The sequence below is a fragment of the Oryzias latipes genome, chromosome 3 (assembly GCF_053564925.1).
Source record: "Oryzias latipes strain Hd-rR chromosome 3, Olatipes_Hd-rR_3.1".
Taxonomy (NCBI): domain Eukaryota; kingdom Metazoa; phylum Chordata; class Actinopteri; order Beloniformes; family Adrianichthyidae; genus Oryzias; species Oryzias latipes.
The window spans coordinates 42575118-42713750 of NC_136239.1; the positions used below are offsets into that span (position 1 = coordinate 42575118).

Here is a 138633-nt window from a genome sequence, read left to right on the forward strand (position 1 = left end):
AGTAACTAATGTAGAGTAACTGAAATAACAAGAGTAACTAAAGTGACTAGAATAAAATGGTAGCTAGAGTAACACAGTAACTAGAGTATCTAAGGTAGTTAGAGTAACTAAAGTAACTAAGGTAGCTGGAGTGCAGCCGTCGCTCTGCTTCAGAGACCCGTCCTTTCCGTTTATGTTTCTTCAGTGAAACATTTAAGGAGTCCAGGAGGCGTGTCCTCTCGATGTCCCGCCCCCAGAGGGTGTGGATGTGGTCTCACCTCCCACTGAACCTTCTGTCTCAGCTGTTTGTGGAGATGAAGGAGTCTTTATCTTTACATTCATTTCCTGTGCGTCACGGTGAGACGCTGGTCATGTGACCTGAAGTGAGAAAAGTCCAAAGACCGTAAACCAGGCAGACATCGTTTCAACTGGAACGTTCCATTTTTAGACAAACCCCCGCTTTCTGGGTTTATTGCCCCCCCCCCACGTGATCAGAAGAGTTCCGGCACACGGATGGAAATCCTCCGCGCTCACGCGTGTCTGCGCTCTCAGGTGTACATCGGCGAGCTCCCGCAGGACTTCCTGCGGATCGCTCCCACTCAGCAGCAGCAGCAGGTCCAGATGGACGCGCAGGCGGCCCGCCAGCTGCAGTACGGGGGCTCCATCAGCACGGTGGGGAGACTCAGCATCACTGTGGTCCAGGTAGACCTTCTGGTTTCTGTCTGCAGGTGTTCTCCAGCTCCTCCTTCTTGCTTTATGAGTTCTTGACAAAACCAAATCTTCTTCCAGGCAAAGCTGGCCAAAAACTACGGAATGACCCGGATGGATCCGTACTGCCGGATCCGACTGGGGTATGCGGTCTACGAGACTCCTACTGCTCACAACGGCGCAAAGAACCCTCGCTGGAATAAGGTGATCCAGTGCACGGTGCCCCCAGGCGTGGACTCCTTCTACCTGGAGATCTTCGATGAGGTGAATCTCTCAGACCTGATAAAGGTCTCGGCTGACCTGACCTCAGGCACAGGCCAGACGGGCGGACATGGTTCCTTCTCTGAAGCTGTCCTTGTCGGTGTGCAGAGAGCCTTCTCCATGGATGACAGGATAGCGTGGACGCACGTCACCATCCCCGAGAGCCTGAGGGAGGGCAAGGTGGTGGACGAGTGGTTCACCCTGAGCGGCAGACAAGGAGACGACAAGGAGGGCATGATCAACCTGGTTATGTCCTTTGCTGTGAGTTCTCAGGAGCTGCATGGACCTCCTACAGGAGGCCTCCGGGTCCACGCACGAGCATCCTGCAAGAAATGTAGCCTAACGGAGACAAACAGGAAGTTCAGCAGGAAGTGCAACAGCTTCTTTCTTCTGAAAGTTTGCATTCAAAATTTGTTCTGAAACATCTGCTGATGTGAAGACGCTGAAGGACCCAGAGCAATGCTAAATGCTAGCTGACATGCTAAACGCTAACCTCATGCTAAACGCTAACAAGTTAAATGTTAACCACAAGTTAAACGCTAGCCACATGCTAAACGTTGACTACATGCTAATCGTTATCCACATGCTAAACGCTGACCACATGCTAAATGCTAACCACAAGTTATACGTTAACCTCATGCTAAACGCTGACCACAAGTTAAACGTTAACCACATGCTTATCGTTGGCCACATGCTAATCGTTGACCACATGCTAATCGTTGACCACATGCTTAATGCTAACCACATGCTTAAGGCTAACCACAGGGTAAACGCTAACCACTTGCTAAACGGTAACCACATGCTTATCGTTGGCCACATGCTAATCGTTGACCACATGCTAATCGTTGACCACATGCTTAATGCTAACCACATGCTTAATGCTAACCACATGCTTAAGGCTAACCACAGGGTAAACGCTAACCACTTGCTAAACGGTAACCACATGCTAATCGTTGGCCACATGCTAATCGTTGACCACATGCTTAATGCTAACCACATGCTTAATGCTAACCACATGCTTAAGGCTAACCACAGGGTAAACGCTAACCACTTGCTAAACGTTAACCACATGCTTATCGTTGGCCACATGCTAATCGTTGACCACATGCTAATCGTTGACCACATGCTTAATGCTAACCACATGCTTAATGCTAACCACATGCTTAAGGCTAACCACAGGGTAAACGCTAACCACTTGCTAAACGGTAACCACATGCTAATCGTTGGCCACATGCTAATCGTTGACCACATGCTTAATGCTAACCACATGCTTAATGCTAACCACATGCTTAAGGCTAACCACAGGGTAAACGCTAACCACTTGCTAAACGGTAACCACATGCTAATCGTAATCCACTTGCTAAACGCTAACCACTTGCTAAACGCTAACTACATGCTAAAGGCTAACCACAGGAAAAGACAGGGATGAACAGGCTGCTGAGGGCTACATGTTAACAGGAGGAGGCTCTCTGGGTCCATGTTCTAGCAGAACCTCCGTTTCATACATGAAACCTAAAACTGTTGGGCCGTGTGCAGACGTGGAGGGTGGTGTAGTAATGACCTGTTTGCGTCTACAGTCCCTCCCTGCGGCCATGATGAGTCAGTCGGTGGTCCTGATGCCGTCCGTCTACCAGGAGGGGGTGGGCTACGTCCCCATCACAGGTGAGGGGCCTGTCCTGGTACCTCTCAGTGAGGGGGAGGGGCTTCTTTTTCATCCTCTGTTTCTCTGCAGGAGTCCCCGGGGTCTATAACCAGGGCATGGTGCCCATGGCCGTGCCCGCCGGCGTGCCTTCCCTGAGGGGCCCGGGGGGGCCGGCCTGCAGCGAGGAGGATCTTAAAGCTCTGCAGGACATGTTCCCCAACCTGGACAAGGAGGTGGTGCGTACGGTTCTGGACGCTCAGCAGGGCAACAAGGACGCTGCCATCAACTCTCTGCTGCAAATGGCTGAGGAGCTCTGAGCGCACGGCCACGTGCACGCGCATAGAAAGACTGTCCCCCCCTTCTGTGCACCTACGCTCACCGTCCAGGTCAAAGGACGCCACAGCAACGCAGAAGTGGCACCCTCCTCTGCCAATGTCGCCATCAGTGTTTGAGATCCGGCTGTTGCCATGGAGACCGTGAGCTTGTCCATGCCCCACCCCTTGTCATGTTTCCACATCTGCAGCAGCTCGTCATGTTTATCTACTAAATATTTGTTTCTCGTTTTTATCGGTGACTTAAGTTATGAAGAAATGGATGTAGAATAAATGTTGGAATGCCGGCGCTGCGGCGAGGACGCCGTGTCTCCTGGTCAGATCAGTAAAGCTCTGATGGTCTGGTCCTCCCACCTGCTGTGGTTCCATTCTGTGCTCTGCTTCTGCGTCATGTGGGGACCAGTGACTGGGCTCTGACTATTTCCTGATAGAAGAATTTCTGTCAGACTTCTGCAAGAGAATCGCTTCTGTCCTCCCAGTGGGTGGAGCCTCTTTTGATTGACAGCTGAAGACATGAACGTGGGTAATTCAATCAGGCAGAACAGGAACATCATAGCTGGTAGAGTATCATATTATGGTGATGATATGATAATTACGTAACCCCCTCCCTTATATCATTTCAAAGACGCCATAGGTAAACACGGATAAATGGAAGGTACAAACATGAAACATGCTTATAGAATCAAAGGAGCAGGGCATCAAAACATCATTTCACCTTTTGCTTTTGACATTTTCAGGGAGAGACTCATAGGATGCCTCTGAAGTAGGAGCATTCACATGGGGAGGGGTCCTCTTCACCAGCTGCTAACGGTGAAGACATGACACAAGGCAGAGCGCATGTTGCCAAAAGACTGAACGGGCACAAAACGATGAGTATAGGTGTGAATCATTGCAGTGGGAGGGGCCACCAGGAACCTGGTGTAAACCGTTTTCTCCAACCGTTTGGCACACGCCTCCTGATGATGCAGTTGGGAGGTGGAGCACGAGTGGGTCTAGCAGAACCATAGTCCTTATAGATCCGTTACATCGGTTGTAGCCAGGATGTGTGCTGAGTCCGTTGTTGTCGGGGGCAGTTCTGTTCATTGGTTACCACCAGCGGTTGGTGCCGTAGGAATGATCGCTGGTGGCAACGCGGAGGTGAGTTGTTTTCATACAGGTCACATGACCGGCGGGCCAGGTTGGTACCGCCTTGTCCTGGTTTCTCCATTGCTAGGAAAGTTAGGGCGCCGAGAAGACATGCTGCAGTCCCAGTGCAGCTCCGCCCCCACCAGTCTGCATTACTCCTAATGGGTTCCTGCCATGGCTGTTGGGATGGGGGGGAGGGGCCAGGAGGTGGAGAACGTCGCTGGCGTCTGGCAGGGAGACGCCAGTCTGTCTCCTGGTGGCGCCTGAATATCCACGTCCAGTCTGTGACGCATGAAGTTGTCCCGACGGCGCTTCTGTTTCCACGGAAACGTTTCAAGCCCCGCCCTTAAACACCACATCCCATTGGCAGAGAGAGACTTCTTCTCCAGTGTTGTCCATGGCCCTGGGCTCAGTCCTATAACCTGTGGTTGGGGGTGGAGGGGTCAGGTTTATTAAACCATGTTTCCATGTCTGAGTTCGTGCGATCATCCAGAGGTTCTCGGCTTCAGGCGGCAGTGAAAGCTGCTCTGGATGTTTCCATCTCTGTTTCTGTCCCGCCTTAAGCTGAGAGGGAAAATAAAACCCATAAGGCTCAGGAGGTCCGAGCAGGCTGGCCCCCCATCCCACAGCGGGTCTCTGTCCCGCTCCATGATGTCTGACAGGCCGTCTATGCCGGGGGGGGGCGGGGGCAATTATGTTGACTAGGGGGCACATAGGGCTCTAAAATTGGATAGAAGGGCGGGACCAGGAGCAGATGGTGGAGGGAGAAAGAAACAACCTGGAATCTGGATGAAAACACTTGGATTGGAAATTATATTTTAAAACCGAACATTTAAGAGTTTTTGGTTAAAACTTTTGTTCTCATTTTAGAGCCTTGATGCATCTCATGTAAAACATAGAGAAATGCTGCGTTCATGTGGAGTCTGAATGATGGAGGAATGGAAAACCCCACATGATGCCAGAGTCTCCAAAGAGGCCACAATGAGTCTGTTTCTTTAAACTTCTTTGATCTTTCTTTCATTGTAAAGTTTTATTCATTCACGATCCTTTCAATAAAATAACACTATTAATGAAATAAAAAAATGAGCAAATAACTGTGATTTTCAGTGACAAAAAGTCAGGAAAAAATATACTGATATATTAAATAGAAAGAAAGGTAAATAGTGGATCCTCTGCCGTCATAATCCTAATCCAGACTTTGAGGCTGCAGCTCCTCACGTCTCACAGTTGCAGCTGCGTTCTGCACGTCTGTTTCTCATCCAGTAAAAAGCACATTTCTGTGTCTTCTGCTGCAGCTAATCATATTTCTGTGTTACCTTTTCACCAGAACAGAGTCCCTCGTTTATTGCAGGAGTTGCGTTCTAAAAATTACCCTGATCAATGAAACCCACAGAGTCTGATTCCAGACGTTTATGGCAGTAAAACTCCTCACTGACTAAATACTCTTTTCTCACACAGACATGAACATTTTCACCTTTTCTCTGGTTTAAATTCTCAAACCTTCATAGAAATTAAGTTCAGGATCTTAGAATGAAAACAAAGATCTGATCGATCACAGATTTCTGATCTGAAGAGCTCCACGTTTCTGTACAGGAGACACGGAGGAGATTGATTGACAGGGTCTCCAGCCAATCAGGACATGGAACAGAGTGCTGTTTAAATAAATCAGCATGATCTCTCTAAAAGAAGGAGCTAAACCGGGAAAGATGAACTGTGACGTAGAAAGGAAAGACTGTCTTCTGTTCTGATTTTTAGAGGGTTTCAGGTTGGACCACAGACTGCAGGGGGGGGGTCACGTCTTGATCGTGTGGCCAGATAAAAAGATAAATGAACATGGGTCCCTGATATTGTTTAGTGGGCCGGACCAAACATGGAGGCATGCCGTAGTTTGCCCACCCCTGGTCTAGGGTGAACCGGACCCCGCCCCACATTAGCCGGGTCTCCACCAACAGGGACACAGTTCAGGAGTAGTAGCATCGATCCACCATGTTGTCACGTGACGTGCTGATTGTTTGAGGCGACGCTGCTGCTGTACTTATTAGAAGAAATCAATTCAAATTTATTCATATATCCCAATATTTACAACATTAGTGACCTCAATGGGCTTCAATAAAATGAACAGGCTCCAAAATTTAGTACGGTCCCCAACCAGCATGCCGGTCCGCTGAAGAAATATTCAAAACTGTAATAATTATTTTATGAGTCTGAACTTTTATTTTGAAAAAAGACCGGATGCAGCTGCTAAATTAGTCCAGTAGGGATAAAACAGCTGTGCATTATTGATTCTCCCGATCCTGTTATTTTATATATATATATGGGGGGGGGGGGGGTCGCTTGCCCCATAGCCCCCATGGTCAGCAGTCACAAGGGTCTGGCAGTTTTCAGATGACTTTTGGGCTGGAAAACTGTGACACTATCTGGCAACCCTGTTCATGTCATCAGCAGGAGGAGCAGGGTGGCAGAGCACTGCTCCAGAGACGACCTCCATCACTTCCTGACTCAGACCACACCCCCACGTAACGGAAGCCCCGCCCCACAAAGGAACATCCACAGAGTTCAGGTTGCAGAAACATTTTAATTCAGATCATGAAGAAAATCTTCCATCACGTCTGTGAGTGAATGTTATAAATAAATGTCATAAATCAAGACGGTCAACGCCTCCTGCGACGCTGCGCCCTGGTCGTCCCGCCGGCACAGTCCTGTCTGCTGCAGCGGCACGATTCCACATGGATGTAGGTATGCTGCAGCTTGGAGCCGTCAACACAGGTCAGTTCCACCTGCCTCCTGCTGGTGGCGTCCTCATGGCAGCACTCGCACTGATGCGTCATTGCGTTAGCTGCTGCAGAATAGCTGCAACAGAAGAGAGGTAAGGTTTATAAGCGGCGAGGTCCTGGCTGCTGTCTGTTCACGGATCACACTAAAAGATTAACTGTATACAGAAACATCAGCATGCTGCTGTGCTAACATTAGCATGCTAATGCTACTGTGCTAACAGCAGCATGCTAATGCTACTGTGCTAACATCAGGATTAGCATGCTACTGTGCTAACATCAGCATTAGCATGCTACTGTACTGTGCTAACAGCAGCATGCTAATGCCACTGTGCTAACAGCAGTGTGGGTACCGGATGTTCTCGGGGTCCTTCCAATGAGTTTTATCACTAGAGGAGACATCACGTGTTTCCTCATGGGAGGAGAGCACCGCCATCTTGGTGAGGTCAAGTTTTGAAGACCAAACCACTTTTTATAACATTTAATAAAGAGCTCTGTTTTTACTTTCAATCACTTCATTATATGAAAAAGAAGAATGGCTTGAAATTGCTTAGTTTTGTTCAGAAATACAAACTTCACGAGTACCCCTAACTTAACTAGTATTAGACTATTTAGATTTTTTTTTATGTTCCTTTATTTTATTTTACTTATGTTTTTATTTATTTGTGTGTTATGTTCATTGTTTCTTTTTTTCCCCTCTATTCTTTATTTTCTATGTTAATATATTATGTTTGGCAATGGTGACTGATCTTCGAAGCAATATTCATTACATTGTTATTGTTCGTTTTTAACGGTAATGTCATTGTTAATGTATGATACCGCAATTGTCAATAAAGTTTTTAAAAAAACTTAGCGACGTTAACTCATTGGTCGTGGCAACTTACAGCCAATCAAATAGTGTGACGTCATCATTGGTCGAAGGATCCCGAGAACATCCGGTACCCACAAGCAGCATTAGCATGCTACTGTGCTAACATCAGCATTAGCATACTACTGTGCTAACATCAGCATTAGCATGCTACTGTGCTAACATCAGCATTAGCATGCTACTGTGCTAACATCAGCATGCTAATGCTACTGTGCTAACATCAGCATTAGCATGCTACTGTGCTAACATCAGCATGCTAATGCTACTGTGCTAACATCAGCATTAGCATACTACTGTGCTAACATCAGCATGCTAATGCTACTGTGCTAACATCAGCATTAGCATACTACTGTGCTAACATCAGCATGCTAATGCTACTGTGCTAACATCAGCATTAGCATGCTACTGTGCTAACATCAGCATTAGCATACTACTGTGCTAACATCAGCATTAGCATGCTACTGTGCTAACATCAGCATGATAATGCTACTGTGCTAACATCAGCATTAGCATACTACTGTGCTAACATCAGCATGCTAATGCTACTGTGCTAACATCAGCATTAGCATGCTACTGTGCTAACATCAGCATTAGCATGCTACTGTGCTAACATCAGCATGATAATGCTACTGTGCTAACATCAGCATTAGCATGCTACTGTGCTAACATCAGCATGCTAATGCTACTGTGCTAACATCAGCATTAGCATGCTACTGTGCTAACATCAGCATTAGCATGCTACTGTGCACAGCAGTTGAATTGAACATTGCGACAGTTAAGTAATTTGATTTATATCTTGTATACATTTGTTGTTTCAAGACTGTAAACCTTGTAATTCCTTTTTAAACAAATTAAAGTAAAAAATATGTTCAGAAAATCTGCTGGCGGTAGAATTTCTGAGAGCTCTGCGTCCTTTACGACTGTTGGAGTTGTGAAAAGGCTGTCAGAGGTTAAGCGGTCTGCGCTCTGTAAAGAGTTGGAGCCTAAAGGCTGAGTTCACAACAGGAGTGGTGCTCTACATGAAACAGCTGATTAGAGGATCATTTTCACATAAATCAGAGTTTTTAAAGCCTACCTGCCCGCCTCTACTCCATATTTGAGCTTCCACTGTGGGGGGTCTTGCAAGCAGAAGGGGCAGGACCGCCCCCCCTCCCATCTGACCTGGTTTCACTCTGTTGTAAGGAGAACTAAAGACACCCACAGCAAACCTGCAGGAAAAGTCCTGCTGTTCTAACAGCTGCCATTTGGGGGCGCTATTGTCTGAAAAAAGCTCTGGAGGAAAAGGAGGAAGACTTCAGACGGCTGTTTCTGCTCCTCATGGATGATGAAGAAGCGCAAAATCCAGTGAGTCTCCACCCGTCTAAGACAGAACCCAACTTCACAACGGAAACAAACACACTCTCACTTTGGCTCCACCCCTTTCCCCTCAACAAATGCATTTGGTTTGTGAGCTGATGGATCGGCGGTGAAGTTTCTGTTTTGCGTCTAAGGTCAAAATGGAGCTTTGATGTGCCGGACGGAATGGACCGCTCCGGTGTCTCTGAAGCAGCTGGACTCACCTGGAGGAGCTCCTGCAGCTGCCGTCACAGGACGTCAGGTTCAGCTGGCCGCTCACGCAGCCGTCCACCTCCATGCGGGTCTGCTGGCTGCGGACTCTGCAGTCGCTCCGCGGTCGGCCTGCACACAAACGTACGCTCAGAGCGGGTCCTGGCAGACCCCGACAGACGTTCACGCACACTCACAGCTCCTGCAGCAGCCGCCGGCGTCCGTGCTCTCGGTTCCCTGCAGGTTCAGGTTCGGTTAGAAACAGTCCGGGCCAAAGTCACACAGAACGCTTCCACCAACATACCGGTTCACAGTCGGCTGGGTCAAAGGGGGGGCAGCTGGTCCTGGTCTCCTTGGTGACGAGCTGACCGTCGATCCCCTGGCACGTGAACTGGGCACACTTGTCGTGGGGGGGTACGTAGGTGTGGTTGACCTGCGCCACAGTCTGAGGTCACACCTTCATCGTCATCTTCGTCCTGAGCTGTCAGACCTGTACTCACCTCCACCGTGTGGGTCGACTGGTCCTCCAGCGTGACCACGCAGCTCTTCTGCACGCACTCCCCACAGCACCCGCCCCCGCTGGCGTCATACTCGAAGCCCTGCAGCAGGACGGGGGGTGTGAACATCACGGACCTCCCGCTTTACAGACGTCACGGCTGGAGCTCACCTCGGCGCAGCTGCTGTTGCACAGAACAGGCGTGCAGGCGATGACGTTCAGCTGCGTGACGGGGTCCGTCTGGGGGCTGCAGAGGCAGTCCTGACACGAACTTCCTGCCGTCTGCACGCTCGCTCCAGGCTGCGGAGGAGAGACTTGGCGGTCAGACCAGATTCACAGACGGCAGGAGAAACGAGGAGCTCCTGGTTACGTACCATGAACTCTGCCTGCTCGTGGACGCAGACGCCTTTAGGAACTGCAGAGACACAAAGCAGGCGTTACCATGGAACCAGATTCATAAGGAGCAGCGTCTGTTAGCTGAACAGCATAGTGGTCATAACTCCGCCCCCTCACATGATGTCACCACAGAAAAACACAGCCCTGCATGTTTTCCATGTTGCCCCTGATTCAGCTCATCAGAGGACCCGGGTGGGGAAACACTGCTTTACGTTACCATGACGATTTTGTGGGGCGGCCATGGTGCAGCGGTAGGGCAGTTGACCCATGATTGTAAGATTGCAGGTTCGATTCCCGTCTTGCACGCCCATGAGTCGATGTGTCCTTGGGCAAGACGCTGAACCCCACTTTGCCTCTGGTGGGAGGCGGGCGCCAGTGCTCGGCAGCGGAGCGGCCACCAGTGTGTAAATGTGTGAGTGACTGTAAAGCGCTTCATAGTAAACGCCACTTAGCATGATTTCAAAAAAATGTCTGAAATCCAACACAAATTCTGAGGCTGAAACTGGTTCATGTGGTCACAGCTAGCATGTCCATGCTAACAGCTAATGGTTCTGGAGAACATGGACGGGTTCTACTAAGCATCAGCTGAAGCCGTTTTCCTGAATGCAAATCAAACCTTTCTGACGATCACGCAGCAACAACGGATGTAGCACGCTAACGCTAGCAGAGAACCCTTCCAGACCCAGGCCCGGCTTCAGGGAATCGACTGCCAGGCCTCAGGATTGTGACGGAGCTTTGGAAGTGTTGGTCGTGTCTGGACTGGGCTAGAGGAGCCCTACAGGTGTGTCAGCGTACCGCATTCGTAGCTCTGGCAGCAGGTGCCGTTGGCGGCTCTGAGGCTGAAACCCAGTGGACAGGTGGTGGGGGGGGCACACAGGTCCGGGTTACACTCTGCAGACACAACATGAGAGTTCAGCTTCCTGACGGCGCCACTGCCAGGAAACCGCATCATTTTTAAAACATTGACAAGCTAACTGGTTTTAAATTCTGTATAAATGAGGAGAAAATCTTCATGAGAAAAAACTTCATCTGTCAATCATCAGAAGTTTTGACCTAAAGTCAGTTATTGAATCATTTTTAAGAGTAACAGAAGTCAGCAAGTCGCTTCATGCTGCTTCATTCAGCTTCATGCTGCTTCCTTCAGCTTCATGCTGCTTCATTCTACTTCATGCTGCTTCATTCTACTTCATTCAGCTTCATGCTGCTTCCTTCAGCTTCATGCTGCTTCATTCTACTTCATGCTGCTTCATTCTACTTCATTCAGCTTCATGCTGCTTCATTCAGCTTCATGCTGCTTCCTTCAGCTTCATGCTGCTTCATTCTACTTCATGCTGCTTCATTCTACTTCATTCAGCTTCATGCTGCTTCCTTCAGCTTCATGCTGGTTCATTCAGCTTCATGCTGCTTCATCCAGTTTCATTCAGCTTCATGCTGCTTCATTCTACTTCATTCAGCTTCATGCTGCTTCATTCAGCTTCATGCTGCTTCATTCAGCTTCATTCAGCTTCAGGCTGCTTCCTCCTCCTCAGCTGCTGCAGGAGCTTCCGTCAGGATGGACCACCTTCTGCTTCCCTCAGCCCACTGAGGTCAGACAGGCCTTACACGTCCAGGTTCTGGTTCTGGTCCTCTCAGAACATCTCAGCATTTCTGGTCCTGTAACATTTGTGCATCTCAACTCTTTGTGTCCCTGTTCCAGTTTTGAGTTGCTATCTCGCCATGATGTGTCATATGATCCCCAAACCAACATTTCCACGACTTCTTACAGGAAACGCCTCTACTTCCTGTTTAGGAAAACGCTGAACGGGTTCCCAGCAGGTTAGTCCATCTAGAGACGAACCCTTCTCCTGACCCAATCAGGGGCCGGCAGCGCCACTGACCGCATGAGGGCGCCGTGCAGCAGCCGTCTGTCCTGTTGGTGAGCTGCTGGCCCGGCTCGCTGCAGTCCGGGTTCTGGACCTCGGGGCAGGGCAGGGGGGTGCACTGCACGCTCATCGAGTCCTGGTCGCACTGGCAGCTGCTGCAGCCGCTGGTCCAGGACTCGCCGGACTGTGGAGCACGAACAAAGCGGGTCAGACTCCCAGCAGCAGGGCTGGACCTTCATGATGGTCTTCAGCAGCCTCACCTCTTTGGGTCTTCCATCCGGTCCAACACAGTCTGAAACACACACAGAAAGCTTCTGTTAGGCACGTGATGGGGCCTGATGAGGAGGTCAGGGGTCAAACGGAAGTTCTCACAGCAGGAGGTCACGCAGGTGTCATAGACCCTGTTGAACAAGGTGCTCCCGGGGGGGCAGAAGCAGCCCTCCCCGCTGTAGCTCCGGGACGCTCCGCTGTCCTGGAATCTGAGGAACAGAACAGTCACCTGGCGTATCGGGGGGGGGGGCTTATTGACGTCATGACGCCCGCCCTACCTGTCGCTGCAGGTGGGCTCCACAGACGGACCGCAGGCCTGGTACACTTTCCCGCTCGAACACTCGTGCTCTGCAACGCGACAACATGACATCAGACGTCGGAAGACCTTCCCCCATCCCCCGCACGCGGGACCCGCGTGTCTCACCGCACAGCCCGCCGGTGGCGCTCCTCCAGTCGATGCAGACTCCCGCCATGGCGCACTCGGCGGCGTACGCCTCCAGGCTGGAGCAGCTGCCGTTCCCGCCGCTGCACACATCGTGTTGACAGGCAGCCGCGAACTGTCTCGGCGGCACGAGCGCGTGGCACGCGGAGAAGACGCTGTGGAAGACGGACTTCCTGTTTTATTGTGAAAAGCCATGCTCCCTTCCTCTAGCTTAACTTTTTGTCTGTTTCACCCCCCTCCCCTCCGCTCCCCCGCTCTGTCAGGATCAAAGCTTCCTGGGTGGGGTGGGGGGCTCATTTACCTCCCCCCGCACTCTGAGGGAGGGGTTTGACAACCACGCATCTCACCTGCTGGTCAGCACCTCACAGAGGACGGCTTCACATTGGGGGGGTTTTAGGGTGTACGGGGAGAACGGCGGGACGCATGGCTTCCCCGGGACGCTCCACTGCCTGGCAGAGGTGGAGCAGCTCTCCACCTGTCCGTTGGGGGCCCTGCAGTCATTAACCTGGGAGTTGTCACAGGTTCCTGAGGGGGGGGGTCAGAATAAGGCAGTTCAGATGGGAATATTTGAACCCTCCCTGGAGGACCATCTCGGTCCTGTCTGATGAACCTGAAGGGTCCGTTTCATGTCCGCCAAAAAAGGTCTAAAGCAGGTTTTCATCTTCATGTAGCGCCATCTTCAGGAAGACTATTTTACTGCAATCAAGCTGTACCGAAGTCAGGGGGTGGAGGAGGTGGACCTGCAGTCTAGTCCTTAAATCTTAATAAAATGGTGACAGCATCTGTCAACAGGCCTCACTCACCACACAGCCCCTCAGTGTTGCCCCCAAACAGAGTATGGGGCAGTTCGATGCTGAACGAGGAGCCCCTGTAGACCACCGTGGCGTTGATGTCTGGGATGACCACGCCCATCGCCATGTCAGTGCCCAGGAGCCACAGTGCAGAGTTACTGAAGCCCGGGTAGGCGCGCTTCTGGTTGATGAAGGCCATCTGCACGAAGAGACAACGTTCATCAGATCGTTCTCTGTCCAGGACCAAGAACCCAAGATCAAAATCAGATTGTTCTAAATGATTATAATCGAGATTCAGTTTAGATTTGAACATTTCATGGATAAAGACCAGAAACCAGAGAACATTAGTGATGAGGATGCAACGTTGCTGCTCAGTTTCAGTCCAGTTTCTCCACTGAAACCCTTTCCATGGATCTGGACTCTGCAGGTCACTTATGGAGATTACAATTTCAAAGATTTTAAACCTGCTCTGACCTGGAAGAACACTTTCTTGATTGTCATCCTTTATGTTTGATCTGATGTTTCTTAATTTGTTTAAGCATCTTCTCCAGACAACCTGGGTTGTAAATGTGTGTTTTTATACAGAAGCTGAATTCAATAACGACATTTTGCAGTGGTAGATTAGAAGGGCCCTGGAACAGACTGGTGACCTGTCCTGAGTGAACCCCGCCTAGGGCCCAACAGTCGCCAGAAGAGGCCCCAGCGACCCGACAGGCATTCAGCGGCTTCAGGCGATGGATGGATGAGAAGGAGGGTGGACAGACAAAAGATTCTCTGTGAGGAAAGTGACCCTGCAGTCCAGGTGTGTCTATAGGAGCATAACTTTTCATCATTGCATCCATTTCCTGTGACGTCATTTCCGGGTGAGCTATTCCCAGTGCTAGTTGTGTGACTGCTGTCCTCTTGTTTGGCATTAGCCTTACTACTATTGCTTACTCTAAGGGTTATCTGGGTTAATATTCACATCTAGTACCTTTTATTAGCGAATTCACCACTGTTAAACCGCTTGCTGTTCACTTTTCTCATTTTGCTAAATAGACCACTTCTCTTTACTTAAACACCGCTAGCCTTAGCTCAGAACCTAGCATGGCCACCACTCCTTCCGCCTCTCCTCCTCTCTCCTGCCCCATGTGCCATATGTTTAGTGATGATCCTGCCTCCTTTAGTAAAGATAGCGATAGGTGTGTTAGGTGTAGTCTTGTGTTAGACTTGGAGGCCAGGCTGGAGCAGTTAGAAGCGCGGCTCCGCACAGTGGAAGCTAAGCCGGCTAGCCAGGTCGTTACTCGTAGCGCGGGCCGCGCTACCAGGGCTAACTTAGCTAGCACCCCAGCGCCCTCCCAACAGCCGGGAGACAGTCAGGGGTTTGTACCGGTTGGGAGGAAACATAGTGCTAAACGCAAAAACTTAGAGCACCCGAGACTCCACGTTAGTAATAGGTTCTCCCCCCTCAGCGACACACCCGCTGAACACTCAACTCTGGTTATAGGCTCTTCTGAAGTTAGAAACGTGGAGCTCCCAGCGGCTACAGTCAGGTGTTATCCGGGGGCCAGAGTTGGTGACATCGAGGGGAACCTTAGGATGTTAGCTCAGAGTAAGTCCAGGTTCCGTCGAGTCGTGATTCACGCAGGCGGTAATGATGCCCGACGGAGACAGTCAGAGGTGGTTTAGTTAAACGTAGCTTCGGTGTGTAAACTGGCTAAGACGATGTCCGACACTGTAATTTTCTCTGGTCCCCTGCCGAACTTAGTCAGTGATGAAATGTACAGCCGCTTTTCATCATTTAACCGCTGGCTTTCTAGATGGTGCCCAGAAAACGGCGTTGGTTTTGTGGATAATTGGAGCGCGTTTTGGGGGAAGCCCGGTCTCATGCGGAGAGACGGCGTCCATCCCACCCGGGACGGTGCCGCTCTTCTTTCTAGAAACATTTCTGCTAGCCTTAGTCTGTTAACCTGACAATCCAGAGACGAGACCCGGGCGCAGAGCAGCAGTGTAAAACGCTCCTCTGAGCCTCCCTTAGGGTTAGTGCCGGTGCAAAACCCATGCAGGGAAAGTCAAGCAGGTCCTAGCTTTAGCTTATGTGCTGAAAGACAAATGAAAGGAGCGCGTCATAGAAACCTTAAAGTGACAGACAGCAGTTCTCACAAGCAGAATTATGATGTAATTAAATGCGGTTTATTAAACATTAGATCCATTTCCTCCAAGTCCCTCTTAATCAACGAGTTAATTACTGATAAAAACCTTAGTCTTTTAGCCTTAACAGAAACTTGGCTCCATCAGGATGACTATGTTAGATTGAATGAAGCAACCCCCCCCACTTATACTAACTATCAGAAATCCAGGATTTCAGGGAAAGGAGGTGGTTTGGCAGTAATATCACAGTCTAGCTTACTTCTCAGCCCTAAAGTTAAAAATGCTTATAATTCATTTGAAAACATCATATTGTCTATAAATCACCCAAACAGGAAAACTCGAAAACCTGTTTTACTCATAATTATTTATCCCCCCCCGGCCCATATTCAGAATTTTTAACTGAGTTTTTCGACTTCCTATCGACTATTGTCTTAGATTCTGATCAAACTATAATATTAGGGGATTTTAATATTCATGTTGATGACCCCAGTGACTGCCTAGGAAAGGCTTTTGCAGCTTTATTAGATGATGTTGGTTTCACCCAAAGTGTGAATGAACCCACTCACTGTCATAAGCACACCCTGGACCTTGTTCTAACCCATGGGATAGAGATCAGCCAGCTGAGTGTCCTTCCTCTTAACCCCATCATTTCTGATCACTTTCTGATTACCTTCCAGTTTACACTGGAACATCCTTCTGCACCCGGGGAATAAGAAACAGCTTAGAAGAACCTTAACTGACCGTTCTGTGTCTGAGTTTAAACACACAGTTCAGCCAGTACTTAGTGATATTCTGAGAAAATACTCTGAGTCCAGCTCCCATAGTATCAGTCCTAGTATAAATGACCACTTTGTTAATGATGCCTTACAAGCCCTCAGGAGTACACTCAATGTTGTTGCCCCCTTGAAACCTAAGTTCGTCAGACAAAACCGAGTAGCACCGTGGTTTAACGCTGAAACTCGTTCTCTTAAACAAGAAACCCGTAAGTTGGAAAGAGAATGGCGCCGCTCCGGTTCAGAGCAGTCTCTGGATATCTGGAAACATAGCCTATTAAATTATAAAAAAGCTCTGCGTAGAGCTAGAAGCCAGTACTATTCAACCTTAATATCAGAGAATGGAAACAATCCAAGATTTCTTTTTAGCACTATAGCTAAATTAACTCGCAGTCAGAGCTCAGTAGAACCACATGTTCCTGTTTCTCTCAGCTCTGATGATTTTCTTACATTTTTCGATAGTAAAATCTCAAATATTAGACATAAGTTAAATCAAGTTATTCCTACTATCAGCCCAGAACAGGCTGAAGCGGTAGAAATGGAGGCATCCATAGAAACCTCTGTAACATTAGACTGCTTCACTGCTGTGGATCAAGTAGAAATAACATCAATTATTACGTCCTCCAAATCCTCAACGTGTCTGTTAGACCCAATTCCCACTAGACTTTTTAAAGAAACTTTTCCCCTAATTAATGATCCCATATTAACAATGATAAATGCCTCTCTGGAAACGGGTTACGTGCCACAGTCTTTTAAATATGCAGTTGTTAAACCTCTTCTGAAAAAGCCCAGTTTGGATCCTAGCATCTTGGCCAACTATAGACCGATATCAAACCTGCCCTTTATTTCTAAAATCCTAGAAAGAGTTGTAGTTAAGCAGCTTTACTGCCACCTACAGGACAACAGCCACTTTGAAGACTTTCAGTCGGGGTTTAGACCTCACCACAGTACGGAAACTGCACTAGTTAGAGTCTCTAATGACTTGTTATTGGCCTCAGAAAAGGGACTACTTTCTATTCTGGTCCTGTTGGACCTCAGTGCAGCCTTTGACACTATCGACCACGGTATTTTACTCCATAGACTAGAGCAGGACATAGGGATCAGAGGATCTGCTCTCCAGTGGTTTAAATCCTATCTGTCCCATAGGTATCAGTTCGTTAATGTAAATGGCCATTCCTCTCAGTGCACTCGACTCAACTATGGAGTCCCACAGGGCTCAGTCTTGGGACCGATCCTGTTTACGCTTTATATGCTACCCCTAGGAAACATAATCAGGAAACACAGCATTAATTTTCATTGTTATGCCGACGATACGCAGTTGTATTTATCCATGAAGCCTGACCAGAATGACCAGATAGAGAAACTGAACGCCTGCATCAGTGACATCAAGACCTGGATGACAATTAATGACCTCCTCTTGAACCCAGAAAAAACTGAGGTCATTATACTTGGTCCTAAAAACCTCAGAGATGCTCTGTCTGCTCAGATAGTCTCCCTGGATGGTATAAGTATAGCCCCCAATTCCACAGTTAGAAACCTTGGGGTTTTACTTGACCAGGATTTATCATTTAAGGCTCATATATCTCAGGCGTGTAGAACTGCCTTTTTTCACCTGTGGAATATTGCTAAGATCAGAAATATACTTTCTAAGAGTGATGCTGAAAAACTCATCCATGCATTTGTTACGTCGAGGCTGGATTACTGTAACTCCTTGTTAGCAGCGTGTCCTAAGAGTTCCTTAAGAAGTCTCCAGCTTGTTCAGAACGCAGCTGCTAGATTGTTAGCTGGAACCAGCAGAAGAGATCACATCACTCCTGTGTTAGTTTCGCTCCATTGGCTCCCAGTTGATTCTAGAATTAAGTTCAAGATCCTCCTGTTAACCTATGAGGCCTTACATGGAATGGCCCCGTCCTATATTAAGGACCTCATAGTCCCTTACCATCCAATCAGAACACTTCACTCACTAAATGCAGGACTGCTTGTGGTTCCTAGAATTAGTAAAAGTACGGTTGGAGGTAGAGCGTTTAGCCACCAAGCCCCTGTTTTATGGAATAAACTCCCAGCTCATGTAAGAGAGGCCGACTCAGTTTCTACATTCAAAGCTAGACTGAAAACATTCCTCTGTGGACAGGCTTATTGTCAGACTAGTTAGTATTCAGAGATTATTTAACTTAATGTTAGTTTGTTTAAATTAAACTTAATAATAACTATTTCTTTTAAAAGGCTGCTAGAAGTTGAAGCTGGGGTAACTATGGTGCACTGGGGTTCTGTCCTCTTTCCTTTTTTACTTCTACCCTTCCTCTCCTCTATTCTTGATCATAATTCATCATTTAGTTCTCCATGCCTCTGTTTGGTGCAGTGTGATTCATGTATTGTCCCTCTTTTCCTCTCCCCTCCTGGGGAGTGGGAGTGCTTCCAGACTCCAGTTGGTTCATCCGTGCTCCAGTTCCTGACCGTTTACCTCGCCTTTGCTCCTGCTCCTACACCTGGCTGTGGATCCTGCCTCTGGCTCGACTCGCGCCTTTGACTGTCCCGATAACCACGGCTGGATGAAGCTCGTCTGCTGGACTTTTATATATGTAGTTGTAGATTTAGATAAGTTAATTCTTCTCTAAGATTTCTGGTAAATCGCCTGTCCGTCCTGGGGGAGGATCCCTCCTTCATGTGGGCACCCCTGAGGTTTCTTCGTTTTTTCCGGAATCCGGTTTTTTTGGGAGTTTTTCCTTACCGCGAAGGGGGGTCTAAGGGCAGGGATGCCAGTATAGCTTAGTCAGTTTGTTAGTTCATTTTAGTACTTTCTATTGAACTCTTTGTATTCGTGATCCTTTTGATTTCATGTTTTACTTCGAAGCCCATCGAGACGACTGTTGTTGTGATTTTGGGCTATACAAATAAAATTGAATTGAATTGAATTGAACTCAAATAAGTCAACTATGACCTTGGTCTTCACCACTTGATATGGTTAGTAAACCCATTCCAAGTTCTTCATCCTCAATTTCTAAAAGGAAATTATTGTTTTATTCTCCCCCAATAGGGGAATTAGACAATAAAATCTTCCAGTCTGAACCAAACTTACCAGGTGGACTTCGGTTCCAACTGTCTTAGTCAAAACCACTACAAAGGATTGGTAGGTGACCGTAAGGGCCAGGGGACAGAGGGTGGTGTCTGAAGAACCGCAGTCACGGTTGGTAGAGATGGTCAGGTTGTATCTAGAGATGATCTCTTTCACCAGATAATGAGAGCAGGTCTCGTTGAAACTGTAGGATCTCCCATCTAGAGTCAGGAAGTGGGAATCTCCCCAGACGCTGCAAACACCTGCACAGTTTAAAAAAAAAAGCAAAAACAATTTTTTCTTCAAACGAAACCAAATCACACAGTAAACTCCAACTTTGAAAACAGTTCCACATTTTATGGATGGGAGAAGCTTTGGCTTACATTCACATTCATAGTGGAAGCAACATCCATCAGCGTCGTAGACCTGGATGGGTTTGTGTCCGTTGGCACAGATTGGTGGTTGAATAGAAGGACATATCATGGTTGTTGTGGTGACCTTGCCGTTGGAACAGGCAGCGGTGGAACAGTTACCCACCAGCCAGGACTCTCCGTTCTGAAGAAGAGCAGAGAACCAAAAGGTGAAATCAACAATGGAGGTATTCTGTTGGTTTGGGGCATTAAGGTGGATGCTTTTTTGCTGCATTATTATGCACAGACTGAAACACCTTCAGGCGTTCCTTTGGAAATCAGTGGGATAATATCCCTCCATTTATATTCTACCTTTTTAGGTGGAGAGACATCGTTGCAATCTAGAGGAGCTGACGATGGAGAGTGCGTGCTGGTAGAGGTAGAGTTAGAAACAGAGGTTGTCTGGTGAGTTGTGCTGAAAGTTGGGGTCTCTGTTGTGGAACCAAACACCTGTGTGGCAGAAGGTGTGGTGCTGCTTGGTTCTGGTGTTGTTGGGCATGGGCTGGGTTGGGTCTCAACTTTACAAGATTCATTGCAAAATGCAACGTAACACCACCCTAATCCATCAGTGACATTGTAGACTACATCGCCTGTAGAGAAATACAAACGTAATAAAGTTTAAGTATATTAATAATAATGAAGACACAACAAATTGCAGACTTTCTATTTTTAACTTTTATTTAGATGTTGTGTACTCTATTTAAAATATGACATCAAAATAAATTAGTTATTGGAACAACTAAGGAAAAAAAAAAACTTACCCGGAGTGTAAGCGGTTCCTCTAACAACGCACTCACAAAGCGGTGCGGTGGGAAAGGTGGAAGATGATGCAAAAGTGCTTCTACCTTCTTGAGTGGTTGAAAACACAGGAACAAAATCTGTTGTTCCTGGGAGGGTTTTTGTGATGGGATTAATAATGGTTGTACCAGAAGGTCTTGCTGATGTCACAGTAGTCACAGGTCCTTCTGTGGTGGAGGACGTTTGTGGAGCAGTGGTGGTAGCTTCTTTAGGAGCCTTTGTTGTTGTAGCCTCAAATGTTGTTGAATCCACAGGTGCTGTGCTGATAGCTCCAGTTGAGGTGACAGGTCTTTGAGTGGTTTTGGTGCTAACAGAAGGACTAGATGTCACTTCGGGGGTTTCTATTCCTGGTGTTGTAGTGCTAGGAACTGGGGTTGTGGTTTCAAAGACAACTGTAGTGGAGGATGTTTGTGGCGCAGTGGTGGTAGCTTCTTTGGGAGCCTTTGTTGTTGTAGCCTCAAAGGTTGTTGAAACCACAGGTGCTGTGCTGATAGCTCCAGTTGTGGTGACAGGTCCTTGAGTGGTTTTGGTGCTGACAGAAGGACTAGATGTCACTTCGGGGGTTTCTATTCCTGGTGTTGTAGTGCTAGGCACCAGGGTTGTGGTTTCAAAGACAACTGTGGTGGAGGACGTTTGTGGAGCAGTGGTGGTAGCTTCTTTAGGAGCCTTTGTTGTAGCCTCGAAGGTTGTTGAAACCACAGGTGCTGTGCTGATAGCTCCAGTTGTGGTGACAGGTCCTTGAGTGGTTTTGGTGCTGACAGAAGGACTAGATGTCACTTCGGGGGTTTCTATTCCTGGTGTTGTAGTGCTAGGCACCAGGGTTGTGGTTTCAAAGACAACTGTGGTGGAGGACGTTTGTGGAGCAGTGGTGGTAGCTTCTTTAGGAGCCTTTGTTGTAGCCTCGAAGGTTGTTGAAACCACAGGTGCTGTGCTGATAGCTCCAGTTGTGGTGACAGGTCCTTGAGTGGTTTTGGTGCTGACAGAAGGACTAGATGTCACTTCGGGGGTTTCTATTCCTGGTGTTGTAGTGCTAGGCACCAGGGTTGTGGTTTCAAAGACAACTGTGGTGGAGGACGTTTGTGGAGCAGTGGTGGTAGCTTCTTTAGGAGCCTTTGTTGTAGCCTCGAAGGTTGTTGAAACCACAGGTGCTGTGCTGATAGCTCCAGTTGTGGTGACAGGTCCTTGAGTGGTTTTGGTGCTGACAGAAGGACTAGATGTCACTTCGGGGGTTTCTATTCCTGGTGTGCTAGGAACTGGGGTTGTGGTTTCAAAGACAACTGTGGTGGAGGACGTTTGTGGAGCAGTGGTGGTAGCTTCTTTAGGAGCCCTTGTTGTTGTAGCCTCAAAGGTTGTTGAAACCACAGGTGCTGTGCTGATAGCTCCAGTTGTGGTGACAGGTCCTTGAGTGGTTTTGGTGCTGACAGACGGACTAGATGTCACTTCAGGGGTTTCTATTCCTGGTGTGCTAGGAACTGGTGTTGTGGTTTCAAAGACAACTGTGGTGGAGGACGTTTGTGGAGCAGTGGTGGTAGCTTCTTTAGGAGCCTTTGTTGTAGCCTCAAAGGTTGTTGAAACCACAGGTGCTGTGCTGATAGCTCCAGTTGTGGTGACAGGTCCTTGAGTGGTTTTGGTGCTGACAGAAGGACTAGATGTCACTTCGGGGGTTTCTATTCCTGGTGTGCTAGGAACTGGGGTTGTGGTTTCAAAGACAACTGTGGTGGAGGACGTTTGTGGAGCAGTGGTGGTAGCTTCTTTAGGTGCTTTTGTTGTTGTAGCCTCAAATGTTGTTGAAACCACAGGTGCTGTGCTGATAGCTCCAGTTGTGGTGACAGGTCCTTGAGTGGTTTTGGTGCTGACAGAAGGACTAGATGTCACTTCAGGGGTTTCTATTCCTGGTGTGCTAGGAACTGGGGTTGTGGTTTCAAAGACAACTGTAGTGGAGGACGTTTGTGGAGCAGTGGTGGTAGCTTCTTTAAGAGCCCTTGTTGTTGTAGCCTCAAAGGTTGTTGAAACCACAGGTGCTGTGCTGATAGCTCCAGTTGTGGTGACAGGTCCTTGAGTGGTTTTGGTGCTGACAGAAGGACTAGATGTCACTTCAGGGGTTTCTATTCCTGGTGTGCTAGGAACTGGGGTTGTGGTTTCAAAGACAACTGTGGTGGAGGACGTTTGTGGAGCAGAGGTGGTAGCTTCTTTAGGAGCTCTTGTTGTTGTATCCTCGAAGGATGTTGAAACCACAGGTGCTGTGCTAATAGCTCCAGTTGAGGTGACAGGTCCTTGAGTGGTTTTGGTGTTAACAGAAGGACTAGATGTCACTTCAGGGGTTTCTATTCCTGGTGTGCTAGGAACTGGGGTTGTGGTTTCAAAGACAACTGTGGTGGAGGACGTTTGTGGAGCAGTGGTGGTAGCTTCTTTAGGAGCCTTTGTTGTTGTAGCCTCAAATGTTGTTGAAACCACAGGTGCTGTGCTGATAGCTCCAGTTGAGGTGACAGGTCCTTGAGTGGTTTTGGTGCTGACAGAAGGACTAGATGTCACTTCAGGGGTTTCTATTCCTGGTGTGCTAGGAACTGGGGTTGTGGTTTCAAAGACAACTGTGGTGGAGGACCTTTGTGGAGCAGTGGTGGTAGCTTCTTTAGGAGCCTTTGTTGTTGTAGCCTCAAAGGTTGTTGAAACCACAGGTGCTGTGCTAATAGCTCCAGTTGAGGTGACAGGTCCTTGAGTGGTTTTGGTGTTAACAGAAGGACTAGATGTCACTTCAGGGGTTTCTATTCCTGGTGTGCTAGGAACTGGGGTTGTGGTTTCAAAGACAACTGTGGTGGAGGATGTTTGTGGAGCAGTGGTGGTAGCTTCTTTAGGAGCCCTTGTTGTTGTAGCCTCAAAGGTTGTTGAAACCACAGGTGCTGTGCTGATAGCTCCAGTTGTGGTGACAGGTCCTTGAGTGGTTTTGGTGCTGACAGAAGGACTAGATGTCACTTCAGGGGTTTCTATTCCTGGTGTGCTAGGAACTGGTGTTGTGGTTTCAAAGACAACTGTGGTGGAGGACGTTTGTGGAGCAGTGGTAGTAGCTTCTTTAGGAGCCTTTGTTGTTGTAGCCTCAAAGGTTGTTGAATCCACTGGTGCTGTGCTGATAGCTCCAGTTGTGGTGACAGGTCTTTGAGTGGTTTTGGTGCTGACAGAAGGACTAGATGTCACTTCAGGGGTTTCTATTCCTGGTGTTGTAGTGCTAGGCACTGGGGTTGTGGTTTCAAAGACAACTGTGGTGGAGGACGTTTGTGGAGCAGTGGTGGTAGCTTCTTTAGGAGCCCTTGTTGTTGTAGCCTCAAAGGTTGTTGAAACCACAGGTGCTGTGCTGATAGCTCCAGTTGTGGTGACAGGTCCTTGAGTGGTTTTGGTGCTGACAGACGGACTAGATGTCACTTCAGGGGTTTCTATTCCTGGTGTGCTAGGAACTGGTGTTGTGGTTTCAAAGACAACTGTGGTGGAGGACGTTTGTGGAGCAGTGGTGGTAGCTTCTTTAGGAGCCCTTGTTGTTGTAGCCTCAAAGGTTGTTGAAACCACAGGTGCTGTGCTGATAGCTCCAGTTGTGGTGACAGGTCCTTGAGTGGTTTTGGTGCTGACAGAAGGACTAAATGTCACTTCAGGGGTTTCTATTCCTGGTGTGCTAGGAACTGGTGTTGTGGTTTCAAAGACAACTGTGGTGGAGGACGTTTGTGGAGCAGTGGTGGTAGCTTCTTTAGGTGCTTTTGTTGTTGTAGCCTCAAATGTTGTTGAAACCACAGGTGCTGTGCTGATAGCTCCAGTTGTGGTGACAGGTCCTTGAGTGGTTTTGGTGCTGACAGAAGGACTAGATGTCACTTCAGGGGTTTCTAATCCTGGTGTGCTAGGAACTGGGGTTGTGGTTTCAAATACAACTGTGGTGGAGGACGTTTGTGGAGCAGTGGTGGTAGCTTCTTTAGGAGCCTTTGTTGTTGTAGCCTCGAAGGTTGTTGAAACCACAGGTGCTGTGCTAATAGCTCCAGTTGAGGTGACAGGTCCTTGAGTGGTTTTGGTGCTGACAGAAGGACTAGATGTCACTTCAGGGGTTTCTATTCCTGGTGTGCTAGGAACTGGGGTTGTGGTTTCAAAGACAACTGTGGTGGAAGACGTTTGTGGAGCAGTGGTGGTAGCTTCTTTAGGAGCCTTTGTTGTTGTAGCCTCGAAGGTTGTTGAAACCACAGGTGCTGTGCTAATAGTTCCAGTTGAGGTGACAGGTCCTTGAGTGGTTTTGGTGCTGACAGAAGGACTAGATGTCACTTCGGGGGTTTCTATTCCTGGTGTGCTAGGAACTGGGGTTGTGGTTTCAAAGACAACTGTGGTGGAGGACGTTTTTGGAGCAGTGGTGGTAGCTTCTTTAGGAGCCCTTGTTGTTGTAGCCTCAAAGGTTGTTGAAACCACAGGTGCTGTGCTGATAGCTCCAGTTGAGGTGACAGGTCCTTGAGTGGTTTTGGTGCTGACAGAATGACTAGATGTCACTTCAGGGGTTTCTATTCCTGGTGTGCTAGGAACTGGTGTTGTGGTTTCAAAGACAACTGTGGTGGAGGACGTTTGTGGAGCAGTGGTGGTAGCTTCTTTAGGAGCCTTTGTTGTTGTAGCCTCAAAGGTTGTTGAATCCACTGGTGCTGTGCTGATAGCTCCAGTTGTGGTGACAGGTCTTTGAGTGGTTTTGGTGCTGACAGAAGGACTAGATGTCACTTCAGGGGTTTCTATTCCTGGTGTTGTAGTGCTAGGCACTGGGGTTGTGGTTTCAAAGACAACTGTGGTGGAGGACGTTTGTGGAGCAGTGGTGGTAGCTTCTTTAGGAGCCTTTGTTGTTGTAGCCTCAAAGGTTGTTGGAACCACAGGTGCTGTGCTGATATCTCCAGTTGTGGTGACAGGTCCTTGAGTGGTTTTGGTGCTGACAGAAGGACTAGATGTCACTTCGGGGGTTTCTATTCCTGGTGTGCTAGGAACTGGGGTTGTGGTTTCAAAGACAACTGTGGTGGAGGACGTTTGTGGAGCAGTGGTGGTAGCTTCTTTAGGAGCCCTTGTTGTTGTAGCCTCAAAGGTTGTTGAAACCACAGGTGCTGTGCTGATAGCTCCAGTTGTGGTGACAGGTCCTTGAGTGGTTTTGGTGCTGACAGAAGGACTAGATGTCACTTCAGGGGTTTCTATTCCTGGTGTGCTAGGAACTGGGGTTGTGGTTTCAAAGACAACTGTGGTGGAGGACGTTTGTGGAGCAGTGGTGGTAGCTTCTTTAGGAGCCTTTGTTGTTGTAGCCTCGAAGGTTGTTGAAACCACAGGTGCTGTGCTAATAGCTCCAGTTGAGGTGACAGGTCCTTGAGTGGTTTTGGTGCTGACAGAAGGACTAGATGTCACTTCGGGGGTTTCTATTCCTGGTGTGCTAGGAACTGGTGTTGTGGTTTCAAAGACAACTGTGGTGGAGGACGTTTGTGGAGCAGTGGTGGTAGCTTCTTTAGGAGCCTTTGTTGTTGTAGCCTCAAAGGTTGTTGAATCCACTGGTGCTGTGCTGATAGCTCCAGTTGTGGTGACAGGTCTTTGAGTGGTTTTGGTGCTGACAGAAGGACTAGATGTCACTTCAGGGGTTTCTATTCCTGGTGTTGTAGTGCTAGGCACTGGGGTTGTGGTTTCAAAGACAACTGTGGTGGAGGACGTTTGTGGAGCAGTGGTGGTAGCTTCTTTAGGAGCCTTTGTTGTTGTAGCCTCAAAGGTTGTTGGAACCACAGGTGCTGTGCTGATAGCTCCAGTTGTGGTGACAGGTCCTTGAGTGGTTTTGGTGCTGACAGAAGGACTAGATGTCACTTCGGGGGTTTCTATTCCTGGTGTGCTAGGAACTGGGGTTGTGGTTTCAAAGACAACTGTGGTGGAGGACCTTTGTGGAGCAGTGGTGGTAGCTTCTTTAGGAGCCCTTGTTGTTGTAGCCTCAAATGTTGTTGAAACCACAGGTGCTGTGCTGATAGCTCCAGTTGAGGTGACAGGTCCTTGAGTGGTTTTGGTGCTGACAGAAGGACTAGATGTCACTTCAGGGGTTTCTATTCCTGGTGTGCTAGGAACTGGGGTTGTGGTTTCAAAGACAACTGTGGTGGAGGACGTTTGTGGAGCAGTGGTGGTAGCTTCTTTAGGAGCCCTTGTTGTTGTAGCCTCAAAGGTTGTTGAAACCACAGGTGCTGTGCTGATAGCTCCAGTTGTGGTGACAGGTCCTTGAGTGGTTTTGGTGCTGACAGACGGACTAGATGTCACTTCAGGGGTTTCTATTCCTGGTGTGCTAGGAACTGGTGTTGTGGTTTCAAAGACAACTGTGGTGGAGGACGTTTGTGGAGCAGTGGTGGTAGCTTCTTTAGGAGCCTTTGTTGTTGTAGCCTCAAAGGTTGTTGGAACCACAGGTGCTGTGCTGATAGCTCCAGTTGTGGTGACAGGTCCTTGAGTGGTTTTGGTGCTGACAGAAGGACTAGATGTCACTTCGGGGGTTTCTATTCCTGGTGTGCTAGGAACTGGGGTTGTGGTTTCAAAGACAACTGTGGTGGAGGACCTTTGTGGAGCAGTGGTGGTAGCTTCTTTAGGAGCCCTTGTTGTTGTAGCCTCAAATGTTGTTGAAACCACAGGTGCTGTGCTGATAGCTCCAGTTGAGGTGACAGGTCCTTGAGTGGTTTTGGTGCTGACAGAAGGACTAGATGTCACTTCAGGGGTTTCTATTCCTGGTGTGCTAGGAACTGGGGTTGTGGTTTCAAAGACAACTGTGGTGGAAGACGTTTGTGGAGCAGTGGTGGTAGCTTCTTTAGGAGCCTTTGTTGTTGTAGCCTCGAAGGTTGTTGAAACCACAGGTGCTGTGCTAATAGTTCCAGTTGAGGTGACAGGTCCTTGAGTGGTTTTGGTGCTGACAGAAGGACTAGATGTCACTTCGGGGGTTTCTATTCCTGGTGTGCTAGGAACTGGGGTTGTGGTTTCAAAGACAACTGTGGTGGAGGACGTTTTTGGAGCAGTGGTGGTAGCTTCTTTAGGAGCCCTTGTTGTTGTAGCCTCAAAGGTTGTTGAAACCACAGGTGCTGTGCTGATAGCTCCAGTTGAGGTGACAGGTCCTTGAGTGGTTTTGGTGCTGACAGAATGACTAGATGTCACTTCAGGGGTTTCTATTCCTGGTGTGCTAGGAACTGGTGTTGTGGTTTCAAAGACAACTGTGGTGGAGGACGTTTGTGGAGCAGTGGTGGTAGCTTCTTTAGGAGCCTTTGTTGTTGTAGCCTCAAAGGTTGTTGAATCCACTGGTGCTGTGCTGATAGCTCCAGTTGTGGTGACAGGTCTTTGAGTGGTTTTGGTGCTGACAGAAGGACTAGATGTCACTTCAGGGGTTTCTATTCCTGGTGTTGTAGTGCTAGGCACTGGGGTTGTGGTTTCAAAGACAACTGTGGTGGAGGACGTTTGTGGAGCAGTGGTGGTAGCTTCTTTAGGAGCCTTTGTTGTTGTAGCCTCAAAGGTTGTTGGAACCACAGGTGCTGTGCTGATATCTCCAGTTGTGGTGACAGGTCCTTGAGTGGTTTTGGTGCTGACAGAAGGACTAGATGTCACTTCGGGGGTTTCTATTCCTGGTGTGCTAGGAACTGGGGTTGTGGTTTCAAAGACAACTGTGGTGGAGGACGTTTGTGGAGCAGTGGTGGTAGCTTCTTTAGGAGCCCTTGTTGTTGTAGCCTCAAAGGTTGTTGAAACCACAGGTGCTGTGCTGATAGCTCCAGTTGTGGTGACAGGTCCTTGAGTGGTTTTGGTGCTGACAGAAGGACTAGATGTCACTTCAGGGGTTTCTATTCCTGGTGTGCTAGGAACTGGGGTTGTGGTTTCAAAGACAACTGTGGTGGAGGACGTTTGTGGAGCAGTGGTGGTAGCTTCTTTAGGAGCCTTTGTTGTTGTAGCCTCGAAGGTTGTTGAAACCACAGGTGCTGTGCTAATAGCTCCAGTTGAGGTGACAGGTCCTTGAGTGGTTTTGGTGCTGACAGAAGGACTAGATGTCACTTCGGGGGTTTCTATTCCTGGTGTGCTAGGAACTGGTGTTGTGGTTTCAAAGACAACTGTGGTGGAGGACGTTTGTGGAGCAGTGGTGGTAGCTTCTTTAGGAGCCTTTGTTGTTGTAGCCTCAAAGGTTGTTGAATCCACTGGTGCTGTGCTGATAGCTCCAGTTGTGGTGACAGGTCTTTGAGTGGTTTTGGTGCTGACAGAAGGACTAGATGTCACTTCAGGGGTTTCTATTCCTGGTGTTGTAGTGCTAGGCACTGGGGTTGTGGTTTCAAAGACAACTGTGGTGGAGGACGTTTGTGGAGCAGTGGTGGTAGCTTCTTTAGGAGCCTTTGTTGTTGTAGCCTCAAAGGTTGTTGGAACCACAGGTGCTGTGCTGATAGCTCCAGTTGTGGTGACAGGTCCTTGAGTGGTTTTGGTGCTGACAGAAGGACTAGATGTCACTTCGGGGGTTTCTATTCCTGGTGTGCTAGGAACTGGGGTTGTGGTTTCAAAGACAACTGTGGTGGAGGACCTTTGTGGAGCAGTGGTGGTAGCTTCTTTAGGAGCCCTTGTTGTTGTAGCCTCAAATGTTGTTGAAACCACAGGTGCTGTGCTGATAGCTCCAGTTGAGGTGACAGGTCCTTGAGTGGTTTTGGTGCTGACAGAAGGACTAGATGTCACTTCAGGGGTTTCTATTCCTGGTGTGCTAGGAACTGGGGTTGTGGTTTCAAAGACAACTGTGGTGGAGGACGTTTGTGGAGCAGTGGTGGTAGCTTCTTTAGGAGCCCTTGTTGTTGTAGCCTCAAAGGTTGTTGAAACCACAGGTGCTGTGCTGATAGCTCCAGTTGTGGTGACAGGTCCTTGAGTGGTTTTGGTGCTGACAGACGGACTAGATGTCACTTCAGGGGTTTCTATTCCTGGTGTGCTAGGAACTGGTGTTGTGGTTTCAAAGACAACTGTGGTGGAGGACGTTTGTGGAGCAGTGGTGGTAGCTTCTTTAGGAGCCTTTGTTGTTGTAGCCTCAAAGGTTGTTGAATCCACTGGTGCTGTGCTGATAGCTCCAGTTGTGGTGACAGGTCTTTGAGTGGTTTTGGTGCTGACAGAAGGACTAGATGTCACTTCGGGGGTTTCTATTCCTGGTGTGCTAGGAACTGGGGTTGTGGTTTCAAAGACAACTGTGGTGGAGGACGTTTGTGGAGCAGTGGTGGTAGCTTCTTTAGGAGCCCTTGTTGTTGTAGCCTCAAAGGTTGTTGAAACCACAGGTGCCGTGCTGATAGCTCCAGTTGTGGTGACAGGTCCTTGAGTGGTTTTGGTGCTGACAGACGGACTAGATGTCACTTCAGGGGTTTCTATTCCTGGTGTGCTAGGAACTGGGGTTGTGGTTTCAAAGACAACTGTGGTGGAGGACGTTTGTGGAGCAGTGGTGGTAGCTTCTTTAGGAGCCTTTGTTGTTGTAGCCTCGAAGGTTGTTGAAACCACAGGTGCTGTGCTAATAGCTCCAGTTGAGGTGACAGGTCCTTGAGTGGTTTTGGTGCTGACAGAAGGACTAGATGTCACTTCGGGGGTTTCTATTCCTGGTGTGCTAGGAACTGGTGTTGTGGTTTCAAAGACAACTGTGGTGGAGGACGTTTGTGGAGCAGTGGTGGTAGCTTCTTTAGGAGCCTTTGTTGTTGTAGCCTCAAAGGTTGTTGAATCCACTGGTGCTGTGCTGATAGCTCCAGTTGTGGTGACAGGTCTTTGAGTGGTTTTGGTGCTGACAGAAGGACTAGATGTCACTTCAGGGGTTTCTATTCCTGGTGTTGTAGTGCTAGGCACTGGGGTTGTGGTTTCAAAGACAACTGTGGTGGAGGACGTTTGTGGAGCAGTGGTGGTAGCTTCTTTAGGAGCCTTTGTTGTTGTAGCCTCAAAGGTTGTTGGAACCACAGGTGCTGTGCTGATAGCTCCAGTTGTGGTGACAGGTCCTTGAGTGGTTTTGGTGCTGACAGAAGGACTAGATGTCACTTCGGGGGTTTCTATTCCTGGTGTGCTAGGAACTGGGGTTGTGGTTTCAAAGACAACTGTGGTGGAGGACCTTTGTGGAGCAGTGGTGGTAGCTTCTTTAGGAGCCCTTGTTGTTGTAGCCTCAAATGTTGTTGAAACCACAGGTGCTGTGCTGATAGCTCCAGTTGTGGTGACAGGTCCTTGAGTGGTTTTGGTGCTGACAGAAGGACTAGATGTCACTTCGGGGGTTTCTATTCCTGGTGTGCTAGGAACTGGGGTTGTGGTTTCAAAGACAACTGTGGTGGAGGACCTTTGTGGAGCAGTGGTGGTAGCTTCTTTAGGAGCCCTTGTTGTTGTAGCCTCAAATGTTGTTGAAACCACAGGTGCTGTGCTGATAGCTCCAGTTGTGGTGACAGGTCCTTGAGTGGTTTTGGTGCTGACAGAAGGACTAGATGTCACTTCAGGGGTTTCTATTCCTGGTGTGCTAGGAACTGGGGTTGTGGTTTCAAAGACAACTGTGGTGGAGGACGTTTGTGGAGCAGAGGTGGTAGCTTCTTTAGGAGCCTTTGTTGTTGTAGCCTCGAAGGTTGTTGAAACCACAGGTGGAGTGCTGATAGCTCCAGTTGAGATGACAGGTCTTTGAGTGGTTTTGGTGCTGACAGAAGGACTAGATGTCACTTCAGGGGTTTCTATTCCTGGTGTGCTAGGAACTGGGGTTGTGGTTTCAAAGACAACTGTAGTGGAGGACGTTTGTGGAGCAGTGGTGGTAGCTTCTTTAGGAGCCTTTGTTGTTGTAGCCTCAAATGTTGTTGAAACCACAGGTGCTGTGCTGATAGCTCCAGTTGTGGTGACAGGTCCTTGAGTGGTTTTGGTGCTGACAGAAGGACTAGATGTCACGTCAGGGGTTTCTATTCCTGGTGTGCTAGGAACTGGGGTTGTGGTTTCAAAGACAACTGTAGTGGAGGATGTTTGTGGAGCAGTGGTGGTAGCTTCTTTAGGAGCCTTTGTGGTTGTAGCCTCAAATGTTGTTGAAACCACAGGTGCTGTGCTGATAGCTCCAGTTGTGGTGACAGGTCTTTGAGTGGTTTTGGTGCTGACAGAAGGACTAGATGTCACTTCAGGGGTTTCTATTCCTGGTGTTGTAGTGCTAGGCACTGGGGTTGTGGTTTCAAAGACAACTGTGGTGGAGGACGTTTGTGGAGCAGTGGTGGTAGCTTCTTTAGGAGCCTTTGTTGTTGTAGCCTCAAAGGTTGTTGGAACCACAGGTGCTGTGCTGATAGCTCCAGTTGTGGTGACAGGTCCTTGAGTGGTTTTGGTGCTGACAGAAGGACTAGATGTCACTTCAGGGGTTTCTAATCCTGGTGTGCTAGGAACTGGGGTTGTGGTTTCAAATACAACTGTGGTGGAGGACGTTTGTGGAGCAGTGGTGGTAGCTTCTTTAGGAGCCCTTGTTGTTGTAGCCTCAAAGGTTGTTGAAACCACAGGTGCTGTGCTGATAGCTCCAGTTGAGGTGACAGGTCCTTGAGTGGTTTTGGTGCTGACAGAGGGACTAGATGTCACTTCAGGGGTTTCTATTCCTGGTGTGCTAGGAACTGGGGTTGTGCTTTCAAAGACAACTGTGGTGGAGGACGTTTGTGGAGCAGTGGTGGTAGCTTCTTTAGGAGCCCTTGTTGTTGTAGCCTCAAAGGTTGTTGAAACCACAGGTGCTGTGCTAATAGCTCCAGTTGAGGTGACAGGTCCTTGAGTGGTTTTGGTGCTGACAGAAGGAGTAGATGTCACTTCAGGGGTTTCTATTCCTGGTGTGCTAGGAACTGGGGTTGTGGTTTCAAAGACAACTGTGGTGGAGGACGTTTGTGGAGCAGTGGTGGTAGCTTCTTTAGGAGCCTTTGTTGTTGTAGCCTCAAATGTTGTTGAAACCACAGGTGCTGTGCTGATAGCTCCAGTTGAGGTGACAGGTCCTTGAGTGGTTTTGGTGCTAACAGAAGGACTAGATGTCACTTCAGGGGTTTCTATTCCTGGTGTGCTAGGAACTGGGGTTGTGGTTTCAAAGACAACTGTGGTGGAAGACGTTTGTGGAGCAGTGGTGGTAGCTTCTTTAGGAGCCTTTGTGGTTGTAGCCTCAAATGTTGTTGAAACCACAGGTGCTGTGCTGATAGCTCCAGTTGTGGTGACAGGTCTTTGAGTGGTTTTGGTGCTGACAGAAGGACTAGATGTCACTTCAGGGGTTTCTATTCCTGGTGTTGTAGTGCTAGGCACTGGGGTTGTGGTTTCAAAGACAACTGTGGTGGAGGACGTTTGTGGAGCAGTGGTGGTAGCTTCTCTAGGAGCCTTTGTTGTTGTAGCCTCAAATGTTGTTGAAACCACAGGTGCTGTGCTGATAGCTCCAGTTGTGGTGACAGGTCTTTGAGTGGTTTTGGTGCTGACAGAAGGACTAGATGTCACGTCAGGGGTTTCTATTCCTGGTGTGCTAGGAACTGGGGTTGTGGTTTCAAAGACAACTGTGGTGGAGGACGTTTGTGGAGCAGTGGTGGTAGCTTCTCTAGGAGCCTTTGTTGTTGTAGCCTCAAATGTTGTTGAAACCACAGGTGCTGTGCTGATAGCTCCAGTTGTGGTGACAGGTCTTTGAGTGGTTTTGGTGCTGACAGAAGGACTAGATGTCACGTCAGGGGTTTCTATTCCTGGTGTGCTAGGAACTGGGGTTGTGGTTTCAAAGACAACTGTAGTGGAGGACGTTTGTGGAGCAGTGGTGGTAGCTTCTTTAGGAGCCTTTGTTGTTGTAGCCTCGAAGGTTGTTGAAACCACAGGTGCTGTGCTGATAGCTCCAGTTGTGGTGACAGGTGCTTGAGTGGTTTTGGTGCTTACAGAAGGACTAGATGTCACTTCAGGGGTTTCTATTCCTGGTGTGCTAGGAACTGGGGTTGTGGTTTCAAAGACAACTGTAGTGGAGGACGTTTGTGGAGCAGTGGTGGTAGCTTCTTTAGGTGCCTTAGTTGTTGTAGCCTCAAAGGTTGTTGAATCCACAGGTGCTGTGCTGATAGCTCCAGTTGTGGTGACAGGTCTTTGAGTGGTTTTGGTGCTGACAGAAGGACTAGATGTCACTTCAGGGTTTTGTTTTCCTGGTGTTGTAGTGCTAGGCACTTTGGTTGTTGTTCCAAAGACAACTGTAGTGGAGGACGTTTGTGGAGCAGTGGTGGTAGCTTCTTTAGGTGCCTTAGTTGTTGTAGCCTCAAAGGTTGTTGAATCCACAGGTGCTGTGCTGATAGCTCCAGTTGTGGTGACAGGTCTTTGAGTGGTTTTGGTGCTGACAGAAGGACTAGATGTCACTTCAGGGTTTTGTTTTCCTGGTGTTGTAGTGCTAGGCACTTTGGTTGTTGTTCCAAAGACAACTGTAGTGGAGGACGTTTGTGGAGCAGTGGTGGTAGCTTCTTTAGGAGCTTTTGTTGTCGTTGCATCCATGCTACTTGTGTCAGTGGTAGTATACTTGTCGGATGTAGTTGTTGTAAGGATTGACGGCTGTGTTATAACTGCAGTGGTTTTTGAGCTCTCTGTGACGATTGGTAGCTGTGTTGAGATGGAAGTACCTGGAAGGGTTTGTGTGAGAGGAGCAACTTGTGTTGTTCCTTCAGAAGGTTTTTTACTTGTAATAGACATGTCTCCTGTTGTTTTTTGAAGTGTCGTCTTTTTATTAAAAATTGTTGAGGTTGTTTCATAATCAGTGGTCGTTGTCTTCATGTGTCTGGTAGTTGTCTCTTGTGTTGTCTTTTCAAACACAGCTGTGCTGGAGAATGTTAGTGGAGCAACAGTAACTTCTTTGGCTGGTTTGGTTGGTGTCTTTGATGTGATTGAAGTCACAGGTTCGATGCTGATTGTAGTACTGTCTGAGACCGTAGTACTGGAAGCAGGTTTGGGTGTTTTCTTTTGTGTTGTTCTCTCTGTTGTTGTCATTGGTTCAGATGTTGTATTTAGCTGTGCTAGAGTACTAAGAACTTTGTTTAAAAAAGAGAAAGATTCTCAGTTTAATGACCAACTTAAATTCTTTTCCCATTTAGTGAGATCTTTATTTTCAATAGTGAAGAGGGTTTTACCTGTAGTGGGCATTCCAGCAGAGGTAAATGTAAATGGACCTGTTGTTGGGCTAGCAGTGGTAGTGGTCAGACAAGGGTAAATACTTCTTCTTATGACTCCATCAGTGGCGCATTCTGCTGTTATACAGTTTCCAAGTCCATCCGTTGTGTTGTAGATGGTTGAACCATATTGGTATATTTTTCCGTTAACCATGCAAGTACACCCTGTAGATTAAAATGGTATTTGTTTTTGTTCTGTGATGGGAAGACATTATGTCTTAATAAATATTTCTACTAGTCCTCTTCGTTCATACTTACATTCCTCGCTGTAGCTGCATTGTATTCCTGATGCAGTACAAGAGCTTTGAAATCAAAGACATTGTGATCACACCCATGCCTTGTTAAATTAAACATGTCCAGTATTCAGATGTACAGAGAATCTCACAGCCATTAGTCAGAATTCTTCATAGACATACCAGGTGTAGCAGTTATTTGATGGGACTTGGTCGCCCACGTTGTAATGAGTGCCTTTGTCATCATAACAGCCACACTGCTCCCATGTGACACACTTCATGGTGTCTTCATTAAAGAAGGGCTCGGTTTGGGAACAGCTAGGATAGCAGCCTGGAAAAAGCATAACATAATGTAAAGAAAAGAAGGAACTGGATTACAGTGGGACAAGAGGCAATCGATTGTGCAAAATTGCATCTGTTTGAACTGTTTATCTATATAAAGACACCTATCCACAACCTCAAACAGTCACACTCCAAACTCCACTATGGCCAAGACCTAAGAGCTATTCAAAGACACCAGAAACCAAATACTTTACCTGCACCAGGCTGGGAAGACTGAACCTGCAAGCCAGTACATGTGCAGGCCCGTCTACAGTCTACTAGAGCGCATTTGGAGGATCCAGAAGAGGATTCGGAGAATGTCCTATGGTCAGATGAAACCACACTAGAACTTTTTGGTAGGAAATCTTTTTGTCATGTTTGGAGGAGGAAGAATGCTGAGCTGCATCCAAAGAACACCAGACCTACTGTAACGCATGAGGGTGGAAGCATCATGCTTGGGGGCATTTTACAGCAAAGGGACCAGGACGACTGATCCATGTAAAGGAAAGAATGAATGGGACCATGTTTGGTCAGATTTAGAGTGAAAACCTCCTTCCATCAGTACTGAAGATGAAACGCGGCTGGGTCTTTCAACAGGACAACCATCCCAAACACCTGGGTAACAAGCATGTCAAAGCATTTCAAAGTCCTGGAGTGGCCCAACCAGTCTCCTAATCCTTAAGATCCTTAAGAAGGGGGGGGGGGGGGGGGGGGGGGTAAAATCATATAGCAACAAGTTGCTGGAAGTTTACAATCGTCAAAGCAAACTGTTCTACTCCTTCTCTTTAGATTCTTGCCCAACCGGCCAAAGCTCTCAGACCAGATGAAACTGAAGTTACAGTTTGTCCCCAATCATTCATTCTCCAGACTTTGTATCATTGAGCAGGTTCTTGTGGGCCACAGCTCTGAGTGTCTCTGTGCTGAATCTTCTTGCCTCTGACTCTTCTGTCCTTAGAAACACACAAGTCAGTCTGAAAGTTGGTTCATGGAATTTTCCCCAACAATTCTTGTTTAATGGAGCTTAAATAAATTAGGACGACTCTTTCTACTGCCAGACCATTTGAATCGTCTACCCCTGAACGGCTCTTTGGCCTCCTCTTCCTCCTTCTGACTAAAGGCCCGTTCACACCGGGACGAATTTCGCCGGCGATTTTCGCCGACGTTTAACGCCTCGTGACTAAACAAAGGGCCCCAATGAGAGTGTGCACACCGACGCGAAAAAACGCCACGCGTCAAAGCGTCAAAAAAAAAAAACGGCTCGGGTTCGTTTTTTTTTTTCGACGCGTCGCGTCGAAATCTACTCGACCAATGAGAACGGCGCTTTTGCACACGTGTCTGGAGCTTCTGAAGTTACAGTAAAACACAACTTGGGGGCGCTCAAACACAAAACTGCCTTGCTGAGCACACATACCAGCGAAGAAGACAGACGCCAAGTAGCGTCTACACTGCCGCGAAGAAATAATGACGGACATTCTAAAATATCCCCGAACCAAGTACCAGTTGGAGCTACTGATGCCTGAAATATTCATGTTTTCTTTGTATGATTCTGACAAGCGCGTAAATATTTGCTCTCTTCTTCTGAGTGAAAAGCGACTTTAAGAAGCGTAAAGTTGCGCAGCGCCACCTTGTGTACAGGAGTATTTCTGTTTTACATTAAGCACCATCTAATGTCAGGGAAGGAAATTGCATGTTCGCTCGGCTCATCGTCAGCGAAAATCGCCTGGGTGTGAACACAAAAAACGTGGCGAAAAACGCTGGCGAATAACGCCTGGCGAATATTCGTCCCGGTGTGTACGGGCCTTAACAATCGAACCCTTTCAATGCAAAAGCCCAGACACCCCCTTTGAGTCCCGCTCAGCTCCAGAGCAAATCCTTCTTCCACCTCCTTCAACTTGGATCTGAGTAGCACAACCGGTGGAAGGGAACTACTGACACACATGACTCCGCCCACATGTCACTCAGTCATCACATCAATCTGGTTTCCAAGGAAAGCTCTGCACTCCTAAGTGGCCTACCTGCTGTGTAAAGACCGCCATTTAGGCTCTAACATGCTGTTTTGGATTGTTCCTTTACAGCTATTAGCTCCTCTTCCTTTAATGTCTGGACTTGTGTTTTTACAGAATGACTGAGAAAACTGACATTAATGAACAGCTGAAGGTCTGGACATGAACCACCAAACAGATGTGTACCTTCCACATTGGTGATGGTCGTGGAACAGTTTCCTGAAGGATTCCTGCAGGTCTTCATGCAGTCAGCTCCACAGGCCTTGTAATGCCACTCACAGTCTCCAGGTGAGTTGTAGTAGTCGCAGAAGATCGCTGTACCACACAAAACAAAGTGTTTATTTTGGTTGAACCCCTGCACCTCAAAGTGTTTTGGTTGGATGTGGAGCAAACTCACGGCAAAGCTTGGGACTTCGCCAGCTAACGCACGCCCCGGCGGCACTGCAAGCCTTGGCATAGGCCGCCACAGCAGTGCAGAGACACTCGCAGTCCCCCCCGGTGTCACAAGCACAAGAGTCCCTCACACAAGAGTCAAAATATGGACCAGGGTCAACCTTCAACACAAAGTCACATCCGCTTTAGCAAAGCTGTCTGAATCCTGGAAATGTTAGACGTTGCTCCAGCTGGTGGATCCATTTTTTCTGACATGTTTGAACCCAGACAAAATAGCAGCTGGATGATCAGGAGGACCTGCTCGATCCATGTGGAAAGAAGCTCAGATATTTGACTTGAGAAAGAGCGTGTGGTTCTCAGAGGTACCTTTGAGTGGCAGATCTGAAAGGTGCTGCTGGTGATGATGCTGCACTGCTTCTGGGACCAGGCTGCTCGGTAGCGGTTGGAGGTACAGGGATCACTGAGGAGCTGGGCATTTGGGCAGCTGGACAAGACTTTCCAGCTGTTACCAAACTGGAGAACATCTGCCACCATCTCCTGAGAGCGCGTGGTAAAGTCATTCTTGCTGTTGCCATCATAGTTCCCACAGAGACCACACACTTGGCCCTAAGGAGCAGAGATCCATTGGTGTCTGATGAGGATCTTTGTCTGCTGCTGAGTCTCCACTCCCACATTTGGAAAGCATCCTTTCCACATTTTACCGGCCTCCTTGACTTACCTGAAAGCGCGGGCTGAGTGTGATGAACAGGCTGGTCTTTTGGTCCCACATGAGAACCAGTCCTGGTTTGATGGTCACCACCAGGTAAATGCCCATTTTTTGGACTTGAGCAGGAAGAACCTGCATGTCCCCCTTGATCACAAGGAAACTTTCATCTTTAAGCTGGAATTCATTCTCCTGTGGACGTCAAGATGAGAAGAAAGACACAATAAGCCAAAGTAGTTTCTTGGTAAAGAAAAAACATTTTGTTTGGAAACTTTGGGTCAACTGGGAGGGGCTTTGTTCAAAAGTGTTCAGGATCCATAAAGACTCAGTCATGAAGCTGAGAACCAAGTGGATTAACACTGCGGTTCACACCGAACGCGATTTGCGGCAGAGGCGACCAGGTTCAATGATGAGTGAATGTTATGGAGTGAGACGCCGCAGACGTGTCAGACACATCAGCGGGAGCGAAGCTGAATGATCTCATGAACCCAAAGATGGAGACGTGATCATTTCTGTTTCTGGAAAACCTGATCTCTTCCATGCATCATAAAATAGATAAACACAGACCTGTGTAGCTGTGATGCCGAAAAATATTAGCTGGAAGCTCCTCCCACATCCGGGCGGGCTGTCAAGCTTAAGGAACATATTTTTGGACAGAAGGGTCAGCGTTAGGTTAACCCGGGAGCGCCATCGGACAGGAATTTGCCGCGTGAATCGCGTTCCGTGTGGACGCAGCTTAAGAGAGTTCCTCGTGCTGTAAGCATCTGAATCCTCAGAACTAAACAGAACTTCAGATGGTTGTTTTCTTCCAAACCCCAAAATGTTTGATGCATCAAAGGTGAAGATTAGCTACTTTAACATTGGTCTTCATGTGATGTTGCCATGACAACTGCACAGATTTGAGGACCACTGTCCTACGTTAAAGACACAAACATCTCAGAAATGTTTTTGGGGGTTAGCGTGCAGGAAGAACATGTGGTGGAACATCTTGCTCCGTCTGTCACAGGCAGATGTTTGGCGCCTAAATGAGGAGAAGCTGAACGTTTTCTCTAGAGACACTCAAGTCTTCACGCATCAGCCTCACACAGGGAAAGCTGTGAGCGTTCTGTGACCTTTCCCCTACATGGAGACTGCCACCAGGACCCTCTAACTGGATCCCGTGCCCCATCTGGACTCGGGTTGTATGGATTCTGTCCATTTTGAAAGTGGGCGTGTCTGCGTTTGTGTCTGCAGAATGCTGTTTACCTCCAAATAGATCTTGATGGTCTTGGAGCAGGTGGTCCCGGTGGTTCCACAGGGGATGTTCTCCGTGACTATGGTGAAGCTCCCGTCGCCTTGGCCGGCGCTGCAGTGGTCCTGAGCGAGACACGCGATGGTTGATGACGTTCACGCACAGACAACGCGCCGCTTAATGTTTCAGACTCTGTTCTAATGAGAGGCCATCGCCGTCCGCCAGAGCTTCAGAGCAGCTCCAGACCAAAGCGGATGCTTCGGAACTGCTGCTAAAGACACAGCGGGGAGAATGGGCGGAGCTACATCAGGTAGGACACATCTTACCTGGAGCAGAGTGTATTCACACTGTCCACTGAAGTCGAACCTCTTCTCGTCAAACGTGACGTAGTGACCTTCTCCATAGATTCCACAGACGGCGTCACACTCGTTGTTGGTGCACGTGAACTTCCTTCCTGCGCATGAACTGTGGAGACACCAGAACACGTCCAGGTAAAAACCAGAACCCCCACATCATCTGCAACATGGCTGCTCTCCCGGCTTTGAAGAAGCACCCAGATCCACCGTGGGGGACGAGCCCTCTCAGGTACGCACCAGGTGTTGCAGTCCACAGTCAGAGTCTGCCCCGGCTGGTACACCTGGCCATTGTAGACGCAGGGACAGCTGGTCTCGTTGACGCAGCCCCCCGCTCCGTCCGACAGCAGGCCGTCCGGACACACGCACCCCGACGTGCAGCTCGGACTCACCTGGACAGGTGAGAGGGCGCAGTGAGCCCAACCTCTGCACGTGTGGGAGTGTAAACAGACTGAGAGAAGCTCTTACACAAGCCATGTCCGCTGTGCTGCAGCTCTTCTGGCACTCCGCCCCGGTGGCTCCGGGGGGCGCTGTGGAGCAGTCGAAGTACGTCATGGGAGCAGCACAGGAGGTGGGGGCTGGTTTCAGGAGAAGAAGCGATGGTCACCACCAGAAACTGATGTCAGAGAAAACATGAGCAAACGGAGGAAGAGGCAGCTTCTTCCTCACGGGAACCTACTCTGAGGTGGACTTCCTCCTGAGCAGCTCAGAGCTCCATTCCTGCAGACGCTGTGGGGGGGGGACAGGAACACGTTACACCTGGATCTGAGAGGGCCGCAGACTTACAGTCAACTTAATGCCACAGCCTTCATGTCAGAGAGCCCTTCACCAATCTGTGCCCCCCACCCGCCACCCAGCTACAGACTGTCCTGACAGCAAAGGCGCCTGAACCTGTCTGACCTCATCCAGGTAATGTTCCTATGATGTCATGCATCTGTGTGGGCGTGGCCAGAACAAATGTGGGGAACCAAATAATGTAGAGGAGGCCAGAAACATGAGGATCTCCGCATCAGCCTGACATGGGGGTGGATGCTGAGGGTGTGTGGTTCTGTTCTGGATGGGGGGGCCTGAGCGGATTGGGTGGTTTCTAAAAGAGCGTCGGCGGTTACCAGGTTGAACCGTCCCTGCTGACGGCCTGTCCAGATGGAATGATGGCGTCCTCAGCATAGCAGGGGCAGCTGGAGCTGCTCACACATTGGCCCTCCTCATTCATGTAGGTCCCGTCTGCGCAGCCGCAGCCGTCCACGGCGGCAAAACGGGCCCGGCACGAGTAATCCACCTGACTGAGTGAGCGGCAGGTACGACCGCAGCTGCTCATGTTGTAGGCGTAGACCGTTCCTTCGGGACATTCCCCAAACGTTCCTGTCAGGGAACAGAGGGGGGGGTTAGTGGCTCGGACAGGAGCAGGGGGGGGGGGGGGGGGGGCGTCTGGGGGCTCTGATGTGAGGTGCGGTCCCCCAACAGTTTGGGGCCCTGCCCGCCTTCAGACTCACCGCAGATGGTGTCCCTCCAGCCGCTGATGTGGACTCCGGCGGCGGAGCAGGCGTGCACGTACGAGGACACCGCCGCACACATGCAGTCCTCGCTTTTCTCGCAGGTACAGGTGTCGTACATGCAGTTCTGTGGGGAGACGGGGGTTAAACGCCAGCCGCTTCAGTCAGGAAGTGCTGAGCGTGCACGCCCACCTCCTTGTACACGGCGGGGCTGATGACGGAGTGGCACGCCGCAAACACCTCCTCTGGATCGCTGAGTTTGGAGCACCAGAACTGGGCGTAGCTCTCTGAGATACAGGCAGCAGGTGGAGAACGCAGGTGAGTGACATGCTGTGAGGGCGGGGGAGACGGGGCTGCGGCGGCTCCTACCGCGGCTGAAGTCCTGGCTGCAGGGGGGGCCGAAGCGCGCGCTGACGTCTGGACAGCTGGCTCTGGTCTTCCAGGAGTTGGCGAACGCCACAGCACTGCCCTCCACCAGGCCGCTGCCCACCCGGAAGTCGTCGCTCATCACGTTGTTGAAGTTTCCACACAGACCTGCAGACCACACACCTGAGGTCAAAGGGGGGGTCCCGGAGCACGGGCAACGCTTCAGGGGTCCACGTACCAGCGGTGCCTCCTCTGATGGAGGTGTCGGCTGAAATGAAGACCTGCATGAGGGGGGAGAGCTGCACCGTCACCGCGATGCCCACATCGGTGCTGATGAAGACGTAGAAGGAGGACGGCCGGAAGACGCTCAGCTGGGCTGTGAAGGTCAGAGACACGGAGGACGGCTCCTTCAGAAACCACTTTGGTTTTAGGCTCAAAAAGAACAATTCAGGAGGAAAAACGGATTTTCCCCTAAAAAAGAAAAAACCTTAAAGCTTTTTTTAAAAAACATTTCTGCCAATAAGATTGTTGAAACTGTCTGAAAATCTGCAGCAGAAGAAATGAAGCATTTCCAGAAACCAAAACAGGAAGCATTTCTGGAGAAATCCCCTTTTCATCGTCAGGATGGAGATAAAAAACCCTCACGCCTGCCAATCATCTCTGATGCCTGCTCCTACAGATCCCCGTCTGCTCGTCTGCTCGCCCTCAGCCTGCCCGTCTGCTCGTCTGCTCGCCCTCAGCCTGCCCGTCTGCCCGTCTGCTCGCCCTCAGCCTGCCCGTCTGCTCGTCTGCTCGCCCTCAGCCTGCCCGTCTGCTCGCCCTCAGCCTGCCCGTCTGCTCGTCTGCCCGCCCTCAGCCTGCCCGTCTGCCCGTCTGCTCGCCCTCAGCCTGCCCGTCTGCTCGTCTGCCCGCCGTCAGCCTGCCCGTCTGCTCATCTGCCCGCCCTCAGCCTGCCCGTCTGCTCGTCTGCTCGCCCTCAGCCTGCCCGTCTGCTCGTCTGCTCGCCCTCAGCCTGCTCGTCTGCTCGCCCTCAGTCTGCTCGTCTGCTCGCCCTCAGCCTGCTCGTCTGCTCGCCCTCAGTCTGCTCGTCTGCTCGCCCTCAGCCTGCCCGTCTGCTCGTCTGCTCGCCCTCAGCCTGGTCGTCTGCTCGCCCTCAGTCTGCTCGTCTGCTCGCCCTCAGCCTGCCCGTCTGCTCGTCTGCTCGCCCTCAGCCTGCTCGTCTGCTCGCCCTCAGCCTGCCCGTCTGGTCCAGCCTCCCCTCTCAGCTTCATGCTGCAGCTGCCACTGCCTGCTCTTTCTCTGCCTCACCATGTTGCCCCAAACGTCCCTGCACCCCTGAAATTCAGGAAGTGTTCCTGGAGACCCTTCTGGAGAGTCTTATTAAGATTGTGAAATCAAACGTCTGTGTGGTCCTGAGTTTTACCACGCTCCTATGAGCGTCCTTCTCCTTTCTCACCGCCGTGTCTGGAGCCACACCCCCTTCCATTCACTGTACCGACCTAACTCCGCCCCTCTCACTCTCCTCACTCCAGGAAGCTAAGCGTCTCCTGTCTTCATAGCACAGGCTGTCCTGAAACACTTTGTGACACATCCTGCTGTCCTGCTGCAAACGTGCAGAAATGATGCAGATCACTGAACGTGGAGGATCCCCAAGCGTCCGCAGACGGATCCGTCATGCCTCTGACTTCCCAGAGAACATGGTGGCTGCAGATGTTTGGAAGAAGGAACACAGGAAATGGAACTGCTCCGTTCGCCACAGAACTCACGTGTGAAAAGAGGAAGCTGGGAGAGAATCTTGTTGATGTAAACCTGTCCAGATGACTGGATGCTGATGACCTGTGAGTTGAAGACAGATGATGATGTTAGACTCCAGCGCCGGTCACATGACCCAAACACCTGGTGGTACCATGCAGACGTGACTGGAAAGAACGTAGTTAAGGAGATCTGAATAAACTCCAGTCTGATCTGTTTGGATCCCTAAAGCTCCCCATCCCAGAACCCCGACACCAACAACAAGAACCTTGCTGACGGGTTCTGGTTTGTCTGACAGCAGAACCGTCATTCAGACATGAACAGCAGCGGACTGAGGTGCGTCTGCAGGTGTGAGGGTCTTACCACCAAACTGTCCTTCAGGGCCAACGTCACGGCTCGGAGGCAGGTCCTGCTGTCGGTGAGACCGCACTTGACCAGGTCCGCCAGCACCGTGTACAAAGTCCCGTTACTCTGCAGCAACACACAGAACCCTTCAGAACCTGACGGACCGTCAATCTGCCGGCTCCAACATACAGATGCAGACCTTAGCCAGAACGTAGGAGCAGTCTCCATGGAAGGTGAAGACCTTTCCATCAAAGGTGTTGATGTGGGCCCCTCCCTCCACAGAGCAGGTTCCGGGGCAGTTCTCCTCTGAGCAGGTCCAATGTCCGCCCTCACAAACGCTGCCGCCAAACAAACAGTTACTGAGCGTCAGCGATGCTCCAGCTGGTTGGATTTTTGGGGGCATATGGTCTGAGACTCAATTGGTCCCTGGGAATCAAACCCAGGATTCCTGCATGACAGTCCTACACCCAACATGCAACCACCTGACAACCTCAGACCAAGCTCAGTCCCATCAAAAGGGACCCTACTTCAAAATGAAAGGTCACATGACCTCATGTCCTACTGTCACAGGTTCCCCTCCTCCACAAAGTACCGCCAAGTCTTACCAGGACCGGCAGCCCAGCGTGTAGGACTCTCCGGACTGGTAGATGTTGTCGTCGTGCACACACGGACACTCCACTACTGGGATGCAGCCGCTGTCACGGATGTCGTCCCACACCGTTCCTGGGGGGGGCGCAGTGATCAGCTTTCACCTTCACAGGCGGGGGACTGTGTGGGGGCTGACGTACCGGCGGGGCAGCTGCAGCCGTCGTGGCAGTGAGCGTCGCATGTCTGGCTGGCCTGAGGGTTGGAGCAGCTGTCCGGACACAGACTGCTGCACTCCACAAACTCCATGTTGGAGGGACACTCTTCGTCTGGAAAAGACGGCACAGTTTCAGCGCTGAAGCTCGGCTGTGTGTGTGTGTGCGCATGCACGTGTGTGTGTGCACGTGTGCTTTCCTACAGCAGAAGCTCTCGTTCCTCCACTGCAGAGGCCGGCCGTCCGCATGAACACACTGCCGCGAGAACTCGGACACGGTCTTGCAGAGGACGGGTTGTGTGTTGTTGGAGACGCACATGTCGGACGCGCAGGCCTGGACGAAGGCGTCCACGTCCAGAAGGTTCTGGCAGCTGCTGAATGGAGCGCTGGAGAAGATCTGCTGGCAGAGAGGCTGAGGAGAAAGATTCATGGTTGATTAGAGTCTTTGGCTCCGTCAAGGACCAGATGAAGAACCTCCCAGAACACCACCAGAACAACGGTCCACCTTTAGACTCAGGATGTTCCCTGAAGACGATCCAGAGGTTTTACTCTGCCAAACAGCAACTTTTTTCACTTGGTTTGGATGCTGTCGGGTAACTGGGTTACCATGACAACAGAGTTCAGGTCAGCTGACGTGGATTCAGAGGCAGACGTCTCTCGTCTTTCAAAGGGAGATAATAACCAACGTATTGCTGTCGTGGACTCGAACCTGTGGATTCCTCTGCAGAACCGTGATGAGGAAACGTTTTGGCCTTTTGTTTTGAAGGTACTGTTGCTACTGTTAACTCCCACAATGCTCAGCGCCTGTGTTGCACGCGTGCATGCTTTGAAGCCCATGAAACCCGACAAAGGTCCTGTTGCTGTCGCAGACGTGCTCAAACCCACATATGTGATCTCTGCAGCTGCCTTGATACTCCGGTAAGACTGACTGGGTGAACTGGTCTCGGGTCATTGGTGTGTCTACGGCGTAATCACCTCATCCCCGCAGCTCTGGACTGGACTGAGCTCTGGCTCCAAACACGTCTCCGTGGGGCCGTTCACCTTGTAGGTCTCAGCAAAGTCCGCCACGCTAAGCGGGGATCCTACAGAGCAGCACAGGGAGAGGAAGCATGACTCAGCCTGAAACCAGGAAGTAGACCACATCATCCACGCGGCTGCAAAACTCACCGTCTCTCGTAAAGTCATCAGCGATACCATCAAAGTTCCCGCACAGGCCGCAAATCTGGTTCTGGTATTTCTGGTCCAGTTCAATCTGTGGAGACGGAAGGGATTACGTTGTCATGGAAACGCAGTGAACGTATTCTGTCAGGATGGAGGTCATGTGACCCGTTGGATTTAGTTTTGTGTGTCTGTAATGCTGAGAGCATCTGAACTAAAATCACTTTGGACTTTTCAGGGGCTTGAATACATAACAAAGTTCCAAACTATGTCAGGACTTCACATGGTTACCACGGCAACAGTATTGTGAGAGCTCCGTGTGTCTCCGTCCTCTGGAGACACAGAGACACCTGAGACCTTCTTACATCCAGAGAGTCGTCCAGGTTCCACACAGCTTTGACCCCAAGCTTGGCTTCGATGAAGATGCTGGAGGAAGATCTCCTGATGGTCACGCCGAAGGAGATGTGCGGCAGAGACACCCTGCAGCAGACCAGCAGACAGTTTCAGGGTCTTCAGCTGCTTTCAGGACCACGCAGGACTCTGCGGGTTCGGACTCACGTCGTTCCGTCCACGACCACAGAGCTGTCGGACACCTCCACCACAGAACCTTCCAGCTTCATGACAATGGTGCTGATGGTTGGGGCCCCGCCCACCACGCGGCGCCTCATCTGGATGATGAAGCTCTCGTAGCTTCCGCCACACTGAGATGCCAGGATGTGGTTGCAGGTGGAGGGCAGCTGGAAGAACTCCCCATCGAAGGTCTTGAAGTGGTGGTGCCCCCACGTAGTGCAGACCCGCCCGATGTGGGAGGCGTTGGCTTCAGGACCACAAGACGGGAAGATCAGACCAGGACGTTTGAGGACTCAACAGGCGGCTTTCATGACTTTGAGCTTTTACCTGAATTCATGTTCGTCAGCAGAGGAGGGGCGCTTGTTACTACGGCAACCAGAGGAAAGAAGCCAGAGTTAAAGTCAGGATCCCGTTAGGAGCTTCTTCTCCTCAGTCTTTGCTTCTCTTCTTCTTTCTCAGTTTTAGTTCAATTAGATTTTCTGTTTTCACATCTTGTTAGAAAAATATTTTTACAGTTGAGAGAATTTATTGCAACACAGAAAAACTGATTTGAGAAAATTCTCAACATTTCTTTCTTTCCTTTACAGAAGCTGTGTGCAGAGACTGGAACTGTCGTCAGCTGGAAGCAGACGGAGGCCGATGGCGATGATGATGATGTCATGGCGGCGGCAGCTGTAGGGGTTCTCAGGTGAGTCTTACCGTTCTGGGAGAAGGAGGCGTCCTGCAGCTTCAGGAGGAAGAACCACAGCAGCAGCCGAGGTCCGGATGCAGCCATGTTGGCCCGATGGAAGACTCGCTTTGGGAGCCCAGCCGCAGGTTCAGTCCTTTTATACACGTTCAGGTGGAGTCGCGGCGGATCACTGCGTGTTTACTCGGCAAACAAGGAGGCGGCCGCATGGAGCGCTTTCACCGCCTCACTGATGGAACCCAAACTTTACTTCAGCCAAGACAGAAAAGCTGAAAAAAGGCCCAACTATAACATGATGAAGGCTGCAAGAACAGCTGCTGCTGAACCGGAGCAGGAAGGTCGGCGCCGGCGCAGCAGAACCTTTCGTCTGCAGGGTTCTGCTGGGTTCCTCAGGTTTCCTGAGCTAGAATGGGTGCTGGACCTCCACCCGTCTGCTGGAACCCCCTCCCTGTTTCAGGCAGACACCCAGAGAAATCTAGAACAATCCAGAAGCATTGATCACCAGATCACAGTCGTAGTTGGTAAATGGCGCCTTTCTACCTACAAGGACAAAGCGCTTTACAGTCACAGACCCATTCACACACTCACACACACTCACACACTCACACACACACACATTCACACACACACACACACATTCACACACACATTCACTCACACATTCACACACACACACACATTCACTCACACATTCACACACACATTCACACACACATTCACACATTCACTCACACATTCACTCACACATTCACACACACATTCACTCACACATTCACACACACATTCACACACACATTCACACACACACACACACACACGCATTCACTCACACACACACACACTCACGCATTCACACACATTCACTCACACATTCACACACACATTCACTCACACATTCACACACACATTCACTCACACATTCACACACACATTCACTCACACATTCACACACCCATTCACACACATTCACACACACATTCACACACATTCACACACACACACATTCACACACACATTCACACACACACACATTCACACACACACACATTCACACACACACACACACACACTCACACATTCACACACACACACACTCACACACACACACACTCACACACCCACACTCACACATTCACACACACACACACACATTCACACACACATTCACACACACATTCACACACACACACACATTCACTCACACACTCACACACACATTCATAGCTGACGCTCGTCCACCTCAGAGGTCAGACTCTAACTGCTGACCGACTGGATCCAATGGATCAACTGAACAAACATGATCCCGGTAGAACATGACTGTTTGGACCCGAGCAGGATGATGACTCTGGAGGACCAGGACCAGACACCACAGGAACCAGAACCCCCCGTACAGACTCCATGATGGGACGGCGCGTTTGTCTGGTTGATGCACACAGAGCCACATTGTTCTCAGGTAAGCCGCAGGTGTTTCTCTAAGGAGGGCCTGCGTTCACATGAAGTTCTCCCCAGGAGGGACGGCTCCATGACTCAGCCCGTTCCAGGATGTCCGTCCTGGATTCGCTTCAGAAGAGATTTACAGATAAGAGGTCACGACCTGCTGAATGTCAGAACCTCTGGTTCAGGGACTTTCAGGGACTGGGGTCTCTGAAGACGACCATGAACCGGAACGATGAAGACGAGGATTTACTGCTATGAACAAGTCGACCATGAACTACTGAAGAGGTTTCGGGGGGGTCCTCACTCTTGGTGGGATCAGTTTCCTCTTTGATCCTGTTTTGCAGTTGTGTCCTCTTTATGTTCTGCAGTCCGGAATGAAATGAAGGGATGTAGAAGTTCTGGTTTGGTTCTGACACAGCGCTTTTCCAGCTTCTCCAAAGTTCTCCACGGTCCTGTTCACATGTTCTCACAGCCACGGATCCCTGGGACCAATGGGGGGTCACTTCAGTGCATGAGGGCAGAGAAGGAAAGTGCCAGAAATGGGAGGCTGTTGGAGGCAGCCAGACTCTGGGTCCAGTTTCTCTGTAGAACCAAAGTTCTGTGAACCGTTCAAACCTCTGACCTCTTCTTTCCTCACAAATCAACTTCAGGTTCTAAACCCAACTAAGTTTCATGATTTTGGACCAGAGGTTTAGATGTCTGTGTAAACCATCAGAACCTCCTGGGGCTCGGTCGGGTTAGATTTTCAAACACGATCGGTTCTGAGTCAAAGCTGCCTCAGTGGATCAGCTTAAATTGAGTCCACATCATTGTTTGTCATGGAGTTTTCCTTTCTCCTCCCGCTTCTTTGTACTGATCCAGCTTCCTGCTCAATGCCGGGTGACCCCGCCCACCCTGAAGGACTTGTGGCGCCGTGATTGCGTAACTCTCTGTGTCTTCTTGGTCTCAGCTGTGACCTTCAGGTCCAAATTCCTGAGCAAACACTCAGAGTTTGGAGGTAAACAGAAAGCCGGATGTGGATTAACTCAAGTCCAGGTCCTGAGGCCTGGCTCTTCAGACCAGCCAAAGGTCACGCTGACCTGGAAAGACCTTCAGTCAAGACCTAATAATTATCTGGGGGGTTCAAACCAAGGTCTGGACTATGAGAAAATGAGTCCATGAAGATGTGGGTACAGAACAGAACATCTATCATCCATCCATCATCCATCCATCCATCTATCATCCATCCATCTATCATCCATCCATCATCCATCTATCATCCATCCATCTATCATCCATCCATCAATCATCCATTCATCATCCATCCATCTATCATCCATCTATCATCCATCCATCCATCATCCATCCATCATCCATCCATCCATCAATCATCCATCCATCATCCATCCATCTATCATCCATCTATCATCCATCCATCATCCATCCATCTATCATCCATCCATCATCCATCCATCCATCATCCATCCATCATCCATCCATCATCCATCCATCCATCAATCATCCATCCATCATCCATCCATCTATCATCCATCTATCATCCATCCATCATCCATCCATCCATCAATCATCCATCCATCATCCATCCATCTATCATCCATCCATCCATCATCCATCCATCATCCATCCATCATCCATCAATCATCCATCCATCATCCATCCATCTATCATCCATCTATCATCCATCCATCATCCATCCATCTATCATCCATCCATCATCCATCCATCTATCATCCATCCATCCATCATCCATCCATCATCCATCCATCTATCATCCATCCATCCATCCATCCATCCATCATCCATCTATCATCCATCCATCATCCATCCATCCATCATCCATCATCCATCCATCATCCATCCATCGATCTATCATCCATCCATCATCCATCAATCCATCATCCAACTATCATCCATCCATCCATCATCCATCCATCGATCTATCATCCATCCATCCATCCATCATCCATCTATCATCCATCCATCATCCATCCATCCATCAATCATCCATCCATCTATCATCCATCCATCCATCATCCATCCATCATCCATCCATCATCCATCCATCGATCTATCATCCATCCATCTATCATCCATCCATCCATCAATCCATCATCCAACTATCATCCATCCATCCATCATCCATCCATCTATCATCCATCCATCTATCATCCATCCATCCATCATTCATCTATCATCCATCCATCCATCTATCATCCATCATCCATCCATCTATCATCCATCCATCCATCCATCCATCCATCATCCATCTATCATCCATCTATCATCCATCCATCAATCATCCATCCATTCATCTATCATCCATCCATCCATCATCCATCTATCATCCATCCATCCATCATCCATCCATCAATCATCCATCCATCCGTCATCCATCCATCATCCATCCATCTATCATCCGTCCATCATCCATCCATCAATCATCCATCCATCCATCCATCTATCATCCATCCATCATCCATCCATCCATCAATCATCCATCCATCTATTATCCATCATCCATCCATCATCCATCCATCATCCATCCATCCATCTATCATCCATCCATCCATCATCCATCCATCTATCATCCATCCATCCATCAGTCATCCATCCATCATGCATCCATCTATCATCCATCCATCCATCTATCATCCATCAATCATCCATCCATTCATTTATCATCCATCCATCCATCATCCATCTATCATCCATCCATCCATCATCCATCTATCATCCATCAATCATCAATCCATCCGTCATCCATCCATTATCCATCCATCAATCATCCATCCATCCATCTATCATCCATCTATCATCCATCTATCTATCATCCATACATCATCCATCCATCCATCTATCATCCATCTATCTATCATCCATACATCATCCATCCATCTATCATCCATCCATCTATCATCCATCCATCATCCATCCATCCATCCATCTATCATCCATCCATCCATCCATCTATCATCCATCTATCTATCATCCATCCATCCATCTATCCATCCATCCATCCATCCATCCATCCATCTATCATCCATCCATCCATCCATCCATCATCCATCCATCCATCCATCTATCATCCATACATCATCCATCCATCTATCATCCATCCATCATCCATCCATCCATCTATCATCCATCCATCATCCATCCATCTATCATCCATCCATCATCCATCCATCTATCATCCATCCATCATCCATCCATCCATCTATCATCCATCTATCTATCATCCATACATCATCCATCCATCTATCATCCATCCATCTATCATCCATCCATCATCCATCCATCCATCCATCTATCATCCATCCATCCATCTATCATCCATCTATCTATCATCCATCCATCCATCCATCCATCCATCCATCTATCATCCATCCATCCATCAATCATCCATCCATCCATCCATCCATCTATCATCCATACATCATCCATCCATCATCCATCTATCATCCATCCATCATCCATCCATCCATCATCCATCTATCATCCATCCATCTATCATCCATCCATCCATCTATCATCCATCCATCCATCCATCTATCATCCATCCATCCATCTATCATCCATCATCCATCTATCATCCATCCATCTATCATCCATCCATCTATCATCCATCCATCTATCATCCATCCATCATCCATCCATCTATCATCCATCCATCTATCATCCATCCATCATCCATCCATCTATCATCCATCCATCTATCATCCATCCATCCATCTATCATCCATCCATCATCCATCCATCTATCATCCATCCATCATCCATCCATCTATCATCCATCCATCATCCATCCATCTATCATCCATCCATCTATCATCCATCCATCATCCATCCATCTATCATCCATCCATCTATCATCCATCCATCATCCATCCATCTATCATCCATCTATCATCCATCCATCTATCATCCATCCATCATCCATCCATCTATCATCCATCCATCATCCATCCATCTATCATCCATCCATCATCCATCCATCTATCATCCATCCATCTATCATCCATCCATCATCCATCCATCTATCATCCATCTATCATCCATCCATCATCCATCCATCTATCATCCATCCATCTATCATCCATCCATCATCATCCATCCATCTATCATCCATCCATCTATCATCCATCCATCTATCATCCATCCATCTAACATCCATCCATCTATCATCCATCTATCATCCATCATCCATCCATCTATCATCCATCCATCATCCATCCATCATCCATCCATCTATCATCCATCCATCATCCATCTATCATCCATCCATCCATCTATCATCCATCAATCATCCATCTATCATCCATCATCCATCCATCATCCATCTATCATCCATCCATCTATCATCCATCCATCCATCTATCATCCATCTATCATCCATCCATCCATCTATCATCCATCCATCATCCATCCATCTATCATCCATCCATCATCCATCCATCTATCATCCATCCATCTATCATCCATCCATCATCCATCCATCATCCATCCATCTATCATCCATCCATCATCCATCCATCTATCATCCATCCATCTATCATCCATCTATCATCCATCTATCATCCATCCATCTATCATCCATCCATCATCCATCCATCTATCATCCATCCATCTATCATCCATCTATCATCCATCCATCTATCATCCATCCATCATCCATCCATCTATCATCCATCCATCTATCATCCATCCATCATCCATCCATCTATCATCCATCTATCATCCATCCATCTATCATCCATCCATCATCCATCCATCTATCATCCATCCATCATCCATCCATCTATCATCCATCCATCATCCATCCATCTATCATCCATCCATCTATCATCCATCCATCATCCATCCATCTATCATCCATCTATCATCCATCCATCATCCATCCATCTATCATCCATCCATCTATCATCCATCCATCATCCATCCATCCATCATCCATCCATCTATCATCCATCCATCTATCATCCATCCATCATCCATCCATCTAACATCCATCCATCTATCATCCATCTATCATCCATCATCCATCCATCTATCATCCATCCATCATCCATCCATCATCCATCCATCTATCATCCATCCATCATCCATCTATCATCCATCCATCCATCTATCATCCATCAATCATCCATCTATCATCCATCATCCATCCATCATCCATCTATCATCCATCCATCTATCATCCATCCATCCATCTATCATCCATCTATCATCCATCCATCCATCTATCATCCATCCATCATCCATCCATCTATCATCCATCCATCATCCATCCATCTATCATCCATCCATCTATCATCCATCCATCATCCATCCATCATCCATCCATCTATCATCCATCCATCATCCATCCATCTATCATCCATCCATCTATCATCCATCTATCATCCATCTATCATCTATCCATCTATCATCCATCCATCATCCATCTATCATCCATCTATCATCCATCATCCATCCATCATCCATCTATCATCCATCCATCTATCATCCATCCATCCATCTTTCATCCATCTATCATCCATCCACAGAGCACTCAGTAAGGCTCCCAGGACCCCATCCTCCCAGAGCGCCCTCCACAGGACACCATGGGGGACGCGGTCCAAACCACTTCCACTTAGGCTGCATTTACACTGCAGTTCTTGATCCCCATATCCGATTTTCTGACTATATCCGATTTTTTTGACGACCCGCTTACATCATCTTTAAAAGTGACCCGTATCCGATTTTTGCATTGACACTATCCAATGCTGAAACTATCAAACGTAGACGTTCTGAGGACTACGTAGCAGCATTTCGGCCTTCCGCGGACCTCCTTCGGACTTTTGTGACTGCGGTTGTCATGGAGTCAACGCAGCGACGGACGGAGGCGTTGCCCTGGGCGCTCCAGAGGGGAGAGGAAAAAGGAGGGCTGCTCGGCTCTCTCTGAGTTTTGAATGAGGACGGGTTTGCAGACGTGCTGTACTAATAGTTTGATCCAAGTGTTGAACCTTTCCTGCGCGATGACTTCTCTTTTCCGACCGTGGTCAGAAACACACGGGAGATTTTCTCCAGGTCCGAAGGCGGATTCTCCTTCGGGGTTCACTTTCCCGTCAGGAAAGACTCCAAAACGTTTGGGGGAGACACCTTATTTTTAATTTACGGTTCTCCGACACTCCCCCGCTCCGCGCTCACACCCCCTCTCCTCTCCTCACACACACACACACACACACACACCACGCCCGATCCCCATCATACACGCCCCCACTCAGCAACAACACAAGCAAAGAAATAACCGGCTTCTAGCCTGTTCCATAGCAACAGTGTCCCGCTTGATTAGTTACCGTGTGTGTCCCGACCGGGACCGGACCAGAAATAACAGCGGTTTCCGACTACGGCCTGAAGCCTGAGGCTGACAGGGAACAGCTGACAGCAACATCAGCACAAAAGCACCTTAATGAGTCCTGATCTCAGTTGGTGGTGTCCTTAGTTGACGTCACTGACGTACGACTCCCATTTACTGGGGAATGTCCTATTTGTCTGCTTAGATGGCACACGCTAATCCACGGATCTGATTTATTTCCAGTTCCTTTCAACATATGAGTGAGGCCTGAATCCGATCTGAGAAAATCAGAATCCATGCGTTTTTTTCCTGCTTACACGTTCACCGATCATATCCGATCTGTGCCACATGAAAGGAAAAAATGGGAATTGTGTCACTTGAACCATGCAGAGTAAATGCGGCCTTTATGTCAATCAAACATTCGAGGTGGGGTCAGCAGGCTCTACTTTAATTGAGGCTTCTGATTGGTCCGTTTATAACTTGAATAACTTTGTTTCAGGATCTTTTTTTTGTAGTTTAAGTTTTATGAAGAAGATGTTAAAAAGGTATCAGATCCAGAACGGTTCTTGTGACTAACAGAACGGAGTAACAGCTGTTTATTCCTCTTTAGAAGTCTGTGGGATTTTGTGAGTACTTCCTGTTTGGAACACCAGGGGGCGGGGCCACTGAGTCCAGTTGACAGACCAGAAGACTCGCGGCTCCCCCGTACCAGCTACAACCCCCCCCCACGCACACACACAATTTATGTTAATAGATGGAGTGGTGACGTCACTGTGCTGGAAGCAGCTGGAAGAAGCTAGCCAAAAAAAAGAAAAAAATAACAGGAGCCGCCATCATGCATATGGATAAAAAAAATTTCCTTTTTTGCTTCCTTTCAAATTGCGGAATTCTTTTTTTATTTCGACATATTTTGTGAATTTTATGTAAATCTTCTGGTGTTATTTTGTATTGTGTTCAATAAAAAAAACGAGCCGCCATCTTTAGCGCTGCACAGTGTCTGCAGGCGGAAGCACCGCGTTATTCCTTCACAATAAAAGCTCGGAAGCAGCAGTTGTGGCTTCTGGCTTTTCAGACGCAGATCTGCCAGCATGTACGCGTGCACGTGAAGCGCTCGGCTTACATTCAGAGTTTGGGGTGAAACAGGCCATCCTTTGCGCATGCTCAGTGACGGCGGTGGTTAGCAGTGAATGTCGGAGCCCACTTCTGCAGCTTGTCTGTGAGCTGAGCGCGCGTTCCATCATCGGAGGGGGGGGGCAAGCGGACCCGTCCGGACCACCAGCGCGCGCGCAGACTTTGGGGTCGCGTGGACCCCTAACCCCCATCACAGTAGCTCTCTGGCTGAATGGGGGTGCGCCGTGCATGCGCAGTTCAGGTGAATGTCGACGTGCGTCCCCGCTGGGAGCCCCCCCGCAGGTGAGCGCGCCTCCGAAGGCGGGACCGTCTTAGTCGCCTCTCCCGCCGGCAGCCATGGACCCCGTTCCGGAGTACTCCCTGTTCCTGGGCCGGATCCTGGACGAGCTGGGCTCCCAAAGCAGGACCCAGCAGGACCTCTGCGGCTCCCTGTGCGCGCGCTTCGACCTCGTGCACCTGGCCAAGCTCCGGAGCCTGCTGTTCTCCATGGCCTGCCTGGAGCCCTCCTTTCCCGCCGCCCAATTCCAGGACCGGATGCGCCGCAGCCCGCCGGAACCGCAGGCCCGGAAGCTGGCGGTGGCCGCAGACATCGTGAGGATCTTCAACCTCATCCAGATGGACAGAGACGCCAAGGACACGCCCCCCGCGACCATCCAGGACCCCCAGAGCCAGGAGCTGCTCCGGGCAGGTGAAGCCTTCCGTTACCAGGACAACCAGAGGAGAACCGGCTTCCTCCACCACCTGGACCGTCCTCACCACAAGCTCCAGCAGCACCTGGAGGTCCAGGGTTCCTGTGCTGCTCTGGAGCCGTCCGAACCCAACAGCTGCCAATATCTGCAGTCCTCGGACCCAAACTTCCTGCTGCGTCCCGGTGTGAAGTCCGGGGCTCAGGACAAAGCCCTGCCCCCGAGCGGCCCCCACTCCCCGCTGGCTGGACCGCACAGCTCCTACTTCTCCATGGACACGGACAGCGAGTCCACCTCCAAGCCGGAGTCCCTGCAAGCCCCCGACGCCTTCAGCCACTCCTGCAGTCAGAGGAGGAGCATCCACAACCTCTTGACCTTCTCCCCCCAGGTTTGTGAGCTGAGCAGGTCCAGGTCTCACGGTTAGACCCGTTTCTGAGGAGATCTTTGGTTCATCTGCAGGTCCGAAACGTCCGGCAACTGCAAGAAGGTTTGAAGGATTTAGAAACCAGTCTGAAGATGCAGTCCAGCCGTCTTCATCAGGTCTTTGGTGACTGAGCTAGTTCCCTTCAGACCCTCAGCGTTTCTGGAGGTTTTTGGTCCGGTTCTGACTGCAGATGGTTTGGTCCCAAAGTCAGAACTGAAGCTCAGACTCTGCTTTCCAGGTCTGTGATGTTCTGATGGAGCGTCAACGTGCAGCAGCTGTGACCGCTGTGCACATCCAGAAACGTCACACACAAAAGAGTATTCAGTCAGCCACCAACTGTTCTGTTCTGCCACTAGCCTGTGAGGTCCATCAAAGCTGAACCAGAACTATGAGACGGAATGAGAACAAATCCAGAAAATCACTGATTTTGAAAGAATGGATCTGGTCACCTCCAGATCTCAACCTTATAGAACATCTTTGGAGGAAGTAAAGTCTGTGTTACCCAGCGACAGCCCCTAAACCTCACTGCTGTAGAGGAGATCTGCATGGAGGAATGGGCCAAAATACCAGCAACAGTTTAAAACCTTGAGAAGATTCACAGAAAATGTTTGACTGCTGTCATTACCAACAAAAGGGTTATAAAGTTTTGACTTGAACTTTTGATTTTGACCAAATATTTATTTTCCACCATAATTTACAAATAAATTCTTTAACAATCAGACAGTTATTTGTTGTTCTCATTTAGTCTCATAGTTCTGGTTCACCTTTGATGGACATCACAGGCTAGTGGCAGAACAGAGCAGTTGGTGGCTGACTGAATACTTTTTAGCCCCCCCTGTATAAAACACGTTTGGAACACTGTGCTTTACAGAAGAAAACGCGTTTTTAACTTAAGGACCACAATGTTCTCAATCCTCTGCCCCCCCAGGACCCCCCCTGTAACTGACAGTGAGGTCCTCAGGACGTTCTCCGTCCTCAGCTCCGGTTCTACCGTGCTGATGGGGTCTAGTGCTGACCCCCCCCCCCCCCACAGGGCTGCAGTTACACTACACGCCACGAACAACAGGCCAAAGTTCAAAGTCCTCCAATCGTCTTCTGATCTGTGTCCAAAGCGTTCCCATGACGATGACTTAACAGAAGTAAAGAACCTGGGTGGTTTTGTAGAACATAGTTTCTGTAGAGCGGCAGGAGTTCATCAGAACTCACCTCTGAGCCGTGGCAGTGGAGTAAGCCTTCACTGACTTCCCGTCATCCTTCAGTTTCTCATTGTTCCTATCAACCAGAGTTTAGGCCACGCCCACAATGGCAGCTGATGACCAAATATGGCCTGGATGGAACCAGCAGAAGATGACCTAGCTTTGTCCAGATGCTGAGCGGAGAACAGAAGGACGTTCTAGATCGCCCTCTACTGACAAAACACAGCAGTTCCACTTTGTCTGGATGAGATTCATGTTTGGTTGATGAAGATCTGGACCTGAGTCTTCTGTGGGCGTCTGCATCCTTTTAACCCTCAGGATGTTAGCAGAAAGGTTCTTCTGTTCCGTGCCTTTGTTCTCTGGTTCCTGAGCCCAGAACTTCTGGCTTGATCAAACAAAGACCTTCATAGAACCGGCCCGTCCAGCCCTGGTTCTTGGCCGTTCGGGTTCCTGCCGATTGTCTGGTTCTAGGTGTTCTGGATTCCCCCTCTCTGATCCAGATCAGCAGGAACCAGCGGCTGGAGGAGCTCGAGAACGTGGGTTCGAGACCCACGGCTGCCTCGTCAGCTCCAGCAGTAGAACCTGTTGTTGTAATTCCGAGCCTATCAGAGAGCGGTGGGACGCTGAGGAGGTTCTGGTCCGTCTGCATCAGCTGTGGTTCTGGCGGTTCTGCTGGTCGTCTCCTGTTTCTTGCTGACCCGGTCTTTGTCTGCAGGTTGTCCCCGCTGAACGTCAGCAGGCCAGCAGAGCGGCTGAGGCCTACCGCCGGAGGGACCTGCAGAGGCCCCCCACCTTCTTCAACCACAGCTTTGAACTGCCGTACAGCAACCCCTACTTTGACCCGGCGCTCGGCTCCCCCCTTCAGGACCGGCTGAGGGTGAAGCACGAGAGTCTAGATGACCTACAGACCTCCACCTACTTTGGTCCAACTCCAGTGTCCCAGAGGCCCATCGGCTCGCAGCACAGCACCAAGTCCGGGGGTCAGCGGGCGTGGCCCGTGAAGAGCCTCAGCCTCAACACAGAAGAAGGCCCACCTGACTGTAAGAGGCCTTACCTGAACAGCAAAGGCCTGCGAGGAACCCACACATGCAACATCAGCACCATCAGCGCTAACACGCCCCTCCACTGCCCACCAGAACCGGCGCTGAATTCTGCACAAACGGGGCACAGAGTTCAGACCAAGGATGTGGCGCTGATGGCTCGGGGAGCAGCCAGAGCCTTCAGGGACAGAAGCATGGGCGGGGCCTCCTTTCAGGGCGCAGACGGCTCCTCCAGCGTGGGAACCCAGACCGAGCAGAAGGACCGGGAACGCCCAAGCCCCAAACAGTCCCGGGAGGACTCGGAGGTCATCGGCGACGACATCAGCGACCTCTTCCGCTTTCTGGACGACATGAGCGTCTGCGACTCTCTGGGCGTCGTCCAGCCGTCGCGGCACAACAGCACCGGATCGCTCTCTCAGGTGACCCTGAAGTCGGACGGCGACAGCTCGCCGGAGCGCAGCACCATCAAGCTAGCCAAGTCCAAGGTGGACCGGCTCTTCCAGTCCCTGGAGAACAGCGATGACGAGCTGAAGCTGAGCGTCTGCAAGCTGGTGATGCGGATCGGCGAGATCGAGAAGAAGCTGGAGTCGCTGTCGGGGGTCCGGGGCGAGATATCGCAGGTTCTGTCCAAGCTCAACAAGCTGGACCAGAAGATCCAGGAGCCCGACGGGAGCGAGCGGCCGGCGGAGAAGACCGACAGGACGCCCGAGAAACCGCGCTCCCATCCAGACCCGCTTCCCAGCCCGGGTCTGCCCCCCCACGTCTTTCACACCATCGGTCACATTGTGAAGGCGGAGAACGGCCAGCGGGGGCGCTCGGAGGACGGCGCCAGCGGCAGCTTGAGGATGAAGGCGCTGAAGAGGAGCGTGTTCAGCAGAAGGCCGTCCCCCCCCCTCGATGAGGAGAACAGCGCCACAGAGTCCAAAGTGGCCAGCATCGCCGGTTCTCCGCTTGACTGGAGGACTCCATCGCACTCCCTCCACCCTGGAGAGTTCAAGGACAGCGGGAGGGAGCTGGACGGCAAGCAGAGGCACCGCAAACTGGCAGAGGTACGGCCGCCGCCGCCGCCTTTGTCCTCAGAATCACAACACATAACACGGGCCTGGGGGAACCAGGACATGAGCTCGCATCTGTGAAGGGGCGGGGTCAGCTTCTGTGCAGGGGGCGGGGTCATCTTCTGTGCAGTGGGCGGGGCCAGCTGCACAGAAGATGGCATGTACAGCCGCTTTTCATCATTTAACCGCTGGCTTTCTAGATGGTGCCCAGAAAACGGCGTTGGTTTTGTGGATAACTGGAGCGCGTTTTGGGGGAAGCCCGGTCTCATGCGGAGAGACGGCGTCCATCCCACCCGGGACGGTGCCGCTCTTCTTTCTAGAAACATTTCTGCTAGCCTTAGTCTGTTAACCTGACAATCCAGAGACGAGACCCGGGCGCAGAGCAGCAGTGTAAAACGCTCCTCTGAGCCTCCCTTAGGGTTAGTGCCGGTGCAAAACCCATGCAGGGAAAGTCAAGCAGGTCCTAGCTTTAGCTTATGTGCTGAAAGACAAATGGAAGGAGCGCGTCATAGAAACCTTACAGTGACAGACAGCAGTTCTCACAAGCAGAATTATGATGTCATTAAATGCGGTTTATTAAACATTCGATCCATTTCCTCCAAGTCCCTCTTAGTCAATGAGTTAATTACTGATAACAATCTTAGTCTTTTAGCCTTAACAGAAACTTGGCTCCATCAGGATGACTATGTTAGATTGAATGAAGCAACCCCCCCCACTTATGCTAACTATCAGAAATCCAGGATTTCAGGGAAAGGAGGTGGTTTGGCAGTAATATCACAGTCTAGCTTACTTCTCAGCCCTAAAGTTAAAAATGCTTATAATTCATTTGAAAACATCATATTGTCTATAAATCACCCAAACAGGAAAACTCGAAAACCTGTTTTACTCATAATTATTTATCGCCCCCCGGCCTATATTCAGAATTTTTAACTGAGTTTTCCGACTTCCTATCGACTATTGTCTTAGATTCTGATCAAATTATAATATTAGGGGATTTTAATATTCATGTTGATGACCCCAGTGACTGTCTAGGAAAGGCTTTTGCAGCTTTATTAGATGATGTTGGTTTCACCCAAAGTGTGAATGAACCCACTCACTGTCATAAGCACACCCTGGACCTTGTTCTAACCCATGGGATAGAGATCAGCCAGCTGAGTGTCCTTCCTCTTAACCCCATCATTTCTGATCACTTTATGATTACCTTCCAGCTTACACTGGAACATCCTTCTGCCCCAGTGAATAAGAAACAGCTTAGAAGAACCTTAACTGACCGTTCTGTGTCTGAGTTTAAACACACAGTTCAGCAAGTACTTAGTGATATTCTGAGAAAATACTCTGAGACCAGCTCCCATAGTATCAGTCTTAGTATAAATGACCACTTTGTTAATGATGCCTTACAAGCCCTCAGGAGTACACTCGATGTTGTTGCCCCCTTGAAACCTAAGTTCGTCAGACAAAACCGAGTAGCAACGTGGTTTAACGCTGAAACTCGTTCTCTTAAACGAGAAACCCGTAAGTTGGAAAGAGAATGGCGCCGCTCCGGTTCAGAGCAGTCTCTGGATATCTGGAAACATAGCCTATTAAATTATAAAAAAGCTCTGCGTAGAGCTAGAAGCCAGTACTATTCAACCTTAATATCAGAGAATGGAAACAATCCAAGATTTCTTTTTAGCACTATAGCTAAATTAACTCGCAGTCAGAGCTCAGTAGAACCACATGTTCCTGTTTCTCTCAGCTCTGATGATTTCTTACATTTTTGATAGTAAAATCTCAAATATTAGACATAAGTTAAATCAAGTTATTCCTACTATCAGCCCAGAACAGGCTGAAGCGGTAGAAATGGAGGCATCCATAGAAACCTCTGTAACATTAGACTGCTTCACTGCTGTGGATCAAGCGGAAATAACATCAATTAAAGCCGCAAGCGGCGTTGTATGGCCCGCAGACGCAACCCGCCTTCCACGCCCAACTCTACGCACTACCGCGGCCCTCTCCGCCCTCACCGCCCACAAATTAAAAGCTAATCAAGGCTGGATTTGCTCATAATGCTAACTATGCTAACTATGCTAATGTGACTAAAAGTCCTAGCATAGCGATCAGCATAATCAACTCTCTCAGAAAAACACATTTCCTAAAATGCTAATTATGCTAACTATGCTAGCTATGCTAATGTGCCTAAATGAGCTAGCATTGCGATTAGCATCATCAACTGACTCAAAAAAACACATTTCCTAAAATGCTAATTATGCTAACTATGCTAGCTATGCTAATGTGGCTAAAAGTGCTAGCATAGCGATCAGCATCATCAACTGACTCAGAAAAACACATTACCTAAAATGCTAATTATGCTAACTATGCTAACTATGCTAATGTGGCTAAAAGTGCTAGCATAGCAATCAGCATCTTCAACTGACTCAGAAAAACACATTACCTAAAATGCTAATTATGCTAACTATGCTAGCTATGCTAACATAGCTAAAAGTGCTAGCATAGCGATCAGCATCATCAACTGACTCAAAAAAACACATTTCCTAAAATGCTAATTATGCTAACTATGCTAGCTATGCTAATGTGGCTAAAATTGCTAGCATAGCGATCAGCATCATCAACTGACTCAGAAAAACACATTCCTCCATTGGTGAGAGTTATATGTCATAAGTTGCTAAAAAGCCCACTTTTTCCAAAATGGCGGCTTTTCTGTTGATTTTATCTCCATAGCAACCATTTTATGTTTTGGTCCCCTCGGGAGGATGAACAGATTGACGTCAGTTTCGGACAAATCGGTAAAAGTAAACTTTTTGTCGTCCTTAGCAACAGTGGTTTTATGCTAACCACGCCCACATTCCTTATATGTCCATATCCAGTGTTTTTCAATGTATTCAGTTTCAGGCATTAATGCATGCATTAAATTTTCACTGTATTGTATTGAAATGCATGGGAGTTATAACAGTGCGCCACTTTGCTAGCTTGCCACGCGCACGCCGTTCAAAATCTACAACTTCTAATTCCAACATTTTTTCCACAGTAGCTTGCCATTGATGCCCAAAAAGTTTTGAGACGATCGAAGAAAATTCCAACGACAAGTTTACGTTTGAATCTGGTGGTTAAGGTGTTTTTTATAGAAAATTCAAGATGGCCGCCTTTTCCCGAGGTCAAAGGTCGACGAAACTCCAAAGGTGATTGTAGACTTACGCTAGGGACATGCGAGTCAAATTTCGTGAAAATCGCTCGAAAAAAAGTTCAATTTTCCATATCGTGTAAAAACGCGAAAAACTCAAAATGGCAGATTTTGGCACAAAATGGCCGCCAAACCGTAGGTCGTGTGGCCATCACGTAATGATTTCAAAACTTTCTTTGGATATACCCGACAAAGTTATCTGGGTTTCGTTAGCCGATTCTTAAAAATAAAATCCGAAAAAATTTTTTTTTGCCGAGTCAGCACTTTTTTTTGCGATGGTTTTTTGTTTACCACGGCCACATTCCTTTATCGATTTTGTCGTATGTGACATCGTTTTGTTCAGTGTGGGCCAGGGTATCGCATATTTCAGTTTCAGGCTATTCCGATAAAATATGTGCGAGCTAGCTAAAATGGCGACGGTTGCGAATTCGCCACGCGCACACGTTTCAAATTCTACAACTTCTAATTCCAACATTTTGTCCACAGTAGCTTGCCATTGATGCCTGAGAAGTTTCAAAAAGATCGATAAAAATCCCTAGGACGAGTTTTCGTTTGTATACGTTACTAAAGGTGCTTTTTTATGAAAATTCAAGATGGCCGCCCCTTCCCAAGGTCAAAGGTCAACGAAACTTCTTTGGTTATTGTAGAATCAGGGTCTTGGCATGTGTGTGCAATTTCGTGACAATCGCATAAACAAAAGTGTCGTTTTCCCATATTGTCAAAAAACACGAAAATCGCCATTTCTCTGAGTTCGCCACAAAATGGCCGCCAAGCTGTAGGTCGTGTGGCCATCCCATAATGATTTCAAATCTTCTTTGGGATATCTCCAACACGCGTGTTTTGGGTTCGTAACTGTATTCCGAAATATTTTTTTTTGGCCCCATAAGCGATTTTCGGCCCATTCATTTTTTTTACGAGAACGCTCGCCGTGATGTCATCGTCGTGGGGGGGTTGACGTTTTCTTTGCCGAAAATTCATTTTCAATTTATCCCAGATGTGTGCCAATTTTGGTGAGTTTTCGGGTATGTGGCGGGGGTCAAATTTGAGCTCAAAGACGCCGTTAGAAACGAGAATAATAATAATAATAATAATAATGAAACGAAGCAGAAACAATATAGAAGTTTTTGCGGTTAGGATTTCCCATGTATTTCAATGCGGCCTGTCTTTTACTATAGGCTGGGCATGTCTTTTTGGCTTTAAACCCGTCTTTTGAGGGCTTTTTTGGGCATTTTTGTGTTTTTGTCGTCATTTTTGCGACTACAATTTTAACGTTAGTGCGATGGTGTTGTGCGTGTGTGTGTGTATTTTTGTTGCGTTACACAATTGTCGTGTCGTTGTGTGCTTTGGGCGACTTTTGACCCCATTTTTAGGCGTTTTGACGCGTTTTTTTGACGTTTTGGACTTTTTGAGTGTTCGACCCTCGTACCAGTTACAATATGGTCCTTGCACTCTGTGAGTGCTGCGGGCCATAATTATTACGTCCTCCAAATCCTCAACGTGTCTGTTAGACCCAATTCCCACTAGACTTTTTAAAGAAACGTTTCCCCTAATTAATGATCCCATATTAACAATGATAAATGCCTCTCTGGAAACGGGTTACGTGCCACAGTCTTTTAAATATGCAGTTGTTAAACCTCTTCTGAAAAAGCCCAGTTTGGATCCTAGCATCTTGGCCAACTATAGACCGATATCAAACCTGCCCTTTATTTCTAAAATCCTAGAAAGAGTTGTAGTTAAGCAGCTTTACTGCCACCTACAGGACAACAGCCACTTTGAAGACTTTCAGTCGGGGTTTAGACCTCACCACAGTACGGAAACTGCACTAGTTAGAGTCTCTAATGACTTGTTATTGGCCTCAGAAAAGGGACTACTTTCTATTCTGGTCCTGTTAGACCTCAGTGCTGCCTTTGACACTATCGACCACAGTATTTTACTCCATAGATTAGAGCAGGACATAGGGATCAGAGGATCTGCTCTCCAGTGGTTTAAATCCTATCTGTCCGATAGGTATCAGTTCGTTAATGTAAATGGACATTCCTCTCAGTGCACTCGAGTCAACTATGGAGTCCCACAGGGCTCAGTCTTGGGACCGATCCTGTTTACGCTTTATATGCTACCCCTAGGAAACATAATCAGGAAACACAGCATCAATTTTCATTGTTATGCCGACGATACGCAGTTGTATTTATCCATGAAGCCTGACCAGAATGACCAGATAGAGAAACTGAACGCCTGCATCAGTGACATCAAGACCTGGATGACATAAGTATAGCCCCCAATTCCACAGTTAGAAACCTTGGGGTTTTACTTGACCAGGATTTATCATTTAAGGCTCACATATCTCAGGCGTGCAGAACTGCCTTTTTTCACCTGTGGAATATTGCTAAGATCAGAAATCTACTTTCTAAGAGTGATGCTGAAAAACTCATCCATGCATTTGTTACGTCGAGGCTGGATTACTGTAACTCCTTGTTAGCAGCGTGTCCTAAGAGTTCCTTAAGAAGTCTCCAGCTTGTTCAGAACGCAGCTGCTAGATTGTTAGCTGGAACTAGCAGAAGAGATCACATCACTCCTGTGTTGGTTTCATTTCACTGGATCCCAGTTGATTCCAGAATCAAGTTCAAGATCCTCCTGTTAACCTATAAGGCCTTACATGGAATGGCCCCGTCCTATATTAAGGACCTCATAGTCCCTTACCATCCAATCAGAACACTTCACTCACTAAATGCAGGACTGCTTGTGGTTCCTAGAATTAGTAAAAGTACGGTTGGAGGTAGAGCGTTTAGCCACCAAGCCCCTGTCTTATGGAATAAACTCCCAGCTCATGGAAGAGAGGCCGACTCAGTTTCTACATTCAAAGCTAGACTGAAAACATTCCTCTTTGGACAGGCTTATTGTCAGACTAGTTAGTATTCAGAGATTATTTAACTTAATGTTAGTTTGTTTAAATTAAACTTAATAATAACTATTTCTTTTAAAAGGCTGCTAGAAGTTGAAGCTGGGGTAACTATGGTGCACTGGGGTTCTGTCCTCTTTCCTTTTTTACTTCTACCCTTCCTCTCCTCTATTCTTGATCATAATTTATCATTTAGTTCTCCATGCCTCTGTTTGGTGCAGTGCGATTCATGTATTGTCCCTCTTTCCCTCTCCCCTCCTGGGGAGTGGGAGTGCTTCCAGATTCCAGTTGTTTCATCCGTGCTCCAGTTCCTGACCGTGTACCTCGTCTCTGCTCCTGCTCCTACACCTGGCTGTGGTTCCTGTCTCCGGCTCGACTCGCGCCCCTGACTGTCCCCACAACCACGGCTGGATGAAGCTCGTCTGCTGGACTTTTATATATGTAGTTGTAGATTTAGATAAGTTAATTCTTCTCTAAGAGTTCTGGTAAATCGCCTGTCCGTCCTGGGGGAGGATCCCTCCTTCATGTGGGCACCCCTGAGGTTTCTTCGTTTTTTCCAGAATCCGTTTTTTTTGGGAGTTTTTCCTTACCGCGAAGGGGGGTCTAAGGGCAGGGATGCCAGTATAGCTTAGTCAGTTTGTTAGTTCATTTTAGTATTTTCCTATTGAACTCTTTGTATTCGTGATCCTTTTGATTTCATGTTTTACTTCGAAGCCCATCGAGACGACTGTTGTTGTGATTTTGGGCCATACAAATAAAATTGAATTGAATTGAAGGGGGCGGGGCCAGCTGCTCTGCAGGGGGCGGGGCTAGCATCTGTGCAGGGGGCGGGGGCAGCTGCTGTGCAGAGCTGGACCTCTGCAGAAGCAGAAAGTCAGAAACAGACACCAGGGGTCCTGACGGACCGCCTGGTTCAGACGGTTCCTCCTGATCTCCTTCAGGATTCATCAGAGCCGTTTCAGTGAAACGGTTGAACTTTAGGAAAATCCCGCTGAGACTCCTGAGGATCTTAGAGCGGATTCTTCAGGAACACCACGCTGAACAGTCAGAACCGTTCCGCTCCTCCAGGCTTCTGACTACAGTACCCAGAATGCTCCATCGAGCGGTGCGGCTTTGTTTGTTACCAAAGCTTTCGGAAAACATTTTGCCAGGATTTTGAGCGCCGTGCTCCACAGAAAACCGGGAGGGACTAGTGCAGGGGGCTCAAACTCATTTTCACTGGGGGCCACATCAGCATAGTGTCTGTCCTGAAAGGGTCAGATTTAACTTAAACATGTAACTAAATGTAATGAAAAATAAATGTAACTGCTCCTTACTGTTAAATAACTCATTATTTATTCATTCTAACTTTTTAAAGTGACAATTACAGTTGCATAGAAAACACGTTATAGATGGTCCTAGGTCCCACCTTCCTTGCAAAATGTGTGAACGTGTATGTGTGCTTGTGAGGGTGTGTGTGTGTGCATGTGTGTGTGTTTATGTTTGAATGTATATTTTGAGGAGTAAAGGGTGTGTGTACTAAGGGGGGTGCAGTTAAAATTGGTTAGAACCGGCTTTTTCCCATCTGACCCCCCCTCCCGTTGCTTTCTAGGTGGACCATCACTTTCATCTCCCCCCATCACAGCGGCCCCCAAAGCCATCCAAAAAATCCCACCTGGTTGAGCCGGTCTTCACACCGCAGCCGTTCTCTGCTAAGGCCCATGCCAAAGCCGGCCTCGTGTACACAGACACAGACCTGAGGCTCGCCGGCCTGGCAGAAGGGAGGCGGAGTCAGCCGTCCTGGACCATGGAGGAGAACCGACGTGACCTGGTGGACCGGGGAAAGCCACTGAGCAAAGTGGACCTGCAGGTATTGAACACATCTACCAAAAAAGCAACCAATCAGGAATGAAGCTGTCGGTGACAAGATCTTGAAGATCGGACTCAAGTGTCAACCAGACACTGATTCTGGTTCTGCAACAGAGCCTGAGTTTTCAAAGACATAAACTGGTTTTCTAATGGAGGGAAACACCACTTCCTGTCAACCGATGTCCGCTCTTGAACCGACCAAATGTCTTCAACTGCTGTCAGTGAAAGAGTCCACCAGTTTTAGTGGTGAACTGAACTAAAACTGAATGGAACCAGACCAGAAGCAGTTCCTCTCACTCGTTTCTTCTTGTGGTTCCATCAGGTCCAGGAGTCCCTAAACCGCAGTAACCTGGAGTTCTGGATGGAGGACGTCTACACGCCCGGCTTTGACTCGCTGCTGAAGAAGAAGGAGGCGGAGTTCCGCAGGGCCAAGGCGTGTAAGATTGGAGCGCTGATAACAGCGGCGGCCTGCACCGTCATCCTGGTCATTGTGGTTCCCATCTGCACCATGAGATCCTGAGGGGATCAGGCGTTCCCGCCCTGGTGGAGACCCTTCCTCTGATAGAGTAGCTGTTGTATGAAGTCAGCAACTGCGCTGTATCCATGTAACCATGTATCCATGGAACCATGTATGACGGTGGATCTTTACGGTAGACGTTCTCCAGCTCTGAGTTCTTCTGAACCGTCTGGGGGGGCGTGTCCCTCACAAGTCTTGCTCTTCAGCTGAATGTATTAATAATCTTCATCATGACTTTCTGAATGTAGCCGCTCCATCCCTGCTGAGGAACCACCTGCTGCCCCCCCCCCCACCTCGTTGTGGCTCCAGATGTGAGCAGAACCTTCATCTGTAGATCCCAGAAGTTCTGAGGCATGTTATGGTACCAGAAGATTCCTGATTCCAATAAAATGTTTGGACTGTTGAGGATTCATCGGATCGGATTCATGATTTTAGAATCATGTAGCAACAGACGCACACACACATGCAGATACACACACATGCAGATACACAAACACACATGCAGATACACATAAAAACACACATGCAGATACACATAAAAACACACAGTTCACACACAAATACACAAACATGGTGTCTGTGTTCTGGAGGATGAGGCTTTGGGGGGCTAGAAAATCTAAATGTTTGGACTCCACCTTCTGGGTGAAGGGTGGAGGAAGGTGGAGTATTTGGCCAAGTGTCCAGAAAGAAGAGCCAGGAAATCCCTCTGCTTCCCCCTCTCTCTAAGGCAAATATCTGCTCTTTATGTATTTGTTTTATTATTCATTGACTAATGTGGTCCAATGTTCATTTGTTGGATCAATTAGGGGCGGGGCTCTTCTACTCATTACCTTTCAGAGAGGAGCAGGTCTGTCTGTTCTGTCATGATTTAGTTTTTGTGTTTAGGTTTGAATAGGGTCAAGGCCCCACCTCTCCTGACTTTAGGGTCAAGGCCCCACCTCTCCTGACTTTAGGGTCAAGGCCCCACCTCTCCTGACTTTAGGGGTCAAGGCCCCACCTCTCCTGACTTTAGGGGTCAAGGCCCTGCCTCTTCTGACTTTAGGGTGAGGGCCCCGCCTCTCCTGACTTTAGGGTCAAGGCCCCGCCTCTCCTGACTTTAGGGGTCAAGGCCCCACCTCTCCTGACTTTAGGGTCAAGGCCCCACCTCTCCTGACTTTAGGGGTCAAGGCCCCACCTCTCCTGACTTTAGAGGTCAAAGCCCTGCCTCTTCTGACTTTAGGGTGAGGGCCCCGCCTCTCCTGACTTTAGGGTGAGGGCCCCGCCTCTCCTGACTTTAGGGTCAAGGCCCCGCCTCTCCTGACTTTAGGGGTCAAGGCCCCACCTCTAATGACTTTAGGGTCAAGGCCCCACCTCTCCTGACTTTAGGGTCAAGGCCCTGCCTCTTCTGACTTTAGGGTGAGGGCCCCGCCTCTCCTGACTTTAGGGTGAGGGCCCCGCCTCTCCTGACTTTAGGGTCAAGGCCCCACCTCTCCTGACTTTAGGGGTCAAGGCCCCACCTATCCTGACTTTAGGGTCAAGGCCCCACCTCTCCTGACTTTAGGGGTCAAAGCCCCACCTCTCCTGACTTTAGGGGTCAAGGCCCTGCCTCTTCTGACTTTAGGGTGAGGGCCCCGCCTCTCCTGACTTTAGGGTGAGGGCCCCGCCTCTCCTGACTTTAGGGTCAAGGCCCCGCCTCTCCTGACTTTAGGGGTCAAGGCCCCACCTCTAATGACTTTAGGGTCAAGGCCCCACCTCTCCTGACTTTAGGGTCAAGGCCCTGCCTCTCCTGACTTTAGGGGTCAAGGCCCCGCCTCTCCTGACTTTAGGGTCAAGGCCCCACCTCTCCTGACTTTAGGGTCAGGGTCTCGCCTCTCCTGACTTTAGGGTCAGGGCCCCACCTCTCCTGACTTTAGGGTCAAGGCCCCACCTCTCCTGACTTTAGGGTCAAGGCCCCGCCTCTCCTGACTTTAGGGGTCAAGGCCCCACCTCTAATGACTTTAGGGTCAAGGCCCCACCTCTCCTGACTTTAGGGTCAAGGCCCTGCCTCTCCTGACTTTAGGGGTCAAGGCCCCACCTCTAATGACTTTAGGGTCAAGGCCCCACCTCTCCTGCCTTTAGGGTCAAGGCCCTGCCTCTTCTGACTTTAGGGTGAGGGCCCCGCCTCTCCTGACTTTAGGGTCAAGGCCCCGCCTCTCCTGACTTTAGGGGTCAAGGCCCCACCTCTCCTGACTTTAGGGTCAAGGCCCCACCTCTCCTGACTTTAGGGGTCAAAGCCCCACCTCTCCTGACTTTAGGGGTCAAGGCCCTGCCTCTTCTGACTTTAGGGTGAGGGCCCCGCCTCTCCTGACTTTAGGGTGAGGGCCCCGCCTCTCCTGACTTTAGGGTCAAGGCCCCGCCTCTCCTGACTTTAGGGGTCAAGGCCCCACCTCTAATGACTTTAGGGTCAAGGCCCCACCTCTCCTGACTTTAGGGTCAGGGCCCCACCTCTCCTGACTTTAGGGGTCAAGGCCCCGCTTCTCCTGACTTTAGGGTCAAGTCCCCACCTCTCCTGACTTTAGGGTCAGGGTCTCGCCTCTCCTGACTTTAGGGTCAGGGCCCCACCTCTCCTGACTTTAGGGGTCAAGGCCCCACCTCTCCTGACTTTAGGGGTCAAGGCCCTGCCTCTTCTGACTTTAGGGTGAGGGCCCCGCCTCTCCTGACTTTAGGGTGAGAGCCCCGCCTCTCCTGACTTTAGGGTCAAGGCCCCGCCTCTCCTGACTTTAGGGGTCAAGGCCCCACCTCTCCTGACTTTAGGGTCAAGGCCCCACCTCTCCTGACTTTAGGGGTCAAGGCCCCACCTCTCCTGACTTAAGGGGTCAAGGCCCCGCTTCTCCTGACTTTAGGGTGAGGGCCCCGCCTCTCCTGACTTTAGGGTCAAGGCCCCGCCTCTCCTGACTTTAGGGGTCAAGGCCCCACCTCTAATGACTTTAGGGTCAAGGCCCCACCTCTCCTGACTTTAGGGTCAAGGCCCTGCCTCTTCTGACTTTAGGGTGAGGGCCCCGCCTCTCCTGACTTTAGGGTGAGGGCCCCGCCTCTCCTGACTTTGGGGTCAAGGCCCCGCCTCTCCTGACTTTAGGGGTCAAAGCCCCACCTCTCCTGACTTTAGGGTCAAGGCCCCACCTCTCCTGACTTTAAGGGTCAAGGCCCCACCTCTCCTGACTTTAGGGGTCAAGGCCCTGCCTCTTCTGACTTTAGGGTGAGGGCCCCGCCTCTCCTGACTTTAGGGTGAGGGCCCCGCCTCTCCTGACTTTAGGGTCAAGGCCCCGCCTCTCCTGACTTTAGGGGTCAAGGCCCCACCTCTCCTGACTTTAGGGGTCAAGGCCCTGCCTCTCCTGACTTTAGGGTGAGGGCCCCGCCTCTCCTGACTTTAGGGTGAGGGCCCCGCTTCTCCTGACTTTAGGGTCAAGGCCCCGCCTCTCCTGACTTTAGGGGTCAAGGCCCCACCTCTAATGACTTTAGGGTCAAGGCCCCACCTCTCCTGCCTTTAGGGTCAAGGCCCTGCCTCTTCTGACTTTAGGGTGAGGGCCCCGCCTCTCCTGACTTTAGGGTCAAGGCCCCGCCTCTCCTGACTTTAGGGGTCAAGGCCCCACCTCTCCTGACTTTAGGGTCAAGGCCCCACCTCTCCTGACTTTAGGGGTCAAAGCCCCACCTCTCCTGACTTTAGGGGTCAAGGCCCTGCCTCTTCTGACTTTAGGGTGAGGGCCCCGCCTCTCCTGACTTTAGGGTGAGGGCCCCGCCTCTCCTGACTTTAGGGTCAAGGCCCCGCCTCTCCTGACTTTAGGGGTCAAGGCCCCACCTCTAATGACTTTAGGGTCAAGGCCCCACCTCTCCTGACTTTAGGGTCAAGGCCCTGCCTCTCCTGACTTTAGGGGTCAAGGCCCCGCTTCTCCTGACTTTAGGGTCAAGGCCCCACCTCTCCTGACTTTAGGGTCAGGGTCTCGCCTCTCCTGACTTTAGGGTCAGGGCCCCACCTCTCCTGACTTTAGGGTCAAGGCCCCACCTCTCCTGACTTTAGGGTCAAGGCCCCGCCTCTCCTGACTTTAGGGGTCAAGGCCCCACCTCTAATGACTTTAGGGTCAAGGCCCCACCTCTCCTGACTTTAGGGTCAAGGCCCTGAGTCTCCTGACTTTAGGGGTCAAGGCCCCGCCTCTCCTGACTTTAGGGTCAAGGCCCCATCTCTCCTGACTTTAGGGTCAGGGTCTCGCCTCTCCTGACTTTAGGGTCAGGGCCCCACCTCTCCTGACTTTAGGGTCAAGGCCCCGCCTCTCCTGACTTTAGGGTCAAGGCCCCACCTCTCCTGACTTTAGGGGTCAAGGCCCCACCTCTCCTGACTTTAGGGGTCAAGGCCCTGCCTCTCCTGACTTTAGGGTGAGGGCCCCGCCTCTCCTGACTTTAGGGTGAGGGCCCCGCCTCTCCTGACTTTAGGGTTAAGGCCCCGCCTCTCCTGACTTTAGGGTCAAGGCCCCACCTCTCTTGACTTTAGGGGTCAAGGCCCCACCTCTCCTGACTTTAGGGGTCAAGGCCCTGCCTCTTCTGACTTTAGGGTGAGGGCCCCGCCTCTCCTGACTTTAGGGTGAGGGCCCCGCCTCTCCTGACTTTAGGGTCAAGGCCCCGCCTCTCCTGACTTTAGGGGTCAAGGCCCCACCTCTCCTGACTTTAGGGTCAAGGCCCCACCTCTCCTGACTTTAGGGGTCAAGGCCCCACCTCTCCTGACTTTAGGGTCAAGGCCCCACCTCTCCTGACTTTAGGGTCAAGGCCCCACCTCTCCTGACTTTAGGGGTCAAGGCCCCACCTCTCCTGACTTTAGGGGTCAAGGCCCTGCCTCTTCTGACTTTAGGGTGAGGGCCCCGCCTCTCCTGACTTTAGGGTCAAGGCCCCGCCTCTCCTGACTTTAGGGGTCAAGGCCCCACCTCTCCTGACTTTAGGGTCAAGGCCCCACCTCTCCTGACTTTAGGGGTCAAGGCCCCACCTCTCCTGACTTTAGAGGTCAAAGCCCTGCCTCTTCTGACTTTAGGGTGAGGGCCCCGCCTCTCCTGACTTTAGGGTGAGGGCCCCGCCTCTCCTGACTTTAGGGTCAAGGCCCCGCCTCTCCTGACTTTAGGGGTCAAGGCCCCACCTCTAATGACTTTAGGGTCAAGGCCCCACCTCTCCTGACTTTAGGGTCAAGGCCCTGCCTCTTCTGACTTTAGGGTGAGGGCCCCGCCTCTCCTGACTTTAGGGTGAGGGCCCCGCCTCTCCTGACTTTAGAGTCAAGGCCCCGCCTCTCCTGACTTTAGGGGTCAAGGCCCCACCTCTCCTGACTTTAGGGTCAAGGCCCCACCTCTCCTGACTTTAGGGGTCAAAGCCCCACCTCTCCTGACTTTAGGGGTCAAGGCCCTGCCTCTTCTGACTTTAGGGTGAGGGCCCCGCCTCTCCTGACTTTAGGGTGAGGGCCCCGCCTCTCCTGACTTTAGGGTCAAGGCCCCGCCTCTCCTGACTTTAGGGGTCAAGGCCCCACCTCTAATGACTTTAGGGTCAAGGCCCCACCTCTCCTGACTTTAGGGTCAAGGCCCTGCCTCTCCTGACTTTAGGGGTCAAGGCCCCGCCTCTCCTGACTTTAGGGTCAAGGCCCCACCTCTCCTGACTTTAGGGTCAGGGTCTCGCCTCTCCTGACTTTAGGGTCAGGGCCCCACCTCTCCTGACTTTAGGGTCAAGGCCCCACCTCTCCTGACTTTAGGGTCAAGGCCCCGCCTCTCCTGACTTTAGGGGTCAAGGCCCCACCTCTAATGACTTTAGGGTCAAGGCCCCACCTCTCCTGACTTTAGGGTCAAGGCCCTGCCTCTCCTGACTTTAGGGGTCAAGGCCCCACCTCTAATGACTTTAGGGTCAAGGCCCCACCTCTCCTGCCTTTAGGGTCAAGGCCCTGCCTCTTCTGACTTTAGGGTGAGGGCCCCGCCTCTCCTGACTTTAGGGTCAAGGCCCCGCCTCTCCTGACTTTAGGGGTCAAGGCCCCACCTCTCCTGACTTTAGGGTCAAGGCCCCACCTCTCCTGACTTTAAGGGTCAAAGCCCCACCTCTCCTGACTTTAGGGGTCAAGGCCCTGCCTCTTCTGACTTTAGGGTGAGGGCCCCGCCTCTCCTGACTTTAGGGTGAGGGCCCCGCCTCTCCTGACTTTAGGGTCAAGGCCCCGCCTCTCCTGACTTTAGGGGTCAAGGCCCCACCTCTAATGACTTTAGGGTCAAGGCCCCACCTCTCCTGACTTTAGGGTCAGGGCCCCACCTCTCCTGACTTTAGGGGTCAAGGCCCCGCTTCTCCTGACTTTAGGGTCAAGGCCCCACCTCTCCTGACTTTAGGGTCAGGGTCTCGCCTCTCCTGACTTTAGGGTCAGGGCCCCACCTCTCCTGACTTTAGGGGTCAAGGCCCCACCTCTCCTGACTTTAGGGGTCAAGGCCCTGCCTCTCCTGACTTTAGGGTGAGGGCCCCGCCTCTCCTGACTTTAGGGTGAGGGCCCCGCCTCTCCTGACTTTAGGGGTCAAGGCCCCGCCTCTCCTGACTTTAGGGTCAAGGCCCCACCTCTCCTGACTTTAGGGGTCAAGGCCCCACCTCTCCTGACTTAAGGGGTCAAGGCCCCACCTCTCCTGACTTTAGGGGTCAAGGCCCCACCTCTCCTGACTTAAGGGGTCAAGGCCCCGCTTCTCCTGACTTTAGGGTGAGGGCCCCGCCTCTCCTGACTTTAGGGTCAAGGCCCCGCCTCTCCTGACTTTAGGGGTCAAGGCCCCACCTCTAATGACTTTAGGGTCAAGGCCCCACCTCTCCTGACTTTAGGGTCAAGGCCCTGCCTCTTCTGACTTTAGGGTGAGGGCCCCGCCTCTCCTGACTTTAGGGTGAGGGCCCCGCCTCTCCTGACTTTGGGGTCAAGGCCCCGCCTCTCCTGACTTTAGGGGTCAAAGCCCCACCTCTCCTGACTTTAGGGTCAAGGCCCCACCTTTCCTGACTTTAAGGGTCAAGGCCCCACCTCTCCTGACTTTAGGGGTCAAGGCCCTGCCTCTTCTGACTTTAGGGTGAGGGCCCCGCCTCTCCTGACTTTAGGGTGAGGGCCCCGCCTCTCCTGACTTTAGGGTCAAGGCCCCGCCTCTCCTGACTTTAGGGGTCAAGGCCCCACCTCTCCTGACTTTAGGGGTCAAGGCCCTGCCTCTCCTGACTTTAGGGTGAGGGCCCCGCCTCTCCTGACTTTAGGGTGAGGGCCCCGCTTCTCCTGACTTTAGGGTCAAGGCCCCGCCTCTCCTGACTTTAGGGGTCAAGGCCCCACCTCTAATGACTTTAGGGTCAAGGCCCCACCTCTCCTGCCTTTAGGGTCAAGGCCCTGCCTCTTCTGACTTTAGGGTGAGGGCCCCGCCTCTCCTGACTTTAGGGTCAAGGCCCCGCCTCTCCTGACTTTAGGGGTCAAGGCCCCACCTCTCCTGACTTTAGGGTCAAGGCCCCACCTCTCCTTACTTTAGGGGTCAAAGCCCCACCTCTCCTGACTTTAGGGGTCAAGGCCCTGCCTCTTCTGACTTTAGGGTGAGGGCCCCGCCTCTCCTGACTTTAGGGTGAGGGCCCCGCCTCTCCTGACTTTAGGGTCAAGGCCCCGCCTCTCCTGACTTTAGGGGTCAAGGCCCCACCTCTAATGACTTTAGGGTCAAGGCCCCACCTCTCCTGACTTTAGGGTCAAGGCCCTGCCTCTCCTGACTTTAGGGGTCAAGGCCCCGCTTCTCCTGACTTTAGGGTCAAGGCCCCACCTCTCCTGACTTTAGGGTCAGGGTCTCGCCTCTCCTGACTTTAGGGTCAGGGCCCCACCTCTCCTGACTTTAGGGTCAAGGCCCCACCTCTCCTGACTTTAGGGTCAAGGCCCCGCCTCTCCTGACTTTAGGGGTCAAGGCCCCACCTCTAATGACTTTAGGGTCAAGGCCCCACCTCTCCTGACTTTAGGGTCAAGGCCCTGCCTCTCCTGACTTTAGGGGTCAAGGCCCCGCCTCTCCTGACTTTAGGGTCAAGGCCCCATCTCTCCTGACTTTAGGGTCAGGGTCTCGCCTCTCCTGACTTTAGGGTCAGGGCCCCACCTCTCCTGACTTTAGGGTCAAGGCCCCGCCTCTCCTGACTTTAGGGTCAAGGCCCCACCTCTCCTGACTTTAGGGGTCAAGGCCCCACCTCTCCTGACTTTAGGGGTCAAGGCCCTGCCTCTCCTGACTTTAGGGTGAGGGCCCCGCCTCTCCTGACTTTAGGGTGAGGGCCCCGCCTCTCCTGACTTTAGGGTCAAGGCCCCGCCTCTCCTGACTTTAAGGTCAAGGCCCCACCTCTCTTGACTTTAGGGGTCAAGGCCCCACCTCTCCTGACTTTAGGGGTCAAGGCCCTGCCTCTTCTGACTTTAGGGTGAGGGCCCCGCCTCTCCTGACTTTAGGGTGAGGGCCCCGCCTCTCCTGACTTTAGGGTCAAGGCCCCGCCTCTCCTGACTTTAGGGGTCAAGGCCCCACCTCTCCTGACTTTAGGGTCAAGGCCCCACCTCTCCTGACTTTAGGGGTCAAGGCCCCACCTCTCCTGACTTAAGGGGTCAAGGCCCTGCCTCTTCTGACTTTAGGGTGAGGGCCCCGCCTCTCCTGACTTTAGGGTGAGGGCCCCGCCTCTCCTGACTTTAGGGTCAAGGCCCCGCCTCTCCTGACTTTAGGGGTCAAGGCCCCACCTCTAATGACTTTAGGGTCAAGGCCCCACCTCTCCTGACTTTAGGGTCAAGGCCCTGCCTCTTCTGACTTTAGGGTGAGGGCCCCGCCTCTCCTGACTTTAGGGTGAGGGCCCCGCCTCTCCTGACTTTAGGGTCAAGGCCCCGCCTCTCCTGACTTTAGGGGTCAAAGCCCCACCTCTCCTGACTTTAGGGTCAAGGCCCCACCTCTCCTGACTTTAGGGGTCAAGGCCCCACCTCTCCTGACTTTAGGGGTCAAGGCCCTGCCTCTTCTGACTTTAGGGTGAGGGCCCCGCCTCTCCTGACTTTAGGGTGAGGGCCCCGCCTCTCCTGACTTTAGGGTCAAGGCCCCGCCTCTCCTGACTTTAGGGGTCAAGGCCCCACCTCTAATGACTTTAGGGTCAAGGCCCCACCTCTCCTGACTTTAGGGTCAAGGCCCTGCCTCTCCTGACTTTAGGGGTCAAGGACCCGCCTCTCCTGACTTTAGGGTCAAGGCCCCACCTCTCCTGACTTTAGGGTCAAGGCCCCACCTCTCCTGACTTTAGGGTCAGGGTCTCGCCTCTCCTGACTTTAGGGTCAAGGCCCTGCCTCTTCTGACTTTAGGGTCAAGGCCCTGCCTCTTCTGACTTTAGGGTGAGGGCCCCGCCTCTCCTGACTTTAGGGTGAGGGCCCCGCCTCTCCTGACTTTAGGGTCAAGGCCCCGCCTCTCCTGACTTTAGGGGTCAAGGCCCCACCTCTCCTGACTTTAGGGTCAAGGCCCCACCTCTCCTGACTTTAGGGGTCAAGGCCCTGCCTCTTCTGACTTTAGGGTGAGGGCCCCGCCTCTCCTGACTTTAGGGTGAGGGCCCCGCCTCTCCTGACTTTAGGGTCAAGGCCCCGCCTCTCCTGACTTTAGGGGTCAAGGCCCCACCTCTAATGACTTTAGGGTCAAGGCCCCACCTCTCCTGACTTTAGGGTCAAGGCCCTGCCTCTCCTGACTTTAGGGGTCAAGGCCCCGCCTCTCCTGACTTTAGGGTCAAGGCCCCACCTCTCCTGACTTTAGGGTCAGGGTCTCGCCTCTCCTGACTTTAGGGTTAGGGCCCCACCTCTCCTGACTTTAGGGTCAAGGCCCCACCTCTCCTGACTTTAGGGTCAAGGCCCCGCCTCTCCTGACTTTAGGGTCAAGGCCCTGCCTCTCCTGACTTTAGGGGTCAAGGCCCCACCTCTAATGACTTTAGGGTCAAGGCCCCACCTCTCCTGACTTTAGGGTCAAGGCCCTGCCTCTCCTGACTTTAGGGGTCAAGGCCCCGCCTCTCCTGACTTTAGGGTCAAGGCCCCACCTCTCCTGACTTTAGGGTCAGGGCCTCGCCTCTCCTGACTTTAGGGTCAGGGCCCCACCTCTCCTGACTTTAGGGTCAAGGCCCCACCTCTCCTGACTTTAGGGTCAAGGCCCCACCTCTCCTGACTTTAGGGGTCAAGGCCCCACCTCTCCTGACTTTAGGGGTCAAGGCCCTGCCTCTCCTGACTTTAGGGTGAGGGCCCCGCCTCTCCTGACTTTAGGGTGAGGGCCCCGCCTCTCCTGACTTTAGGGTCAAGGCCCCGCCTCTCCTGACTTTAGGGTCAAGGCCCCACCTCTCCTGACTTTAGGGTCAAGGCCCCACCTCTCCTGACTTTAGGGGTCAAGGCCCTGCCTCTTCTGACTTTAGGGTGAGGGCCCCGCCTTTCCTGACTTTAGGGTGACGGCCCCGCCTCTCCTGACTTTAGGGTCAAGGCCCCGCCTCTCCTGACTTTAGGGTTCAAGGCCCCACCTCTAATGACTCTAGGGTCAAGGCCCCACCTCTCCTGACTTTAGGATCAAGGCCCCACCTCTCCTGACTTTAGGGGTCAAGGCCCCGCCTCTCCTGACTTTAGGGTCAAGGCCCCACCTCTCCTGACTTTAGGGGTCAAGGCCCCACCTCTCCTGACTTTAGGGTCAGGGTCTCGCCTCTCCTGACTTTAGGGTCAGGGCCCCACCTCTCCTGACTTTAAGGTCAAGGCCCCACCTCTCCTGACTTTAGGGTCAAGGCCCCACCTCTCCTGACTTTAGGGGTCAAGGCCCCACCTCTCCTGACTTTAGGGGTCAAGGCCCTGCCTCTCCTGACTTTAGGGTGAGGGCCCCGCCTCTCCTGACTTTAGGGTGAAGGCCCGCCTCTCCTGACTTTAGGGTCAAGGCCCCGCCTCTCCTGACTTTAGGGTCAAGGCCCCACCTCTCCTGACTTTAGGGTCAAGGCCCCACCTCTCCCGACATTAGGGGTCAAGGCCCCGCCTCTCCTGACTTTAGGGGTCAAGGCCCCACCTCTCCTGACTTTAGGGGTCAAGGCCCTGCCTCTCCTGACTTTAGGGTGAGGGCCCCGCCTCTCCTGACTTTAGGGTGAGGGCCCCGCGTTTCCTGACTTTAGGGTCAAGGCCCCACCTCTCCTGACTTTAGGGTGAGGGCCCCGCCTCTCCTGACTTTAGGGTCAAGGCCTCACCTCTCCTGACTTTAGGGTGAGGGCCCCGCCTCTCCTGACTTTAGGGTCAAGGCCCCACCTCTCCTGACTTTAGGGTCAAGGCGCCACCTCTCCTGATTTTAGGGTCAGGGTCTCGCCTCTCCTGACTTTAGGGTCAGGGTCTCGCCTCTCCTGACTTTAGGGTCAGGGCCCCACCTCTCCTGACTTTAAGGTCAAGGCCCCACCTCTCCTGACTTTAGGGTCAGGGCCCCACCTCTCCTGACTTTAAGGGGTCAAGGCCCAGCTTCTCCTGACTTTAGGGTCAGGGCCCCACCTCTCCTGACTTTAGGGGTCAAGGCCCCACCTCTCCTGACTTTAGGGTCAGGGTCTCGCCTCTCCTGACTTTAGGGTCAGGGCCCCACCTCTCCTGACTTTAGGGTCAAGGCCCCACCTCTCCTGACTTTAGGGTCAGGGCCCCACCTCTCCTGACTTTAGGCTCAAGGCCCCACCTCTCCTGACTTTAGGGTCAGGGCCCCACCTCTCCTGACTTAAGGGGTCAAGGCCCCGCCTCTCCTGACTTTAGGGTCAGGGCCCCACCTCTCCTGACTTTAGGGGTCAAAGCCCCACCTCTCGTGACTTTAGGGTCAGGGTCTCGCCTCTCCTGACTTTAGGGGTCAGGGCCCCACCTCTCCTGACTTTAGGGTCAAGGCCCCACCTCTCCTGACTTTACGGTCAGGGCCCCACCTCTCCTGACTTTAGGGGTCAAGGCCCCGCCTCTCCTGACTTTAGGGTCAGGGCCCCACCTCTCCTGACTTTAGGGGGCAGGGCCCCGCCTCTCCTGACTTTAGGGGTCAAGGCCCCGCCTCTCCTGACTTTAGGGGTCAGGGCCCCACTTCTCCTGTATTTAGGGTCAGGGCCCCACCTCTCCTGACTTTAAGGGTCAGGGCCCCACCTCTCCTGACTTTAGGGTGAGGGCCCCACCTCTCCTGACTTTAGGGTGAGGGCCCCGCCTCTCCTGACTTTAGGGTCAAGGCCCCACCTCTCCTGACTTTAGGGTCAGGGCCCCGCTTCTTCTTACTTTAGGGTCAAGGCCCCACCTTTCGGACTTTAGGGTCAAGGCCCCACCTCTCCTGACTTTAGGGTCAGGGCCCCACCTCTCCTGACTTTAGGGGTCAAGGCCCTGCCTCTCCTGACTTTAGGGGGTCAGGGCCCCACCTCTCCTGACTTTAGGGTGATGGCCCCGCCTCTCCTGACTTTAGGGTCAAGGCCCCACCTCTCCTAACTTAAGGGTGAGGGCCCCACCTCTCCTGACTTTAGGGTTCAGGGCCCCGCCTCTCCTGACTTTAGGGGTCAAGGCCCCGCCTCTCCTGACTTTAGGGGTCAGGCGCCACCTCTCCTGACTTTAGGGTCAGGGCCCCACCTCTCCTGACTTTAGGGGTCAGGGCCCCACCTCTCCTGACTTTAGGGTGAGGGCCCCACCTCTCCTGACTTTAGGGTGAGGGCCCCGCCTCTCCTGACTTTAGGGTCAAGGCCTAAAGTCTGAAGGTGTGCCCTGGTTTGAAGTTTACCGGGATCTTGAGGCTGTGGAAGACCCTTTTCAGTTTCTCTGACACGTGGGATGACGGTGGTTTTTCCCTCTGGTTTCTGGTTCCTCCCTGTTCCTGGTGGGGTCTTATGTGCTTTTAGTGAAGGCCCATTTGGGGTATCTACAAACCTCTTGAGCATTCTGGGCTTGTGATTTCTCCCACATGGACTGCACAATCCAAAAATACCAAACAGTCCTCTCTGGCATCCTTACGGGTGACCTTAATGTGGCTATCCACTGAGTTAATGTGTTTGGTGACCTGATCCTGACTCAGGTAAATGGTAAATGGTAAATGGCGTATACTTATATAGCGCTTTCTACCTTCTTACGAAGGCCCAAAGCGCTTTACAGTCACAGTCCCATTCACCCATGCACACACACATTCACACACTGATGGCGGCTCCGCTGCCAAACACTGGCGCCAACCTCCCACCAGAGGCAAGGTGGGGTTCAGTGTCTTGCCCAAGGACACTTCGACACATGGGCGTGCAAGGCGGGAATCGAACCTGCAATCTTATGATCATGGGTCGACCACCCTACCGCTGCACCATGGCCGCCCACATAGCGGAACCAGTGGCTGGGAGCCGTTCCGGTACTGAAGGAATGCAGTGCTTTGTCTTCAAAACCCCCCATGGACAGGCTAGCCACTCCCACAGCTGTGCTGCTGTCTACAGAGGGGTCCCCTAACCCTTGGTCTATCCTAGGCACTGTAACATTGGGAGTGGGGTCATCTAGACCCACTAGACAGTGCTCTGAACCTTTGTTCTTCAATGATTTGTGATCTTCACTGGTGTCCATGGATTACATGAAATCTTTCCACCTTTATCCACCTTTGTCATGGTAGGAAGAACACCTCAATGGAAGGGGGGGGGGGGGGGGGTCATAGGATAGCACAAGGGCTAAACTGGACATAGGTGGTGATTGAGCAGAGTTCCAACAGGGTGCACATGTGGTCCGGTGTGAGGTCAGTCCTGGCCAGCTTCTTACTGCTGACGGCAGACTCCATGGCTGAGGAATTCTACCAATAGGGTGTGTTTGGGTGTGACCCCAAAGTTCCGTCTCTTAGCCAGCACCTTCTTTTCTGTGTCTGTGATGTCATGAAAAAACGAGAATGATCAAGATGTTGAAAAAGGTATCAGATCCAGAACGGTTCTTCTGACCAATAGAACTGAGTAACAGCTGTTTATTTCTCTACAGACGTCTACAGGATTTTTAGGGTACTTCTGGTTTGGATTCGCCAGGGGGGCGGCACCAGTCAGTCCAGTTACAGATGCAGTCAATGGTCTCCACTGACCGTAGGGTTAGTGTGAGGGTCTTGTTGTCCATCAGAGCTGCAGACCGGTTCTACACTGATGTGGTATAAATGTCATGAAGCTGACGGTCAGACCTTCATCCTGAGCTCCGTTCAGAGCTTTATGGGTCGCAGTAAAAGATTTCTGCTCCTCCATCAGCCCCCCCCCCCAGCTCTTTAGAAAGGTCATGACCTTTCAGTATAATTAGACAGCCGTCATCATGCCGCGATAGATGAAGATGCAGATACTTCATTTCCCATAACCCCCCCCCCTCTTATCCTGACTGACGTTCTGGTTCTACAGTTCCTTAAGGAGAACAGCAGATGAGGGGCTAATGGTCTGGTCTTCAGGACTGATCCATCACAAGCACATGATAGTGTTAAAGAACCAACAAAGTTCTGTCTGGTTGACCCACAATGCCCCCCCTCCTTAGTATCTGCTCAGAACCTTTGTGGAACCTCAGCTTCTCAAAGACACAACGTTCTCCTGTTTCCTTAAGAGATTTTAATGAGTTCATGAAATTTGACATACAAACACCAACAGCTCTTTGTTTCACACACACATCTGGACCCAGCTTTGCCCCCCCCCCCCGGTAGACCTGCAGCCGTGCAGGTTCTACTGGACCTCCTCGCTGAGGACTTCATCGATGAGGACGTCGTTGGCGTCCACAGGGATCTCCTCACACAGCTGCTCTTTGAAGGCTAGCGCCAGCGTGTAGGGCTTCCCGCGGGGGTGTCCGCTGCAGCGCTTCAGGTACGCGTCATAGAAGCCTTTCCCCCGTCCCAGACGTCTGCCGGCCCGATCAAAGCCCAGGCCCGGCATCAGCATCAGGTCCAGGCCTCCTGCAGAAGAACATAGCTTTAGACACTCAAAGCGCTAGGAACCAGGCGCGGTTCCCAGGCCCTTCTGACCTGAGCTGAGGGCCTCCTCTCGGCTGTGGTCGTCGTCCGGAGGCTGCGGGATGTTCCAGGACGTCAGGGGGAGGCCGTCCATGTCCTCCAGGCTGTGCAGCCTCAGCATGTCCATGTGGGAGCCGCCGCCGCCGTCGTACCGCGGGATGAAGCAGCTCTTGCCCCGCCCCAGAAGGTCTGCGATGATGTCTCTGGTGCACACCTCATCGTCCATGCTGAGGAACACGGCCACGCGCTCAGACGACACGTACTTGGGGTGGGCGAACAGCTGGGAGCCAACACAGCAGTGGGGGGCGGAGCCAAAGCAAAGAGGAGTTCAGAACGTCTATGGGTTCTTCACAAATTCTAAGCAAAGGAAAATACTAGAAAAAGTTTTCCTTTCAAACTAAGGCTGAAAGAATTTGTGTTTTCATGTGGAAAATTATGATTCAATGTGAACAGCTAATGATGCTAACAGTGCTAACAATGCTGATGGTGCCAACTATGATAATGGTGCTAACAATGCTAATGGTGCTAACAATGCCAATGGTGCTAACAATGCTAATGGTGCTAACAAAGCTAAAGGTGCTAACGGTGCTAAAGATGCTAATGGTGCTAACAATGCTAATGGTGCTAACAATGCTAATGGTGCTAACGATGCTAATGGTGCTAACAATACTAATGGTGCCAACAATGCTAACAATGCTAAAGGTGCAAACAAAGCTAATGGTGCTAACGGTGCTAAAGATGCTGATGTTGCTAACAATGCTGATGGTGCTAACGATGCTAACGATGCTAACGGTGCTAACGATGCTAATGGTGCTTACAATCCTAATGGTGCTAACAATACTAATGGTGCTAACAATGCTAAAGGTGTTAACGATGCTTAAGGTAGTAACAATGCTAAAGGTGTTAACGATGCTAACAGCCCCCAAACCACCGTTTAACAGTAGGACTGAAGGTGAAGACGCATGAAGAAACCAAGAACTCTGAATACTGGGTGGGGGAGGGGCTGTGTGTGGGGGAAAAAAATCCATCCCATCCACTAGCAGGATGGGATGGATGCTTGGTGGGGAGGGGTCTTCACTGAGACAATCACCCTGACTGGTGAACTGGTCTGTCCTTGACCAGAGCTTTCACTGGGGCTGCATTTGGGGGCGGGGGTCTGGGCTTGCCCCTGGGACTTGCTCTGACTTTACTCCTCTCTCTCTTTGTGTGGGGAGGGGGTGGAACCTGGGAAGTCTGCTCTTCTTGCAATGGAGCCCCTGGGCTGGGGAGACTTTGGGCCCAGCGCTTGGGGTATGGCTGTTTCATCAATGGGGGGTCAGTCTGAACGCTGTCCCTGAACAGCCCTTCTTCCTCACATAACCTATTAGAGTGATGGGGGGGGGGGGGGGGGGGGGGGGGGTCAGCCCGTGATGCACATTGGGGCTGGGGCTACCTGGCTGTAGTCCCCCTCCCATTGGTTGCAGCACGGATTAAGGGCCCCCTTCTCTTGGTATGAACTGCACCTTTGACATGTAGGAGTGTGTGTGTGTGTGTGTGTGTGTGGGGGGGGGGGGGGTACTTCAAAGCACTTTTCCAACACAAGGCATTCAAAGTGCTTTACATGATGACATTTAAAAACAAAAGGTCAAGACAAACAAATTCAGACTGTCATGAAAAGATCGGAATTGGGCCGCTTAGGGGCAAAAAATTCGGAATTGGGTCGTTTCAGCCTGCAGTGTGAACGTAGCCGTAGTCTCTCCAGCGTGTCCTGGGTCTTCCCCGGGGCCTCCGCCCAGTGGGACATGCCCGGAACACCTCTCCAGGGAGGCGTCCAGGAGGCATCCGGACTAGATGCCCGAGCCACCTCAACTGGCTCCTTTAGATGTGGAGGAGAAGCGGTTCTACTCCGAGCTCCCCGCGGGTGAGCGAGCTTCTCACCCCATCTCTAAGGGAACGCCCAGCCACCCTACGGAGGAAGCTCATTTCAGCCGCTCGTTCTTTCGGTCATGACCCAGAGCTCATGACCATAGGTGAGTACTGGAACGTAGATCGACCGGTAAATTGAGAGCTTTGCTTTTCGGCTCAGCTCTCTCTTCACCACAACGGACCGATACAGCGACCGCATAACTACGGACGCCGCTCTGATCCGCCTGTCAATCTCACGCTCCGATCTTCCCTCACTCGTGAACAAGACCCCAAGGTATTTAAACTCCTCCACCTGGGGCAGGGACACTCCACCCACTGAGAGATGGCAAACTACCTATTTAGTCACTTTTACTAAATATATTAATTTCAATGTATTTAGTAAAAGTGACTAAATACATTGAAATTAATAAATATATTGATTAAAAAAAATTGCTATATACACAAACACATTATTTCAAATTTCTAAAAAGAGAAAATAAAATATCAAATAAATTGCTAAATTGCAATTAAAAGCTAAATTTAAAAGGTAGGTCTTAAGCCTTCCTTTAAAAACATGAACAGTCTCCGCGGCCCTGATGCATGCTGGGAGGCTGTTCCACAGGTGAGGTCCATAAAAACTGAATGAGGCCTCGCCGTACGTTTTTGTTCTAACTTTTGGGATAACCAAAAGGCTCTCTGATCCCAGCGAGGGCTCATACTTTAAAATCATGTCAGATAAATATGAAGACCATAAAAACATTTATAAACCAATGAAAGAACTTTAAAATCAAGTCTGAAGAGCACAGGGAGCCAATGGAGCGATTTTAAAATGGGTGTAATGTGTTCCCGCCCCCTGGTCCTCATCAGCACACGAGGCTGAATTTTGCAGCAGTTGAAGGTTTGATATCCTTGTGCTGGGGAGACCAGAGAGCAAGGCATTACAGTAATCTAGTCTGGAAATAAAAGCATCCTCTGTGGTGGAAAGAGAGACAAATGGGCGGAGCCTGGCAATGTTTCTAAGATGAAAAAAATCCTGTTTTTGTTATGTTTATAATTTGTGTGATAATTTCCATCTCTGAGTCAAAAATAACGCCCAAGTTTCTCACACATTGAGAAGTTTTGTAATTCTTTAGTTTAGATAAAACTATCTCTCTCTTGTCCTCAGACCGATCGCTAAAACCTCTGTTTATTCCTGGTTTAGCTGTGAGAAGTTCTCTGCCATCCATGACTCAATGTCTAAAATGCATTTTCAGAGTGTGTTGACCGACTCTTCATCATCAGGAGACACAGCGATGTAGAGTTGAGTGTCATCAGCGTAGCTGTGAAAACAAACGCCACGCCTCCTGATGACGTCCCCCACTGGCAGCCTGTAAAAATTAAAAAGTATTGGGCCTAAAATTGAACCTTGGGGGACCCCACAATTGATTTAAAAAATCTTTGAGGAGCAAGTATCCATACCTTCATAAAATCTTTGATCTGTGAGATAGGAGTAAAACCACTTCATAACGGTACCAGAGATGCCCAAACCTCTCAGTCTATTGAGTAAAATACTGTGATCTACTGTTTCAAATGCAGCACTGAGATCCAGTAGGACCAGGACTGAAGGTTTCTGAGAGTCTAGGTTGCATCTAATGTCATTTACTATTAACAAGGGCCGTCTATGTGCTGGGGTTTGTCCTAAAACCAGACTTATATTTTTCAAGAATGTTATTTCTATTTAAAAACTAATTGAATTGGATTAAAACCGTTTTTTTCAATCATTTTACTAAGAAATGGTAAGTTGGATACTGGACGATAATTGTTATAGTTGTTTGAATCTAAGTTGGTCTTCTTCAGAAGAGGCCTCACCACTGCTGTTTAAGGCAGCAGGGAAGACGCCCGTCTGAAGAGAGTCATCTACTATCTTTAAAAGCGCAGACCCAAAAAAGTCCTAAAATGTTTTCAACGACGATGTGGGGATGGGTCTAAAAGGTGGTTGGCTTTAACTGGGAGAGAACTCGGCCAAGTGAAACGGCGTCAACCAGGACAAAACTTTCCAGTGGACTTTCCACTGGGACATCATTGTGAGCAAACAGGAGGTGTCCTCGCTGTACCCTACCCATCAATTTTAACTGCCCCCTTTACTACACACACCCCTCTACCCCCAAACAATATACACTCCCAACACACACAGGTTACACAGGGAAGGGGGGCCTCTGATCTTCTGTCCCCAACCCCATCCCTGGTGAGAGCCCCATTTTGTTGGTCTTATTTTTTTCTTTTATTTATTTATTGTTTAATGGTTGTATTTATATTTAATTTTATCGTTACTCGTGCTTTTAAATGAGCTATAAAAATAATAAATTTGACTGATTGAATTAAACAAGAAATGTGTGCAAGCATAATTAATATGAATAAAGTTTATCCTCAAATCCAAAAGGGGTTTCCACAAAAATACCCCTCATGTGTCAAAAGATTCAAAACATCTGTTCTGCAGCTCTGATCTGTTTGGACCACTTAGAAAACGGGAAAGTGGATAAAGTTATAGATTTAAAAACACTTTATTTTTCATGTTCTGTGTTCTTTAGTCTTTAAATGTTCCCAGAATGCACCTCCTTGGCTGAGGCAGGCTCCACCCACCCAATCCAGTGGGTGGAGCCTGCCTGTTTTTTTCTTTATTTCTATGGAAACAAAGAAACGTATCCGTTAGCGACAATACCTCTCAAAAAGGGAAGTTTGTGAAATTCGGAAGCTTCCGGTTTGCTATTCTATTTTTACTCGCCCACAGCTTTACGGCTTTCGCGCATGCGCTGACGCGTGTCCGTGGTGTCTACCTTGGCTCCCCCCGCTTCCCTCACCTTCTGCGAGAGCACGCGGGACTGCCGCCGTTTCTCGTCCGGGCTGAGCGCGGCCACGCGCCGCTTCATCTCCCGCCTGAGCGCGTGTTTGGCAGCCATGAGAGCGGACATGCTTTACGGCCCCCGGGACCGGCGGGCGGGGCAGAGCGGTTAAAGTTCAACCGACAGCCGGCCGCCCCCTCCCGGAATGAGGTCACGCGCTAACTAATGTCAACAGATTTTATCTGAAAACGTTCAAAAGTAGAAACTGTTTCCGACACTGTCGTAAATCCGGATCATCTGAAAGCAAGCACGCGCATGCTCAAATGTCCTTACAACTCTAACATGGAAGTCTACAGAGTCGATCCCTGTCCCTCCCCAGGACTGAACTGATGGAGAATATTGATCAAAAACGGTCTCAAGCCGATTGAATGAATCAGCCCCCCTCCCCCCATCTGTTCAGTTGAGTAAAATATGGGGAATTACAGACAGACGCCCACCCACTGAGCCTCAAGAGGTCTGCATTTGTGCTGAGTCATGTTCAGCAGCTGCAGCAGGGAGGACACCAACAGCAGCCTCTGATTGGCTGAGCTGTGGAAGGCGGGACTTATGTCCAGCTCAACATCTGGAAGGCGTCAGGCCTTCATCCTTCTGAACACAGCGAGCTCGGCAGCAAGAACCCTAGACATGTCCTTCATCAGGGTGGGTCCAGACTGTGACTTCTCCTTCCAGAACCTTCCCTATGGAGTCTTCTCCACACCCGACACCGTAAGTCCTCCTGCCGGAGTTCAACAGACATCCTGAAGGTTTTCATGGAGATGAATTCCACGTCAGAGAAGTTACCTTTGTCCTGTCAGGGCGACAGCTTTCAGCTCTGCCAATGTTCTGAGTCTTCAGCTGTTGTCCACTGTGAGGTCAACGCTTCTCTGTCCTTTGAACCTCTGCGCCTTTCCTCACCCTGCTAGAGTCCAGATGTTCCTCCAGATGTTTGCTGCTGCAGCCTTTGGTTCTCAGGGTCATGCGGTGCACGAACAGACAAGGACTCACGAGCACCTGTGTTGTTGTTTCCTGCTGCAGCCCAAACATCGGATTGGAGTTGCCATTGGAGACCAGATCCTGGACCTGAGCGTGATCAGGTCTCTGTTTGACGGACCCATCATGTCCAGAAACCAGGAGGTCTTTGCGCAGGTATTTGGTAGACTGACCTGCTCCTTTTCAGAAACATCAACATAAGGTCTTTGATGGAGATGTCATTAATGTTCAGCGTGAAGCTCCTCCCACTGTTCTTCTGGGCGGAGTCATTCATTCTATAAACCTTAAAAAAACATTTTTTTCATCAACATCAAAGTTCTCTTCCAGAACTTCACTAGTTCCAAAAACGCATGTAGAAACCAGAGGTGTAACGTTGTATCAATTTCTGTTCCTACGATCCAACCAGATCTATCCGTCTGAGGCAAAACCCAATCGTCCAAAACCATTAAAAAATGATTCAAAATTAGATGAATAAGTTCTATCAACAATGGAAAATACAGTAGGTTAATTTGACGCCAAGGTAAAAGCGACCAATCACAGCAGACAATTCACACGTGATGCAGCAAAAACGGATCAGTCCATCATTCCAGACCAATATGTGGAAAGACTTTAGCAAAGACGTGACCATACAGTGATGCTATGAATGGAATCGTTGTTAAAACTAACGTTACACCCCTGGTAGAACCATTGAAATGGGTTAGAACTAGTTGCAGGACAGGTCCAACAGAACCGGCCTGAAACTTTTCTTTGTAGTCCACACTGAACGCCTTCATGGATCTTGGCTTTGAGGCCTGGAGGGAAGCCAGGAGAAGCTTACAGACGCTGCTGTCCACCAGTGAGAGCAAGTTGAGGGATGATGTGAGCCTTCGCAGCAGGTCAGTCTGTAGTTCTTCTGTACGCTGCCTTTTTGGAAAAGTATTATCTATCTATCTATCTGTCTGTCTGTCTGTCTGTCTGTCTGTCTGTCTGTCTGTCTGTCTGTCTGTCTGTCTGTCTGTCTGTCTGTCTGTCTGTCTGTCTGTCTGTCTGTCTGTCTGTCTGTCTGTCTGTGTCTCTCTCTCTCTCTCTCTCTCTCTCTCTCTCTCTCTCTCTCTCTCTCTCTCTCTCTCTCTATCTATCTATCTGGGACATTCATAAAGAAAATCATGATTAAACTGCATTTCTGACTATTTCTTTATTCCAATTGTGAATCAGGAACAGAAGAAAGAATGCAGTTTGAAAAAGCTTGTATCTGTGATGTAGGTGCTACAGTCTGGGGGGCATTGTCTCCAAGCTCCCCCCTTTCTGATCCTCCACCTGCAGACCAACAGATCCATGAACGTCATTGTTTTCCTGGTCTGAGCTGGAATCTGGATCTAAACTAGACGGCTGGATAACTTTGATATTGCTGCCATTTTGGTTGCAGCGATGATGTTAGGTTGGGGGTGTGGGGGGCTGTAAGCTAGCGGGAGAGAGGTAGCTGTAGCTCCTCTTCATGAGCGGTTTGGTGCTTGAGGACCTGCAGCTTTCTGAAGGTTCTCAATGATTCTGCTTGATGTGTGGATGTTGATGACGTCATTTCAGCTTCTTGGTTCTTGTCTGTGTTGCGGGTCCAGTTCTGTCCTGAGGGTCCAGTCTGGTGAGTTCTAGAGCAGAGGTGTTTGTGGACATGCATGTTCAACTCTGTGAGTGTGGAATGAAAGCCTCAGTTCAGTTGACCTTCAGCCCATTTCTGCTGTCAGGTAAATTTACCAACCCCCCCCCCCCTCCACCCCCCACCCCCGAGAGTGCAGAGGCCAGAAATGGGATGGGGAACATCTGAGATGTTTTGACAGCTGTCTTGTCCTGCAGGGCCTTCGTCCATCAGAGTGCAGCCATCATGCACCTTCCTGCAGACATCGGTATGCTTCTGACATGGGGGGTGGGGGGGTTACTGCAGCTGTAAGCAACCACAAAGAGGATGATGTTTGGTTTCATCACAGGTGACTACACGGACTTCTACTCATCCAGAGACCACGCCACCAACGTAGGCGTGATGTTCCGCGGGAAGGACAACGCCCTGATGCCAAACTGGTATGAACCACTTCACTTATGGTTTGATGATCTGGAAAACATGAAGAGGCCGCCTCCATCTGTCTTCTTGAAGAACAGTGCCATCTAGAGGCTACATGTGTGGCAGGAACAGCTTTTCTGTTCCTATCCATAAAGTTATCCATGGATGTGTGTTCAGGTCTTCCAGACAGAACCTTCTGGAACAGGGTTCCTGGACAGCAGAATGTCAGCAGCTATGTGGGCTTTGGGTTTGGGACTGAGCTGCAGAGCTCTGCTGGGACAGCAATCACCTGTGTCAGTTGGGGGAGGGTGGGGGTGTTAGTGGTGTACCTGTCCTTCTACTCAGACTGAACCATCATCTCTGTCCTGGGGGGGTTGGCAGGTTGAGGCTTCCGGTGGGGTACCATGGCAGAGCCTCGTCTGTGGTGGTCTCTGGGACTCCCATCCGTCGTCCTCGGGGCCAGATGAGGCCTGACCAAAGTAATTTTGTATTTTTTATTTAACCTTTATTTAACCAGGAAAGTCCCATTGAGATTAAAAACCTCTTTACAAGGGAGTCCTGGCCACTAGGCAGCAAAAAGTTACAGACATAATCAACGAATACAATTACAATTTCAATTATAAAAACAGTTACCTTTAAAGGAGTTTGGGGGGCCAGTTTAGCTCGTGCTGGTTTGCGGCGCCTTCCATCCGTGAAACCCGGGTTCGACTCCAGGCTGCTCCCTGTTCCCTTCTCTACCTCTGCCGGTTCCAAGCCCGGTTAGAGAAGGTTGCGTCAGGAAGGGCATCCGGCGTAAAACATTGCCAAAATTTACCATGCGACTTGTTCGCTGTGGCGACCCCTGATGGGAGAAGCCGAAAGTGGAAGAAGACCTTTAAAGGGGTTGACCTCCAGTGCTCCCAGTCTGTCTTTAAAATCATTTACAGAGATAAGTTCAGGGAGCTTCCAGGTTTTTTGCAGTGTGTTCCATGACGTGGGAGCAGCGTGAGGAAAAGATCTTTTTCCCAGTTCTGTGCGGACAAATGGAACACTGAGCAACAGTTGATCGTTTGAACGCAATGAATATGAATCAACATTTCTCCTCGTTAGTAAATCTCCAATGTAGGAGGGAAGCAGTCCAAGCATGGCCTTGTAAATAAAAGTGTACCAGTGTCCTTGCCTTCTTGTGGACAGAGATGACCCCCCCACACGAGAGTACAGTTCACAGTCATGTGTTAATGCTCTCCTATTGGTGATAAACCTCAGAGCAGCATGATACACAGAGTCTAATCTATAAAGACAACGATTTGTAGCATTCATGTACAAAAGGTCCCCGTAGTCTAAAACAGATAGAAATGTTGCCGTCACAAGCCGTTTTTTTACTTTGAAAGAGAAGCTAAGCTTATTTCTAAAAAGAAAACCCAATTTCAGTTTTAGTTTCTTCACAACATTTTCAATGTGGGGCTTGAATGTCAAGGAGTCATCAAGTAAAACCCCAAGGTATTTGTACTCATGTACTTGCTCTATAGCATCTCTGTGAAGAGTGAGAATCTTAGGGAGATCTTCTGGCACCTTTTTGGCATTAGAAAAGAACATGAATTTGGACTTTTCAGCATTTAGGACAAGTTTCAATTGCAGAAGTGTAAGCTGCACATTATCAAAAGCTTTCTGCAAAGATTCAACTGCTTTTGCTGGAGTTGGTCCAAAGCAATAGATAATTGTGTCATCAGCATAAAGATGAATATTAGCATCTTGAAGATCTTGTCCTAGTTCATTAATATATAAAATGAAAAGTAGAGGTCCTAATATTGAACCCTGTGGCACCCCCCTGTGGACATTTAAAAATTCAGAGGACAAGCCATCACATTTAACACACTGAGTCCTTTCATTCAAGTCATTTCTAAACCAGGAAAGCACAGTATTGGAGAATCCAAAACAGCTAAGCCGATGCATTAAAACCCCATGGTCCACAGTATCAAAGGCTTTAGACAAATCAATAAAAAGCGAAGCACAATGTTGCTTTTTATGTCAAGAGCAAGAAGTATGTCGTTGACGGCTGTGATTGTGCTGCGTTCCTTCCTGAAACCTGATTGCAGCATTGAAAGAAGTTCTTTAATCGTTAAATAGTCTTTTAGTTGATCACAAACAATGTCCTCACACGGCGCCGATCCCACAGCAGCAGGTAGCTCACAGCTTCCTGCAGCAGCAGAGCTGCAGTGAAGCTGCTTCCTTCAGGACGCCGTAGCGGTCTAAGCCTGGTTTAGAACAAACCTGTCACTCACAAAACACCAATCCAACGTAAAACAGCAACTAGGAAAGACAATTTCACAAACATCTGATCAGACTTTGACAGCCTTTTCTGGGACGGCTGTGGTGCGGCGGTAGGACGTCGACCTCCAATCGGAAGATTGCAAGTTCAGAATCAGCCTTGCCTGCCCAAGTGTCCTTGGGCAAGACACTGAACCGTACCTTGCCTCTGGTGGACTGTTGGTGTCAATGTGTTGGTGTGGGAATGACTGGAAAGCTCTGTACAAGGATACGGCATTTACCATTTTCTCTTCACAGCAAAACCTCCAATCTTTGGTCCATCCAAGCAGCTGGACATCGAGCTGGAGATGGTGAGTTCAGTGTTCACCTGAAGTCGCTGCATTTCAGCAAGGACCGGTCTGACACAGCAGCCAATTCTGTGGATGACCTTGTGTTTCCATCTCATAATTTTCACCACAAATCCATCTCCACAGTTTGACCAGCAGGATGCTGCCTGCCTGTTCGCAGACTTTACTTCCGGAATCTTCTTAGTCCAGAAGTAGAGATGGGAACCAAACCGGTTCATTTGAAAGGGCTCTGTCTCCTAAACACTGTTGGAACCGTGCAGAGGATATAGGGGTGGAGGATGTAGGGCGGGGGGTTTAGGTGGCGTGTAGGGTGGGGTCACAAATGACACAGCTGTTTCAGCATGAGGGTTGGAGGAGTCTTGATGACATTGACAGCACCTTGTGACCTGGAGTTGAGTTCCTGCACATCAGGGTTGGTCTGAAGTGGTTTTCTCAGGGTGTTAGGTGGGGAACACTCCCGAACTTCAGTGGGAATCAAACATTTCCACCCTGGTGTGCCTCAGAGCAGGAGAGCCAGCCATCTCCAAATGAAAGATTACCAACATGGACTTTCCGACATGATGGATTTCTTTTCATTTTTTTATGATGCATTTTTAACTCCGGTAGCAGAAACGGATTTTTGAATTCCCCTTTCAGAGATGAATAAAGCATTTGTCTTTTTGAATGTTGCTGAAATGCTTAATGATTGTATTTTCCTTCAGACTAAAGTCCAGACAGTTTGACGTCTGATGTCCTTCTTCCTCTCTGTCTTCAGGCCTTCTTCATCGGAGCAGGCAATCGGCTCGGGGAGCCCATTCCCATCAGCAGGGCCCACGAGCACATCTTTGGCCTGGTTCTGATGAATGACTGGAGCGGTAAGGCCAAACCCATTATTCACCCCCCCCCCCCCCCCTTCTCCCGTCCTTTATCCCTCCAAGCAGAGCGATGTGGAAAATAGTGTCTTCTAAGCCGGATGTTGCTGATGATGATGTCATCAACAGCTGCCAGTCATCCACGTTAGCGAGTAGCTGCCAGCGCTCTGAAAACGCACCTGACATCGTTTTGATAACTTTAAAAAGTCACGCTAAAACAAAAAGTCATTACTGACATTTAAACGTAAACTTCTGTGCTTCAGAGCACGCCAATGTAAAAAAAAGCGTTTCTCCTCCACGCCAGCGCCACGCGGAACACCCTACAGGCGGAGGGATACCCAGCCTAAAGGCGCTACGGCTCCTCCTTAAAAACACTTTCAGACACCACTACAGCTCCAAATGACCCTACGAGTCAGAGGGTAGGGGCAGAATTTGGTCTCACATCCTGGATCATCAGGAGGAGCCTCAGGGTTTTAGGAAGCAGATCAGAGCACCAGGCTGAGACCTTGGAGTTAATGATCCCACACAGTCCAAGCGAATCCTCAGGTCCAGATGGATTCATCTAGAGTCTCAGAGCCGCGGCTCCTGATGGTGAAGATACCGCTCAGACATGTTGTTGGGTTCTACAGGAACCTTTGGGCCGACTCTCAGTGGCATGGAACATCGTCAGTCTTTTTCTGGTTCCTACAGCATCTACTCCCTGTGTCCTCATGGAAACTCAGACTGTCTTCACACGGTGAATGTCTATGTTTTCCCTCTCAGCTCGGGACATCCAGGCCTGGGAGTATGTTCCTCTTGGACCTTTTCTGGGGAAAAACTTCGGGACAACCATCTCTCCCTGGGTGGTCCCCATGGAGGCGCTCTTACCTTTCGCAGAGCCAAATCCTGTCCAGGTATGATCTCTGCCAACATGGATGCTGTCAGGGGTCGGCTGGGTTGGTTTCTCCTTAAGTCTGTTTAGTTAGCTAAGACCTTGTAGGTCCAGCCAGGTTCTGTTCCTTCTCAGCCCAGCTGTGGTCCTGTTTCTGGTTGGTAGGAAGGTAGATTCTGTCAGAGGGAGGAGTGTCAGACAGAAGAAGTTGGTAAGTGGCGTATACTTAAATAGTGCTTTTCTACCTACAAGGACAAAGTGCTTTACAGTCACAGACCCATTCACCCAGTCACTCACACATTCACTCACACATTCACACACACATTCACTCACACATTCACACACTGGTGGCGGCTCCGCTGCCAAACACAGGCGCCTGCCTACCACCAGAGGCAAGGTGGGGATCAGTGTCTTGCCCAAGGACACTTGGACTCATGGACGTGCAAGGCGGGAATCGAACCTGCAATCTTACGATCATGGGTCGGCCGCCCGTTCCGTGAAGCCTTTGGATTCTACTTCTGTTCTTTGAGCGGGTTGAGCTGAAGATGTTTCTTTCAGATTTCTTCTCATTAATGTTCCTCCTCCTGCAGGATCCAGAACCGCTTCCTTACCTCCAGCACCAAGATCCGTACACATTCAACATCCAACTGTCAGTGGCGCTGAAAGGTAAAGGCTTCACAAACCACTCTGTAAGTCAGCATCTTTGTCTTTACCATCTCCACGGAGGAATCCGATTTCTGAGTCACAAAAGCGGGTTTCTGTGGTCCTGAACGGTGGTTTCAGAAACCTGCTTCCTTAAACACATAGAAACACGGTGTCTCCACATCTGAAGCCACTTCCTTTCTCTCATTCAAGGACAGGAAATGGCAGAGGCAGTCACCATCTGCAACTCCAACTTCAAAGTAAGAGCGCGCCCACACCAGAACCAGCACTTCTTCTGAACTGGACTTTCTGTCCATCTCTGTCTCAGCTGCAGTTTTTCTTCTAGAACATTCCTGCTTCGATGCTAAACAAACATGGAACTCTAAATTCAAAAATAGAAATCATCTTCAGCTTCTCAGGGAGGACAACAAGGGGGTCCCAGACCAGCAGAGGTTTAACCTCTCTGGAGGGTCCTGGTTCTGATGGGTTCTCCTGGTTGAAGAGTCCGGCTGTCATGTGGAAGAGCAGCGGCGTCCTGCAGAGTTCGTCTGAAGGACGCTGGATTCCCCGCATGGATCTGTGATCTTCACCTGAACTCCTCCTTCTAGCGCGTGGTCATGGGCGGGGGAGGGGGGTTATGGGTGGTCCTACAGCCGTGACCCGTAACTGACCTGATTCCTATCTGTGTCTTTATGGAGTCACCTTCATGCTGAGGGCGGGGCCTTCACCTGAAAGCATGCTCTTTGTAAATCCATCTTCTCTGTCAGAACCTGTACTGGACCATGAAGCAGCAGCTGGCTCACCACACTGTCAATGGCTGCAACGTCAGAGCGGGAGACCTGCTGGCCTCCGGAACCATCAGTGGACCTGTGAGTTTGTGTGCAGAACCTCAAACGTTCCATGATTCTTCCACAGACACTGACCTGATTGGGGTCCACAGAACCCAGAAAGCTTTGGCTCCATGCTGGAGCTGTCATGGAGAGGATCCAAGAACATCCACCTAACCGGAGGACAGACCAGAACCTTTCTGAACGATGGGGACGAGGTCATCATTACAGGTCAGAAAGGAAGAGTGGCTCTTCTCAAACTGAACCACTGAGATCCAAGTCCTGAAGAACTCTGGTCTGAACCTTCAGCCTCAGGTGTAGAGGTCAAGTGTTTGTCTCCTGCTTTAGGTTTCTGTCAAGGAGACGGCTTCAGGGTGGGCTTCGGTTCCTGCCGGGGAACCATCCTACCTGCCTGCAGCTCGGATTGACCTCTGGAAGAACCACCAGGAGGCTGTTGGCGGTTCTGCTCCACTCTTTCATCCGCTGACATGCCTTTACTCTGTCCTTCACAATAAAAGAGGATTCTGCACGTCGTCTCGTTTGACTTCATTCTTCAAACACGAGTGGTTGGAGGTTCTTCAGATGGAGCTCCAACCTGAAACCACCGCTCAGACAAAACAGAGCGGGCCAGAACCTCTGCAGAACACCGGGTTATGCAGAGGTTCTGGCCCCACCCCCTGGTCTCCTCCCCCAGAAATAAATACTGTGTGGTAAAAATTCTTCTTTTGCAGAGACTTAGTGAAGCTGTGAAATCCGGAGGACCTTGAAGTGCTCACAGACTTCAATACTGGACCAGACGGGTTCGTACCCGCCGGTTCCTGGACCTTGGCAGCCCAACAAGGACCACGTGGAGCAGAAGAGGAGGCCTCCCCCTGACCTTCCAGCTCCTGAATGGTCACATGTCTGTTAAAGGAAGGATGGACTGATCCGTTTTTGCTGCATCACGTGTGTGTCGTCCGCTGAAGCACTTGGCCGTTTTCTACCTTACAGTCAAACAAAGCTACTTTGTTTCAATCCAGATGGTAATTTCCACTATTGATTATCAATGTTTCTCATTTGGGAACGATTTTATAACGCTTTACTTTGACCATGTTGATCTGGGAGGATGGTAAGAATAGAAATCTGGGGGTGTAACGACCGTTATTATTGTCACTCAGGCTTCTGATTGTTTTAAACGGACCAAAACGTGGCCCAGGTGACGGAACCCAGAGAACTCTGCATTGGTCCATCCAGAGAACTAACAGTCATGTCAAAGCTGGTGTCCTTCCTGTCAGTCTGGAGGACATCTGTCCTGATCTGACCTGTAAGGACCTCCCCCTGGATCTGACCTATGGGGTCCTCTCCCCTGGATCTGACCTGTAAGGTCCTCTCCCCTGGAACTGACCTGTGGGGTCCTCCCCCTTACAACTGACCTGTGGGGACCTCCACCTGGATCTGACCTGTGGGGTCCTCCCCCTGGATCTGACCTGTGGGGTCCTATTCCCAGGATCTGACCTGTGGGATCCTATCCCCTGCAACTGACCTGTGGGGTCCTCCCCCCTGGAACTGAGCTGTGGGGTCCTCCCCCCTGCAACTGACCTGTGGGGTCCTCTCCCCTGGAACTGACCTGTGGGGTACCTCTCCCCTGGATTTGACCTGTGGGGTCCTCCCCTCCTGCAACTGACTTCTGGGGTCCTCCCCACTGGATCTGACCTGTGGGGTCCTCTCACCTGGATTTGACCTCTGGGGTCCTCCCCTCCTGCAACTGACCTGTGGGGTCCTGTCCCCTGGATCTGACCTGTGGGGTCCCCTCCTCTGCAACTGACCTGTGGGGTCCTCCCCCTGGATCTGGCCTGTGGGGTCCTCCCCCCTGCAACTGACCTGTGGTGTCCTCCCCACTGGATCTGGCCTGTGGGGTCCTCTCCCCTGGATTTGACCTGTGGGATCCTCCCCCCTGCAACTGACCTGTGGGGTCCTCCCCCCTGCAACTGACCTGTGGGGTTCCTCACCCCTCTAACTGACCTGTGGGGTACCTCTCCCCTGGATTTGACCTGTGGGGTCCTCCCCTCCTGCAAATGACTTCTGGGGTCCTCCCCACTGGATCTGACCTGTGGGGTCCTCTCACCTGGATTTGACCTGTGGGGTCCTCCCCTCCTGAAACTGACCTGTGGGGTCCTCTCCCCTGGATCTGACCTGTGGGGTCCTCCCCTCTGCAACTGACCTGTGGGATCCTCCCCCCTGGATCTGGCCTGTGGGGTCCTCCCCCCTGCAACTGACCTGTGGGGTCCTCCCCACTGGATCTGGCCTGTGGGGTCCTCCCCCCTGCAACTGACCTGTGGGGTACCTCTCCCCTGGATTTGACCTGTGGGGTCCTCCCCTCCTGCAACTGACTTCTGGGGTCCTCCCCACTGGATCTGACCTGTGGGGTCCTCTCACCTGGATTTGACCTCTGGGGTCCTCCCCACTGGATCTGGCCTGTGGGGTCCTCTCCCCTGGATTTGACCTGTGGGATCCTCCCCCCTGCAACTGACCTGTGGGGTCCTCCCCCCTGCAACTGACCTGTGGGGTTCCTCACCCCTTTAACTGACCTGTGGGGTACCTCTCCCCTGGATTTGACCTGTGGGGTCCTCCCCTCCTGCAAATGACTTCTGGGGTCCTCCCCACTGGATCTGACCTGTGGGGTCCTCTCACCTGGATTTGACCTGTGGGGTCCTCCCCTCCTGCAACTGACCTGTGGGGTCCTCTCCCCTGGATCTGACCTGTGGGGTCCTCCCCTCTGCAACTGACCTGTGGGATCCTCCCCCCTGGATCTGGCCTGTGGGGTCCTCCCCCCTGCAACTGACCTGTGGGGTCCTCCCCACTGGATCTGGCCTGTGGGGTCCTCTCCCCTGGATTTGACCTGTGGGATCCTCCCCCTTGCAACTGACCTGTGGGGTCCTCCCCCCTGCAACTGACCTGTGGGGTTCCTCACCCCTCTAACTGACCTGTGGGGTCCTCCCCTCTGCAACTGACCTGTGGGATCCTCCCCCCTGGATCTGGCCTGTGGGGTCCTCCCCCCTGCAACTGACCTGTGGGGTCCTGTCCCCACTGGATCTGGCCTGTGGGGTCCTCTCCCCTGGATTTGACCTGTGGGATCCTCCCCCTTGCAACTGACCTGTGGGGTCCTCTCCCCTGCAACTGACCTGTGGGGTCCTCCGCAATGGATCTGACCTGCGGGGTCTTCTCCCCTGCAACTGACATGTGGGGTCCTATTCCCAGGATCTGACCTGTGGGGTCCTATCCCCTGCAACTGACCTGTGGGGTCCTCTCCCCTGGAACTGACCTGTGGGGTCCTCCCCCCTGGATCTGACCTGTGGTGTCCTATTCCCATGATCTGACCTGTGGGATCCTCCCCCTGCAACTGACATGTGGGGTCCTCCCCACTGGATCTGGCCTGTGGGGTCCTCTCCCCTGGATCTGACCTGTGGGGTCCTCCCCCCTGCAACTGACCTGTGGGGTCCTCACCCCTGTAACTGAACTGTGGGGTCTGCCCCTTGGATCTGACCTGTCGGGTCCTCCCCCCTGGATCTGACCTGTGGGGTCTTCCCCCCTGCAACTGACCTGTGGGGTCCTCCCCCCTGCAACTGACCTGTGGTGTCCTCCCCACTGGATCTGGCCTGTGGGGTCCTCTCCCCTGGATTTGACCTGTGGGATCCTCCCCCTTGCAACTGACCTGTGGGGTCCTCTCCCCTGCAACTGACCTGTGGGGTCCTCCGCAATGGATCTGACCTGCGGGGTCCTCTCCCCTGCAACTGACATGTGGGGTCCTATTCCCAGGATCTGACCTGTGGGGTCCTCTCCCCTGGAACTGACCTGTGGGGTCCTCTCCCCTGGAACTGACCTGTGGGGTCCTCCCCCCTGGATCTGACCTGTGGGGTCCTATTCCCAGGATCTGACCTGTGGGATCCTCCCCCTGCAACTGACATGTGGGGTCCTCCCCACTGGATCTGGCCTGTGGGGTCCTCTCCCCTGGATCTGACCTGTGGGGTCCTCCCCCCTGCAACTGACCTGTGGGGTCCTCACCCCTGTAACTGAACTGTGGGGTCTGCCCCTTGGATCTGACCTGTCGGGTCCTCCCCCCTGGATCTGACCTGTGGGGTCTTCCCCCCTGCAACTGACCTGTGGGGTCCGCCCCCTGGATCTGACCTGTGGGGTCTTTTCCCCTGGAACAGACCTGTGGGGTCCGCCCCCTGGAACTGACCCGTGGGGTCCTCTCCCCTGGATCTGACCTGTGGGGTCCTCCCCCCTGCAGCTGACCTGTGGGGTCTTCCCCCCTGGATTGGACCTGTGGGGTCCTATCCCCTGCAACTAACCTGTGGGGTCCTCCCCCTGGAACTGAGCTGTGGGGTCCTCTCCCCTGGATCTGACCTTTGGGGTCTTCTCCCCTGGATCTGACCTGTGGGGTCCTCCCCCCTGCAACTGACCTGTGGGGTCCTCCCCACTGGATCTGGCCTGTGGGGTCCTCTCCCCTGGATCTGACCTGTGGGGTCCTCCCCCCTGCAACTGACCTGTGGGGTTCCTCACCCCTGTAACTGACCTGTGGGGTCCTCCCCCTGGAACTGAGCTGTGGGGTCCTCCCCCCTGGATCTGACCTGTGGTGTCCTCTCCCCGGGATCTGACCTGTGGGGTCCTCCCCCCTGCAACTGACCTGTGGGGTCCTCCACCTGGATCTGACCTGTGGGGTCCTTTCCCCTGGATCTGACCTGTGGGGTCCTCTCCCCTGAATCTGACCTGTGGGGTCCTCTCCCCTGGATCTGACCTGTGGGGTCCTCCCCCCTGCAACTGACCTGTGGGGTTCCTCACCCCTGTAACTGACCTGTGGGGTCCTCTCCCCTGGATCTGACCTGTGGGGTCCTCTCCCCTGAATCTGACCTGTGGTGTCCTCTCCCCTGGATCTGACCTGTGGGGTCCTCACCTCTGGATCTGACCTGTGGGGTCCTCTCCCCTGGATCTGACCTGTTGGGTCCTCCCCCCTGCAACTGACCTGTGGGGTCCTCCCCACTGGATCTGGCCTGTGGGGTCCTCTCCCCTGGATCTGACCTGTGGGGTCCTCCCCCCTGCAACTGACCTGTGGGGTCCTCTCCCCTGGATCTGACCTGTGGGGTCCTTCCCCCCTGCAGCTGACCTGTGGGGTCCTCTCCCCTGGATCTGACCTGTGGGATCCTCTCCCCTGCAACTGACCTGTGGGGTCCTCCGCAATGGATCTGACCTGCGGGGTCTTCTCCCCTGCAACTGACATGTGGGGTCCTATTCCCAGGATCTGACCTGTGGGGTCCTATCCCCTGCAACTGACCTGTGGGGTCCTCTCCCCTGGAACTGACCTGTGGGGTACTTCTCCCCTGGATTTGACCTGTGGGGTCCTCCCCTCCTGCAAATGACTTCTGGGGTCCTCCCCACTGGATCTGACCTGTGGGGTCCTCTCACCTGGATTTGACCTGTGGGGTCCTCCCCTCCTGCAACTGACCTGTGGGGTCCTCTCCCCTGGATCTGACCTGTGGGGTCCTCCCCTCTGCAACTGACCTGTGGGGTCCTCCCCCCTGGATCTGGCCTGTGGGGTCCTCCCCCCTGCAACTGACCTGTGGGGTCCTCCCCACTGGATCTGGCCTGTGGGGTCCTCCCCCCTGCAACTGACCTGTGGGGTCCTCCCCACTGGATCTGGCCTGTGGGGTCCTCTCCCCTGGATTTGACCTGTGGGGTCCTCCCCCCTGCAACTGACCTGTGGGGTCCTCACCCCTGTAACTGACCTTTGGGGTCCTCCCCCCTGGATCTGACCTGTGGGGTCCTATTCCCAGGATCTGACCTGTGGGATCCTCCCCCTGCAACTGACATGTGGGGTCCTCCCCACTGGATCTGGCCTGTGGTGTCCTCTCCCCTGGATCTGACCTGTGGGGTCCTCCCCCCTGCAACTGACCTGTGGGGTCCTCACCCCTGTAACTGAACTGTGGGGTCTGCCCCTTGGATCTGACCTGTCGGGTCCTCCCCCCTGGATCTGACCTGTGGGGTCTTCCCCCCTGCAACTGACCTGTGGGGTCCGCCCCCTGGATCTGACCTGTGGGGTCTTTTCCCCTGGAACAGACCTGTGGGGTCCGCCCCCTGGAACTGACCCGTGGGGTCCTCTCCCCTGGATCTGACCTGTGGGGTCCTCCCCCCTGCAGCTGACCTGTGGGGTCTTCCCCCCTGGATTGGACCTGTGGGGTCCTATCCCCTGCAACTAACCTGTGGGGTCCTCCCCCTGGAACTGAGCTGTGGGGTCCTCTCCCCTGGATCTGACCTTTGGGGTCTTCTCCCCTGGATCTGACCTGTGGGGTCCTCCCCCCTGCAACTGACCTGTGGGGTCCTCCCCACTGGATCTGGCCTGTGGGGTCCTCTCCCCTGGATCTGACCTGTGGGGTCCTCCCCCCTGCAACTGACCTGTGGGGTTCCTCACCCCTGTAACTGACCTGTGGGGTCCTCCCCCTGGAACTGAGCTGTGGGGTCCTCCCCCCTGGATCTGACCTGTGGTGTCCTCTCCCCGGGATCTGACCTGTGGGGTCCTCCCCCCTGCAACTGACCTGTGGGGTCCTCCACCTGGATCTGACCTGTGGGGTCCTTTCCCCTGGATCTGAACTGTGGGGTCCTCTCCCCTGAATCTGACCTGTGGGGTCCTCTCCTCTGGATCTGACCTGTGGGGTCCTCCCCCCTGCAACTGACCTGTGGGGTTCCTCACCCCTGTAACTGACCTGTGGGGTCCTCTCCCCTGGATCTGACCTGTGGGGTCCTCTCCCCTGAATCTGACCTGTGGTGTCCTCTCCCCTGGATCTGACCTGTGGGGTCCTCACCTCTGGATCTGACCTGTGGGGTCCTCTCCCCTGGATCTGACCTGTTGGGTCCTCCCCCCTGCAACTGACCTGTGGGGTCCTCCCCACTGGATCTGGCCTGTGGGGTCCTCTCCCCTGGATCTGACCTGTGGGGTCCTCCCCCCTGCAACTGACCTGTGGGGTCCTCTCCCCTGGATCTGACCTGTGGGGTCCTTCCCCCCTGCAGCTGACCTGTGGGGTCCTCTCCCCTGGATCTGACCTGTGGGATCCTCTCCCCTGCAACTGACCTGTGGGGTCCTCCGCAATGGATCTGACCTGCGGGGTCTTCTCCCCTGCAACTGACATGTGGGGTCCTATTCCCAGTATCTGACCTGTGGGGTCCTATCCCCTGCAACTGACCTGTGGGGTCCTCCCCCTTATAACTGACCTGTGGGGTCCTCCCCACTGGATTTGGCCTGTGGGGTCCTCTCCCCTGCAACTGACCTGTGGGGTCCTCCCCACTGGATCTGACCTGTGGGGTCCTATCCCCTGCAACTGACCTGTGGGGTCCTCCCCCTGGAACTGAGCTGTGGGGTCCTCCCCCCTGGATCTGACCTGTGGTGTCCTCTCCCCGGGATCTGACCTGTGGGGTCCTCCCCCCTGCAACTGACCTGTGGGGTCCTCCACCTGCATCTGACCTGTGGGGTCCTCTCCCCTGGATCTGACCTGTGGGGTCCTCTCCCCTGAATCTGACCTGTGGGGTCCTCTCCCCTGGATCTGACCTGTGGGGTCCTCCCCCCTGCAACTGACCTGTGGGGTTCCTCACCCCTGTAACTGACCTGTGGGGTCCTCCCCCCTGGATCTGACCTGTGGGGTCCTCTCCCCTGAATCTGACCTGTGGTGTCCTCTCCCCTGGATCTGACCTGTGGGGTCCTCCCCCCTGCAACTGACCTGTGGGGTTCCTCACCCCTGTAACTGACCTGTGGGGTCCTCACCTCTGGATCTGACCTGTGGGGTCCTCTCCCCTGGATCTGACCTGTTGGGTCCTCCCCCCTGCAACTGACCTGTGGGGTCCTCCCCACTGGATCTGGCCTGTGGGGTCCTCTCCCCTGGATCTGACCTTTGGGGTCCTCCCCCCTGCAACTGACCTGTGGGGTCCTCTCCCCTGGATCTGACCTGTGGGGTCCTCCCCCCCTGCAGCTGACCTGTGGGGTCCTCTCCCCTGGATCTGACCTGTGGGATCCTCTCCCCTGCAACTGACCTGTGGGGTCCTCCGCAATGGATCTGACCTGCGGGGTCTTCTCCCCTGCAACTGACATGTGGGGTCCTATTCCCAGGATCTGACCTGTGGGGTCCTATCCCCTGCAACTGACCTGTGGGGTCCTCTCCCCTGGAACTGACCTGTGGGGTCCTCCCCCTTGCAACTGACCTGTGGGGTCCTCCCCACTGGATTTGGCCTGTGGGGTCCTCTCCCCTGCAACTGACCTGTGGGGTCCTCCCCACTGGATCTGACCTGTGGGGTCCTATCCCCTGCAACTGACCTGTGGGGTCCTCCCCTTGGAACTGAGCTGTGGGGTCCTCCCCCCTGGATCTGACCTGTGGTGTCCTCTCCCCGGGATCTGACCTGTGGGGTCCTCCCCCCTGCAACTGACCTGTGGGGTCCTCCACCTGGATCTGACCTGTGGGGTCCTCTCCCCTGGATCTGACCTGTGGGGTCCTCTCCCCTGAATCTGACCTGTGGGGTCCTCTCCCCTGGAACTGCTATGGAATCGAATTATGCCCCAGGTTTTGTGAAGGGACGTGAAAACGAAAATGCGATCCCCTCTTTGCCTTTAATGACGACACAGAATGAGCGGTGATGAAGAAGAAAAAGAATAACGCAGCTTTATTGTGAAAAAGAAAGAGCATTTCTGGTATTGACTTTTATTTTGAATTATGCTTCCATCCTTCCACACGGTGCTAAACACTGACGCATTCTGGTGAAACTCGGTTCAAACTCCTTTATTGTGGAGGTATTCATGCTTCAGCAGCATTCAGCAAACATCTCAAACAGTAAAGGGACGTCACAGCTTCAGTTTCACGAAGCTTCAGGCACTTCCCAGCATGCAGCTGGCTTCATACATAATACATGCTTCTGCAGAGAACACGCCAGAGAAACTGCTGAGGACACAGTCAGGAGTCAGAGGGTCTCTGCTTCAGGAACACGCAGAACTGCTGACGCTCTGCTGCAGACATGCAGAGGACGGTTCTTCTCTGGGAAAACCGTTTTAGAACAAAGTGCAGAAACTTTTCCAGTCAAGAATCTCAGATGCATGTGCAAAGTTTCATGTAAAGGCTGGTGAGAACGTCCATGTTTGACCCAAAGGTCACGGAAAGGTCAACATGAAAGAACATTGACGTAAACACCTGAACAGATGGAGAAAGATCATAGACCAATGGAATCGTCTCCTCAGCAGATCAGGTCAGGCTTCATGCAGACGTGGTAACCATGGAGACACTGGGCTTCCACCCGTCTACCAGCAGGTGTCATGGCGCTCCACCAGACCGTCTGCATGAAGGATCCAGATCAGGTTCCATGTTTGGTCTCCGCGGAGGACCGGGGCTCATTGTACCGTAACCACGGCGATGATCTCATGAAGCTCTGAAGGAGAACCCTGCTGGTGGTCCCGGGGCATGCAGGAAAAGAACAGGTGTGCACGAGTGTGTGTGGGTTCACATGTCCAGGCGCACATGACAGCAGCTGGTGGCGAGCTGCGGCAGGAGGGCGGAGCTCTGGGCTCCTGATTGTCGTAGAAAGGCGATTGAGCGTGGTGCAGGGGTTTGGGTTCTTCCTCCGCCGTCACGGATCAGGACTGACGTTCTCTGGAAGCCTTTAAAGAGGAAGCATCCTCGTAAACAAAGGTTCTTAAAGGGTTGTGTGATCTGGTTGGTTCCTACTATCTGATGTCACCTTTGGAGTTCTGGAACAAAGCTGCACTTTAGCAGGAACTCAGAACCAAATTGCAGAGTTTGGTCCCTCGTAGGAACCAGAGAGGACATCCTCTATGACAGGAGTCCGTGGGTTCTGGAGAACCATGTGCTTATCTTTCTTGGTTTGTGTTCAAAGGTTGCAGAGGAACCCTGCAGGTTCTGTTCTGGTCCACAACCTGAAGCCAATCTTCAGTCAGTAAGCTGGAGATGTTTCACGGGGGACATACGTTCTGGTGCTTCAGCTTCTGCCGGTAACATCTGGTTCCTGAAGAAGAACCACAGAACCACCGTCTGGTCAAGACTGAAACCGCAGGGGGCGCCGACGCTTCCTGATGCAGCGTGCCGAATTAAGCTAGCAGGGCGACATCACACCTTTGGGTCGGTGGACATGTGCTTGGTCCTGGACGGAACCGGGTCCGATCGGTGAACGCAGAGGGACTTCCCACCGACGAACGAGATGAGGAGAACCAAAGGGAGGAGGAGAACCAAGAAGAGGAGGAGAACCAAGAAGAGGAGGAGAACCAAGAAGAGGAGGAGAACCAAAGGGAGGAGGAGAACCAAAGGGAGGAGGAGAACCAAAGGGAGGAGGAGAACCAAGAAGAGGACAACCAGAGGTAAGAGGAGAACCAAAGGGAGAAAGGAGAACCAAAGGGAGGAGGAGAACCAATGGGAGGAGGAGAACCAAGAAGAGGAGGAGAACCAAAGGGAGGAGGAGAACCAAGAAGAGGAGGAGAACCAAGAAGAGGAGGAGAACCAAAGGGAGGAAGAGAACCAAAGGGAGGAGGAGAACCAAGAAGAGGAGGAGAACCAAGAAGAGGAGGAGAACCAAAGGGAGGAGGAGAACCAAGAAGAGGAGGAGAACCAAGAAGAGGAGGAGAACCAAGAAGAGGAGGAGAACCAAGAAGAGGAGGAGAACCAAAGGGAGGAGGAGAACCAAGAAGAGGAGGAGAACCAATGGGAGGAGGAGAACCAAGAAGAGGAGGAGAACCAATGGGAGGAGGAGAACCAAGAAGAGGAGGAGAACCAAGAAGAGGAGGAGAACCAAAGGGAGGAGGAGAACCAAACAGTCGCAGCATGAATCTGAAGAAGCAGGAGCCTTGAAGAATTTGGAAGTGCATTCTGGGTAAGGGAGCAGCAGGGAGGAGCTTTCCCAGAGATGATGATCAGAGGAGCAGCCGGATCTCCAGCGGCGTCTGAAATGATGCGAAGGGAGGGAGGGGAGGCGGCTGTCAGTCATCCAGGTGCTGCTCCTCCCAGGTGGAGGTGGGGATGGCGCTGTAGGGGTCTGCGATGACCTTGGCACAGCGGATGACCATGGCCATCAGCAGCAGGCAGAGGAAGGCCACGCAGGTCAGCGTCAGGCCCTGATCCACGTCCACGTCCACCAAGGCCGCCTCCCCCGAGTCCTCCGCCTCCATGAGTGCTGCAGGTGATAGGTGGAGGTGCCGTCTCCAGCCCCCTCACAACCCTCTCTGCTCCGTTGTGGTCCAACCCAAACGGCTGGGGGGGGGGGCGCGTCCCTCAGACCGCAGCGTGGACCGCAGTCTCCATCCTGGATCAGGCGGCGCCACAGCTGGAGAACGCCGCAGACTTCCTGCAGATCCTCTGTGGAACCAGACGGACAGTAATGGAACCATGTGACTGACGGCGTCCTCAGACGTATGCCCCGCCCATGCTCACCTGTTCAGAGTCACGGTGTGATGATGCCACAGCCCCCTCCCACTGTTCACTGGAAGAGATGACTCAGCAGAAATCCTGCGTGGGAACCTCAGGAGCGTCTGCAGCTCCGCTCATGCAGAGGAGGTCCACATCCTTCATCGTCTGCTCCTCCTCATCTTCATCACACCCCCTCTCTCTAACCTGCTCCTGCTGCAGGGGGGCGGGGGGCTCTGCAGCTGTCAGCGTGGGAGCGCTGCCCCCCCCAAATCTGCCTCGGATCACAGCAGAGTTCTGGAGGAAGGTCCATTCTGCAGCCCCCCCCCCCCCCTCCCCCCAGCGGCACGCGCAGAGAAACGACTTCTTATCTATAGCTGACGGGGGGGGGGCTGGTCAGCTGAGAGCCAGATGGGGGAGTGACTGTTACCCCGGTAACACAGCCCCCCCCCCGCCAAAAAAATGAAGAAGAAGAAAGAAAAAAGTAAGTTAAAAAAATCCGCAAGTTTCAGGCGGGGGGGAGGTAGTGGGGGGAGGGGGGCTTCATGGACCTGTTCATTCTGTCTTCATTTGGACCCTCAGACCGTCCGGAACCTCAGGCGTGAGGCGGATGGAGCAGCTCCTCGCTGACCCCCCCTCTCCCTCATTCAAAGTCTCGCGGTGTTTCCGGCCATATCTCGCATCTCATTAAGTCAGTCTCGCATTTGTTCCCGGTCCAGATTAACCCTTCGGTCCTGTTTGGAACTCAGGGGGGTTCGGGACGCTGGGTTCGGCTTCTTCCTGTCCGGGTCAACGGATGTGAGTTGGAATCCGAACCGAGCCTTGGAGCCGATCCGGACAGAAGCGGGTCCATTGTGCGTCACCTCTCCTCGCAGCCGTTCAGCGAACATGGCAACCCCCGCCGCCGTCAACCCGTCCGGTAAGTCCGCGGGCTGTGCACGGGCCTGCGTGTGTGGGAGCGTGGACCGGACCGGACCGAGCCGGGGTCTCGGCTGCAGCGCTGCCTGAATACCCTTCCCCCACCGCGCAGAGCCACCGCGGCTCCTCCTCCTCCTCCCGGTCCAGTTCGACTCAACCGAACTTCAATTCTTTTTGTCACACAAAGGTTCCCGTTTGCCCCGGTACCGCCGGCCCGGCCCATCCCGGTCGTTCTGTTTTACCCCCCTCCTCCCCCCAGAAACACAAAGAGTTCCTGCTCCGTCCGGGCCTTCAGGCCCGAAACCGTACGGACGCGACCGGAACCGCGCGAGCGTTCGCCGGTGCCAACCGAACACGCCTCAGCTCTGGCGGCCTGGCATGAAAGCTAACCAGTCCGGCATCAGATCGGGTTTACCAGAAATGGGTTAGGGAAAACCGGTACCGGTTCCCGTTTGCTGCGTCACACGTGCACGCGCACACCCTAGTGAGAACTGGAAAACCGTTATTTAGTCAATGACTGACTCTGCGGTGACCATGGTTACGCCTTCCTGCCAGCTGTGGCCCCTGACAGGTTCTCTCAGCCCGGTTCTGGACCTGCGACCCCCCCCCCCCCCCCCCCCCCCCCCCCGAACAGAAAAGTTCTGTGAATGGAGACGGTGACTGCCATGACTATCACAAATGAAGCACTTTAAAGCGTTTGAAACCTGGCAACCTTTAGGCAGAAACATGGAGATGTGGCTCTTAAACCAGCTTTAGTCTAAATGTAAACATTTACATCTGTTAACTGTTTCAACTCAGAACACGTGTGTTCTCTATCACGTGTTAAACCGAAGCATGTTCTCCATCACACACATTAAACCAAAGCATGTTCTCCATCAAACGTGCTAAAACAAAGCGTGTTCTCCATCACACGCTTTAAACTGAGGTGTGTTCTCCATCACACGTGTTAAACCGAAGCGTGTTCTCCATAAACCATATTAAAACAAAGCGTGTTCTCCATCACACGTGTTAAACTGAGGTGTGTTCTCCATCACACGCGTTAAACTGAGGCGTGTTCTCCATAACACACGTTAAACCCAAGCATGTTCTCCATCACAGGTATTATACCAAAGCGTGTTCTCCATCACACACGGGTTAAACTGAGGCGTGTTCTCATCACACACGTTAAACCCAAGCATGTTCTCCATCACACGCTTTAAACTGAAGCGTGTTCTCCATCACATGTGTTAAACCGAAGCGTGTTCTCCATAACACATGTTAAAACCAAGCGTGTTCTCCATCACACGTGTTAAACTGAGGTGTGTTCTCCATCACACACGGGTTAAACTGAGGCGTGTTCTCCATCACACACGTTGAACTCAAGCATGTTTTCCATCACACGTGTTAAACCAAAGCATGTTCTCCATCACACGTGATAAACTGAGGCGTGTTCTACATCACACACGGGTTAAACTGAGGTGTGTTCTCCATCACACGTGTTAAACCAAAGCGTGTTCTCCATCACACGTGTTAAACCAAAGCGTGTTCTCCATCACACGTGTTAAACTGATGCGTGTTCTCCATCACACGTGTTAAAACCAAAGCGTGTTGTCCATCACACGTGTTAAACATAGGTGTGTTGTCCATCACACACGTGTTAAACTGAGGCGTGTTTTCCATCACACATGTTAAACCAAAGCGTGTTCTCCATCACACGTGTTAAACCAAAGCGTGTTCTCCATCACAGGTGCTAAAACAAAGCGTGTTCTCCATCACACGCTTTAAACTGAGGCGTGTTCTCCATCACACGTGTTAAACCAAAGCGTGTTCTCATCACACGTGTTAAACTGAGGTGTGTTCTCCATCCCACATGTTAAACTGAGGCGTGTTCTCCATCACACACGTTAAACCGAAGCTTGTTCTCCATCACGCGCTTTAAACTGAGGCGTGTTCTCCATCACACGTGTTAAACCGAAGCTTGTTCTCCATCACGCGCTTTAAACTGAGGCGTGTTCTCCATCACACGTGTTAAACCAAAGCGTGTTCTCCATCACACGCTTTAAACTGAGGCGTGTTCTCCATCACAGGTGCTAAAACAAAGCGTGTTCTCCATCACACGCTTTAAACTGAGGCGTGTTCTCCATCACACGTGTTAAACCAAAGCGTGTTCTCATCACACCTGTTAAACTGAGGTGTGTTCTCCATCCCACATGTTAAACTGAGGCGTGTTCTCCATCACACACGTTAAACCGAAGCTTGTTCTCCATCACGCGCTTTAAACTGAGGCGTTCTCCATCACACATGTTAAACCGAAGCGTGTTCTCCATCACACGTATTAAACCAAAGCGTGTTCTCCATCACACGTATTAAACCAAAGCGTGTTCTCCATCACAGGTGTTAAACTGAGGTGTGTTCTCCATCACACGGGTTAAACTGAGGCGTGTTCTCCATCACACACGTTAAACTCAAGCATGTTCTCCATCACACATGTTAAACCGAAGCGTGTTCTCCATCACACGTATTAAACCAAAGCGTGTTCTCCATCACAGGTGTTAAACTGAGGTGTGTTCTCCATCACACGGGTTAAACTGAGGCGTGTTCTCCATCACACACGTTAAACTCAAGCATGTTCTCCATCACACGTGTTAAACCAAAGCGTGTTCTCCATCACACGTGTTAAACCAAAGCGTGTTCTCCATCACAGGTGTTAAACCAAAGCTTGTTCTCCATCACACGCTTTAAACTGAGGCGTGTTCTCCATCACACCTGTTAAACCGAAGCATGTTCTCCATAACATATGTTAAAACCAAGCGTGTTCTCCATCACACGTGTTAAACTGAGGTGTGTTCTCCATTACACGGGTTAAACTGAGGCGTGTTCTCCATCACACACGTTAAACCCAAGCATGTTCTCCATCACACGTGTTAAACTGAGGCGTGTTCTCCATCACACACGTGTTAAGCTGAGGCGTGTTCTCCATCACACACGTGTTAAGCTGAGGCGTGTTCTCCATCACACACGGGTTAAACTGAGGCGTGTTCTCCATCACACACGGGTTAAACTGAGGCGTGTTCTCCATCACACGTGTTAAACCAAAGCGTGTTCTCCATCACACGCTTTGGTTTATCCATAAACTCTCACGTCCGTTCAGGATTGGAGAACCGTTAAACTTTTCTGAAACTCCAGTCGTTTCAGCAAAGTTTCTGCAAACATAAAATATAAAAACGTAACTATTCAGGCGTGTAAAAACAAAAGTCTCGTGACGATAACGTGTAGAAAGGTCGGCGTAGTTTCTGTGGGGGTGGGGTGACCAGCCGAGCTCGTGTTCTCAGTGAACCTGACATTCTTCTGAGACCAGAGGATGCTGTTAATCATTAAGCCCAAGTCTGCTGCCATGGCAACAGCCTCGTCCAATCCGAGCAGCCGAATGAAGACGGGGCTGAGGAGCCGCTTCTGTAGAATGAAGGTCACACAGGGTAGAAGTGAAGACCCGCTCAGCAGAAGCAACGACCTCCGACCTCCCAAACCCACTGCCTGTAAGACAGAGATGAGGGGGTGGGCCCGCCTCCTCTCCGTGGACATGGTTCTGGTCAAACCTTTGGTTCTGCTGTGTCATCCAGAAATGGGGAGTGAATTGCCGGGGGCCGTGGCGATGCCAGGAGCAGTGGGGTCCGGCCAGGTGAGGATGGGCGGAGCAGCACCAGGCCGAGGGGGGAAGAGGAGGTCAGCGGGGTGAGTGCTTTTGTTGTTGACACATTCATCACAGCCTTTCAAAATAAAAGCTTTCCTTAGCTCAATAAATTTATTAACGACATTATTTAAATACCCATGATGCAATTCACAGAGGCTTAAAAGGTAGTGATGGGGGGGGGTCCAGCAGCAGGGGATGAGGTAATGCCCCACGAGGTGTCCGAGACGATGGACACTGCTTATGGTCACTTACTAAAGAAATATGACATCAATCCGTTATTCTTGCTATTTTAAAGTTTAAATGGTTTTTACCTGGAAAACACTACGTGCTACACTGTTGATACGTTGTCATAGTAACCGAGGACTAAAACCTCATTTCAGAGGAAAGTCCTCCTTTTCCCGCTGTTTTCTGTCCAGATGATGGAGAAACTAAGTTTCCCAGATCGCTTTTATTGAAGAAACATCCACCAATAACTGATCAATAAAAAAAAAAACTATTAATTTATACTGTTAGTCATAAATGTGTTTATGAACATGAGATTCCGTTGCTACGGTTACTTACTGGTGTTTAGGCCAGAGCATCAATACAGAACTTCCAGGCTAAAGACACCTTTGAGCCAATCAGGATCCAGCGTCCGTCCGGACTGTGGCGCCGCTGAATTAACGTTGTTGTTAATGTTGCTGAAGAAGCCGTCGCTCCAAACTGGAAGATGCTGCGCAGTCGTCTGCAGCAGAGGGCGCTGCCGGCCTCCGTCTGGGTTTCATCGGTTCTGACTCGTGTTTCTGTCCCTCAGAATGGACTTTGACGATGAGGATGGGGAGGGGCCCAGCAAGTTTTCCAGGTGAGACTGCAGATCCGGTTCTGGTTCTTCCTGGAGCGCTCAGTAGCGGTTTTGGTTCTGGGGGTAATGGGGTCACTTCCCCTTTGACCCCCTCCTGCTGTTTCAGAGAGAACCACAGTGAGATCGAGCGGCGCCGGCGCAACAAGATGACCCAGTACATCACAGAGCTGTCAGACATGGTTCCGACCTGCAGCGCCTTGGCCCGGAAACCGGACAAGCTGACCATCCTGCGAATGGCCGTCTCCCATATGAAGTCCATGAGGGGCACCGGCAACACCTCCACGGACGGGGCCTACAAGCCCTCCTTCCTCACAGAGCAGGTAGATGCTAACCGGGGCTGATGGGGTCTCAGGACCTGGAACGGGTCTGGAAGGGGCCTGGAACAGGCCTGGAACGGGTCTGGAACGGGCCTGGAACGGGCCTGGAACGGGCCTGGAACGGGTCTGGAACGGGCCTGGAACGGGCCAGGAACGGGCCTGGAACGGGCCTGGAACGGGCCTGGAACGGGTCTGGAACGGATCTGGAACGGGCCTGGAACGGGCCTGGAACGTGCCTGGAACGGGCCTGGAACGGGCCTGGAACGGGTCTGGAACGGATCTGGAACGGGCCTGGAACGGGCCTGGAACGTGCCTGGAACGGGTCTGGAACGGATCTGGAACGGGCCTGGAACGGGCCTGGAACGTGCCTGGAACGGGCCTGGAACGGGCCTGGAACGGGCCTGGAACGGGCCTGGAACGGGCATGGAACGGGTCTGGAACGGGCCTGGAACGGGCCTGGAACGGGTCTGGAACGGGCCTGGAACGGGCCTGGAACGGGCCTGGAACGGGTCTGGAACGGGCCAGGAACGGGCCTGGAACGGGCCTGGAACGGGCCTGGAACGGGCCTGGAACGGGCCTGGAAAGGGCCTGGAACGGGCCTGGAACGGGCCTGGAACGGGCCTGGAACGGGTCTGGAACGGGCCAGGAACGGGCCTGGAACGGGCCTGGAACGGGCCTGGAACGGGCCTGGAACGGGTCTGGAACGGGCCTGGAACGGGCCTGGAACGGGTCTGGAACGGGCCTGGAACGGGCCTGGAACGGGCCTGGAACGGGCCTGGAACGGGTCTGGAACGGGCCTGGAACGGGTCTGGAACGGGCCTGGAATGGGTCTGGAATGGGTGGAGTCTTCTTCTGGCAGCTGAAAGACTTTCCTCTGTGATGAAACAAATCCAAACCAGAGATTAGAACTTCAGCCGCTCCTCAGACCCAATCGTCACACGAATACCTAGAGGATGGGTTTCATGTTGAACAGAACTTTAAGATTCTGACAGCAGAAGTCCCTGATGGATCCGGTTCAGACCCACGTGGATCCGTTCCAGACCCTGGTGGTTCCGGTTCAGACCCTGGTGTTTCCGGTTCAGACCCTGGTGGTTCCGGTTCAGACCCTGGTGGTTCCGGTTCAGACCCTGGTGGTCCCGGTTCTGGTACAGTTTTTCTTTCACGATTCTCGTTCCCCCGCAGGAGTTGAAGCACCTCATTCTGGAGGCGGCGGACGGCTTCCTGTTTGTGGTGGCGGCAGAAACAGGACGGGTGATCTATGTGTCGGACTCTGTGACCCCGGTTCTGAACCATCCCCAGTCTGAGTGGTTTGGCAGCACCCTGTATGAGCAGGTCCACCCGGACGACGTGGACAAACTGAGGGAGCAGCTGAGCACATCGGAGAACTCCATGACAGGTGGGTTCCTCTGGTTAGATGGTACCGTTCTGGTTCTGACCGTGGACTTTAGACTCCTTTATCAGGTTTTAAGCACAAAGGATCTAAAGTCCTCCTAACAGGTTCAGTCCTCCAAACGGGTCTAGGGGGACACAGACTGTGAAGCCAGGAAGTGAACCCCAAACCAACTGGGGGGGTTCCTTCTGCATCCATTCAGCTACTGCCCCCCCCCCCATATTTCTGATCAGAAAGTCTTCAGAGGTTGGATTATGAATGTGTGGCCCCGCCCACACCCACAGTTACCTTAGCGAAGAGGAGGGGCTTAAGTAAACAAAAGCAACCAAAGCGCTTCCTCAAAGCTGCCACTGGAGGGCAGCAGCACTCTGACTGACGGTCCCAGAGGAAGTTCTGGAGGGCCGGGTCACCGTCTGCACCGGTTCCTCAGCTCACCAGGTCTGTCTCTGCCGGACAGGGCGCATCCTGGACCTGAAGACGGGCACGGTGAAGAAGGAGGGCCAGCAGTCCTCCATGAGGATGTGCATGGGATCCCGGCGCTCCTTCATCTGCCGCATGAGGTCAGCCTCTGGCTCCGCCCCTTACTCATGTCACAGGTGTGCTGCTGTGGGTTTCTGATGTTGGCGTGTGTGCAGGTGTGGCAGTGCCCCCCTGGACCACATCTCCCTGAACCGTCTGTCCAACATGAGGAAGAGATACAGGTAAAGAGGAGTGAGGCCGCAGAAAGAACTCACCCCCCCCGGCAGGAGCTCCTCTGTGTGGGGGGGGGCTCTCAGGTGGCTCACTAAACCAGATGGCACACATGTTCTCCGCAGGAATGGCCTGGGACCGTCCAAGGAGGGGGAGGCCCAGTACTCTGTGGTTCACTGCACCGGATACATCAAAGCCTGGCCCCCTGCAGGTATGACCCCCCCCTGCCAGAGTTCTGCTGCTGCTTTATAGAGCTTTGTTTAGCACCAGAAGACATGACTGACCTCCTGACCCACCATGAACCCCCCCACCTCTCCACTCATCCGGATCAGGTCTAGAGTCCAAAGCAGGAGGAGGGAGCTGCATTCAGCTTCTATGCTCCACAGATCTAGATCAGACTTCCAGAAAGCTGAAACATTAAAACCGGATTCAAGATCCACTGGATCTCTGCTGCATTTGATCCACTTGTACTCAGTCTACACCCAACATTACTGAAAACCTTCATCTTTATTTTTTATTTAAACTTTCGAGGGCCGGAGTCTTCAGCCCACTGAGGCTGCTTCTGTGGGCGATCTGGGGGGGGGGGGGGGGGCGCACCTCCCCCTGATCGTCTGAGCTTGAGGTAACTTGTGGCGAGCGCCCCCTCCCCCCCAGTTGATGCGTCTGTGTCTGCCAGGAATGACCATCCCAGAGGAGGACACGGAGGCGGGGCAGACTGGGAAGTACTGCCTGGTGGCCATCGGGAGGCTGCAGGTGAGAGGGGCTCTCTTCAAGGGGGGGCTTTTGTGTGGCGGGTCTGTCCTCTGTGTGACCTGCTGTCCCCCCTCCCAGGTGACCAGCTCCCCCGTCTCCATGGACATGAACGGACTGTCTGTCCCCACCGAGTTCCTGTCGCGTCACAACTCTGACGGCGTCATCACCTTTGTGGACCCCCGGTGCATCAACGTCATCGGTTACCAGCCCCAGGTCGGTGCCCCCCCCCCACAGTCTTGCAGGTTTCTCCTGTCACGGCTGAAAGTCACGGCTGGGTTTGTCCTGCAGGACCTGCTGGGTAAAGACATCCTGGAATTCTGCCACCCTGAAGACCAGAGCCACCTGAGAGAGAGCTTCCAGCAGGTGAGAGCTCTGCAGCAGGAACCCTGGTTTCTATGGCGACGGGGCCAAACTACGGCCCCCAGACCGGTGATCCACAGCTGAGCAAAAGTCACACAGAGACTCCTTCATTCTCTCATCAGAGGCGTCTGCCCCTGGATGGGGCACAAAGCAGAAAAAACGTCTTTTGGTCGTCAGAAGATGAACTTTGATTATGTTGGACTCATAAGACCCGCTTCAGAACCACAGTCGAACCTCAGTGTCCCCTTCAGGCTGGCAGCATCACGTCTGAAGGCTCTTCATGCCCGGCTCCTGTCAGAACTGAACCGATCCGGTCCTTCTGCTCCTCTGCAGGTGGTGAAGCTGAAGGGTCAGGTTCTGTCCGTCATGTATCGCTTCCGCATGAAGAACCGGGACTGGATGCTGATCCGAACCAGCAGCTTCACCTTCCAGAACCCGTACTCTGATGAGATCGAGTACATCATCTGCACCAACACCAACGTCAAGTCAGTGCTGAGGGGGGGCAGTGGAACGGGTTGGGGGGGCTGCTGAGTGTTTTGGGGATGGGGGGGTTGGAGGTCTGCTGGCCGTTGGGGGCTGCTCACTGTGAGTATGTGTGTGTTTCAGGCAGTTGCAGCAGCAGCAGGCGGAGCTGGAGGTGCAGCAGAGGGACGGCCTGACGGCCTACGACCTCTCCCAGGTAGGTCCAGCTGTGAACTCAAATGGGGTCAGAACGACCGCTTCAACTCAAACCCAAAGGCTTTTCATCTGCTCAGAACCGCAACCTGCTCTGCTGTTGTGGACAGGAAGTACTCCACCTTCTCCACCTCTGCTCCCTGGAAGCTTACCTTTCCGTTACTTCAGTTACACACAGATACTCCGTCTTACTGCAGTTGATCTTCACCTCACCTGTTCCGAGCAAACCTCCACCTCTCTAGATTCTACTCCACCTTTCTAGATTCTCCTCCACCTCTCTAGATTCTACTCCACCTTTCTAGATTCTCCTCCACCACTCTAGATTCTACTCCACCTCTCCTCCACCTCCAGATTCTCTTCCACCTCTCCAGATTATCCACTTTTCTAGATTCTCGTCCACCTTTCTAGATTCTCCTTCACCTCTCCAGATTCTCCTCCACCTCTCTAGATTTTCTTCCACCTCTATAGATTTTCCTCCACCTTTATATTCTCCTCCACCTCTCCAGATTCTCCTCCACGTCTCCAAATTCTCCTTCACCTGTCAAAATTCTACTCCACCTCTCCAGATTCTACTCCACCTTTCCAGATTCTCCTCCACATCTCTAGATTCTCCTCCACCTTTCTGGATTCTCTTCCAGCTCTCCAGATTCTCGTCCACCTTTCTGGATTCTCCTCCACCTCCAGATTCTCCTCCACCTCTCCAGATTATCCTCCACCTTTCTAGATTCCCCTCCTCCTCTCTAGATTCTCCTCCACCTCTCCAGATTCTACTCCACCTTTCTAGATTCTCCTCCACCTCTCCAGATTCTCCTCCACCTCTCCAGATTCTCCTCCACCTTTCTGGATTCTCCTCCACCTCCAGATTCTCCTCCACCTCTCCAGATTCTCCTCCACCTTTCTAGATTCCCCTCTCTAGATTCTCCTCCACCTCTCCAGATTCTACTCCACCTTTTCAGATTCTCCTCCACCTTTCTGGATTCTCCTCCACCTCTCCAGATTCTCCTCCACCTTTCTAGATTTCCCTCCACCTCTCAAGATTCTCTTCCACCTTTCTAGATTCTCCTCCACCTCTCCAGATTCTCCTCCACCTTTCTGGATTCTTCTCCACCTCTAGATTCTCCTCCACCTCTCCAGATTCTCCTCCACCTCTCCAGATTCTCCTCCACCTTTCTGGATTCTCCTCCACCTCTAGTTTCTCCTCCACCTCTCCAGATTCTCCTCCACCTCTAGATTCTCCTCCACCTCTCCAGATTCTCATCCACCACTCTAGATTCTACTCCACCTCTCCAGATTATACTCCACCCTTCTAGAATCTCCTCCACGTCTCCAGATTCTCCTCCATCTTTCTAGATTCTCCTCCACCTCTCCAGATTCTCCTCCACCTTTCTAGATTTTCCTCCACCTTTTCAGATTCTCCTCCACCTTTCTGGATTCTCCTCCACCTCTCCAGATTCTCCTCCACCTTTCTAGATTTCCCTCCACCTCTCAAGATTCTCTTCCACCTTTCTAGATTCGCCTCCACCTCTCCAGATTCTCTTCCACCTTTCTAGATTCTCCTCCACCTCTCCAGATTCTACTTCACCTCTCCAGATTCTCTTCCACCTTTCTGGATTCTCCTCCACCTCCAGATTCCCCTCCTCCTCTCTAGATTCTCCTCCACCTCTCCAGATTCCCTTCCTCCTCTCTAGATTCTCCTCCACCTCTCCAGATTCTACTCCACCTTTCTAGATTCTCCTCCACCACTCTAGATTCTCCTCCACCTCTCCAGATTCTCCTCCACTTTTCTAGATTTCCCTCCACCTCTCCAGATTCTCCTCCACCTTTCTAGAATCTCCTCCACCTCTCCAGATCCTCCTCCACCTTTTTAGATTCCCCTCCTCCTCTCTAGATTCTCCTCCACCTCTCCAGATTCTACTCCACCTTTCTAGATTCTCCTCCACCTCTCCAGATTCTCCTCCACCACTCTAGATTCTCCTCCACCTCTCCAGATTCTCCTCCACCTTTCTAGATTTCCCTCCACTTCTCCAGATTCTACTCCACCTTTCTAGAATCTCCTCCACCTTTCTAGATTCTCCTCCACCTCTCCAGATCCTCCTCCACCTTTTTAGATTCCCATCCTCTCTAGATTCTCCTCCACCTCTCCAGATTCTACTCCACCTTTCTGGATTCTCCTCCACCTCTAGATTCTCCTCCACCTCTCCAGATTCTCCTCCACCTCTCCAGATTCTCCTCCACCTTTCTGGATTCTCCTCCACCTCTAGTTTCTCCTCCACCTCTCCAGATTCTCCTCCACCTCTAGATTCTCCTCCACCTCTCCAGATTCTCATCCACCACTCTAGATTCTACTCCACCTCTCCAGATTCTCCTCCACCTTTCTAGATTCTCCTCCACCTCTCCAGATTCTCCTCCACCTTTCTGGATTCTCCTCCACCTCTCCAGATTCTCCTCCACCTTTCTGGATTCTCCTCCACCTCTAGATTCTCCTCCACCTCTCCAGATTCTCCTCCACCTCTCCAGATTCTCCTCCACCTTTCTGGATTCTCCTCCACCTCTAGTTTCTCCTCCACCTCTCCAGATTCTCCTCCACCTCTAGATTCTCCTCCACCTCTCCAGATTCTCATCCACCACTCTAGATTCTACTCCACCTCTCCAGATTCTCCTCCACCTTTCTAGATTTTCCTCCACCTTTTCAGATTCTCCTCCACCTTTCTGGATTGTCCTCCACCTCTCCAGATTCTCCTCCACCTTTCTAGATTTCCCTCCACCTCTCCAGATTCCCTTCCACCTTTCTAGATTCTCCTCCACCTCTCCAGATTCTCCTCCACCTCCAGATTCTCCTCCACCTCTCCAGATCCTCCTCCATCTTTTTAGATTCCCCTCCTCCTCTCTAGATTCTCCTCCACCTCTCCAGATTCTACTCCACCTCTCTAGATTCTCCTCCACCTCTCCAGATTCTCCACCACCACTCTAGATTCTCCTCCACCTCTCCAGATTCTCCTCCACCTTTCTAGATTTCCCTCCACCTCTCCAGATTCTCCTCCACCTTTCTAGAATCTCCTCCACCTCTCCAGATCCTCCTCCACCTTTTTAGATTCCCCTCCTCCTCTTTAGATTCTCCTCCACCTCTCCAGATTCTACTCCACCTTTCTAGATTCTCCTCCACCTCTCCAGATTCTCCTCCACCACTCTAGATTCTCCTCCACCTCTCCAGATTCTCCTCCACCTTTCTAGATTTCCCTCCACCTTTCTAGAATCTCCTCCACCTCTCCAGATTCTCCTCCACCTCTCCAGATTCTCCTCCACCTCTCCAGATTCTCCTCCATCTCTAGATTCTTCTCCCCCTCTCCAGATTCTCCTCCACCTCTCCAGATTCTCCTCCACCTTTCTAGATTTCCCTCCACCTCTCCAGATTCTCTTCCACCTTTCTAGATTCTCCTCCACCTCTCCAGATTCTCTTCCACTTTCTGGATTCTCCTCCACCTCTCCAGATTCTCCTCCACCTTTCTGGATTCTCCTCCACCTCTAGATTCTCCTCCACCTCTCCAGATTCTCCTCCACCTCTCCAGATTCTCCTCCACCTTTCTGGATTCTCCTCCACCTCTAGTTTCTCCTCCACCTCTCCAGATTCTCCTCCACCTCTAGATTCTCCTCCACCTCTCCAGATTCTCATCCACCACTCTAGATTCTACTCCACCTCTCCAGATTCTCCTCCACCTTTCTAGATTTTCCTCCACCTTTTCAGATTCTCCTCCACCTTTCTGGATTGTCCTCCACCTCTCCAGATTCTCCTCCACCTTTCTAGATTTCCCTCCACCTCTCCAGATTTCCTTCCACCTTTCTAGATTCTCCTCCACCTCTCCAGATTCTCCTCCACCTCCAGATTCTCCTCCACCTCTCCAGATCCTCCTCCATCTTTTTAGATTCCCCTCCTCCTCTCTAGATTCTCCTCCACCTCTCCAGATTCTACTCCACCTCTCTAGATTCTCCTCCACCTCTCCAGATTCTCCACCACCACTCTAGATTCTCCTCCACCTCTCCAGATTCTCCTCCACCTTTCTAGATTTCCCTCCACCTCTCCAGATTCTCCTCCACCTTTCTAGAATCTCCTCCACCTCTCCAGATCCTCCTCCACCTTTTTAGATTCCCCTCCTCCTCTTTAGATTCTCCTCCACCTCTCCAGATTCTACTCCACCTTTCTAGATTCTCCTCCACCTCTCCAGATTCTCCTCCACCACTCTAGATTCTCCTCCACCTCTCCAGATTCTCCTCCACCTTTCTAGATTTCCCTCCACCTTTCTAGAATCTCCTCCACCTCTCCAGATTCTCCTCCACCTCTCCAGATTCTCCTCCACCTCTCCAGATTCTCCTCCATCTCTAGATTCTTCTCCCCCTCTCCAGATTCTCCTCCACCTCTCCAGATTCTCCTCCACCTCTCCAGATTCTCCTCCACCTTTCTAGATTTCCCTCCACCTCTCCAGATTCTCTTCCACCTTTCTAGATTCTCCTCCACCTCTCCAGATTCTCTTCCACTTTCTAGATTCTCCTCCACCTCTCCAGATTTTACTCCACCTCTCCAGATTCTCTTCCAGCTTTCTGGATTCTCCTCCACCTCCAGATTCTCCTCCACCTCTAGATTCTCCTCCACCTCTAGATTCTCCTCCCCCTCTCCAGATTCTCCTCCACCTCTCCAGATTCTCCTCCACCTCTAGTTTCTCCTCCACCTCTCCAGATTCTACTCCACCCCTCCAGATTCTACTCCACCCCTCCAGATTCTACTCCACCTTTCTAGATTCTCCTCCACCTCTAGATTCTCCTCCACCTCTCCAGATTTTCCTCCACCTTTCTATATTCTCCTCCACCTCTCCAGATTCTCCTCCACCTTTCTAGATTCCCCTCCACCTCTCCAGATTCTACTCCACCTCTCCAGATTCTCCTCCACCACTCTAGATTCTACTGCACCCCTCCAGATTCTACTCCACCCCTCCAGATTCTACTCCACCTTTCTAGATTCTGCTCCACCTCTCCAGATTCTCCTCCACCTTTCTAGATTTCCCTCCACCTCTCCAGATTCTCCTCCACCTTTTTAGAATCTCCTCCACCCCTCCAGATCCTCCTCCACCTTTTTAGATTCCCCTCCTCCTCTCTAGATTCTCCTCCACCTCTCCAGATTCTCTTCCACCTTTCTGGATTCTCCTCCACCTCTCCAGATTCTCCTCCACCTTTCTGGATTCTCCTCCACCTCTCCAGATTCTCCTCCACCTCTAGATTCTCCTCCCCCTCTCCAGATTCTCCTCCACCTTTCTGGATTCTCCTCCACCTCTCCAGATTCTCCTCCACCTCTAGATTCTCCTCCACCTCTAGATTCTCCTCCCCCTCTCCAGATTCTCCTCCACCTCTACAGATTCTCCTCCACCTTTCTAGATTTCCCTCCACCTTTCCAGATTGTCTTCCACCTTTCTATATTCTCCTCCACCTCTCCAGATTCTCTTCCACCTTTCTAGATTCTCCTCCACCTCTCCAGATTCTACTCCACCTCTCCAGATTCTCTTCCACTTTTCTGGATTCTCCTCCACCTCCAGATTCTACTCCACCTCTCCAGATTCTCCTCCACCTTTCTGGATTCTCATCCACCTTTCTGGATTCTCATCCACCTCTAGATTCTCCTCCACCTCTCCAGATTCTCTTCCACCTCTCCAGATTCTCCTCCACCTTTCTGGATTCTCCTCCACCTCTCCAGATTCTCCTCCACCTTTCTGGATTCTCCTCCACCTCCAGATTCTCCTCCACCTCTCTAGATTCTCCTGCACCTCTAGATTCTACTCCACCTCTCCAGATTCTCCTCCACCTTTCTAGATTCTCCTCCACCTCTCCAGATTCTCCTCCACCTTTCTGGATTCTCCTCCACCTCTCCAGATTCTCCTCCACCTTTCTGGATTCTCATCCACCTTTCTGGATTCTCATCCACCTCTAGATTCTCCTCCACCTCTCCAGATTCTCCTCCACCTCTCCAGATTCTCCTCCACCTTTCTGGATTCTCCTCCACCTCTCCAGATTCTCCTCCACCTTTCTTGATTCTCCTCCACCTCTCCAGATTCTCCTCCACCTCTCCAGATTTTCCTCCACCTCTAGTTTCTCCTCCACCTCTCCAGATTCTCTTCCACCTCTCCAGATTCTCCTCCACCTTTCTAGATTCTCCTCCACCTCTCCAGATTCTCCTCCACCTTTTTTAGATTCTCCTCCACCTCTCCAGATTCTCCTCCACCTTTCTGGATTCTCTTCCACCTCTCCAGATTCTCTTCCACCTCTCCAGGTTCTCCTCCACCTTTCTGGATTCTCCTCCACCTCTAGTTTCTCCTCCACCTCTCCAGATTCTCCTCCACCTCTAGATTCTCCTCCACCTCTAGATTCTCCTCCACCTCTCCAGATTCTCCTCCACCTCTCCAGATTCTCCTCCACCTTTCCAGATTCTCCTCCACCTCTCCAGATCCTCCTCCACCTTTTTAGATTCCCCTCCTCCTCTCTAGATTCTCCTCCACCTCTCCAGATTCTCCTCCACCTTTCTGGATTCTCCTCCACCTCTCCAGATTCTCCTCCACCTTTCTGGATTCTCCTCCACCTCTCCAGATTCTCCTCCACCTCTAGATTCTCCTCCACCTCTAGATTCTCCTCCCCCTCTCCAGATTCTCCTCCACCTTTCTGGATTCTCCTCCACCTCTCCAGATTCTCCTCCACCTCTAGATTCTCCTCCACCTCTAGATTCTCCTCCCCCTCTCCAGATTCTCCTCCACCTCTCCAGATTCTCCTCCACCTTTCTAGATTTCCCTCCACCTTTCCAGATTCTCTTCCACCTTTCTATATTCTCCTCCACCTCTCTAGATTCTCTTCCACCTTTCTAGATTCTCCTCCACCTCTCCAGATTCTACTCCACCTCTCCAGATTCTCTTCCACTTTTCTGGATTCTCCTCCACCTCCAGATTCTCCTCCACCTCTCTAGATTCTCCTCCACCTCTCCAGATTCTCCTCCACCACTCTAGATTCTACTCCACCCCTCCAGATTTTACTCCACCCCTCCAGATTCTACTCCACCTTTCTAGATACTCCTCCACCTCTCTAGATTCTCCTGCACCTCTAGATTCTACTCCACCTCTCCAGATTCTCCTCCGCCTTTCTAGTTTCTCCTCCACCTCTCCAGATTCTCCTTCACTTTTCTAGATACTTTGTGGTCAAACAGAAGCAGCTTAACCCTCAGAAACGCTGGTGTCAGAGGAAATGTTTGGAACCACAGCGAGGAGGAGGAGCATAGAGTGTCCATAAACAAGTCCCTCCCACCCTCAGGTACCTGTGGCAGGTGTGAGCGGGGGAGTCCACGAGGCGGGCAAAACCATTGACAAGACAGAGTCGCTCTTCTCCCAGGAGAGAGACCCTCGCTTTGCTGAAATGTACAGCGCCATCTCTGGCTGTAAGCTGCACCTCACCCCCCGCAGAGCTCTGGTTCTGGTGTCGCCGGCGCTGACCCGTTTGTTTGTACGCAGCAACAGAGAAGAAGATGATGGTTCCGTCCTCCACCGCTGGAGGACAGCAGATCTACTCCCAGAGTTCTCCGTTCCAGCAGGGACACTCTGGGAAGAACTTCAGGTAAAACCTCTAACCCGTCAGAACCAGAACCAGTGCCAGAGCCCCACCTTCACTTCGTGTGTTTGTTGTTCAGTTCCTCTGTGGTCCATGTTCCTGGAGTCAACGACATCCAACCATCAGGTTCCTCCACCCAGAACCTGGCTCAGATCTCCAGACAGCTGAACCCCGGACAGGTGTCGTGGTCGGGGAACCGGCCGCCCTTTTCTGGACAGGTAACACGTGCACACACATGCACGCGCGCACGTCCTGGGACAGACTACGTCGTCTCAAAAAGAATCAGATTCCATACAGATGTTGGATGAACAGATTAGGATTGTAATCGCTGGAATGAGACGGTCCGTAGACGCCGTGATGAAGACCACACTTCTCCATGGGGGGGGGGTCATAGGTCTGTAGCATGTGGGGTAAATTATTCTGGAAGTTTGTCATAGAAGCTGTCAGTTCTCCCTTCAGTCACCAGCAGGGGGCAGTGTGAGGCTACGTTCACACCAAACGCCAGTGACGCCGCCCCTCTTTTGACTCGTGTGACTTTCACTGCCGGACAAAACATTATTCATAAACCGGTTGACCCCTCCGCGTGTGGGAGGAGCCTCATGGTCATCTCTGAGGCTCCGCCTATGTCTGCTTGTGGGTACCGTCATCCTAGAGACGGCCTCAGCAGCGTATCTGCCACGAAAGCAAACATCTGAACTTTTGTAAAGATGGACAAGCAGATTATTGATAGAAAATGAAAGAGTTTAGCCGATCACCAGTGGGCGTGTCTTTTAGCCTGGGGCGGGGCTGGCAGTGCAGACTCCTAACTTTGTGATGTCATAATGTGAGGAACTGCTGGTTTTTGTGGGTTGGGAGGGGCTGGTTTTTGGAGGAATACTCAGAAATGAATGGATCAAATTCCATGTTTATAGTGAGGAATGAACATAAAACCCTTGAAAGCTCAGGAAGTGGATTTGGCAGAGACCCTTTAAGCCCGAACCCAACAGGAAGATCTCAATCTCTGTGTGTCCATCAGTCCAGCAAGGCCCAGTCCAGTCCCTTTGGTATTGGTTCCAGCCACAGTTACCAGACGGACCCCGCCTCCTACAGCCCCCTGTCGTCTCCGGCCACCTCCTCCCCCAGCGGCAACGCCTACTCCGGCCTGACAAACCGCAGCACCGGCTTTGGTAAGCCTCTCCTCCTTCACCATTTAGAATAGAAGAATAGAATCGGATAGAATGCCTTTATTGTCACTAAACACAGGCGCATGCAGTGAAATGAAAGCCGCTCACTGTTCAGTGCAAACATGCATGAGAGAAGCAATCTCACAAAAATGATAAGATAGAATAATTTCACAAGAATGAAGAGCACAATTTACAAAAGAACAAAATGTACAATAGAATAGAAATTTCTGCAGAGAGGTAGTTAAAAAAACAGTTATGCCCATGATGGCAGAGATATATTGTACTTAATATATTGGACATGATGAGATGCGCATAGTGAGAGAGAGAGACATGGGGGGGGGGGGGGGGGTGGAGCTGTCAGTGCATGTGGGAGTTCAGGATGGTTATGGCTTTGGGGAAAAACTGATTTTAAGGCGGTTTGTCCTTGATCTGATGCACCTGTAGCGCCTTCCTGGGGGCAGCAGGTCAAACAGTCCAGAGCCAGGGGGGGGGATGTCTTTTACGATCTTCCCAGCTTTGCTAAGACAGCAGGAAGAGTAGATGTCCGACAGGGTGGGGAGGGGGGAGCCGATGATCCTCTGAACCGCTTTGACTACCCTCTGCAGTCTCTCCCTGTCCTCCATGGTGCAGCTGCCGTACCACACTGTAATGCAGTACGTCAGAAGGCTTTCAATGGACGTACGGTAGAAGGTTGTCAGCAGGCTGGGGTCCAGGTTGTGCTTCCTGAGGACCCGCAGAAAGTGGAATCTCTGCTGATGACCTCTGAGATGTTTTCTGTCCTGGAGATGTTGGAGAATACGACTCCCAGAAACCTGAAGGTGTGGACCCTCTCCACAGGGGGGAGCTGGGTCGGAGCTGTGCCTCCTGAAGTCCACCGTGATCTCTTTGGTTTTCTTGGTGTTCAGAGCTAAGTTGTTGTCTGAACACCAAGCTGCCAGCTTCAGGACCCCCTCCCTGTAGGCTGCCTCGTCTCCCGTTGAACACTGTGGTGTCATCAGCAAACTTCACGATGAGGTTGCTGTCGTGCTGCGGACTGCAGTCGTGGGTGTAGAGGCAGTACAGATGGGGCCCCAGCCTCACAGCCCTGTGGGGAGCCAGGTGGGGCCCCAGCCTCACAGCCTGGGGCCGGTCAGTGAGGAAGACCTTTATCCAGGCACATGTGAGGGGGGGCAGGCCTATAGTGTCCAGTTTCCTGATCAGTATGTCAGGATGATTGTGTTGAAGGCAGAGCTGTGGTCCACACAGACCATCCGGACTCTGCTGCTCCTCCAGGTGGCTCAGCAGCATGCAGGGCTAAGGCCATGAAATCCTCTGTAGACCGGTTTGTGCGCTATGCAAACTGGTGGGGGTCGAGGTCAGGGGGGAGGTGGTCACTGATGTGCCGGAGGACCAGTCTCTCGAAGCACTTCATGATAACTGGAGTGAGCGCCACGATGGTAGTCGTTGAGGCTGGAGATGGGGGATTTCTTCAGCACTGGGATGATGGTGGCAGATTTCAGGCAGGAGGGTATCACTGCCTGGGCCAGGGAGAGGTTGAAGATCTCTGTGAAGATGGGGGGGGGGGGGGGGGGGGGCTGAGGGGCACATGCTCTGAGACCTTATCCAGGAACCCCGTCTGGGCCAGCCGCCTTTCTGGGGTTCACTGATGGGAGCGCCTTCCTGACGTGGTCCTCCGTCACAGTGAGCGGCGTGACTGGAGAGGCGGAGCTGGATGGGATTGGGGGTGGGGGGTGGGGGTGGGGCGGCGGAGTTCTGTTGTTTTGGAGCTTCAAAGCGTGTAAAGTAGGTATTCAGCTCCTGCTACGGTCTGTAGTTACCTTATGGAAGCGATTCTGCAGCATAATTCAAAATAAAAGTCAAAACCAGAAATGCTTTTTCCTTTTCAAAATGAAGCTGCATCAAACGACTCAAAATGAAAAATCAATCCTTCAAAATGCTTTTTCATGTTCTACTTAAAAACCGCTGATTCTGTGTCATAATTAAAGGAAAATGCAGAGAGGGGATTGCATTTGCATAAACACATCCACCCTGTGAACATTGTGGCAATAATCATTTAGAACAAGCATTTCCAGAGGGGAGGGGGGGCGATGACATCACTGCTTTCTCCGTGTGTCCGACACACCAGGAGCAGCTTTGTGTTGGTTGTGAACTTCTGATGAGTTTACTCAGCTCCTCAGGACTACATAGCAGCATGTCCGCCTTCAGCCGTCCTCCTGACGCACCGCCGACACGCTTTTGTCTCCGGACCGCCAGCTGCCTTCATGGCGGAGCCTGAAGCTCCCGATCATCATCGCTGATCTTTTATTTTGCTCATCAGTCCAGCACGAAAACACATCAACGAAAGGTGTGTATTTTTGTTTATATACATAAAACATATATAGCAAATATATATATATATATATATATATATAGATATAGATAGCAAGATAAAAGATTTTTCTAAATAAAAGATAGTTCAGACTAATAATACAGGTACTACAGTATTGAATACTTCTTCTTCCATTCATTTTCTTAACCCGCTCTATCGCTGCTATAACCCGCGTGCGGTTCCGTCATCCTTGTTCTGGGTCAGAGCGCCCCGACTATCGTGTCATCCTGCTGCTATGATGACCGTGTTTAGCGCTCTTTGTGTAGAACAGACTGAGGAGCGCTGCAGAGATATGAACAGGTGAACAGGTAGAGAGGCGGGGGAGGGGCTTTGGCATTAAACTGTCAGAGATGGAAACACGGCGTCAGATTCAGACGCAGCTTTCCCTGCGGGAGTTGAAGCAGAGACTTTCTCTGGGATGATTTTATGAACTCAAACATGGAAACATGATTACCAAGGGTTACTCTTCAAAATAATAAACCTGATCTCCACATTCTCAGTGTCTACCATGCATTGATGTAGACAGACATCTCTCCATGCAGCGATCAGACCATAACTTTAGCTGGTAGCTCCGCCCACACATGACTGCGGTATCGGGCTTTAAAGAACACAATTTTACTAAGAGGCGGGGCGGGGCGGTGCACCCCCCCAACAACAGGTTAGATGACAGAGGCCATTAGGCGTCTCTACCAGGTGTGTTCACGGAGCTTCAGTACATAAGAATCCAACAGCCACCCAGCCTTAACGTAGTCCGCTATTATATATTCATGAGGGAAAAAACCCGCCGAACAGACCCTAAAACCGCCCAAATTATGCAAACCCGCCCAAAGCCATTTTTACCCGCAAATTTAGACCCAAAACCGCCCAATCTGGCAACACTGGCCTCACACTGATTTAGCTGTTCGATGACATCAGCAGATGGCAGATTTCCCTGCACTAAACATTTGCTGGTCGGACCAACACTCACTCAGCGTGAAGCTGCAGGAGACTATCTTCCAAATGTGCTTTTATTACAGTTATGATTATTATTAAGGGCCTGCTCCATCATATATTTATTTTAAATATGTGGGAATTCCATCAGTCTTTATTTTGTTCTGGACACCTCTGGAAACACAAATTCAAATGATGGTTTCTCAGATCGCAGCAGCATTTCCGCCTTCAGCGATGATGATCGGGAGCTTCAGGCTCCGCCATGAAGGCAGCTGGCGGTCCGGAGACAAAAGCGTGTCGGCGGTGCGTCAGGAGGACGGCTGAAGGCGGACATGCTGCTATGTAGTCCTGAGGAGCTGAGTAAACTCATCAGAAGTTCACAACCAACACAAAGCTGCTCCTGGTGTGTCTGACACACGGAGAAAGCAGTGATGTCATCGCCCCCCCTCCCCTCTGGAAATGCTTGTTCTAAATGATTATTGCCACAATGTTCACAGGGTGGATGTGTTTATGCAAATGCAATCCCCTCTCTGCATTTTCCTTTAATTATGACACAGAATCAGCGGTTTTTAAGTAGAACATGAAAAAGCATTTTGAAGGATTGATTTTTCATTTTGAGTCGTTTGATGCAGCTTCATTTTGAAAAGGAAAAAGCATTTCTGTGAATCCATTTTAATGATCAAATTAGACGTTTCTTTTTTTTCTTCTTCAATATTTTATTTTCGTTTTCAAGTGCACAAAATCAAACAAGCAAAACAAACAGTTCAGGTTCTCCTTAGACCTTTACAGAACAGAATGTACAAATACACATAAATAAATATTGGCCAGTGACATTCTATTCAATATTTATTTACAGGCCGTCCAAACAGGACATAAAGAGAAGAAAGAACAATGCAGTCCCAACACAGAGCTAAATCATTGTAACTTTCTGTAAGTCCTTTAGAAATGGCGTCCAGAGTTTCTTGTGGACATTAACTGAGGCGGTCCTGACATGCTGAGTTTTCTCCATGAGGATGACAGACAGCATGTCAGTGAGCCGTAGATTTCTACTCTTTCTGCAGTCATCAACCCAAGTTCTGGTGGCTGCTGCATTCCAGTCGGTACTTCTGGGACGTAGGCAGCCAAAAATGGCGAGCTCTGCATCGGGTGGAATTAAGCAACCATAGGCTTTGGAATACCAGTCAAATATTCTGTTCCAGAAGCCGGCCAATGAGGGACAAGACCAGGAAGCATGAGCCAATGAGCCTTCAGAGATTTGACATGTATCCCACATGGGAGTAACTGAAGGATGTATTTTAGTGGAGCCGATGGATGATCTGAAATTGTATGAGTTGGTGTCTGCTGTTAACAGAACACCAGTGAACCTTGGAGAAACACTTTCCCCACATGGATTCTGGGATTTCTATGCCCAACTCCTCACTCCAAGCATTTTTCATGTTTGTTGATGTCACTCTGGTGCGGCCATCAAATAAATGAACTATTCCAGAAGCCAAATGTCTGGACTTTTGAAAATGTCATAAAGATCATGTTCAGCTGGAAGATCTTGAAATCGTTTCATTTGGGACTGCAGGTCTAATTTGTAAGTAGCTGTAAAAGTGTGAATTAGTAATGTTAAAGTTTTGTTTAAGTTGATTAAATGATGCAAATTAGTTATCTATGTATAAATCTTCAAGCTTAGACAAACCCTCTCATTCCATTCCTGATATAATCTGTCATCCCAAGGAGGCAGAAGAGAGTGATTATGGCATTTTGGTGACTGAACACAAACGTCCAGCAAAGAAGGAAAGCTTCTAATTTGATTTAAAATGCGCACTGATTGTTTTAGGACAAAACCCAGTTTCTGAGAGACTCCGCCCTCTCCAGTTTGGAGAAGAGCAAAGCCTGTAAACTCCGCCGGCCTCCATCTAAACCACAGCGGAGTGGTGGGACCAAAGGCAGAACATCAATGCTCTGACATCAGCAGACCAGTAATAGTGTTTGAATTCCGCTAGGAACCTCCTTCCAACTTGGATTTTGGCAAATGCGACTTTGAGATTCGAGCATTTTTATTATTCCAGATCTAAGAAGTGATTGAGTCCAACTCCTTAAAGGAGGCTGAGAGGTAAATATGGAGATTCTGGCATAGAAACAAGAATCATTTTTATAGAGTTTATTGGGCCGATCGTGGACTCAATACAAACCAGACACTTCTAACTGAATTCTGCTGCACATTTACCAGAGAACCTTTTGAAAATGAAATGTCAAAAACCATTTTCCTGATCATTTGAATTAAGTGACAGAATAAGAAGTGTTGAGAAGGAAATGAAAAAGCATTTTGGTGGAATGCTTTTTCATTTTGAGTCAAAAAATACAGCTTCATTTTGAAAATGAAAAAGCATTTTGGGTTTGGACTTTTCTTTTGAATTATGCTGCAGAATGGCTTCCATATTACTGTAGTTGGTGATGTCATGTATGGCCTTCCACACCTCCCACGTGTTGTTGGACAGATGGGACTCTACGGTCCTCCTGTGGTCCATCTCAGCTTTTCTGACCCCCTTCCTCGGGGCAGCTCAGTCCAGAGCTCTGTCGCCTGACCGGAAGGCAGCATCACGGGCTTTGGTGGTCATCCAGGGTTTCTGGTTAGGGAAAACCCGGATGCTTTTGTCCACAGTCACATTTCCCATGCAGAACTTGGTGTGGTCCAGCACCGTGCTCGTGTGTGTTTCCAGCTCCTGGTGTTGAAACACATCCCCGTCCGTCTGCTCAAAGCAGTCTGGTAATCTGCTGAGTGCATCGTCAGGCCCGCTCGTTATAGTAGAGGCTCGGCTTCACCGTCTCTGTCTGCAAGAAGTGTGATTGGCTGAAAGGTTCGGTGACACAGAGCTCCGCCTCTGGCTGTCCATCATGTCAGGTGGAGATTCTAAAGCAGGGGTTCTCAAAGTGCGGCCTAGAGGCCAATCGAGGCCCGCAGGAATATTTTTGTGGCCCTCAATAAAAGGGAGCCAGAGCAGGTTCCATCAAGGGAAAATGTGTTGGCGAGGAGAAACGGCGTTTTCAAGCTAAGTGGACAAATGTTGGCTTTGTTTTACCTCATGGATAAGGTCATGTCCCTCATATACAAGCAGGTGAATTCAATGCTCAAAGAATTAAGACTAAATCCTCACTATGTTACAAATCATAGAAACTATCACAGATTTACCGTTGAGGAGCTCAACAATAAGGAGGCTGTGCTGCACAGCAGATGTTCACAGAAATGACTACAGAAGCTGGTAGCTACGCTGTGGTTCTGGAAGTTCTGGAAGCGGTCCGGCGTAGGAAGACCTTTAGTGATGGGGAGTTTGTTAAAGAACATATGCTGAAAGGAGCTGACATTGTTTGTCCAGAGAGAAAGAAAAAGTTAGAAGAAATAAGTCTGTAAAATTTTTGATTTTTGATTTGATTTGAAATGGTTTATTTCAAGCAATTAAGTAGAAATAATACACAAAAGCAATATAATCATCAGTTATACATTCATACAGTAACTAATCATACTTAGGATAATTAGACATATTAATAAATATTGCTTGAAAGGAAGTGGAAGGAAGCGAACTTATATAATCCCACCCCGTTATACTATAACCATTTTAGTACATGATTTATCAATATCCGGTTCCTAGGTTTTATCAGACAGAATTAAAAATCATAAGGTATCGATAAAGCACATGACAAAGATGAATTACTTAAGTATTACGTCAAAAATAACTATTTTAGAAATCAACATGGCAAATGCAGATCAGTCATCTGAAATATATGCAGATTATGTTACTTATAAAGGTCATTCATATGAATAAAACATAATACTATATCAGTAAAGCAGACAACACTGTTTCAGGAATTCTCATAGCAAAATTTCATCAAGTATCAAAAGTTAAAAACATGTGCAAAGTTATGCTACATTAGGAAAGATTTATGAATCAATTTATCAATTTTTGGAGAAAGTGAAGTAATATCATTACAAGTCAATCAATTTAACAATTTTCAATAAGTGATTAATCATTTGTTTTACTTTTTTTAATATTTTTTTTGTATTTTTATTTTTTATAATAAAGTAATGCTGTAGGGGAAAAATAAAAAGGGTCCATAACTGTCGATTGTCCAAGGTTGGTATTTCTTCTTTTACTGATAACAGCCAATTTTCTGGGTTTAAACAGAGTTTATAGTTCTCTTCCATGTTATGTCTGCAGACATTAGATTCAGGTCCATATCCTTCTTCAGCTGATATCAGCGACGATGAAAGTTGAGGTCTAGTTGTCTGCAGGTCAGAACTCTGCTGTTATTCAGGTTACATCAGACATACAGAGAAAGTGATGAATCCACGTGTCATATTTCTTGAAATTATTTGGCTCTTTGGTTTATTACTCCACGTTGTTTCAGACGACCGTGATCAAGCACTTCTCAAAGTCCTTCATAGTGTTCACGACCAGAACCTTGGCCCGGTCCTCTGGACCGAGCGGTTTGACGTAAATCCTGCAGCCTTTAACCCAAGTGTTCTCAATCTGCTTACGCTTCCTGAGAAGCCGTGCATGTTTTGAGATTTGTGCATTCCTTCTGGTCAGATGGTCGTTCAGATAAACAGCAGAACCTTTCAGTTGTTCCCTTTGGGTCATCAAAGCTAGCTTGTGTTTGTGATTGTTTGTCCAGAGAGAAAGAAAAAGTTAGAAGAAATAAGTCTGTAAAATGACACGATTACTAGACGAGTAGAAGATCTGAACAGCAACCTCTGGAAACATCTGGAGGTTCTGGTTAACTGTACCAATGACACTTAGTTATTAAAGTTATAAAAAATACGTTTTCTGTTTATCCATTTTTTCACCAAAATTGGCGTCCGGTCTAAAGTCCGGTTCTTAATTTGGCCCTCTGTTACAAAAACTTTGAGAACCCCTGTCCTAAAGGAGGTTCAGGGTCCTCTAGAGATGACCAGCAGAGGGCGCTCTGCCCGAACAGCTGTGTTAGCTCGGGAAGAAAGAGGGTTCTGGGGAAGGACCGGCCCGTGGCTGCATCCATCCTCAGAGCTTCCTGCCCTGTGCTGCTGCTGTTGGTCCTCTGAGGATCTGGACCCCCTTCAGGTCTGGCCGTCTCTCCTGCAGATGTGTCGGCGGACAGCAGTCAGAGTGGGGGCCAGTTCCAGGGCCGGCCCAGCGAGGTCTGGTCCCAGTGGCAGAACCAGCACCATTCCCAGCCAGCCGGGGAGCAGCATTCGCACACCAACCCCAGCCAGACAGAAGTCTTCCAGGTGAGCTGCTGGGGGCGGGGCTGAGCGGTGAGGGCGGGGCTGACGTGTCTCCTGGTCTTCACAGGACATGCTGCCCATGGCTGGAGACCCCACGCAGGGAGCCGCCAACTACAACATCGAGGACTTTGCAGACCTGGGCATGTTCCCCAACTTCTCAGAGTAGCTCCGCCTCCTCCACGCTGCAACCACGGCCTCCGTTGCTCTAGATCACAGGAAGGCCTCATCTCCGTCAGGAGAACAAAGACCAAGATCTGCTCGTCATCCAGCAACAGAGAGGCACTTATTGGTGGGGAGGGGGGGTATTTTTCTTCCAGCAGGCCGTCTCCTCGTCTTCATGGTTGACCTGAGAACCTGCTGGAACCCAGAAACGTCAACCAGAACCCTTTCTGGTCCGTCTCAGGTCTTCAGAGGAAGTGTTTGAATGTTCTTCAGTTTGGGAGGGGGTCTCTGAGCTGCCCCCTGTCTCCTCCTCCGTCTTGTGTGTTCATCAACGTCAATGTTTGTTCAGATGCAGTGTTCTTCACTCTCCTCACCGTCTGCGGGGACGGACTCTGGCTCAGACTCTGAGGTCTGAGACCTGATGAGGTCTGATGAGGTCTGAGGCTGAACCTCGTTCTGCTGAAGACCAGACGATGTTCAGATCTTCTCTGAGCTTCAGTCCATCTTCTGTGTTTCTGGTTCAGACCATTCCGATCCGGTTCTGTACCACAACCAGACCGGGCTCTGTCCTTTGAGAGGGGCCAGTTCTGCTGTAAATATGTCTTTGTTCTGGTGTTCTGTCAGTGCTCGTTAAGCTGTCTGTACTTAGTTAGCTGGTTAGCAGCACCTGTAGGAGGGGCTTCAGTGTGACCAACCGTGATTGTGACAATAAACCTTCATCCTGCAGACCCTCCTCTTCCTCAGTGAACCTCTGTTGGCACTTTAATGCAAATGTGAGTGTGTGTGTCTGTGAGTGTGTTTGTGTGTCTGTGAGTGTGTTTGTGTGTTTGTGTCTGTGAGTGTGTGTGTGTGTGTCTGTGAGTGTGTTTGTGTGTCTGTGAGTGTGTTTGTGTGTTTGTGTTTGTGAGTGTTTGTGTGTCTGCGAGTGTGTTTGTGTGTCTGTGAGTGAGTGTGGGTGTGTTGGTGTGTCTGTGGGTGTGTTTGTGTGTCTGTGAGTGTGTGTGTGTGTGTGTCTGTGAGTGTGTGTCTGTGAGTGTTGTGTGTGTCTGAGTGTGTTTGTGTGTCTGTGAGTGTGTTTGTGTGTCTGTGAGTGTGTTTGTGTGTCTGTGGGTGTGTTGGTGTGTCTGTGGGTGTGTTGGTGTGTCTGTGGGTGTGTTGGTGTGTCTGCGAGTGTGTTTGTGTGTCTGTGAGTGTGTTTGTGTGTCTGTGTGTGTTTGTGTGTCTGCGAGTGTGTTTGTGTGTCTGTGAGTGAGTGTGTGTGTCTGTGGGTGTGTTTGTGTGTCTGTGGGTGTGTTTGTGTGTCTGTGAGTGTGTGTGTCTGTGAGTGTTGTGTGTGTCTGTGAGTGAGTGTGTGTGTCTGTGAGTGAGTGTGTGTGTGTCTGTGGCTGTGTTTGTGTGTCTGTGAGTGAGTGTGTGTGTCTGTGAGTGTTGTGTGTGTCTGTGAGTGTGTTTGTGTGTCTGTGTGTGTTTGTGTGTCTGTGGGTGTGTTTGTGTGTCTGCGAGTGTGTTTGTGTGTCTGTGAGTGAGTGTGTGTGTCTGTGGGTGTGTCTGTGAGTGTGTGTGTGTGTGTCTGTGAGTGTTGTGTGTGTCTGTGTGTGTGTGTGTGTCTGTGAGTGAGTGTGTGTGTCTGTGAGTGAGTGTGTGTGTGTCTGTGGCTGTGTTTGTGTGTCTGTGAGTGAGTGTGTGTGTCTGTGAGTGTTGTGTGTGTCTGTGAGTGTGTTTGTGTGTCTGTGTGTGTTTGTGTGTCTGTGGGTGTGTTTGTGTGTCTGCGAGTGTGTTTGTGTGTCTGCGTGTGTGTCTGTGGGTGTGTTTGTGTGTCTGTGGGTGTGTTTGTGTGTCTTTGAGTGTTGTGTGTGTCTGTGAGTGTTGTGTGTGTCTGAGTGTGTGTGTGTGTGTCTGTGAGTGAGTGTGTGTGTCTGTGAGTGAGTGTGTGTGTCTGTGGGTGTGTTTGTGTGTCTGTGAGTGAGTGTGTGTGTCTGTGAGCGTTGTGTGTGTCTGTGAGTGTGTGTGTGTGTCTGTGAGTGGTCTGTGTGTGTCTGTGGGTGTGTGTGTCTGTGAGTGTGTTTGTGTGTCTGCGAGTGTGTTTGTGTGTCTGCGAGTGTGTTTGTGTGTCTGTGAGTGAGTGTGTGTGTCTGTGAGTGTTGTGTGTGTCTGTGAGTGTGTTTGTGTGTCTGTGTGTGTGTTTGTGTGTCTGCGAGTGTGTTTGTGTGTCTGCGTGTGTGTCTGTGGGTGTGTTTGTGTGTCTGTGGGTGTGTTTGTGTGTCTGTGAGTGAGTGTGTGTGTCTGTGAGCGTTGTGTGTGTCTGTGAGTGTGTGTGTGTGTCTGTGAGTGTTGTGTGTGTGTCTGTGGGTGTGTGTGTCTGTGAGTGTGTTTGTGTGTCTGCGAGTGTGTTTGTGTGTCTGCGAGTGTGTTTGTGTGTCTGTGAGTGAGTGTGTGTGTCTGTGGGTGTGTTTGTGTGTCTGTGGGTGTGTTTGTGTGTCTGTGGGTGTGTTTGTGTGTCTGTGAGTGTGTGTGTCTGTGAGTGTTGTGTGTGTCTGAGTGTGTGTGTGTGTGTCTGTGAGTGAGTGTGTGTGTCTGTGAGTGAGTGAGTGTGTGTGTGTCTGTGGCTGTGTTTGTGTGTCTGTGAGTGAGTGTGTGTGTCTGTGAGTGTTGTGTGTGTCTGTGAGTGTGTGTCTGTGAGTGTTGTGTGTGTCTGTGAG

At 50.8% G+C, this 138633-nt stretch overlaps 6 protein-coding genes across 9 annotated transcripts in view; 4 read left to right on the forward strand and 2 right to left on the reverse strand.

Annotated features, from left to right (window-relative positions):
* tollip (toll interacting protein) overlaps window positions 1-3275 on the forward strand; it is a 4280-nt gene extending 1005 nt beyond the window's left edge. The window contains exons 2-6 of the mRNA XM_078944818.1: window positions 532-681; window positions 769-951; window positions 1057-1209; window positions 2526-2610; window positions 2681-3275. Coding sequence (XP_078800944.1) covers window positions 532-681; window positions 769-951; window positions 1057-1209; window positions 2526-2610; window positions 2681-2907 — 798 coding nt within the window. The 3' untranslated portion in view covers window positions 2908-3275. The remainder of the gene's footprint in view (window positions 1-531; window positions 682-768; window positions 952-1056; window positions 1210-2525; window positions 2611-2680) is intronic.
* A 3327-nt stretch (window positions 3276-6602) lies between these two features.
* Window positions 6603-47409, reverse strand: LOC144991230 (uncharacterized). Its single transcript, XM_078945349.1, has 48 exons — window positions 47188-47409; window positions 46816-46854; window positions 46477-46735; window positions 46284-46398; window positions 45928-46012; window positions 45736-45842; window positions 44965-45172; window positions 44750-44875; window positions 44567-44684; window positions 44161-44299; window positions 43980-44087; window positions 43631-43700; window positions 42103-42240; window positions 41868-42032; window positions 41691-41785; window positions 41499-41625; window positions 41115-41367; window positions 40685-40734; window positions 40474-40583; window positions 40246-40397; window positions 39979-40117; window positions 39667-39777; window positions 38437-38613; window positions 38085-38324; window positions 37723-37879; window positions 37512-37640; window positions 35185-35332; window positions 35027-35070; window positions 34730-34933; window positions 20615-34630; window positions 20166-20443; window positions 19827-19998; window positions 19468-19706; window positions 13501-13687; window positions 13045-13222; window positions 12680-12852; window positions 12534-12603; window positions 12358-12464; window positions 12246-12277; window positions 12001-12169; window positions 10919-11014; window positions 10102-10142; window positions 9899-10027; window positions 9732-9830; window positions 9536-9664; window positions 9429-9468; window positions 9246-9363; window positions 6603-6897 (listed from the first exon to the last, which is right to left on the reverse strand). The coding sequence occupies exons 1-48, from the start codon at window positions 47261-47263 to the stop codon at window positions 6699-6701; spliced, it is 20361 nt and encodes a 6786-aa protein (XP_078801475.1). The 5' UTR covers window positions 47264-47409; the 3' UTR covers window positions 6603-6698.
* An 8619-nt stretch (window positions 47410-56028) lies between these two features.
* Window positions 56029-69324, forward strand: minar1 (membrane integral NOTCH2 associated receptor 1). Of its 2 annotated transcripts, XM_078944802.1 has the most exons (5): window positions 56029-57155; window positions 57227-57307; window positions 59103-60476; window positions 68148-68405; window positions 68727-69324. In XM_078944802.1, the coding sequence occupies exons 1-5, from the start codon at window positions 56418-56420 to the stop codon at window positions 68922-68924; spliced, it is 2649 nt and encodes an 882-aa protein (XP_078800928.1). In that variant the 5' UTR covers window positions 56029-56417; the 3' UTR covers window positions 68925-69324. The 2 variants fall into 2 exon arrangements, with proteins under 2 accessions (XP_078800928.1, XP_078800929.1); XM_078944803.1 differs by lacking the exon at window positions 57227-57307.
* Window positions 69325-83436: 14112 nt separating this feature from the next.
* mthfs (5,10-methenyltetrahydrofolate synthetase (5-formyltetrahydrofolate cyclo-ligase)) lies at window positions 83437-88718 on the reverse strand. 2 transcript variants are annotated; one of them, XM_078944821.1, is made up of 3 exons: window positions 88576-88718; window positions 83867-84134; window positions 83437-83797 (listed from the first exon to the last, which is right to left on the reverse strand). In XM_078944821.1, the coding sequence occupies exons 1-3, from the start codon at window positions 88684-88686 to the stop codon at window positions 83571-83573; spliced, it is 606 nt and encodes a 201-aa protein (XP_078800947.1). In that variant the 5' UTR covers window positions 88687-88718; the 3' UTR covers window positions 83437-83570. The 2 variants fall into 2 exon arrangements, with proteins under 2 accessions (XP_078800947.1, XP_078800946.1); XM_078944820.1 differs by having other exon boundaries at window positions 88552-88688.
* A 140-nt stretch (window positions 88719-88858) lies between these two features.
* Window positions 88859-97932, forward strand: fah (fumarylacetoacetate hydrolase (fumarylacetoacetase)). The gene is made up of 14 exons (XM_078944819.1): window positions 88859-89322; window positions 89632-89742; window positions 90340-90461; window positions 91417-91466; window positions 91548-91638; window positions 92000-92097; window positions 94163-94215; window positions 94967-95066; window positions 95826-95956; window positions 96525-96600; window positions 96790-96836; window positions 97344-97445; window positions 97517-97634; window positions 97752-97932. The coding sequence occupies exons 1-14, from the start codon at window positions 89164-89166 to the stop codon at window positions 97829-97831; spliced, it is 1338 nt and encodes a 445-aa protein (XP_078800945.1). The 5' UTR covers window positions 88859-89163; the 3' UTR covers window positions 97832-97932.
* An 11406-nt stretch (window positions 97933-109338) lies between these two features.
* Window positions 109339-136662, forward strand: arnt2 (aryl-hydrocarbon receptor nuclear translocator 2). 2 transcript variants are annotated; one of them, XM_078944822.1, is made up of 19 exons: window positions 109339-109739; window positions 113338-113449; window positions 114202-114249; window positions 114356-114569; window positions 115749-115962; window positions 116414-116516; window positions 116592-116657; window positions 116772-116857; window positions 117323-117399; window positions 117478-117612; window positions 117688-117762; window positions 118093-118244; window positions 118366-118438; window positions 125770-125893; window positions 125967-126069; window positions 126143-126281; window positions 127079-127229; window positions 135630-135775; window positions 135840-136662. In XM_078944822.1, the coding sequence occupies exons 1-19, from the start codon at window positions 109709-109711 to the stop codon at window positions 135936-135938; spliced, it is 2148 nt and encodes a 715-aa protein (XP_078800948.1). In that variant the 5' UTR covers window positions 109339-109708; the 3' UTR covers window positions 135939-136662. The 2 variants fall into 2 exon arrangements, with proteins under 2 accessions (XP_078800948.1, XP_078800949.1); XM_078944823.1 differs by lacking the exon at window positions 109339-109739 and adding an exon at window positions 113227-113253.
* Window positions 136663-138633: the final 1971 nt, after the last annotated feature.

Excerpts from the sequence above, each read along its gene's own strand:
- LOC144991230 (XM_078945349.1), bottom strand. The coding sequence starts at position 47,263 with ATGGCTGCATCCGGACCTCGGCTGCTGCTGTGGTTCTTCCTCCTGAAG. Across the intron at positions 13,223-13,500 it reads CAACACTGAGGGGCTGTGTG|GAACCTGTGACAACTCCCAG; the intron begins GTGAGTGAGGCC and ends CCCCCCCCTCAG. Across the intron at positions 12,465-12,533 it reads GAGCCCACCTGCAGCGACAG|ATTCCAGGACAGCGGAGCGT; the intron begins GTAGGGCGGGCG and ends TCTGTTCCTCAG.
- minar1 (XM_078944802.1), top strand. The coding sequence starts at position 56,418 with ATGGACCCCGTTCCGGAGTACTCCCTGTTCCTGGGCCGGATCCTGGAC. Across the intron at positions 57,156-57,226 it reads TCTTGACCTTCTCCCCCCAG|GTCCGAAACGTCCGGCAACT; the intron begins GTTTGTGAGCTG and ends GTTCATCTGCAG. Across the intron at positions 68,406-68,726 it reads TGAGCAAAGTGGACCTGCAG|GTCCAGGAGTCCCTAAACCG; the intron begins GTATTGAACACA and ends TGGTTCCATCAG.
- mthfs (XM_078944820.1), bottom strand. The coding sequence starts at position 88,686 with ATGTCCGCTCTCATGGCTGCCAAACACGCGCTCAGGCGGGAGATGAAG. Across the intron at positions 84,135-88,551 it reads GGGAAGCGGGGGGAGCCAAG|CTGTTCGCCCACCCCAAGTA; the intron begins GTAGACACCACG and ends GTTGGCTCCCAG. Across the intron at positions 83,798-83,866 it reads AGAGGAGGCCCTCAGCTCAG|GAGGCCTGGACCTGATGCTG; the intron begins GTCAGAAGGGCC and ends GTTCTTCTGCAG.
- fah (XM_078944819.1), top strand. The coding sequence starts at position 89,164 with ATGTCCAGCTCAACATCTGGAAGGCGTCAGGCCTTCATCCTTCTGAAC. Across the intron at positions 91,467-91,547 it reads GCACCTTCCTGCAGACATCG|GTGACTACACGGACTTCTAC; the intron begins GTATGCTTCTGA and ends GTTTCATCACAG. Across the intron at positions 96,837-97,343 it reads TCTGCAACTCCAACTTCAAA|AACCTGTACTGGACCATGAA; the intron begins GTAAGAGCGCGC and ends CTTCTCTGTCAG.
- arnt2 (XM_078944822.1), top strand. The coding sequence starts at position 109,709 with ATGGCAACCCCCGCCGCCGTCAACCCGTCCG. Across the intron at positions 113,450-114,201 it reads GGGAAGAGGAGGTCAGCGGG|AATGGACTTTGACGATGAGG; the intron begins GTGAGTGCTTTT and ends TCTGTCCCTCAG. Across the intron at positions 118,439-125,769 it reads CGGCCTACGACCTCTCCCAG|GTACCTGTGGCAGGTGTGAG; the intron begins GTAGGTCCAGCT and ends TCCCACCCTCAG.